The sequence below is a fragment of the Hippoglossus hippoglossus genome, chromosome 4 (genome assembly GCF_009819705.1).
Source record: "Hippoglossus hippoglossus isolate fHipHip1 chromosome 4, fHipHip1.pri, whole genome shotgun sequence".
Taxonomy (NCBI): domain Eukaryota; kingdom Metazoa; phylum Chordata; class Actinopteri; order Pleuronectiformes; family Pleuronectidae; genus Hippoglossus; species Hippoglossus hippoglossus.
In genome coordinates, this window is record NC_047154.1 from 1,472,924 (window position 1) to 1,601,111 (window position 128,188).

The 128,188-nt window shown below is 40.1% G+C and overlaps 5 protein-coding genes and 1 long non-coding RNA gene across 10 annotated transcripts; 3 read left to right on the forward strand and 3 right to left on the reverse strand.

Annotated features, from left to right (window-relative positions):
- Window positions 1-16,405: 16,405 nt before the first annotated feature.
- nfic (nuclear factor I/C) lies at window positions 16,406-51,463 on the forward strand. Of its 4 annotated transcripts, XM_034583347.1 has the most exons (13): window positions 20,118-20,564; window positions 28,966-29,136; window positions 29,407-29,583; window positions 30,775-30,958; window positions 40,782-40,856; window positions 41,423-41,497; window positions 41,933-42,065; window positions 44,350-44,471; window positions 46,057-46,170; window positions 46,309-46,466; window positions 47,143-47,326; window positions 49,056-49,144; window positions 50,338-51,463. In XM_034583347.1, exons 1-13 carry the CDS (start codon window positions 20,535-20,537, stop codon window positions 50,356-50,358), a joined length of 1,533 nt encoding a protein of 510 aa, XP_034439238.1. In that variant the 5' UTR covers window positions 20,118-20,534; the 3' UTR covers window positions 50,359-51,463. The 4 variants fall into 4 exon arrangements, with proteins under 4 accessions (XP_034439239.1, XP_034439240.1, XP_034439237.1 ...); XM_034583348.1 differs by lacking the exons at window positions 20,118-20,564; window positions 49,056-49,144 and adding an exon at window positions 16,406-16,818; XM_034583346.1 differs by lacking the exon at window positions 49,056-49,144 and having other exon boundaries at window positions 20,117-20,564.
- A 907-nt stretch (window positions 51,464-52,370) lies between these two features.
- On the forward strand, window positions 52,371-60,439 carry LOC117760375. Its single transcript, XR_004613666.1, has 4 exons — window positions 52,371-57,218; window positions 57,831-58,338; window positions 58,403-58,718; window positions 58,795-60,439. It is a non-coding gene; the product is annotated as an uncharacterized LOC117760375 (long non-coding RNA).
- A 2,049-nt stretch (window positions 60,440-62,488) lies between these two features.
- On the forward strand, window positions 62,489-75,047 carry sass6 (SAS-6 centriolar assembly protein). Of its 2 annotated transcripts, XM_034583344.1 has the most exons (17): window positions 62,489-62,938; window positions 65,935-65,995; window positions 66,079-66,158; window positions 66,252-66,356; window positions 66,689-66,857; window positions 67,026-67,103; window positions 67,462-67,581; window positions 67,842-68,033; window positions 68,720-68,914; window positions 69,564-69,653; window positions 70,044-70,223; window positions 70,847-70,928; window positions 72,363-72,472; window positions 72,697-72,800; window positions 73,085-73,141; window positions 73,490-73,581; window positions 74,556-75,047. In XM_034583344.1, the coding sequence occupies exons 1-17, from the start codon at window positions 62,877-62,879 to the stop codon at window positions 74,606-74,608; spliced, it is 1,830 nt and encodes a 609-aa protein (XP_034439235.1). In that variant the 5' UTR covers window positions 62,489-62,876; the 3' UTR covers window positions 74,609-75,047. The 2 variants fall into 2 exon arrangements, with proteins under 2 accessions (XP_034439235.1, XP_034439236.1); XM_034583345.1 differs by lacking the exon at window positions 73,085-73,141 and having other exon boundaries at window positions 62,491-62,938.
- A 634-nt stretch (window positions 75,048-75,681) lies between these two features.
- Window positions 75,682-79,483, reverse strand: ahsg1 (alpha-2-HS-glycoprotein 1). The gene is made up of 7 exons (XM_034583350.1): window positions 79,242-79,483; window positions 78,678-78,788; window positions 78,457-78,541; window positions 77,861-78,030; window positions 77,511-77,627; window positions 76,342-76,419; window positions 75,682-76,212 (listed from the first exon to the last, which is right to left on the reverse strand). Exons 1-7 carry the CDS (start codon window positions 79,437-79,439, stop codon window positions 75,817-75,819), a joined length of 1,155 nt encoding a protein of 384 aa, XP_034439241.1. The 5' UTR covers window positions 79,440-79,483; the 3' UTR covers window positions 75,682-75,816.
- A 7,762-nt stretch (window positions 79,484-87,245) lies between these two features.
- LOC117760371 (leucine-rich repeat-containing protein 24-like) lies at window positions 87,246-101,244 on the reverse strand. The gene is made up of 8 exons (XM_034583343.1): window positions 100,876-101,244; window positions 94,375-94,559; window positions 94,093-94,179; window positions 93,765-93,956; window positions 93,431-93,599; window positions 91,434-91,696; window positions 90,616-91,191; window positions 87,246-88,657 (listed from the first exon to the last, which is right to left on the reverse strand). The coding sequence occupies exons 2-8, from the start codon at window positions 94,540-94,542 to the stop codon at window positions 88,241-88,243; spliced, it is 1,872 nt and encodes a 623-aa protein (XP_034439234.1). The 5' UTR covers window positions 94,543-94,559; window positions 100,876-101,244; the 3' UTR covers window positions 87,246-88,240.
- Window positions 101,245-102,612: 1,368 nt separating this feature from the next.
- On the reverse strand, window positions 102,613-119,666 carry lonp1 (lon peptidase 1, mitochondrial). The gene is made up of 21 exons (XM_034583341.1): window positions 119,077-119,666; window positions 117,907-117,995; window positions 117,571-117,690; window positions 116,364-116,529; window positions 115,097-115,210; window positions 114,882-114,943; window positions 113,025-113,154; window positions 112,465-112,548; window positions 112,304-112,372; window positions 111,123-111,274; window positions 109,111-109,249; window positions 108,848-109,026; window positions 107,699-107,786; window positions 106,911-107,033; window positions 106,697-106,813; window positions 106,324-106,464; window positions 105,741-105,906; window positions 104,857-104,943; window positions 104,623-104,750; window positions 103,886-104,050; window positions 102,613-103,274 (listed from the first exon to the last, which is right to left on the reverse strand). Exons 1-21 carry the CDS (start codon window positions 119,602-119,604, stop codon window positions 103,119-103,121), a joined length of 3,003 nt encoding a protein of 1,000 aa, XP_034439232.1. The 5' UTR covers window positions 119,605-119,666; the 3' UTR covers window positions 102,613-103,118.
- Between the last annotated feature and the right edge of the window lie 8,522 nt (window positions 119,667-128,188).

Consider the following 128,188-nt stretch of genomic DNA (forward strand, 5'->3'; position numbering starts at 1 on the left):
AACATAAACATGGTATTTAGGCATTTTTCTTGGGAGGACTGATCTAGTTGTACCGAACCACAGACTCAAAAATAGAAGGTAGATAAATGATAGACTAAACATTGTGCTCTTAATGAATTACAGCAGGGTTTCTGGTCACTCGTGACAGGCTGGTCCTATAAAAGATGGTAGCACTATGTATTTGTTTATTAAGTTGTAAAGAACGCTACAATGCTAGTGGCTATACATTTTTAGCTATTGTCTCGTACTAATTATAAATATACATCATGCAAAGTAATCTGTGGGTGCCAGCTTCTGGTATTAATGGCTCTGATATTTCTAGCTTTTACAATGAATAAAAACTTTTGTTACTAGTTTAATCATTAGTTTAGTTCCTTCAGCAGTTGTGCTCATAAAGAGTCCAAACTCCATCAATACTCAGAAAGTTCATTGTTAAAAGTTTAAAGTCTGCTGTCTGCTCTGATTGGCTAGCTGCTCTGATTGGCTAGCTGGCCTACTCTGTTGTGATTGATAAACCGCTTCCAGCACATCTACCTACTAATCCCACAAACATCTGTTTGTCTTTCTGTCTGTATGTGGAACTCATATCTTGTGAACCGTTCATCTAATCAGCCTCACACTTGGCTTGTCAATTTTAAATGGCCCAAGAAAGTGCAGTACCGAATCTGGTGCGGTTAGAATATGTCTTCTTCTACATCCTCTGATAAACTACAGCAGTGGTAGGTAACTGGGTCAAACAGAGGGTCATACATCGCAGCGAGATCACTTTGACTATTTCTTTTTTATTATTTCACCATATTAGACTGACACAGACATTCAGGGGAGTCATGGGAGCTGACCTCAGTCATGACAACATTATTCATAGAATTCTTTAGCAATTAGTCTTCAAAGAAAATGCACAACGTCTCTTTTGTTGCTGTAATACTGTAAATCTAGCTGAATTACAGAGTTTTTATTTTGAAAAGTGAACTCTTCTGAAGATAGTGTCAATTGCTTAACAGACGTCTGAAATAGGCAACATGCAATGTATGAAAATATAATAGCAGTTCAGTAAATAATTTAAACTTATACATAAGCCACACACATGAACAGCAATAAAGCAAATTCAGTTTCATGTTAGGAAATACATTGACCATAAAATCTTCATTGTAAACCAGGTAGAATGAACACAAAGTTTTCTTACTTTACTCTGCAACATGGACTCTTTATAAAAAGCTCTTCACACAATGTTCAGGACACAAACAATACAATAAGTGCCAGTATACTGTAGAACTGTTGAAGGAGGACTCACTAATGACAAGGAACAATTCTGAAGTAAGATCCAGCGCGTGATCACAGGTCAAGCAAAGAGCCCACCACAAGAAGCACAGCACCAAGGAAATGCCACCCTCACCTCTTGCCTTACCTGGCTTTATTAGGAGGCTTTCTCGATAAACTATGAGGCACGCATTATGCAAATGTGGGGCATTGCAATGTCATGTGACATCATGATATCCAAGAAGCATCAGCTGGTGAGGCGTTCAGGAGCTTTGGTCGCAGCGTTTTCTGAGGGGGAGAGGAGCTCCTTTTACTGTGGGCATTTCATTTACCTACTTATTGTTTTACTTTCTAGACCTTTTACATGCACAAAAAACCTATTCAACACACTAGAGGAAAGGTAAAAACTGAAAAAGCACAATAAGTCTCCATTAAGTAAATTAAACTTTTTAGCACACTAAAAAAAGAATCTCACAATGCTCGTAGTTACCATGGAGGTAATTATGGTAGTTTCTAAGAGTACTGTCAAAATAACTCAATACTTAGCTTAACATAAAAACAGTGTAATGTGACTCTTGTTGCCAGGTTACCAGCAGAGACACAGCAAATAATGGAAACTGTGGCTTGTTAAAAGGTAGTTAGACCACGTAATACCATTTAAAACCACACATTGTCATTTTTTACTTTTCTGCTTGTGTACAGGATAAACAAACAAGATACAAAATAATCATTTTTTTTATTACTTTGGATAGCAGCTAACTGAGCCCACCTGCTTCCATTATTTATGCTAAGCAAGGACACTCCAGATATATAAATCTTTTTTTTGACTCACTCTTAAAAAGAGATTATTCCAAAGTACTAAAGTGATCCCTCTAATGTAAAGATTGATCTTTAATCTTCAATGGGATATTTAAGGCAGGAATCTGGGATAATCTGAACATGGCTCTCATAAAATAAAAAGGGAAATCTCAACGTGGGTTCCTCATAGCACCCTGATTGGTTCTGCGATGGTCCAAAGTTAAAGGAACGCTTGAGGTCCCCTTCAGAACCTTTTTTGTTCAGAGGGTGTGAGGAAGATGGAAAGAGGGAGAGACAGCGTGTAAGAGAAAAAAAAGAGAAAGGTCAATGTCGTTATTTTAAAATGGGCACTGAGTCACAGTGAAGGAACACAGACAGACCAAGTCATGATAGACACAGTTTTGACCTTTTTGGTTTTTTAACCATATATGCTAAAAGTCTTAAGAAAAAAAGATTTAGCATACGAGTGTATTTAGACAGCTGTTAAGAAGCATTTGATGTGTGTGTGTGTGTGTGTGTGTGTGTGTGTGTGTGTGTGTGTGTGTGTGTGTGTGTGTGTGTGTGTGTGCATGTGTGCCTACCAGTACCTAATCCGCCTCTTCAAAGTGACGGCCCACTCAGTGGAATCAAGAAAGAGGAGGCAGGCTTGGTGGTTGGTTGGTTGGTTGGTTTTGTTGGTGGCTGGTTGGTGCTTTTTTTGCAGAGGGACTGGAAGTTGATTGGGCATTTTTGACTGGGAGTTCCTCCGTAAAGACACTGCTGAACTTAGGCAGGTGCTGACCGGAGCTGGAGAAACTACAGTGGAATTAGTTCAGGACTCAGAGAACCAAGGCTAATTTTATTATTTAAAATAATTCTATTTTACCCCAAGACGATGTGAAGAAATGTTTCAGAGATATATGCTTGGATTATCAGAGGAGACCTTATTAACTGAAGCCCCACATTGTGTGGATTTTCTGCTTGATATTTCACAATCTTATACAACAAAAAGACTTGCCTGATTGACCCGAGGCTGTGGAGGGACGTGTTGGATCTGACAGGATGGCCCTGTAGTTCAAAGGTGTGGAATTTAATTTGAGTATGCTCTGTGTTTGAAACCTCTATGAGTTTTGTGAGTTTCTGAAACTGAACAAATGTACCATCTGTTCCCTTTGGAGGCAAGACCCACCTCTGAAGACCTTCGTAAGAAACCAGAGCCAAACAACAATAGTGATTTACAGGGACTGGAGCTGAACTCAAAAAGGACAGAAACAGATTCTCTCCAACAAACTGGAAAAACAGCCTGGAAATACTGAGAAAAGCTGTAAAAGTCACAACATCGTATCACTACGAAAATCCTCGGATCCACCACGGATCCTGTGTTCAATCCAAAGCCATGGTGGTTTGACATTTTGACGGTTCCCCTCTGCTGTCATGTCGGTGTCAGCTACACCAGGAGGCTGCGGTGAGGCAGACAGCTCGGTGAAGTGGCAACTGTGTTATGATGTCACTGCCAAGACGTGGTGGATGGTAAGTCCCCATCAAGGGCCATTAAGTAACATGGTTCAATGATCTTGTATGTTTACTGTAGAATCAGTCACTACTTCTCTGGTTGTATATATTGTGTGTTTTGATCAGATTCCTGACCATGCATTATTGATGATTGTAAGAAGAATACAGTGTGTGCCTGGGACAGCAGTACTGATGAGCACACTGAGAATCAACAGCACAGGTTGCAGCTCTTTGTAGCTTTCAGCGACTGTGTGCAAGTTTTGCTAATTAGCATTAGCTGTTTATATACTCAGAAACAACACAAGCTCAGCATCAAACTTCATTTCTTTACTCTCCAAAAGCTGTCAGTTAAGTAACACCAATGTGGTTTTGTTTCAATTTCTATAATTTATTTGCTTCTGTTAAAGTTAGCATACAGCTAGTCCTGGCCCTGCCTCTACCATCTCTCTCTGATAGTCATCCCTGTCCAGTCCAGCCCACCACATGTGGTTAAGAGACATTTGTGTCAGCTCGAAAATCTCTCGTGACATCTTTGTTGGTGTCTTCTACGTGTATGGCACCGAATGGCATCCTGAGCCTCTTTCACGTGTTAGAAACATCGACAGGCCTGCTTGATCAATCTTTGCTATTGCTGTTATCTGCACATATCTGATACCTGGATTTTTTACAGCCTACTTTTATCATTTGTTAGTTCCCTTCTTGTCCAGACATTGAACATACTGAGCATTGCTCTAGCTAAGACCACACACACCAATGTGTGCATGACACTTCAGACTCGGACTGATACTAGACCTTAACAAGGAACTCTTAAGTTCTTTTAGTTCTTTTCCTCCAGTTTCTCTTCCTGTTCCTCTCCACTCTGTCATTTTATTAAACAAGTCACAAAGCTTTGGAATGAGAGCTGCAAATGTTTTGCTCAAGCTCAAACACTTGTAGGCTCACATGGGCTTTAATTTGTGCTTCCAAGTACACATATTCAACTTCACATTTTCAGTCACACTACCTTTAACATTTACTGCATGTTCTATCTGAAAATATCTTTATGAAAAAAAGTTTTCTTTTTACAATTTTGTTTTTATTTTTGTACGTCTGGTCATCATTTCAATGACAAAACACGGCAACATACCAATGAAGATAGCATTAGCCACACCTTGATCTTATTTGAATCATCTGCTCACCCTTGGACTCCTTTTTTAGCAGTATTGCAGAATTTGAGACTTAGCAACACAGAAGCATTGATAAAGTTACTGATTAATATATTGTCTAATGACTTCATAAAACATGAACGCAAAGAACCAGAGAGAAGTCAATAAAATAACGAGAAACATTAGATAAATTGAATTAAAAAATCAGATTTAATTACTTTGTCTTTTTAAGCTCTGTGAGCCTTAATCATTCCCACTCTGACATATCTGGTAGAGTTGAGCTTCCTTCACATAAGCATCACTATAATATATTTTGTATTAGTGACTGTCATTGTAATGCTGTACGCAGGCCCACTCAACAATGAGTTTATAATCTTTCTCAGTTAACAGTGGAACTGTCATTGTGTCTTCAAGGCTTTGATAGATGAGAGATTCTACTTGTCAGTTGTCTGTTAGAGTGCAAAATGAATCATGGCCTATCAGAAATAACAGTCAGTGAAAAACTGATGCTGCATCAGTTAGGTATTTTCAACCGTGTGTGTGGTGGGTGACTTTATTGTTTCACATGTGGCATGATGTGTTTTTATGGCTGTGTGCTGAATTCATGTTATTTTGTTGTGTGTGCAATATGTGTAATTATGATGTGTGGAGTGACTATCAACCGGGCTGTGATGCAGTACTGAACTGTGGGGTGTTGTTTACACTGCACAACTCCAACATTGTTACCACAGCAATAACAGAAGCTTTAGAGGGAAACAACAAGAACATGTTATTTCTAGTATTTACTCTGTTTCTAAATAATTGAAGTTAGCAGCAGCAAGAAACTGTTCAGGATTTTTTACCTCCCTATAATGCCAGTCATGTCCCATTTAGGTTTAAACAACTCACTGGGTGGCAAATGATGTGTAGGAGGGCAGCGGGCAGTGTGATCTTTATAATGAAGGCTGGGGGGTCACAGAGAGAGGGAGACAGATACACTGGCAAAGGCTGAGGAACGGAAATCCTGGAAAAACAGCCATTAAAGCTGTTCATTCCCGGCATGAGGAGAAAGAACAGCAATGACTCAAACACAGGGACAAACATGACACATAGAATCTGCTACATCTAAGACTTAAAGTATCATATGTTAATGAAACCACTGTTTCAGTTTCTGGAAATGAAAATCAGTTCCTTGAAACAAAGATATTGCATAATCTGTTATATATTAAACCAATGTTGCATTCCATTAATGAGATTATCTGTATTCATTATTACTTTTTTCCCACAGTAAATATACTTTTCTAGTTGCAAATCAGAGGGGGTGTCAAACGTTTCTGCAAGAGTGACTAAAATCTAGCTTGCTGGATGGTCTATTTTCCAGTCCAGACATTAATGTGAAGTATATGAGAGGATGCCAATCCAGCAATATGGCACTTCAGATGAATTCAGCAGTATGTGCTTGTGCTCTTTAAACAACAAGTAAGAGCAGGTTGTGAGTATGGTGCGAGGCCACACAAATGGGACTGTGGAGATAGCTGTTGATACAGTGCAGATGGATAATGGTTTTAACATGGTGGAGTGTAGTTTTTTTTACAGGCTTACTGCTGTGACATCGGGTCAGCAGGCTGTTTGCTGGCAGTGAAGTGGCTAAAGGCCAGTTGATTATATTTAGTAGAAGTATTTTGGCTGGGGACCAGAGAGCTTCATGGTCAGATAAACATGTTAGAGCAGTGCTGACGTCCCACAGCTCTGAAACTGACAGTGTCGTGCCAAAATCGATGGATGACATGATGACGTTTCTTTGTTATTGTTACAGTTATTACATGGGCAGATGGACCTGAAGTAGCTGAAGTAGCAATATTATCAGTCAGTACAGGCTGATTTTGTGCAGCAAATGTTTGACATTCTGTGGCATTGAGAGACTTGAACTGAGTGGAGGACAACTCAGTTTGAGCTTGAAAAACCTGAGGTATGTTTACACTGATATCAATGCCGATGAATCCCGAGTGTGGGTGTGTTAGTCTTTCTTTTTCTTACTGTAGCTGTGCAGTTAATCTGTAAATGTCACAGGGATCTGAAGATTGGACGGAAGCCATTTGTGCTCAGCCTTCTGACTGTCCTCTGTTAATCGTCTCAGCTGCTCCCATTTCTGCAGGGAGGCTTTCTGCACGCCAAAACTCATTATTTTTGTTTGAAGAGCAACAGAAACAAAAGCAGTCTGTTTTAATCTGTACAGAGGAGTTGAAGTGTTTGCACAGCCAACTGTAGGGGAGGAAGTATTCACACTCTTTAGTGTAAACGTAGAGATATCACACAGTAGAACTACTCCATTAAGTAAACCACAAACTATATGTGTCAAATAAATGTCGTGCAGTAAACAGTAAAAATAGTTTATTACTCTTATGTGATTAATCTGCTCTCCCTTAGACTCTTATTCAGCCGTATTGTATTTGAGATCTCAGCAACACAGAAGCATTGATAAAGTTACTGATTAATATATTGTCTACTGACTTCATAAAATATCAATGCAAAGAACCAGAGAGAAGTCAATAAAATAACGAGGTAGAGTAAATAAAATTCAATTAAAAAACTGATTTCATTACGTGGTATTTTCAAGCTCTGTGTTGGCCTTAATCGTTCCAATTGTGACAGATCTGGTGAAGTTGAGCTTACTTCACATCATTTACAAATAAATACATTTTGGAGATTTGTTTTTTCTGTTTTCTGTTCTATTGGATTGATTAATCTAAAGTAGTGCATCATATTTTAGGCCTATATACTCATCATATATTTAAGTCATAGAAACATAAATGGTCATATTACCACAAACTATATCTGCCAATAGTTCTCTAAACAGTCGAATATTGTCCTGATCAATCAACATCATTGAGTATAATTTGCATCAAATGAAATTCTCAATTATTGCTTGTTATATCAAATGTTTACATTACATTATGTGAATAGACAATGTGGAAATAACTGCATTCCTTGCTGATACCCACACATGCTGGAGGACTTTACATGGCCAGAACAATTTTAACTTTCCCCTATAAGCCCCTCAGTGAGTAAAGCTCGCAGCTCTGCAGTGCAGGATCCCAGGAGACATGGTCTTTAAGAAAGTCCAGTCTCTTTAAAACTTTCGTTCCGGAATTAAAAGGTGGCTCACACACATTCTTATTTGGTGAACAAGTGTGTAACTTGTGACGGCTGCTTTCAGTAGCTGTCGAATCTTAAGGAACTCTGTGAGGGTCACGTCAGGCCACATAAAACCATACCCAGCTGTGACGATGGGTGGGCTCAAACTTGTAACAGACTCTGCCCTAAAAGCAAGAGCACTCATGTTCACCAAAAAAGGGCCTCTAGTGGTGGTCTGGATAATGACTCTTGTTTGTCAGAGGCTACAGGAGAGACTGAAGTTCACTTCCCGTTTCCTACCGACAGTTCAACTATGACCACAGTCTGCCCCCTCCTAACCTAAGCCATAAAGACTTGACATGAACATTTCTACACCACAGAGGAGGCAAATAATTTGTAGTCATTTGTTTTTTGAGGGCGCTGTTAATTACTGTTGATGGGGCACCGAATCAGAAAATGCTGAAATGGTTTAGCTTAAAAAATTATAAAAATAATAATAATAATAACTGTATTTGTATAGCACTTATCTAAACAAGGTTACAAAGTGCTTCACAAAAAATCCATGGCAAAAAGATGAATGAACTAAAATAAAAGGTTCTCAATTAAGTTCAAAATCATCTTAAAATCAATCCTGTGACAACCAGTGAAGGGATGCAAGGATTGGCGTGATATTAGACCTATGGTTTGTTTTAGTTAAAATACGAGCAGCAGCATTTTAAACAAGCTACAAACGAGTTATTAAGGTTTGGCTAAGGCATGTATACAGTGCATTGCAGTAATCCTATCGGGAAAAGACAAAGGCATGTATTAGCTTTTTTAAGTCAGGGAGAGATAGAATTTATTTAATTTTGGAAATATTTCATAGATGGAAGTAGCAGGATTTAATGATCTCATAAACGTGTGTTTTAAAATTCAGATGGGAATCGAATGTGACACCTAGATTTTTAGCTGCTGTTTTAATATTGGTTGCCAGGAGACAGAGAAATGGTAGGAGTTTGCCTGCTAGCTTGATCGGGACCGAAGATTATTATTTCTATTTTGTTTGAATTAAACTGAAGGAAGTTAAGTGACTTCCCTTCCTTAATGGCACTCTGTTAGGACACTCTCACGGCTGACGTTGTCGGGCTTAAAATACAGGTAGATTTGGGTCTCATCGGCATAGGAATGATAGGATATCCCATTAAAATGGCTGATGATGTTTCCTAATGGGAGCATGTACAGTGAAAATAGGATGGGACCAAGAATAGAACCTTTTTGCACCCTGCACATCACTGGATGAGATGTTGTTTCGATTGGAAACAGACATTTCTCTATCTGAGAGATAAGACTTGAACCATCTAAGGACAATATGATGCCATATATACTGACGCACTGTGTTAGTCTATTGATGAGAATGTTATGATCAATGGTGTCAATTGAGCACTGAGGTCAAGGAGCAGTAATAAAGAGCAATCACCAGCATCGGCAGACATCTATAAATCATTAGTAATTTTAAGGAGAGCAGAGAGCAGAACTGTGTAGTTTGCGAAATCCAGACTGGAATTGATCAAAAAAGTTATTTTTGTCACACAAAACTCAAAGTTGGGTTAGAAGCACCTTTTTAAGAATTTTGGATATGAAGGCCTATAATTCTGTGGGAGTTATTGGTCAAGAGATGTTTAGGTCTGCAGGACATGTCGGTCTCCTGATTAGAAGAGTAGAAGTTCAAATTATTTAGTTTTTCTCCAATAATTTAAAGTCCTCTCCTTGCTGCAGTGTGCTTGGATGTTAAATAGAGTAAACTCCTCATTTTTCAGGTGCTTCACTCAGCCCTCTATTGCTTTCGCTGTCCATTACTGTACAAGACAGTGAACTATACAGCAACGTTTAATAGGGATGTAGCCTCTGTGAACATCAGCACTGTGCCGATGTGTAGATCCAGCAGAAAGTGGCTGAGCTCTTTAAGCCTTGTTGATGAGTCTTAAGGCAAATACTGTAATTCCTCCAACATCTGTCCTCTGGATGCTTAGGAAGACACAGCTCAGCCTCGCTCCATCTCTCTCCTCTCCAAGAAAGACAGAGAGAACTAAATAAGGAATTTGTCCAGTCTATTCCTGTGGAGTAAAAAGACGAGTTTATGAGTTTAATAGTCTGAGCCTTACTGTTTTCTCTTGCAAGCAACTGTTTTTATTTCCCAAATCTGCTCTGAAGTAATGTGTATGTGCTTTGTGTTATCCAATGCCTGCCCATTCTGAAGGAGTAGCACTTTCATATATGGTATACTTTACAGGTTTTTACTGCCCTCTGGAACTGCCGTATCTGACGATTTATTTAAGTCTGAAATGTGTGTGAGAAATGTATGCCCTCAATAGTTCCCACAATGCAATGGTTTACTTTTTAGAAATGTCGTAATGATCTTTACCTTGCAGTGATGATAAGTGTCTCAGTTTAAAGTTTCATATTATACAATAAATTACATTGATATTTAGCTGTTTGTCAGATTTTATCCACCTTAGGGACAACAGTAAAGATTCAGACATTGAAGTAGGTGCTAAGAGCTAAATCTTTTTAATAAGATAAAGTATAGGTGATCAGGTGAACAAATAAAGTGCTAGTTAGGCTTGTAAGCTGGTTCCACTGTCAACAGACGACAAACAACAGTCTGGACTCTGATTGTCTTGTGTGAAGGGATTTAACAGCAGCTGACGCTCCTTGATAGAACTCTGTGGCTGTGAAGGGGTGTAAGCCTGTATGATTGAGGTCAATCCAGACCTTGAAGTCTCTTTTTGGCCAATATTAGTGATTTGAATTTGATTCTTGCAGCCAATGGTAGACAGTGGTCAGTGTGCAGTGGAGTGACATTTGTCCTCTTAGGCTGACTGAAGACCAGACGTGCTACCACGCTCCAGACCATCTGTAAGAGTTTCGCTGTGCTTGAAGGGAGGTCCCACAGGAGGGAATTGCAGTAGTCGAGGTCAAAAGCTGGGTGGCATGAATATTCAACATCATAGAATCAGCTACTGAAACTACTCACTGCTGTAGGGAGGAGGGAATGAGGGATGGTATTCCTCAGCAGATGGAACTACTCATGGCTTTGATGCTCTGTTGTCAAATTTACATGAAACAACTTGACACATTACAGTAGGAACTTACAGAACCATTCAGAGGACATTGCTGAGAGGGCCATGTTGTGTTAGTACCTCAGTGAAGTTCAGACAACTCTACACAGTGGTCAGACAATTTTAACATTATACACATGTTATATTTTCCTTGCTCCCCACCTGTTCCTGTTCAACCTGCAGCCGTGCAGAGCCTGAAACTCTGCTGAAACATCCTATTCTGTCTGCTGACTCCATGAGTTTATAAACCGCACTGGGACAAAGATTAGCTTTCTTTCCTGCTTTGTGTTACTATTATTCTTATTCACAGCACTGCAGCCACTAACTTCAGTATGTAAGAAGAGCTCCAGGCGCCGAGTGTGTGTGTGTCTGTGTGTGTGTGTGTGTCTGTGTGAGGGAACATGCAGACCTCCAGGGAGAGTTGCTATGCAGATTGAAGGAGGCTGAGTCAGCAATTGCTCTTTTGTTCTAGGACACACACACACATACACACACACACACACACACACACACACACACACACACACACACACACAATGGTGCGGAAGGTTGGAGCTATAAGAAAATGTATGATTACCCTCTTCAGCTTGAAAGGACATTAAATATACGAGTAATTAAGAGGCCTGAAAAGAATCATATTTGACTATTTGATTTGATTCAGAAACAGAATTCCACACTAAATATATTATATATGTTTGTGTATATGTATATATATAGATATATAGATATATATATATATGTTCTTTCTATGATTTTAGATGGGATTACTAATTAACAGAACAGGTTAAATAAATGCTTAATGCTTTTGTTTTTGTTAATCTCGAAACATTGCATATACATTATTATATATCACTTATTTTAATAATCAAGCGTATTGTTATATTGATGATATATTGATGACTATCAGATCATAAACCCAATATTGGTACAACCCACAGTCATTTAGTAAAGCTCTCCTTCACTGATAAAGAATGTTGGTAAACATACCGTCACGCACAATCAACCTGCTATAATCTGTAATAACTCACTATAACAATAACAAAGGAAAATGTAAAATATGCACTCACACACACACACACACACACACACACACACACAATACAACAATACTGAAACTCCTGTGCTTTAAACCACTCCAAACAAACTGTACTTTTACCCGGACAAGGCCCCAGGCAGAGGCTTCTGCTTACATATTACTTTGTCGACGCACTAAGCAACAACTTGGATAATTAGACGATTAAACTCACATAAATGCTATGAGTGTACATTTATTCAAATATTGTCTATATTACTTGGTTGTCATTTTCTGCTACAGCAATGGCAATATACAATAGTGCATTTGAAAATGACAGCAGCCTAAAGTTTGGCCTGCTATGCTGTGTATCAAGTGATTACTCCTTTGTTTGTTGCATTGCTGCCATCTGCTGGCCTGGATTGGTGGAGGTGGCCAATGGCCATAAATTAGATTAATTTGAGGTGGTGTGGAGTGTCAAACAATCTCCACCTCTCTAATATTAAGAGACATTTATTAATAAAGCATGAGAAATACATAGACAGCCACCTTTGCACGTGTGGACTCTTAACTGACAACTCAGCCAGTCACTCATGAATCCCATTGTTTTATTTGTTTTACTTTCTTCAGTGCCATTTTACTCGTATTCACTTGTATGTGATGTGTGGATCAGGAGGAAGCCAGTGATGAGTTAGTGACAGAGGGATAATGTTAGATTCCACCCACCTCTGCTTGTAGGGTAGAGACTAACATACACTTGACTCTATGTGTATCATGGGAAACAGATACTGGACTTGAGGATAGCGATCAGTCACTTGAAGGAAAGTTGCTCACACTGTACATGAGGCAAAAAGGTTTCCCTTTCTTGCTTATGGGTTTGTTTCCAAGGTCAGGGAGCTCACTGTGCACAGGCCATTAGTGAAAGCAAGATAATTATATATGTGCCAGGCAAGCAATTTTCATTCATGAGTGGCTGCCATCTTTGAGTCTGATGTGCAGTTCCTATGATGGCAAAAATATATCGAACATCCTCATACACAGAATGCAATCATTTTAGAGCAACACATACAAAATATCAAGTAACACTGCTTTGGGTGACAATGTTAAATAAAATATCTTATCTATATCTTAGTAGCTATGTGTTTTCCTTTTTTTGTAACTTTTGTTTTCTGAAGCATTACAGCAGCACTTAAGATTACAAATGAGCAAGGGACTGCTTCCTTTACAGCCAATGTAATCCAGATTTAAACTGTGGAGATTTCTTCCACATTTTCAATCATTAAAACACTGGTTACCTCTGCTAAAATGGCTTATGCATGCTTTTCATAAAAAGTGATGCACCAATTTTTCCCAAATAATTCTTAATATGATTCTAGTTCATTGAAACCTAAATAAAATGTATTTCTGAGTCTGAGTATATGTATTTATATTTAAATAGTTTGACCTGATCATAGATAATAAAAGCTTGTCTAAGTTTCTTTGACATTATAAATCCCACAGTTGATTTAAAAACTGCTATCATTTGTTCAAATAGTTCACACATGCCCTATATGAAAAATAATAAGTCCTTTAAAACAACATTTTTCCAATGGATGATAAAAATATTTTAAAATAATGTCATTAAATGCATAACATTTATTTTAAATAATTTCAAATACCACAACAAATTTTACTGCACTATCAACACAATGTCTTTATTTTTCCCATCTGTCCTGTCTTACAAATTGTAATTATTTAATAGATACTCAGTAGTTAAAAAAACACCAACAGTGTAATTTATACCAAAGTCCTTCTCAAACACTTATTCGCTATCCCCTTATTCCCAAACCATCCGTCTTCTTCCACTCTACTTAAATATTTATCTAAGCCACCCGATAATTATTTTATTGATATATGCACTAAATATGAACTAGATAATTACACTATAATTTGTGGGCTGCATTCTACTGAGAATGTTTCTTCAACGCAAAGAAAAACAGGCTCGTGTGATTTCAGATGGTAAAACGCTTCCACTCAGAGAAAGCTTCGACACACATGTTAATGGAGGTTGCACATGTGCACAGCATTGCTTTCAGTTAAGTGCAAATGCCAACATGGAAGCATTCTTACAACGACATATAAACATGCTGATGGTGCTATAGGTTTACCATGGCTACCATAATAGTTACGCTGGTGTAGGTACAGGTTCTGCTGAGGCTGATAGGATTGGTTTTGCAGGTGTGATCATAAACCAAACTTTGGCACAAAAGTCATATTGATGCTGCTGTTGTTCTGGTGTCCTACACTGATTCTTGTTAGTGTGCCATTATATCACCCGTGTTCCCCTGACAGACACCACTCATCGCTGCTCTGCCACTGCTTGTATGACAGAACTTATGAGCAGCTTCTCACTGAACTGGCAGAGACTAAAGTTCTCATCCTCCTATAGAGTTGTGGTTGCTCTTGGACACTATGACAGGTGCTTAAAACGCACACAGGAAGGCTGATGTTAAATTTAAAAAATAAGAAAGTTGACTTTCAAATATGCTTCATGTAGCCACTGTAAAGCAACTGTATTGTGTTTTTTTGTCAGTTTTGGTGTTTGCCTGTTTTTCTTTTAAATAGTTTTTTTAAGTCAAATGGTACATTGTCTGGAAATGTTATTCCCAAAGCTGAATGTGGAGTCACTTGCTTGGTAAAAAAATGTTTCTGTATAAGATTATATAATCTGATCATTTACATTCCATTTGCGATTTTAAAGCACACTGGGGCCTGGACTATGAAGCATGTTTAATATTCCCAGGATATGTTTTTGTTATCTGGCCGGATAACCAGTACTACACAAACTGGCTCAGATAACTGCAGGTTTTCAGCTGCATGTTCATTACAAACAACATTATCAGAATGAATACTGAATAATGATAAGAAACACTGATTCCTGCAGGTAAAATTCAGATATAGTGACAGAAAAAAGTGACAATCAACAAGGTGTACAAAAAAGAAACACTATAAAATGGTCCTCTGAAGTTAGCCTGTTCTGAAGAAGGTGTAACCTGTAAAGAGACCCTCCATCTTCACACTGAAAAGCCAGGATTATGCCTGAAGTTATCTTGCTATCCACACATCCTGATTTATAGAGCAGGCCTCTGGACCATGGCTTTAGTTTATTTACTCTATACTCATTATCTGCCTATAGAAACACCCCACATCTACAGACAGTGGAGTTCAATGATACACAATACATTTGCATAAATCATGAATTAAAAAAGATCTAGTGGATATTTAGCATGCAAATTCATTCAAAAGCTAGGTCTAATTAAAAAAATGTTGTGAGATTTTATCCTCATCTCACTGGCAAATGGGATTAAGAAGAGGAGGCTCATAAAACCCTGAGCTGTTTCTGTTTAGTTGATAACATGATGAAGACCGTGGGATGTGGGTGAAAGCCCTGAAAAGGGCTAGGGTGTGTAAGTGTGAGACTGATACAATGGATAAGTTTAATCACACATATCCTGTTTTTTATCAATTCAAGGCTGAGATGAAGCAAGTCAGTATTCCCTCCCAACCCAGCTGCCCCAGGATGGGTGGAATGATGCTGTCTTTGCAAATAACTTTTCATTTCTCAGGGGCATCGCCACTTCATAGCTATGGGAAGAAAGTGGTGAGCCACAGAATACCTCTCGCCTTGCTTCTGAATGTTGCTTTTTCAATATTCTGCTTGCCCCTCCAACAACACAAAAGCCCAGAGGGCATTTTTGTTCAATTCTACTTTGATTACTTACCTGTGTGGATGGATGTCAATAAAGTGATCAGCTTTAATCATTGCACTGGTCCCAAAGGGAATCAAGGACTCCATATTCCCCTCTGAGTATATTTAGGCTATCAGTGAGTAACCAGAGCAACCCATGCTTTAATAAACGTATTTCCATAAGAAAAATAAAACAGCAGTGAAGGCCAAAGGACTTGACAGGAAGTGAATATGGGTCAGGGTCGAACCCAGCTGGACGCTGCGTCACAACCTGACACCTTGATGGTTCAGTGTATAGTGGCATGTTGCAGCTGAACACCCCTCACCTCACCCTCCCCCTCCAAACATGAAAGAGAACATGTGGTAAACTTCAGTTGTCATAAAAGCTCAAAAGGTGTTTAGTTCAACCAGTTTGGACTACTTTAAAAACCATGGTGGCCTCCGCAGAGAGGTCCCCATGTAAATACAAAGTAGTTAACTGTAACGAGCCCCATTCTAGGGTAAAGAAAACCACAATTCGTGCAATTTAGATGAAACACACTAGTGAAAACATCACTAGGATTATTTTATATACAATTTCTGCCAATAGATCCCTTTCACCTACTCTCTAAAAAAATGATTTAGCCTAAAACAGCGACTTTATGTATTTCATTTAAATGTTACATTTCCACGTAACTCTTTTACATAAATTCAACTAAAGGGTCACTTTTAATTAAGTTTATACAGGTCAACTGGGAGGGGCTCTCTGCCACTTGTCTTATTCTTTAAAATAAGAAACCAGAGCATCACAAAAAGTTATGGTGAAGGATGAGGGGAAGATGAAAGTGTGAGGAGAAGAGTGAGAGAGAGAAAAAGAACATACATGCGGGGATGAAAGGAGAGAGGGAGTAGGATGGTGCCGACAGTAAAGAAGGAGCAGAGAGGTGGAGGGTGAATGTAGCACCGCTCTGTTCTGCCGCAGCCTCCCGGGGGGGGGGGGGGATGTGAGGTGTGGGGGTGGGCGGTGGAGCCCGAAGCTTGACGCGGGACGCTCCTGGTCTCGAGCACCGCGGATTTACTCCAGCTGGCACGCGCACCATGGCAGAAATGGAAACCCTCCGGAATGATAAGGACCGGCAGCGCGAGATGGGCAGGCGTTGAGTTCAGCTCCAGCGGCGGCGGCTCGGCTTGGAAATGGTAGGACAGCCATCCTGCTGCAATGTAGCGGAGTGCTTCTTCCTGATGGTGTGCTGCTTCGTGTTTTACTAAATATAAAAATACAAAAAAGACGCAATGCGAGGAGTTGAATGCCATTAGCTACGCAGCTGAAAGTGGAGCAGAACGCGGAGGTGGCTCCATCCCTCGAAATGTCAGCGAGTCTGTGTTCACCGTCTGTTAGTTTGTGGAAGCGTTCGAATTCAAATTATAGTCCCATGCGCGACGTTTCCCTTTGGGGGGGGGGGGGGGGGGGAATCTGTCGCTGAATTCCATTCAAAAATCTGCCAAGTTAAATTTCACCCTGCACACCTGCATAAACATGCGCCGGCCACAGCTCGACTAGGGAACAGCGTCGAAGTGTCAGGTCCATGTTTGAATTCGGCGCAGGCACCGACTCACCAAACAGCCCGCACTCACAGAAAACCATAACTTTCTGAATCGGATCGACCGCTCTGCCCATCGGTGTGTTCCTTCACACACACACTGCACAGGGCGGAAGCCAGTAGCGTGGAACCACCACTAAACCTGACGTTCTGTGGACATTACGGTCATTTTGGAAATCATACATGCGCCGAATTTCCCCTGAAGACCATCTAACGTGAGAGGCTTCCATGTCACGGAGCAGGTGACGCGTGTGTGGGAGTCATGGGGCAAATGGACTCAGTCTGCTGTACGTTACGCTGGGGTTTGGATCAGCGTTGTCTCCGTGACGGAGAACGGGACGTATTGGCGTTAAACAGCCTCTATTCCACCGGTAAATCTGGTGTCCGGCCCCTGGTGGTGCGTGAATAAGCGGACAATATGTATTATATGTGTTGGCCTGTGTGCGTGAGTGTGTGTTTATGTGTGAGTGTGTGTCTATGTGTGATTGTGTGTTTATGTGTGAGTGTGTGTGCGTGTGAGTGAAAGTTGTGGAGTTGAGGGATTTCGTGAAGGCGCGTGCAGCGGCGGGCCCAGCTGCCCCGCTCCCGTTCGTCACGCGGGACGGCGCGAGGCCAACTTGAAGTTCAGCCTCCTTCTCCCGGCCTGTGTGCGTGTGGGTTTGTGTGCGCGCGTGTGTGTCTGTTAGTCAGCAGAAAATGGCCGCAGTTGAAGCCAGCGGGCCGAGTTAGAATGACAGGCCGACAGAGGGCCTCCTGTCCCGGCATGCAGCTGGGGCAGAGAGCCGCTACGGAGGCAGGGACCTCCCGTGCCCGCAGCGGAACATCTGAGCTCATGTTGGGAAGCGAGCCACTTGACAACAGCACATATGCCACAATGGAGAAGAAAGCAATCAAATATGAACCCTACCTTCATCTCCACCAGCTCCAAGAGGTGACACAGACTAAATGTGAGACTGTGTAGACTCTATTTACCTGTACTTGCTCTGGCTAAATCCTCCTGGACACAGATTACAACACATACAAAGCAAAAATACAATCACATTGCTTTACGTTAGATGATGTGACAGTATTGATTTACTTATGCTGCTTCAGCTCAAGGATCATATAAGTATTTCCTGATGAAAGTAGGGAGATGAAAGACAGAATATGAACAGAATATGGTCCTAACTTTTCCATAATTCAGCCAGTAGTACAATTATATCTAATGGTGAGTTAATAAACTATGTATTCAGCAACATGGTTTAAAACAGGGTTGTCAAATCAATTCTACTATCCAACAGAGTCAAAGCAGATCAAATCTCACTAGCACCAGCTTTAAAGCTGTCCACATGTAATGTTGAAAGATGGATCAGTAATAATAATCATTTGTTACTTTAATTTATTACCAAAGAATTCAGTTCATGCTACCGAAAGAGTTACTTATTGACCACACAGCCTCTGTTATTGGTTCTATCCTTACTGAAAATGTTGACATTAGTGACATATTAGTTCAGTTTTATAGTACATTACATAGTGTAGGCTACTTTATCTTGTAAAATGTACTATAACATTGAAATCATATAATGTAAATGTAACGGTATCATCCATTTTGTATCATTCTATTTTTTTTATTGTTCATTGTGTTGGTTTAATAATATTAATATATCTGTAGCCTCAGCACTTATTTTAAGTGTCAGATACAAAACAACAATGCAGTAATGATACTTCATGTGCACAAAGACAGTAAAGTTGTATGGTCTCCTCAATCCATTTTCTACGCAAGTACAAATAGCACTACCACAGTGTTACAAGTAAAAGTATGTAACATGATCCTACATTTTAGCTGTATTAGCTAAATGTACTTAAAATATCTATAATCTTAAGCATGCAGGGAAGAAAAAAGAGCACCATGAGTGTTATGAATGCAGCTATATTATTGGATTTTTATCGGATATTATTACAGATGCACTGCATGTTTAAGTAACATTTTTGTGTTGTAGTTTCTCCAAGTGTTGCTAACTTTAGTCAGCTTAGTTGTGAACTAATGTTAAAAATATTTCAAATACTGTTGAGTAATTTGATTTAAAACAATGCATTAAATTATATAAGTGGGTGAGAGCTTTATAAGTAGAAGCACACAATTGAGCACAGTGACCTCTGTATGGGTAGTACTATATATACTGTATAGCTTACTGTATGTACTGTGTGTATGACTTGTGTGTACTGTGTGTGTATGCATACTGTGTTTACAGTAGGTAAAGTGTATGTACACTGCATGGATATTGTGTGTAATCTATGTGCTGTGTATACTGTATGTATACTGTATGCATAGTGTGAGTACAGTAGGTGTTGTGTATATTGTATATACACTATGTGTACTGTGTGCACTGTATGTATATTGTATGTATACTGTGTGCACCGTATGTGTATTATATCTGTACTGTGTGTACTGTATGCATGTTGTATGTGTACTGTGCGCACTGTATGCATGTTGTGTGTACTGTATGTATATTGTATGTGTACTGTGCGCACTGTATGTATATTGTATGTATACTGTGTGCACCGTATGTGTATTATATCTGTACTGTGTGTACTGTATGCATGTTGTATGTGTACTGTGCGCACTGTATGTATATTGTATGTGTACTGTGCGCACTGTATGCATGTTGTATGTGTACTGTGTGAAGGTTGAGGGTTGCTCGTGTGAGCCCAGTGTGAGTAGCAGCAGAGGCTGGTCAGTGTGTGTTGACAGCAGTGTGCTGGCTGGGAGCTGGTCCCGAGCTGACCTGTAGAGTGTGTTGTGAGGCCGCTGTGCAGAGACAGAGCACAGAGCAGCTGCTGCGGCTTTAAGCCCTCCGTCTGGGATGGGCTGAATTCATAACGTCATTTCACTTTTCTCTTTTATTCTTCGCCCCCTCATCACCGTCCCTCTCTAGACGAGACAGCCCCCGTGCTCCGTTACACCTCCGGCCATATTCTCCTAAGAATGATTATTCGGAACTTTCTCTCTGTTTTTCTCCCCGCGAGGCATTTTTACGGGGCCTCAACTTTTCTGGCGTGTCATCATTTCTGGAGTTAACGCGGCGGAGTCATCCGAGGCGACCGGAGCCCGCTCCTCTCTGGATTCTTAAAAAAACTCAGAGTTACAGCCCAGGAAATGCAGCGTTTTCTCTAACCCGGAGGTAGCACTGCTGAAGTGAACGAGCGGGGGAAGAGCATGTAGAAATCCGCACTAATAAAAAGAAATGACGACGCGATGGAAATGAAGGTGTTCAGCCCAGGGATGTTTATGTTAACACAGATCCTGGTCTGACTCTGCTCCGCCTCATCAAAATGATGTTTTCTCCCCTCTCCCTCTCTCAGGTAAAACTGCTAAGTCTGTGCTTCTGTTGTTACATTCGCTCTGTCAGAGGAGAGTCCTGCCGGCAGCGAAATGAAGCCATCATGTAGCCTCGTTAACTAATCATCAATGACACTGTGTTGACTCGATAGTGAAAGAAAACTATTTAACGACCTATGTCTTATCTTATCCTTTACAAGAAGTACGAGCTCATGCTGCTGCCATTGTGCAGAACAGGGCAGGCAGTAGTATGAATCATGGATGAAAATGTGGAGCAGGTAGACAAGGGGTGGAGAGCTGAGTTACACCAACTGCACCAGGCCTGTTGAACTGGGATTTGAATTAACATGTGTGCAGTTAGCTGCAACATGCTGAAAGGAGTGTTTGAAAGAACTTGTGTTAGATTTATCCTCTCTGCAGTATGTTAGCACATAACATGTGTTGGGAAAGATGGTTCCTCTGCGTCTCTTCACACCAGAGAAAGTTTGAACAAACACAACTATTTGTGCCCATATGCAGATCTAAATCTATAGAGTATAGATCAAAGAAAGTGGGACAGCTCTTTAGTATGTGAGATGTGAGGCGAGCTGGAGTACAGAGTGAGGATCGCTTTTCAGCTGGTGCTGGTTTTTGATTGCCACAAACATTATTCTAATATAAAGCTGTTCCTGTATATTACTCTCAGCATTGCTTATTCTTAAAGTTGACCACTATCATGCAAACAAATTGCACCACATTCAAATATTCTGGTTGCCCGGAACTTAATCTGAAAAAGATTACTTAAACTGCAATTCAATACACTGCTGATGATATGCTGGTACTGCAACATCTCCTTATAAATTCTGCTTTTAGCACTACTATTTCAAAACCTATTCTGATTCTGCCAGCCCCTGTTATTATTTTTGTTATTACCACAACCTGTGCTACTTTCACTATTTCTGCTACTACTGCTCCTTGTTCTGTTTAAGTAGTGCTACAGTGGTAGCCATATTTAGCACTGCTTTAACTAATAATTATTTTGCTACAAAGTTTATTACTAGTTCTGTTGCCACAGCCACATCTTCATTACTACCAGTTGTTCCCAAACAAGGCGTAGGGTTCGGGGGGGTCTCAAGATGATTTCCAGAAATCAAATAAAATGTAACAGTAATAATAAAAAGTATATTTTATCCATAATTGTTACAAAAGATACAAAATAGTAGTTTTTTTTTTAAGTAATCAGATTTTCTTTGTCCCCACATGACCCCTAATGTAATTGTGACTTGATTGTTGCAGCAGGACGATTTGCAGGATTACAGGAAACATTGAGACATGTGCAAGTTGGGAATTTGTTTTTGGAAACTAGGTCAAATATTTTTTGTATTCTACAACCAACTTCAGGAATAATGTGGTAACAAATCTCTGGCACCTTTTATTTGGAGGTCAGAGGATAAAAATGTTGGTCTATGCTATCATTAAAACCGCTGGCTGTAACAACAGATCCCCAGATTTTTATGTGCAGTGTGCATTAATGCTACACTATAAAGCTTGTTTAGATTTTCCCCAAATCAACCATTCAGTTCATTTTACAAATAACAAAAGATTTCTTCACTCAGATTTAGTGAAGAAAGCAAAACAATGGTGACTTCCTACCTGGGAAGCAGTCTTGAAGTTTGCTTGTCTGTCCATTCCTCGTTTATTTTTATATAGTTGTTAAGGATCCACTGATCAAAATAATCGAAAGGGTTTTTCATACAGGTTTATCACGTTGTAGATATTGCCATTTGAAGTCGATAGCAATGGACGATTTCAACTATTCCAAGAAGCTGATGACGGTCTTCTGCAGGTTTTAGCATGCACTATTAGAGGCTATTGGCTTTATCAATCATTCTCAGTTGAAGAAAGGCATTTGCCCTTTGCAATGAAAGTAGGCAAGGAGAGGTAAGGAAGGTTTAACCCAAAGATAGTGACCTGCGTTTGAGTGTGAATGTTATGTTGGACAACATCATGATTTTCATACTTCCTGCATAAAGTGACCTAGATATTGTTATTCAAATATGATTTCTCATAGCCATATGTGAACAGATGTAGTTTAGGTTGTGTTTTGGTCCCATGCTTAACAGGCACATTTCAGATACTGGCCTTAAAGTTCCTCAGTTATAAACTTCTTATTTAAAAAAAATCATGAATTTTAAGTGGTGACTTTCCCTCTGTTACTTTTTGCTGTGACATGGTAGCTCTGTGGTTCTGGGCGGCTGTGGTTGAGGGGGGTACTTGGGCAAGATACTGAATCCCGAATTACCCCTGACGGCAGTGCCATTCTCATAGAAAAAGTGCTGCCAATAGAATGTATGTGTGAATGGGTGAATGTCAAAAAACTGTACTGTAAAGTGCTTTGAGTGTCATCTAGACATTTACTTCAACAGAGTAGGTTTACTATTATAATAAAAAAAATTACACAAAACACACAATAAACACACTTAAAGTTACATTTGACTGATAAGGTTTTTTTTTAAATTTCCTGTACAAATATCTTGAAAATATAATTATCATGAAGGATAATCTCATTGTGAAAATCTGCTATTGTGACAGCTCTATGTGGAACCATTTTTCTATGGCCTCTGCTCCACTGGGGTCACGTTTTAACAGCGCACTCTTCTAGCCCTCCCAATGCCACTCTGTTCAGCTCACTTTGCTGCTGTAGTCTGAGGGGAGATCAACACAATAAGGCTGCTGGGTTTTGCTGATGTGGAACAAAACCAAAATCACTTCGGGCAGTGTAATTACCAGGAAAGACATTTTAATGAAGGACATACTGAAGCGCGCAAGGTATAAACTAGAAAATGACTTTTCAAATGACTGGGATACCTGTGCTGACCGGAATCTGTCCTTGTGCTGCAGCACGCACATTGTAATTTGTTTTCCATCAAACTATTAACCAGTCTTTCTTCTCCCTGTCATCATTAAAACTGTTACACCTACTAAAGCACCCAAAATATGATGTGTTTTTGTGTTAGTGCCACCCAGTGTTTTGAAAGTGGATTACTTTTAATGTGAAAGAGGGGCAACAGGAAATATTGGTTTAGCATTAGTGATTTATGCCCCAGCAATACTCAGCGCCACTTGAGCGATGGCCTCTGTAAACAGTCAGACAGAAGGTTTTTACTAGAGGCTGAAGTTTTCCACTGTATCTTTACTGACGAGTTGCTGAGAAAGAGTGAAACTGTAGGAGCAGTGTGTTTGTGCCTGCTGGTGAGCTGCACACCAGGGTGATAATTGTAATATTTTAAAAAGTAATAATTGAAATTAATTAATATTGTGTTAAGATGTTAATCCAGTGCCTCTTTCAATTACTTTGTGTTGCAGAAACCACAGTTTATGGCTTGCCTCTCTATCTTTCTTTCTCTCTCTTTCTTTCTCTCTCTCCACTCTCTCTGTGAAAACATAACCTCTTTGGTGGAGGTAAAAATGAGATGAAACACAATGAACAGAGTATAACTTTTTGTCTGTTGACATGATCATACTGTAATCTAGACTTCTGCAGCAGCAGCAATGTGGATTTGTTATGTAGTAAAAACATGGCGAGCAGACTAGCAGGTTTTGACGGTGCTATTTATGCCATCTATCTGTCTGAAGTGAGGGCATATTTAGATTTTAACACTAACGCTGATAACAAGTTAACTGAAAATGGTTACCTTGTAGGACATGCAGAATGAACTGCTAGCATTCACATGCAGATGCGGAGCGGAAAGGACATTGACAGTAAAAGACTCAACACAGTAGAGACACTGAAATGAAACGAGTACACAGAAATAAATCACATTAATATTTATTTTCTTTGGTTTAGACAATGTTTGAATCTTCGCATTTAAATATGTACAAATAAATATTTAACTGAACAGTTTTTGAAAAATTATAATTTTTGAACATTTCATTGTTTATAATAATATCGCTATAATACTGATAACCATGATAATTTTGGTTGTTGTAATTGTAATATAAAATGTTCACTCCATCTCGTGTTTACCATGAGTTATATTACAATATAAAACAATTTTTAAACTTAACTATACAACTTTCCCTGCTTGCTTTATGCCTACATTAAGAGAGAGAGAGAGAGTGTCAGTGTGAATGAAAGATTCAGGGTGTAGTATTTATTTGTTTATTTAGTGCAGCTGCAAGTATCATAAAAATGTGGGTGTCCTCTCTGGAAGCAGTGTTTGGTTTGTCCCTACTGGGCTGCTGTAGAAACATGGCAGAGCAACATTAGGCAGACTCTGAGGAAGAGGACCTGTTACGGACGTGTCTTAGGTGCTACGACAGCGAATAGCCATTCTTAACAAAAATGTCAGCTCCTAAAGAGGTTTGTGTAGTTGCTACACGAGTCCTTTCAAAACAGGAGTGTATTTATTCACTGAGAGAAATCGTAGAACAGTATTGAAGTCTTTTGTCTAGGGAAAATATGTTTTCACTCTTCTCACCCTTCTATCTTCTGGCCTTTTTCAAGATGATGCTGCTAACAGTTTTGCATACAAGTTATACTGTTCCAAGTTATACTGGGGGGATTGGTGCATATAAGGACATACAATCCTGTGTCTCTCACACATCCACCTACATCTTGATATATAATATTTCTCCTCAGATACGTGACCATTACTGACAATAGTCCATCAATTCATTGACCTTCAGTTATGCTACAAAGTGTTTATTCTAATCAATGCTGCTAATACCCTTATCTTTCTGATGTTCTCCTTTACACGTGACATCTGTTGCACTTCTGTCCGTCCTGGGAGAGGGATCCCTCACATGTGGCTCTCTCTGAGGTTTCTACCTTCTTTTTACCCTGTTAAAAGGTTTTTTTTAGTAGTTTTTCCTTACTCTTGTTGAGGGTTAAGGTCAGAGGATGTCACACCTTGTTAAAGCCCTATGAGACAAATAGTGATTTGTGAATATGGGCTATACAAATAAAATTTGATAAATTGACAATAAGAATGCTGTATTTAAACCACAATATGGCGAGTCTGTCCATGAAGGATCACTATGTGCCAATGCCCAGCAAAAAGCCACTTATTAGGTTAGCTGTCCTATCAAACTGGACCACTCTCCACTTCACCCTCCAGGCCACTAACTCTCTTGTAACCTGTGTGTCATGGTTGGTTGTTTGATTCTAGCTGTAGCAAGGAGCTTGTATTTGGGCCTTCTTTGTACTAAAATGTAAACCTAAATAATGCTTTTGTCACACCTGGTTCTGATCTGGCATGAAGAATACACATGCCATTTTATGAGGCAGAAAGCAAATACGATGCAATGATGTATGTTGACTGGTGTGGTCCACAATAGTTTTAGCTACATACTCAATTTGGCACATTGACCAATGACGATACATGGTCCAGACATATACTAGGTGTAGACTTAGACTTGTTCCTTAATCAAGCAGCACAAGGATCTTAGGTGTGCTTAATGCAAACATGCCCACATGCTGTTTGTCTTTCTACAGATGTCAATGGTAAATGGTTTGTATTTATATAGAGCTTTTCTAGTCTTGATCACCATTCAAAGGGTTTTACAATACAGTTTTTTTCAGTTCACATTCATAGCACTTTCCCTATCACTGTAATTGGGCAATTTGGGGTTTAGTTTCTTGTTGTCCAAGGATATTTTGTCAGGGGGGAGACTTCAACCAACGGCCGATCCTCTGGTTAGTGGACGACCCATGCTATCTTCTGAGCCACAGCTGCCCAATGTTGTGAGATGACTCATTGACATAATGCCCTGAACCACAGAATAATCTCCCGTTCTACCAAGTCTCAAAGGTGCTCTACTGGATTCAGATGTGGTGAAGGGGGAGTGTTACTGAACTCACCCTTTATGAAACTAATTGGAGATTTACTTTGTGACATGGAGCGTTATCCTGTTGGAAGTGGCCATTAGAAGATGGTAAATTCAAAACAAACTCAGACTGTGACATTCAAGCTATGATAGATTGCGATTTAGGTGCTCACATTGCACACAATAGACAATGTACAATGAGACTTGCATACACAGAAGACACCTGCTCACAATGCAGAGTGTGGTGTGCAGATAGTGTGTGAATGCACTGTGTGAATTTGTGTGCGAATGAGTGAATGGCAAAAAACTGAACTGTAAAGCGCCTTGAGTGGTCATCAAGACACATCCCTGGCCTCTTAACCATTTCACTCCTTTTAGGAGTCTGTAACGGGAAAACCTTCTTCTGACTTTGGACGTAGAATCCCATCTATACTCTGTCGACATTTTATAAATTAACTTCCAAAACTGTACAACCAAAGCTTGCTTGATTCTCTAACCATTGCCAAGAAAACCTCTCAACTGGAAATCATAGACCTCAGTAAATATTAATTATGCGGTCAAAGGTCTGAGACCACTTTTCCATTATGGAATTTTGCCCCCCAATGTTATAACTTTCTTCTGGCGGACCCAAAGTGCACAACACAAACACAGTAGATAGATGGTTGTAAAAATGTTTATTGCTCAATTGGTTGGAGCTAGAGTGGGGTGGGGCAGGTAGTGGAGACCAGAAGGAAGGCAGGCTGTTGGTGATCAGAGTGGAGCTGGTAGGCTGAGGCTGGAGCACATGAGGTTGAAAAAAAACAGGATGACGCTGAGTAGCTGGTTCTGGTGCTGCAAAAAAAAGAAGCAATGGATAAGTAGGCAGCAAAGCAAGGCACAAAAAACTCACTAGAAGATATATGTTGAATCACGAAGCTTAGATGTGTTCCCACACTGGTGGTAGGACGATCTGGCGAAGACAGGAGAGATGGGCTGGTGTGTTATAGACTGAGGAGAGGTGGAGTTGACGAGGAGATGGAGCTCAGCTCACAGTTAGTCAACAGGAGGCCCTGCCCAGCTCCAGGTAGACACACACAGGGAGAGAGACAGACAAGAAACAATGGGGGAAGGGAAAACACAAGGCAAGAAAAGGGAGGTAGAATCCTGGTCGTAACACCCAAAAACAACTGCCTTCAATAATAACAACAACATGTTTGCCTTTAAAGAAAGATTGTCCCCATTTGCGTGGGGACAATCGCCTTGTACAGTCGCCTTGTACACATTCCACTCTGAAGAAACTGTTAAAGTTGTACTGTAATTATGTAAAAAGTTACACATTCTCTTTTTGTTTAGGCGTTGTACTTCTACACATTCATTTTGAATTAGAATAATGGAAACAGATTTAAGTTTCAAGTCTCCAACTTAGAGTCATGAACTAAACTTAAATTCGTCAGGTCATTGGACTGTGGGAGGAATTCAGAAGAAAACTATGCACCGCTGCACCACCATGCTACCCTACAATATTAACTGTGTGTGTGTGTGTGTATATGTGTATATGTGTGTGAATAAGGTCATGTGATCCTTTGTATGTATTTGTAATGATTACTCCACTATCACACTGCATTGGTTCAAATCTCTATGAGTATCAGTACTTAGAAGGCTGTAAATTCCATTTACATTTGTACATTAGATGAACCTGTTCACAGTCCAGACAAAAATGTTTTGTTCTTCGGGCTCTGAGCTTCAGTACATTCAATTTCAAATTTGAATAATGGACACTGCTCTTTGTCCCACTATCTCTCTGTCTCTCTCTTAAAACATCAATTAAGTTTTTACTGTCCTTAGTCAGCAGGCAGGCAGGCAGGCAGGAATCAGCACAAAGTCAGCAGATGTCACTGTGGATGTTCATGCAACAAGCATACAGTTCTCAGAAGACAGGCAGACTTCTGCTATTATTGAGTTGTGTACTTACAATATCCAAAATGTTTCCAGTCAAACCTAGAGAAATCAGTAATTATAATCAAGTGTGTGTGCGTTTCATTTGGTCATCAGTCAATCACACTATATGTCCTTTTTGCATGTGTAAGCATTGTGTCGGTTTGCCAGGAGAATCAAAATCAGGCTTTTAATCCAGTTTCAAGCCACATTTTTTATCATTTATCTTTTCAGCTGTATTTTAACCAGATAAAGGATTTTACTCATTGGACGTCTGGATATCAGATAAGTTATGAGAGAAACAAGCTGAGCGAACATTAGTGACAGCTGGACTAGCCGCTCTAAGATAACCTGTGTCCGCCAAATAGTGTCAGAGAAACAGATTTTTAATGTGAAATGTGTTTTATTCAGTGTTTTCACCAATTTGAATCAAAGGGTCTGTTTGTTTTGGACAAGGGGCTCCAGGTAAAACCCTCCTGAACCATGAGCACTGATGGGAGAGGGAGAGGCTGAAAACAACTCTTATGCCCCCCAGCTACTTCATGATGTTACTAAACGCTCTCTGTTGTTATTGATTTGATTTAACAAGAAATTTGTATATTGTGTATTTAAAGTTGGTTTGGTTGCTGATCATTGTGTGTGTGTGTACCACATGTATCATATGTGTTTGTATTTAGGTGTATCTGTTCATCTGTCACATAGGATGAGTTCCATCCGTTCATTGAGGCTCTGCTGCCCCAGGTCCGTGCCTTCGCCTACACATGGTTCAACCTCCAGGCCAGGAAAAGGAAGTACTTCAAAAAGCATGAGAAAAGGATGACAAAAGAAGAAGAGAGAGCTGTAAAAGATGAACTGCTCGGGGAGAAAGCAGAGGTGGGATGGATAAATTGAGTGGTGGAGAGTAGAGAAAATTATTTTGTTTTAAAAATGAAGTTGCTAAAATTAAATAACAAAATTAAATAATTAAATTAACAAACTGACGACATTTTATTTGGAGTCAAACCACAGTTTGATGTTTTACAACATATTTAGATATGATACTTACCATAATTGGTCTGAAAACTATTATAACTATGCTGTTAGAATACATTACTCAATACATTATATGACATAACTCTCTTAACAATGTCATTCTGTTCCTAGGTGAAACAGAAGTGGGCCAGTCGTCTTTTGGCCAAGCTAAGAAAGGACATCAGGCCTGAATGCAGAGAAGACTTTGTCCTGTCAGTCACTGGGAAGAAAGCTGCGTGTTGTGTCCTGTCAAACCCTGACCAGAAAGGCAAAATGAGACGCATAGATTGTCTTCGACAAGCTGACAAGGTAAACAGTTTTCTGGTACACGTTTGGTTATACTGAATTTGTTCAGTTGCAGTGGGGTCAGACTCAGGCTTCAGACTTTTATAACCCCAAAAGCATGCATCAGCAAGCCAGGATAAGTAAATGATAATGATAATGAAAGAGTGGATGGTCTACAGGCAAATGTAAATTCGGCTCATCAATGTAGTGATGCATTGTTTTATTTTCGTTTTGGGCTGAAAAGAAGAATACTTTGCCATATGCAGAACAACAGTCATGTGTGTGTGTGTGTGTGTGTGTTTGTAAAAATCACTTCTGTACAAAACTGGAGCTTACCCAGTATGGAAGCCAGAGAGCAGTGAACCATTTATTGATGGTGATTAACGCCTGTTTTGATATTTAATTGTTTGTCACAGCTGACAGGACAGCAGTCTCCTCTGAGTCTCCATCACATGTTGTTATGCAGCTCAGGGAATATGTAAATGGTTTACTTATAAAGGACAGACAGACATCTGGTTTCATAAATATCAGGCTACAATATCATGTGATCTGATTCATATTTATAAACAGCATCACATACTATATTATTATTATTATTTTGTCATTTTCGTAGTTGCCAGTATATGTGCACTTAGTAAACATTATTTTGTGTAGAATAATTCTGCACTTTTGGTTCGACCAACTCAGTAATTATAAATTATTTTGAGATATTAGGGCAAGGTTTTTATGAAGCTTAATTTTGTGTTTTTATTTTTAATTGTACCTCAATTGTACCTCGATTCCCCATCACAAAGAAATTGTGTTAAAGTGCCCAAGTTAAAGGATGATTGTCAGGGTGAAGGCAATGGAGCAAAACCCTCAGGAGATGTAACACATTGAACCACAGTGGAGAAGAAAATGATCAAAAGTCAGCCGAATTAGTTGAAGTACTTTACACTGTCTGACAACATCAACTCTGCAGTTTGGCTTAAACAATTCACAATATGTCAAGGTGAGGGTTTAGCTCTCATTTCATCCTATTATATTAACAGAATTTTATCATTTTCTCCATCTTGCTGAATGGAAACGATCAGAAAACAACTTCAAAATATTCAAATAATTACTTTCTTTGCACACAAAAGGAAACACTGATGAAGCGTTTTTACATGGTATATTGTTGCACTACCCTTTGAAGAGTTGTATTCATGTTTAGTCAACATGTTTGTCTTTTTCAAGGTGTGGAGGTTGGATCTGGTAATGGTGATCCTGTTTAAAGGAATCCCATTGGAAAGCACAGATGGAGAGCGGCTTGTGAAGGGCGGCCATTGCTCCAATCCAATCCTCTGCGTCCAGCCTCGACACATCTCTGTCTCTGTCAAAGAGCTCGACCTTTACCTCGCTTACTATGTCCAAGAGAGAGGTATGTACCTGCACACACTTCAATGTCGGATTCTACTGTTGCCATTATGGAACCTAGAGAGTTAATTAACACACACACACACACACACACACACACACACACACACACACACACACACACACACACACACACACACACACACACACACACACACACACACACACACACACACACAAAGCAAGAAAAGCTGTAAAATTCTTAAATTTTCTGTTGGTGTCAGGGTAAGAACTTGCAAATTTAAATAAGTGGTCAAATATCTGCAGGAGATGACTAAATCTAAAACAGTGTGGAATAGATCTTTGATAACATAAGATAAGCCAAATTTTCAATTATAATTAAGTGAACGTGAACCACACACAGACAGTGGCATGGTGTCAGCAGTGCCTAAAAACATCGACATTTCTTGTCTTTCAAAAGAATGACTCAAAAAGTATGTTTGAATGTTTGAGTGTGTGTTTGTGCGTGTATAATAAAATGAGAGCCCACGTAATGTGGGCTCTCATTTTATTTTTAGCTGTACTGCGTCTCTGACCAGAGTAACAGTGATGGAAGACCTAGATTTGACTTTCTAACCAGGCTAACTGAGGAAGCAGCACATCTGACTGTCTTTCCAATAAGAGAAACTAGTACAAGCTCTTTCACATCCTGTGAGACAACACAGTGTGATCAATGCATGTACTATAAATAGAGTTAATGTAAATAAAGATAAATTGGTATTAGTGCAGACATTTGCTGATTTGAAAAATTATTTTACAGAAATAAACCTCAGAAAAGATATGCAAAACATGTACAAAAAGTTAAATATTCTTCAAGATATATATATTTGGTTGTATTTGTGATTTATTCTCAATTATAGTGGTTTTGATCTGCAGTTCACATAGATTTTGTGTCCTCTGGTCAGGCAGTGTGTTTGGAGTTCTTGCTGATTCACTGGTGTAGTGTTAATCACCACTGGGAATTAATGCTCTTAGGGTTTTTCAGCAGAGATTTTAAGGTGGTGAATGGTTTTATGGGAAGGGTTGACTTTGACTCTGTCTGTATATTTTGATAGTTTAGTGTATCAGGCTACAGGCACTTTAATATGTTAGATTTAGTTTAAAAACTCTGATTCTCGAGGTATAATAAGACGAGCATTTTAGCTTTTCATAGTAACACACCAGAAAATGCATATCACATGACCGCTCTCTGTTTTAGGGGCTCGTAAAATCTGTCTTATTAATTTAGCAGTGTATTGAATCAAATTAGGGTCAACAGGATTTTGAGTTAAATAAATGCACAGGTGAAATTCAAATGTGTATGTGTGTATTTGTACATGTAAGTGAATCTGTGAAACATTGTGGTTATGTTGCTCACAGACACTATGGGTGTGTTCGAATAGTCAATTTTGCTGTTCTGCACCTGAACAGATACATGTAAACGAAAAGCTGAAAAACAGTTTAAAAGACAGGAGAGAAGGGCATTTGAGGATAGATACTCAATTCCACATTTGAGGTCACTGAGAGCAAAACCAAGAGGAAAGGCACATGAGGACATGACTTGAAAATTGTTTTTTAAAAAAGGACGGTGAACAAAAAGTGGAAAAGAGGAAAACCTTGTTAGAGATTTCAAAGAACTATTTGGAGAACTTCAGGGGCAGAGAGGACCAGTGTAAGCATTATTCAGACTGCCTCACAGTTTGACTGAACAACTGTTTCATCACTACTCCATTCTTCTGTCTGACTTTCCTTCTCACAGCTTGAGAACGTAATCAACCATCATTAATCAATCACTCAGTGGACTCAGGTCATCAGTGCCACAGTGCTCTCTGCACTCACCATCTGACCATCTCCCTTCATGTGTGGAGCTGGTTTGGAAAATACATTACCAGTGAACTTAATCCATATAGCCACAGTTGAAGTCAAGGTTGCTTGATAGGTATTGTCTCAGGTACCTTGAGATACTGTGTAACTTCTTGGAATAAATATTCAAAGATCTATTGGCAGTTGCTAGAGACAGCAATGCTCATTATTATTCCCTGCAATATGAAAAGGTTGTTTTTTGAAGAACTCTGGTTAATAAATATACATTTTTAATAGCAGCAACAGGTCAAGCAGGGTTCCTCCTTTGGGGAGCACGAATGTGCTGAGAAAAGGCCATGGCCATCTGCACATTAGACTATTATATATTTTAGCCTGAAGGGGGTGCAAGTACGAAGTTGATTCAAGGATCATTTTGTATCAGATTCATTTTTTATTTTGTAGAATTTTACCGATCAAATTATGAAATTACAAGTAAACAAGATTAGCAAAGTTCAATATGGGCTGAAGTCGATGGAAAAACAGTTTCCCAGGGTGATGCAAATTGGGGCCGCAGTGCATCTTAGGAAACAATTTTTCAATAAGCAAAAGTTTGTGGCAGTCCAGAGGATAAATATAAATATATATATATATATATATATATATATATATATATATGTCTATCCGGTAGTTCATACGATATTTAGTGTTTATTTTTAGTTTTTTAGATTTTATTCTGGACCAAAAATGTGTCCTTCAGAGCAGAGGTCACTAATAGCCTGACCGAGGTCTGGATCCGGACTCAGATGCTGTCCTATTCAGACCAAGACTCTTATGTTCATTCTTCAGACGGGCAGTTTAAAAACCAGTATGTCTCATATGTTCTCATACTGTGGTGATTGTTTGAAGTGGCAATGTGAAACAAAAACACACCATTTCAACCCACATTTAAAATCCTGGCAGTAACACGCCGAGCTCACTTGTCTCACTGAACAAGACAAGTGGGGGTGGGATATAAAAAGAAAAGAAAGAGCAGCTAAAGCTGTTCAGTTGTTAGGATGTGTTGAAATTGTTGGAAAATAGTTCGAGAAGTGACATTTTTAAAATTTATAATCCCTCCAGTTCACTGTGGAAACTGATTTGACAGTCAGTTGATGACCACATATAGACATTGATACATCTTATATTTCAACATACATTGCACTGGATCATAACTTTAGTTAGACATTATGATGTTTACATTATGATCTTTGCTGGAAGAACTTTTCTCTATGAAGATATATCCAGATATAGCTGGACCTTTCTGAGTTTCAATGCTCTTGCTTTAGAGGAAAGTAAAGAAAAAAAATTTCAAAAAACATTACAATGAATCTGTGTGGAAACATAAACAAATCCCACTGAACTGCCCTTAGTTTGATTTACCTTCTCATGAACCAACATAGGAAGTTTAACTGAAACAAGGAATTGTAGGGAATTTGTGTCCCAACAGTGAAGCTTAACAATGGGTCAGAAAGTCACTTAAAGCCGTGATTACTCATATCACATTCAGAGAGAGATTGCATGACATTTTTCTTAGAAACTACATTTAGTTCTAGCAAGTGGTTGTAGAAGAATTTAAAGGGAATTGGGAGTTTTTTAAAATCATATTCAGAGCTGCTGTTAGTGAGACAACGGTTATCTGAGAACGTCTGAACTGAGTTCTTCTTTCTCATTGGTCGGTTGAAACCATTTGTGTAAATATATTTAATGCAACTTAGAGTGGAGTCTGAAAACCACTGGAAGAAAACACAGTGTTCACATCTGGTTTATATATTGTGGCTGCAGGAGCTGTAAAAGGCTCACTCACTAACAATGAGGCGGCAGTTGATGGAACATGGAACGGTACACGTCAAACAGCACCAGTGATGAATGACACCAGTGACACCAGGTCTCCACAGCAGTTAATAAAATATCAACTACTCTGCAGAATAAAGTTGATGGACAGCCTGTCCGGGGAACAGAAGAGGTTTCACAGCAGGATCCGTGGAGGGCGAGCTCTGACTCACAGTCATGTTACTGAGTCAGAACTGTGGTTTTAATATTGTGGTTGCAGAGACTGTTGTAATTCAGCAACACACCCTCTAAGAGTGCACTAAAAGGATATGATACTATTTCCTCAACGTCATACTGTTTCTAACAGCAACATCACAGTTGCTATTACCTTTGGTGCTGATATTTGATGGTTTTCCAGCATGATGAAACCTGAAGGATATTTCAAATGCTATAAATGCTACAAGACTGAAACCTAATGAACAGCTTCCCCATTCCTCAGTCCTTCAAGTACTCAAAATGCATCTCGACAACTGAAAATCAGCAACAAAAAATCCCTTTGTGTTAAAACTTTTTTCTGTGCGTTGGAATATTTTAATAGACATACTGCTGACTGTTATCCTACATCACCAAGCTCAACAAACTTGGTAGTGCCATATCTGTATGACCCCCAACTTTGATCAGTGGTCACATGTTTGAATTTGACATACCATGTATTGTTTATCTACATGACAAATTTTTGTAGTCGCAATAATTTGAACCTTTCTTAACTCTTGAATGAGAGTGAAAGTATGAAAACGGCAATTTTTCCACTAGGGGGCAATATAGAAAAAAACTGAAACAAATATGGCTCCACTTTTATAATGTCAAGCATGACAAAGTCATATTATGTTTTCAATGTTTTCAATTTTTTATTTTTTAATGAGAAATGCATAAAATCCCCAATATAAAACTGTAAATGCTACAAAACAAATTTACTTAGTAAAAATAATTGCAATATCGTTAGTGTGGCCAGTCACTTAACTATTTTAAATGTTTTTTAGCCATAAGTTTGCCACTATTGTGACTTTCCGGGGTGATATGAGCTACATTCCTGCATTAATTATGCAAAAAAGTGAACTATTAAGACTGTGGAATCATCCACTCATCAAGAAGGCAACCAGTGCAGCAATCACGTGCATTTTCTGCTGGAAATGCAGATACTCAGGTTAGTAGTCAGCATTTAAATAAAGTTAGTTAAATTATAAATACATTGGAGACATTTGGATTGTGTGGCTGACTGAAGGATTGCTCTTTGTCACTGGAAGTTATAAAATTTCCCTTTATGAAAATATTATTCTTGAAGTGTCATACCATTAGACAACAGCCTGATTTGTGACAAATACTTTAGTATTCCCTAATGATCTCCTGTGTTTGGATAATTCCCTAGATTCTTTTTTTAAAGTTCAAGATCATTTTAGCTGATCAAATAGCAAAACAGCAGAGTAATCATTCATTCACAGCCGTAACTCCAGCTGAAACAACTGAAATCTGAATACTGGCCAGAAGATATTTAACCTCACTGAACCATTGGTTCCGCAAGGATAGTCATACGTGTTTCGTTTAAACTTGCACTACTTTATTTATGTCTGTGTGCTGTTTCAGTGTTGGAACAATAACAGAACCCTTACTGTTGATTTAGTCTGTAATTTGCTACCCTCTGTTGCATCTACATCCAAAATGAAATAAATTCTTTACTGGGACTGAATTCCTATTTTCATTCCTCTGTGACCTCAAGTAATGACTTGTGCGAGGTGAGGAAAGTAGGTAGGTGAGCTCGAATCCAGAAGGTTTTCTTATTGTATGGGACAGTGTGTTGTTTCATTAATCTCCTTCAGGATTCTATTACTTTTCCTCAAACCTGTCTGGACATATCATTTTGACAGGGCTGGATCACTTTGGACACTTGGAAAAAAAGTCCACTATGCTATAAATTCATGTCGTTGTTTTTGTTGTGATGGAATCTTGGTATAGGCAAACTTTTTTGTGGGTGTGTTACCACATTTCTTCATATCTGTTCTTTATACTTTTTCAAACTGTTCACTGAAGAGTGCTGCCCACACTGTGATGTTAGCTCCTCTCTGACCTGGAACATCCACTTATTGTTAAGGGCTTTTGAATGACTGGACTCAAAAGTGCAGAACACAGGCTCAAGAAGGTTTAAGAAGGGGTTTAAGAAGGGGTTTAAGGGGTTTAAAGCTGAAAGTGGCAGGTAACAGCTACACACAGAGTGTGTGGAATGGACTGAATGATTTAGTAAAGACTGGAGAGAAGATCCAGGGTTTTATTCCTGCAGCCGCTGGTTGGCAGTTGAGTCGTGGGTGTTTGGGAGAATTGCCAAGAGCCGCAGCCTAAAGGACAAATTGGCTTAGACAGGATTGACAAGGTGTTTTGGCATCAGTTTTGTGAGTTGTCTTGTCATCCATCTTTAAATGCAGTCATTGTTATATTTCTTCCCCTGAGACAAGTGTGTATGTACCTCGGTTGGTTGTTGAACAGACATCTTACCTGAACACACTGATATATCACATATATATAGCACAAGTTCACAGTGTCCTCTGAAACTATTTTCTTACAGGATATTTTATTTGATCTTTTTCAAGTCTGGCATTTTTGTTCAGCAGACAGTATTTACTTTAAAAAAGGGATAATGTTGGCCAGCACTCAGTCCCATAGTTGTGTCAACGATGACTGAGCACCTTAGAGTATTCTACCTCTTCCTCCGGTGGGAGACAACCTTTGTATGTATCTTTCTCTCTTTCTCTCAAAGAGAGACCATGGTTTACAACGTGGTCAATACCTACCACCACATTCTTCCTCTCCCTGCGACTCTTTTTCCACACCGACCTGTCTTCCTTCATCCATCTGTCCCCTTCTGTCTGTTTGCTAATAAAAACAGGTCACCTGGGTAGGCTTTCAGATGAAATTGCAATCAGCTGTGTTTGAAATGTAAATGTTCTGCAAAGATCTGAATGTATTTTGATGTGGTCACAGCAGAAATGCACTGAATTCAATCATTCTGTTTTGAATGTGAGGAAAGAGCTTGGGGAGTTAGATTTGGAAAATGTGGTAATTGCATGCAGCAATGGAACATTTTTGGCAGTTTGTGTGTTTCTCTGACTGTGTGTGAAGTTTTGACAATGTGACTTCAGTTTTGACCAATTCATGTTCGCAATCAAAAAACACTGGAATCTTGCATCTAAAAGGTACCAATGCAAACAACTCCAGAGGACTGGCATTTGTCCCCAACAAGAAACCTCTGTCACTCAGACTGACCTAAAAACACAAACAGGCAGTATTACTCTACACAGTATATTTATTTGACATAAACTCTAAACTCTAAGATCCAATTACAACAACAAATCAATCATAACGATATGCGTTTCCCAATTTGTATAGAATAATTCAAAGTGCATAAGATGAAAAACATTATGCAGTACAAAACCATTTTCATATTCATATTCAGTGTACTGCACATACACTACTTTTAAAGAGTAGCTACATTTACAGTATAGAAATACAATAGTGCTAGTCAGTCCTTCATTTGCTATCTTGCATTTGGTTCTCATTAATATTGCACCTTATGTCCTCTTCCCTACACCTGAGGAGAAATCTTTTTACATTGTTGATCCAATCCAGTCTTCAGGACAGTATATCGAGATATTCCACCATTTAATGTGTCCAAGAGGGAGCAGCACTTTGTTGCCCAGATGGAGGCTGTGTGTTCAGAGTCAAAAGCTGCTTTCACACATGCACTGAAACCCTGAACTTTTCTAGAAATTACCCAGAGAATCTGTATGTGTGACTGCAAATGTTCAAATCTGCTGAATTAAATCAACTTAACACTGCTCCATGGTACAAAGTCTTTGTAATGTCTGAGTGACTCAAACCAACCAACCACACAAGGCAGAATGCAAACACAATGGGATTACATCATGAGTATGTTATTTGGCATAATAATTTTCCAGTTTTCAACTACATCCCCAATTTCACTCCTGGACTATACATTGTCCAGCCCTATAAAGGTTTTGACTGAGTCTTAAATGTAGCAGGATGTAGGAAATACAAGTCTAATTTGCACTAATTGTGTTATATTTTTAAATTAAAAAAATGTTACATGTGAAAAACTAATTGTAAATAGTAAAAACTGCATATATGTAGTGGTCGCTATTGTTTTTGAAATTGAGAAAAAAGTTAAAACTTTTGAAGGATGTGGTCATTGAATATATTGTGTTTCAAAGCAGTGAAAATTGATCTGACTGTCCACACAGCTGCTGATCTCCTGACTGTGTGTAGAGTTTTGCAAAAATGAACAAAGTTTTGAGAAATGCATGTTAACAATTTTAAAGAAAAGAAACCAAGACCTTATTGTAATGCTGCCTGTTAATGTTTTTTTAGGTCAGTCTGTTCTTAGTGACAAACTGTCATAATTCTGTATAACTGTGGGAGACCACATGTAAAAACACGGCGACACACCAATTATGTATTCGTGGAGGCATGCTTTTGATTTGGTTCACATATTCTCAATAGACTTACAGCAGACATTGTTTAAGGGATAAAACCAATCAAACTCGTAATCCATTCAAGACACGAGTGGGTCAACATACTCATGACCTGTTACACCAATGTGATTGGCTACACCTGCATGACAAGTACAAAAAAAAAGGAACTCGCTCTGCAGGGAAAATGTTCTATTTAAAATGCTCTGCCCTGTCCCTAAATCAGATGTGTGCATGGATAGAATCTGGAGGATATGAAGACCAGACCCTGTCAATGATTCATTCACCAGCTTTGTATTTTTCATTCCTAAGCTGCACTGTCTGCTGCTGCTCTGTGTCTGTTGCCGCTCCTTAACCATTGTCTGCTGCTTTTGACTGGTCTGCTGCTGTAGGTTTTGCCCCACACTTTTGATTAATTAAATATAATGATTTACAAGATCATTTTTAACCTGTATAGCTAGTAGTTTTCTTTGTTAAATTAAATTATTGGAAAATTCTGATATGTTATTTTCATAATGTTGTCCATCATAACCTTGGATGCAGATGTAGCCATGCAGGCAATGTGTTGTTGTAGCCATGCAGGCAATGTGCAATGTGTGTTTTCACTTAGTGTGCCTGACTAGACCATCACCATTTCCAGCTGAGCTCCGTCCGGCTTTAGTCTGAGCAGAGATCCAAACAGCCCAGATGTGTGAACACACCTGGGCAGGTGTGCAGGGCCTTTAACAAGATAACAATCGTGAACCTCTTCATTTGGAGGTCAAACTGAAAGTAATTATTGCTGATAGAAAGTTTGATCAATTACATATGATAGTGTTCACAGTGTGCTTAAAAAAGACATTCTTGGCACAATTATAGTGTTACACAACGCAGAACAAAAGCACAACTGAAAGAATTGAAATACAAGAACAATGGGAAACAAAACAGTAAAAACAAACCATCAAAAGCACACAATTTTTCCATTCAAAATATATAATAAATAATCCTGGTAGCTTTATACAGATGAAATACAGTGTATGCAAGCACAGGTTATAGAATGAGCAACATCTGTTGAGATGAGGAGCATCCAATCGGAGTCTTTTGTAGTTTGACTAGCCTAACGTTTAAGATGTATGTATCTTCATTGTGTGACATTTCCGTTCATTTGGTTTGCACAGTTTTAACATAAACTATAGAATAAATAATAATGTGATTCATATTTATCAGTTACACAAGAATGAGAAAGCACTAATAAGTACTTAAAATACATAACAACCAGGTTTATGCTAATAAACCATCAAACCACCCTGTCAAATGGTCAAATGCAAAACTGTTCTAGTTGTAAGTAACAGACGATTTTATAATTATAGTTATCAGACAGCATGCTTGTCTTTTTGTGCACTGCAGTCAATGTTTTCTGGTTGTCCTACTCTAGTGATAGTCATATCTCAGGAGAGCTGTGAGGTGATTTCTTCAAATTTGGTACAATCCTTCATTTGGACTTGACCAACTGATTAGAACTTGTCGGTCAAGGGGGCCTTGCAACTCATCTTTTTTTGCCTTGTGACTAAACGTAACATCCACAGTGCCTTATGGAAGTGTCATATCTGGCACAAATGTTCACTTGGACTCAGAGAAGAACTGACTGGATTTTGGTGATGATTGCATTTTGTTAAAATGTTCCTGATTTGTCTGTCTGTCTGTCTGTCTCTCTCTCTCCAGAGGCAGAGCAGAGCAGCAGTCCCAGTCGCACAGGAGTGGGCTCTGATCAGGAGGACAGCCGAACCACCACCATGGGTACTGTAAAGAAGTGACATTAATTCATTTTTAAGTCTGTGTAACCTGGTCATGAAAGATGATGCACTTTGTCACAAATTGTTTCAAATTGTTTCAATTGATAATCAAACAGTAATGCTGACACTGGATACTGATAAGTACCACATGCTATCATTAGTGCTGTACTGGTTTCCTCTAAGGACCAATAAACTTCATTATATGAAAACATTTTGTCCCAAGGTGTTGTTTTGTGCATAATGTGCTAAACTCCTCTTCTGAGAGATTCTTGGCACAATTATAATGTTACTCAATGCAAAAAGAAAACCTAGTGCTGAAAGAATGGATAAAAAGAATAAACAAAACAAACAGTGAAAGTAAACCATCAAAACACACACTCTGACTAAAGATAATCCTTATTGCGTCACACAGGGAAATTAATGCCGTATATAAGCTCAGCTAAAAGCAGGAACCCCTTATATGTCAGAATCCATCTGAGAATCTATGTTCATGTATTAACATGAACCAGCTGTCACTCCTCTAGACTATCGCACGCACACAAGTGTCTTACTGCTGTTGTGTCTCTGCAGATGGTCCAGAGTTCCAGGAGAGTTTTGTGACATCAGGAGTTTTCAGTGTCACTGAGCTGGTCCAGGTGTCAAGAAGTAAGGCCCTTTGCATCAGATGACGCAGCAGATATAATTTGAAGGTTGAGTCTCAAATCCCAAAACTTAGGGGTGAAAAACACAAACAAAAACATTGTATACCCCTCAGCAAATGTCATTTGAAATTTGCATTAAGTCTAACAGTTGTTAAAGTAAAGCTATATAACTAATAAAGACTTTTTAAATGTGACAAATAAATGTTAAATAAAGTGTGATCTTAGCTGAGCTTTGCATGTTTGTTAGGTTTTGGTAGAACACATAGGAACTTTAATAATAAAAAATAAATAATAATAATAACAACAACAACAACAATAATAATATTAAATTAAACATAAAAAATCTGCATATTTTGTCATGTCTTGTTTTTAGAGGCTTGACTACAGTTTTCAGCGTGCCCTCAATTCTTAACCTAGTGTTTTCTCCCTGTGTGTGCAGCTCCAGTCGTCACAGGAGTCGGACCTAGTTTCTCTGTGGGGGAGCTCCAGGGTCATTTGGCCTATGACCTCAACCAGTCTGTCAACCAGCCTGTTAGTGTCAGACGATCACTGGCCAGCACCTCATCCAGCGGGTAATCTCACAAACACACATGCATGCACGCAAGCGCGCACACATGACCATGTTTCATAAACTTTTAACTTCAGAGCATCAGGAAGTGCACAACCTGTCTTGGTAATTGCTCTTAACCTTAATTACAGCACTAAGCTCAACGATTTTTATAAAAGTTACCGACTCAAACCATGAGCTTATATTAAGCTAAGTTCAAATCTAAACTCAGAAACTAAGAGTAGAATGACCCGCTCCATGTACCCATACCCGCCCCCACTCACTCGCTCAGAGCGACACACTCAGTGAGACCAGAGCTCGTTCACGTTAAGCAACTGATCAGTGACTTTGTAGAAGAACAGTGAAACACAGAGTTTCTCTGGTCTCAGCTGCTCAGTGATCAGCGCCGCTGCGTCATGATCAGAGCAGAAGCTGCAGTTGGTTTGTACCGAGCTGGAGTTTCTGTGTCCTCCTCCACTCTGCTCTCACTGTAACTAATAAGCACTCATCACTAGTTATCAGGACCTGATCAGCACAGGAAGTAACTTAGTGTTTGTTTGATTCGCTCCAGAGTTTATGATTCTGCATTTAAACATCATGACAATGACTAGTCAACATTTTGTGCTCAGTACAACACGAGACGTGACGCTCACAGTCAGGACTCAGTGTTAAAATGAGCGGAGCGACACGCAGACATGATCCGACACCATCGATTCATAACTAAACACATGACCGTATGTCACCTAAAACATCCCAATAAAATTTAATTAAGAACTATGAACTTGAACTAGTTAATTTTCATCTGCATGAACTGAACTTGGAACTCGTTCTTTTTAAGTGTGAACTGGCTCAACACTGCTTCTACAGATGGGTTCAGATTCAGATTTCACTTTCACATTTAATTGTGTAAAGGTTTGGTTGTTTGTTTGATTTAAAAAAGAAAAGAAAAAAGTTTTATTCAACCATCCTATATTTGCTTAAAAAAAAAAAGAGCAAAGGCTAAGATGCCCCAATTGTTAAGGATAAAGGTTCTAAATAACAGCTACCCTGTGATTAATTTGATTAAAATTGTTATCGTTTGACAGCCCTAGTATTAACATATTGAGAACTTGGTGACAGATCACACTATGTTTCTTCTTTATATGTTTCTATTAAGGTTCAGTTCATAGAATTTAGTGACATCTACTAGTGAAGTTGCATGTTGCAGCTGAATACCCCTCACCTCACCCTCCCCTTCTAAACATAAAAGAGAACCTGTGGCAACCTTGTGCCTGATGTTGTGATGTAATTTCTGTGATGTAATCATTTATTTGCTGAATCTGTTACCATTACACTTGGATCTTTTAACGATGTACCAACCTCTCCACCTCTTATCAAGCTTGAAAAACATTTTGCGATATTTCACTATGTTGTTTCACTCAGGTTTTTGTGCACAAAGTGAAAATGTGCATTAACCATCTGGAGAGAAACACACATTGTGACTGGCTGGTTACACTTACACTATAGCCCAATCAATACACCACAGAAGTTCAGGAATACCTTAACCATAAAGCCCAGCCCTTACACCAATGTCATCTCCCTGTACCTGCACAATCTTGCCATTTAATAGTTAGTGTTACAACAACTATAACCATAGCCATGATTACGAAGAGCTATAGCTATGCCATGGGTATAGCCATGAACACAGCTACAACCTCAAAGATAGCTACAGTGTATAGAACTAACTAAACTTAACTAGTGCAAAGAGTGCACCCGAAGTCTCTGGCTGCAGCTCGTCTCTGGAAGTAAAGTTACAAGAAGGAATGCTTTTAGTGTTATTGCTAAAGCATCAGTAGTTCAGAAAAAGTCTTTCACCGATCATGTTGCCTTCACTGTCAGTTTAACAGCTTTGACACATAAGGGACAGTGTAGTGGTCATGGTTACTGCAGATGTAATCAGGCCTGTGAAAGCAGGTGCAGCTGGAGACAAAATTTAAATCAGATTTCACTTACATACTTTCTGAAGTTTGACTCCACATTCTTTTTTTGAGCTCAGACCTAAGGGATATTCTGGCTTCTATGGCATTGGTTGTGACCACACATTTCTTAAAGTTTAAAACCTCTTTAAAATCAAACATCCTAGTAGTAGTGAAGATATATTTTGGACATCTGTAGGCCTTACTCCACTGTTAACCCTCCTTGTAGTAGCTGCTGAATAACTTTTAGCACTGTACCCCCCCCCCCCCCCCCCCCCCCCCCCAACAAACTTATTATTGGAATTGGAAAATAAATTGAAACAAAACTGAATGTGTCTGTATATGTGTCTACAGGAGTAAGCGTCATAAGTCTGGCTCTATGGAGGAGGAGGCTGACAGTCCAGGAGGGGAGTATTACCACTCACCTTCCTCTCCTGCCAGCAGCTCCAGGAACTGGACTGATGACATGGAAGGAGGTAACAGATTACGAACAAGAACAGCAGTGTTAGTCGTGCCCAGTGGAGACACAACTAGCATTATAACTTCAGCTTACTTTAATACTTGCAGCTTTGTTTACGCTGTGCTCTTAAAAAACAGTCAGATTAGTTATATATTGTATTCATTTATGGCACTTACAGACCCATCATCAAGGACCATACCAGTGGTTGATAGACCTGAATTATTCTACGATTACATTACTCACTAATTCTTTTGGGGGAAAAAAACAAAGGAAATATTTCTGTGTAGCCTGTGTAATACATACTTAACATTATGACAAAGTTAAGTAAAATATCTTAAATTGTAGACACAGATTACAATTTAGTCACAATAGATGGATGAATACCACAGACTCCTCTCAGACAGTTTGCTTCAGTTGCCCTGGGTAACAGATGTTAGCCCTCTCACTCTCAGATATGTCTCTCACAGCTCATATTAACCAGCAAACAGTGATTAAATGTAGAGATCTGTCTACCAAATGTTTCAGCAATATCCAGCAGGTAGCATATCCTATACATACCAGCATGACATCTCCAAATACAGACTCACAACCACTAACATACTGTAAGTTCAAATCTGTCAAATGCTGTTTCAAATGAGTCACTGACTTCATACAGTATTTAATGCATACATAAAGTTCTGTGTGCAACAAAACGGTGAAACTATCTTTTTTTAAATATGAGCTCAGGTTATGGGGCCAATATTGTAGTTATATTATGTGCGTGTATGGAGACTTGTGTAACTGTATCTAAATCTCTGTGTGTATAATCAGATTTGTAAATGTGTGAAGGAATCTCCAAATGTACTCTGAGATTTGTGAATGCGTAGGAATCTTTGTCACTTCTCTCATGCATTTTGTTTAAAAAACAGTGAATTACTTAATGCTTGTTTCATTAACAACAGCAATGTTTGATGAGTTTCAGTATCATCGTTTTCATTTTCTTTAAACAAAAACGCAAGAGCTAACTTGACTCGAGGTTGACTTACAACTTTACTCTCGGCCTCGGAGCCACTTTCTAGCATTCCTATGTTTGGATGAGTGGACGTGTTGTAAAGTTCCAAAACACTGCAAATTACAGTATTTTTCAAAAAACTGTTTACCTATAAATACACAGAACATAAAGACAATAGTTTTAGCGGACAATTAAACAAAAAGACCTGCTATTAAACAAGTGAATGCTGATGTCAGGGAGCAGAAGCACCACCACTTGAACATACCTCACATCTGTACTTGTCACTTCACAGAGAGTTTGGGGATTTTTCCTACTAGGCCACTATTCACAATTCACAACTGACCGGGTAATGTGAAGTCATGAGTGACCTGCTTTCTGCACATTGGTTTTGTCATGAAATAGTGTTGCTCTGCTGGTGTGGCTCAAATGTTTTTGTTGTATTGCTTTATAGCAAAGTACAATTTTAAAATGATGCAACAAAGTTTCAATTTCCTCCAATATTATTCGTTTTCGTTTGTTTTACCATTATATGCATTGTTGTTATGAATACTGTTGGTATAAAAGACAAATAAAACAATATTTTCAGCTTCTGTATGTGTGTGTGTTCTAGGTCTGTCTCCTCCAGTAAAGAAGGCAGAGCTGGACAGTCCCTCCCCCCAGGAAGACTCACCAAGACTGGGTTCCTTCACTCAGCACCATCGGCCAGTCATAGCGGTTCACAGCGGTCAGTAACCCCCCCTCACACACACACACACACACACACACACACACACACACACACACACACACACACACACACACACACACACATACACAGTAACATGTAAGGTTAATTCTTGTTTCTTTCTCTGTCCCTGTCCAGGTCTGTCTCGGAGTATCCAACCCTCCTCATCTCTTCATTTCCCATCCTCCTCCTACTTCCCCCACGGAGCAATCCGCTATCCTCCTCACCTGGCACAGGACCCCCTAAAAGACCTAGTCACACTGGCCTGCGACCCTGCCAATCAAACCCAAAGCTCAGTAAGTACCAGAACTTCAAAAAGTTAAAAGGTCAGCTGAGTACATCACAGAGCTTCAAACTCTGTTTTCTTTCTTCACTGCTACAGCTAGTGTTTCACTGCACAAATCAGCACAATAAATAAAAGAAAATTAACCATGTGGTGTGCTAAAATCTTAGCAAACCAGATTTTGGTTTCTTTGGTAATCTTTGTTCAAATTGTTATTATTAACATATGTTCAACTCATATTGAAAACTATGCCATATCAGTTGTATTAGTGTGAAGTACACAAAATAAATGACTACACATTCACTTGCAAAATCTAAAAAGCTGAGATGTTCTGTTGTGCAAGTACAAGCTACATTTTAATTCTGGTTGAATCTTAACTCTCTGCAGTGAGGTCAATCTAGAAGTACTTTGAAACAATAACTTACAGTCAGATGAAGTTCAAACAGCTCCCTCTTGTGATGCCTGCTAAAGGTTCTGTGCAACTCTCAGTAATGACTTAGTTTTCATATCAGTGACCTTTTTGTTACACACCGGAGCTGCACATTGAAATGAATGCAATGTATGTGCCACTGGCTGTGGGCTCCTGTTCACACAAAACAATAGCTTTAGTGGGGGGAAATTGCTTATGAAAGCCATTTAGCTTCCGAGAGCAAATGTGAGTATGTTAGGTTGTTTGTTTGTTTTTCCAGCTGAATGGCAGCAGCCAGATTAAAGTGCCCGGTCACTACATCTCCTCTCAGATGTTAGCACCTCCTGGACCAGCACCCTCCCTGGCTCCTAACCCATCCTCCCTCCCCAGGCTGACCCTGCCTGCAGAGTCAAAGGCCACTACCACCTCCTCTGATGGGGGAGCCAACTCCCCGACATCACCCAGTAAGTGTTCTTAATGCTTATATTTATATAAGCTCATGATAGGTGTCAGAGTAGAATAAAATATTTCATCATCCATAATCCTACAGATGTTTCTTTCCAAAAAGAGAAAATGCTGGAATGCAATTGCCGCAGTCTGTTATAACAAAGCATTTCTTTGCATAAATAATCATGGGGGGTGTTCCAGACTCAAAGTGGGCATATTATTATTATCATATATAGCTAAAGCTAATAAGTTGTGTATTTCCTTGATCAATAAATCAATGAAAAGACCCAAGCTGTTCCTACTAGCTATTATTGTCTGTACATACACAGCTTGATATAGTTTCCCCTGTCTCCTCCAACCTAGTAGAATAGACTAGCTATCATGTTCGCACACTATGAAGATAAAGCAACAAATTAGTGTTGCTACATTCTGGTGACTTGTGCCTGACAGTAAGTAATCCCTTTCATTATCACAGCCATACATTTAGTGACAGATTCTTCAATTAACATCTAGGAAATGTTAAGCAACAGAATTATTATGAAGTTGACATTGACATTTGTGTTTATTCACCACATGAGCAGCAAGTTATTACACAGTCAGCCTTTGCTCTGAGGTTCAGACTGACATCAGCACGTATGACCTTACCAAGTTTAAACTAAGGACAATGTGACCTCAGTTAATCCCCAATGCTATTATCGTATTAACAGTCTTGAAGTCCACATACATTAGTAAAATGTCATAAAATAACAAACCTTATTGGGAATCAGAAAAAGAGGAAATGAGAAGTATCCTATACCTATAACTGAATCAACTGAAACGCAGCATACGTCAGTCATATTAAAATATTCAACAAAATGACCCATGATCACCTTGGTTTAAGTTGTGACAAACTTTAGGTTGGCACAGATACAGACAGAGAGAGAGTGTCAGCAGTTCAGTGGAGATGGTCTTATCTTAATACTCACTGTAACATGTGATCAAAAGACCGAAGAGTACAGCAGAGCTGCAACAATGATTTTGTTCACATTATGAGACCATGAGATGTATGTTTGTAGTCCTGCATATTTGAAGGGTTCTGGTTTGCTTTGTTTGACCTATTTCTAGTCTTGATTGGTTTAATTAGATTTTTTTTACAGAAAGATATATACATACATAATCTTTCTTGCATATTATATGTTGTTTTGCTGAAAAATCCTCTGGTCCTATTTTTTATTTTTCTACTTATGCTTCTCCCTGTAAATGAGCAGAGGGCGTAGACCTGTTGGTTTTGACCTGCTCCATACATAAATGGTGGTTACTGTTGTGTTCTTGAAGACCTCGTAATATGTTGTGATATCACAACTACATAACTAATCACTATAGAAAGCACTGTAATGAACGAACATGCAGAACTTGTGATAACGAATACACATTATATTTCATCAAGTTTCTGCAGTAGAAATTTGCTTATAGTACCAGTTGTGTGAAATATGTTAAACACTTCCACATCTGGAATACCTCTCAGGTTTATTTGGTAGAAAATGAAACCATCATAGACATAGAGAGAAAAGATAAATGTGTCAATATGAGGTCAGATCAGTGGGAGTTAGATCAGACAGCAGAAATCAGTGATTCAGTAAGAAGAGTTTCATGCTGTTGTCTCTTGTAGATGTTGTGAGTTTCGACAGATTTTTGTTCAATGTGCCTCGTGCAGCTTTACAAGTTGAGACATAACAAGACTTATGTTGTTAACACAAACACCCTCAGCATACTCGGCCCCTGGGACCCCCCCTGCCAGCCGCTCCTCCTTTGTTGGAGTCACCCCTCGAGACCCAGGTGGACTCTACCAAGCCCAGGTTAGTATGGTTTATATGACACTGTCAAGTTGAGTTTGGAGAGGATTCATCGGACTATAGAAAACTTGGATTGTTGGACCGTTAAGAAAGAAATCATCACCATCATGATTTATAAGATAAATAATGTTTGGTTTGTGGAGCTCAAAGCCTTGATTATTATACAAACAGCAAACAAATTAAGTTGCATCTGAAATATTGCCCTCTCCCTTTGTGCTGAACGGAGATGACTAAATATTATTGTTCCTCATGCATCCTCTTTAGACTTTGTAATCTGCTCTTTCATCCATGTTTCTTTTTTCTCTAAAAAGTTTCCAATCTCATCCGTGGGAGAGTATGGTGTCTCTTTTACTGTCTGTGTTCTAAATGCTAAATCTGATGAATAAAATCTAAAAACTTGTGACAATAAAACATCAGTTGCCACAGGCTCATATTTTATGGTACATGGTGAAGGTGGGAGGCAGAAACATATGTGTTGATAAAGAGTAGAGCTGGACCCTTGTGTTAAGTTTGGATTGTGCCGTTGCTGCTGCATTGCAGTTCCACTGCCCCAGAAACAGCTCCATTAATACTGAGTCAGGACTCCTCTCTCTCTGTCTCTGTGTGTTTCCACAGTTTGTCACAACTAAACACATTTGGACTAGTAAGGGATATTTTATTGTGATGGGAATCCGAGTAAGGTTTCAGAGTAGCAATGTTTGCAGGTCTGCTACATGTCACTCTCAATCTGTGTCTGTTCGATTTCAGTTTCGGTGCAATGAAGTAAATGCATTACAAGCATTGACATGTAATTAACTTGTATCATTCATCATCACACTGGCATTTTGTATTTGTTCACTATTCCCACCTGCAGTGTACTGACAAATGTCTGGTGTGGTCAGTATGTTTTCTGGTAAATTCTGTCAACTTTCATAACTTTCATATGATGCCCCCTCAAAATGTTAAAATCTTTCGCTGAAATGTCCAGACAGGCAAATGACTTCAACTTCAAATCGTGATTTTTATTTATTTTCTTAAAGTGATCTGATTAGTGGCTATTTAAATTATTAAGGTATTTTTAGACATGCTAGACATAGAATAATCCAGATTTGTCTTGTTCTTCTGTGTGAGAGAAAAGCAGGTTGAGTTCATACATTTACTATATAAGCCAACTTTTTTCACTGTAATATTTCATTATGTGTTTGTCTCTGTTCCAGTCATGGTATCTGGGCAACTGAGGGACCTCTGGAGGACGGCTGATTGTCGTGGTGGTACTGTCCTGGAGGAAAACAAACAATGTTGTCAAGACATTGCCAAAGGAAAGATATATTCAGCTTTGTAGAAGGATATAACATGTGGTCGTACATATATGTAAATATACAGTGAAATATATTTACATATGTATACGCAGCCAGAAGAGACAGCCTGGATGAAGGGAGTATGCTGCTCTCACTCAGCCGTTTTGCAGCCCCAGAATGTACTATGCTCTAAGACACTAAATGGTTCACACAAATGGCCACTGAGGTGAGTTGTGATTTTCTAGAGAAAGCAGTGGATTGATGCAGATGTCTGGTTGGTCCAGATGAACTGTCGACCAGAACCAGGTCTCAACACACCAGATCCTGAAAAGCCTATAACCTAACCGTGTCCCCAGGATGAGGCCCGTTTCCCTGGGATGGATGTCAGCCTTTAACCCTTCACCCTGGTTCTCTACACCGAGTCCAGTGTAAGGCCTCTACCCTGGGACAGACATAGACCTCATCCCCCCTCAACACCCAGAATGCCCCCTCCGCTGCAGGTGCTGCTTATAATATATGCAAATAAGCCTCCCTTATTTTTTGAAACAAATAGCAAGAGAGATCCTGCTGTCAATATGTAAAGTTTCTTTGCACTTTTTGATATGTTATTGATGCGTCTGAAGAAAATTTTGAGTTGAAACAGCGCAGTTTTTTTCTCTCTTCCCACCAAAAGACAGAGGCTTTGTCTTTTTTATTGACAATCATCAGGCTGAAACCATTAAGTTGCTTTGCGAGGCTTTTGCGATGCTCATGTTTTTAAGACTGATTGTGCTTTTCTATCAGAAAACAATGAGTAATAGTGGAATATAAGAGCTATATCCATGCCTCCTCGAACACATCACACAATGCTACAGCTGGACACCAATATAGAGTCATCAGTAACACTGGGCCTTTAAAGGACAGAGGCCCAGTGTCTTGAGCAGAGGGCGTCTTTTGACATGAATTTCCTGCTGCTTCCTTCCCTTCAAATGCTGATCATTTTGACATGACAGTACTTATCCAAGCAGCCAAAGGCACAATGATTGGAGGACACATGCACCTGCCAGAAGAAAACGGCTCAGCAGAACTGAGAAAAGACAAAGACAAGACTAGAACCAGGATCATGTGGCTGCACAGCCAGCTGTAACCTGGCTGCAGAACTCGAAGTGTTTGAAACTGTAGCACATGGTGTGTGTGTGTGTGTGTGTGTGTGTGTGTGTGTGTGTGTGTGTGTGTGTGTGTGTGTGTGTGTGTGTGTGTGTGTGTGTGTGTGTGTGTGTGTGTGTGTGTGTCAGTATTTGAATATGGATCCTGCAGTTCCACACTCATCCCTGCTCTGTTTTCAGGAGTTGTTGTGAAGATTTTGTTTGTGTCTCAGAGAACACACTGACAGGTTTTGTAGTTGTGTGTTGGTAAAGTTGAAGGAGATTTACAATTGCGGGCGTTGCACTATGATTACGTTAAAAATTCCCATTTTGAGAAAAAAGTGTGATGTGGCCTGTTGTCAAGCTGAGTGTAGTCATGACAAGTCATCTGTATACTGGTTTGAACTGAGCACAAACTCTGGCGGTCACTTTGTCCAGCTCTAGAACGACTGGTGACCAAAACTGTGTCGCTCAGCCCTGACCCGACCTGAACAATGTGTGGTGGAAAGGTAGCCATAGGGTTTGGGCTGGGCTGGAGTTCAGGCATGAACAAAAAGACATGTTAGCCACAGTGCTAGGTTTGGTTTCAGGTCAAACCTTGATGGTTAACCAATTGCAACAAGGGACTCAAGAGTGTGTAGGTCTTGATTTTCTGAGCGCATAATGCTTTAAAGAGGCAAAGCAATATTCTTTTATAGATGGTTTTTCTCAGCTTCATTTAGTCGATAATCCTTTCATGGCTGAAAATTTAGCACTTAATAGAACACAAACATTATTCTCTGTCTGCATTGATGGTGGCATCTCAAAAACACTACTTCATAGAAGTAAGGGCACAAAGTAATATCCCAAATAGATTTTTGAAATATGTCACTATTGATATTTGTATGTAAAATTGAATGCAGACTCCAAACACAATAGTAGTAGAACACATATACCGTGGCATTTTGCTATTTCGTACATCATCTCTTTGGAGAAGAAAACACAGAATATAATTGGATTTTTTTATAATTGATGCCATATTTTAATTTCTGAGGCTTTGCAACTATAAAGCAGTTTATTTAACTTTGTTACCTGGGGATGTATTTAGTTTAAGGACTGGTGTTTCTGTGTTGAGGTGTGATTCGATTGAATGCCAAGCAAATTTTTGCCACACATTATTTACACTAATATGACTGCTGGTGTGTTTCTGCAGGCTGCGTTCCCCAGTTCAAACAGTAGGAGAAGATTCAAAACAGAACTCTTCCACTTGTGAATCAGCAGTGGTTTGCCTGTTGAAAGGCATTGGTGTGATCTCACAGGTGTTTTCCATCTGCCTGGAAAGATAAAGTATTCTCCAACCAAAGCTTAAACATGACATTTCTGACCACTGCGGTGGACCTAATGTGCATCCAGTGAAGAGGAGGAAGAGAGCAGTGAGTTGTGAGGTCAGTAGAGTCATTAGATTTGCTCTCATCATTCTGGGCAGAAAGCAGATACCTGTGTGATCACAAAAACACTTTTTAAGATGCAGCCAGCTGCAGAAACAGTTTGATAAGTTTACACAGTAAACTTTCCCCCTGAGTAACATTCAGAGCCTATGGTCTGTGCTATCTAAACAGCCAGTGTGCACACTGTTGAGGCCATCACAGCTCCATACGAGTGCCAGTGTGTGTGATGGCTCAGACTCAGAACTCATCAGGAATTCTCTTTTTTTCTTGAGGAGACACAGTTCTAACTCACACAGAGGTGTCGCCATAGATTTTGCTGCCTGGAATTTGTATCTTTTTCATCATTTCTTTATGTGCTAAAATTTGCTTTGCATTCAATCTGAACATATGTCTGCGTCTTTTCCTTTTCCTTTCCCAGGGTTTGGGGTTAAAGTTGACAACGGTCAGTGCCTACTAGGGGTTAAGAGTTTGTAAAGAAGGTGCTGATAGGAGCTGTGGCAGGGCAAGGTTTAAGGTATGGTTATAGCTGGCTTAGATGTATACTGCATGGTGCTGCCCTGGTCGCTGTGCTGACCTGAAGAATGCATGGCTCAAACTAATGATACCTCTCCCTCTCAATCCTGCTCTGTCTCCTCGTCCCCTTCCTGGAAGGGTTATCTATTTCTTTGAATTTTAATAATTACCCTGTTGTTAAACTTCTATTTTGCACGATATATCATGAAACCCATTATGTGCCTTGCCTTTAGTTAAAGAACAATAATACATTATTGAAAAATTATCATACTTTTCATGGTACAGCTGGTAGCACATAAAATTAAAAAAAAAGCTGCATGTGTGATTGCTTGACATTAATCAATGTAGCAGGTAGACAGTTGTAGGTTTCACAATGGCTGAGAAACAGACTTGAGTGTCAGCTCAGTGAAAGCAGAGGCTGGGATAACACTTATCCTCTCCTACCATTCAAGACAGTAACTTTTTACAGTGTGGCATTTTGGGAAATACATGTCTGATAAAGTACTCAGAGTGCCAATGTCTCTTTCTACCGGAGACACAGTGTGGACATATTTAGCAGCGCTTTGTACTAAGTTGAGCTAAACACATCCCAACCCTTACCTAGTTACTCAAGGTCCATTTACCAAAAATATTTATAGCTTTAAAAAACATTCATGTGGGGAGATCTAGAGCCCTATTCTACTTCCAGGATGCCACTGCATCAGGAGTTCTGGTCCACACTCCAGATCCAAACACCTGTTTTCATTTGAACATGTATACAACTGAACCATCTCCACGACAGCTGAGCAAACCAAGAAAACTGTCTCCGAGGTAAAGAATGAGCTGGCCACTTCTGGGTAAAGCTCGATAAGAATTGTAAATCCCAAAATGTTGCACTGTTCCTTTGAGGGTTCACTTTTTCAGTCACAACTTTTGCCATAACCAGGTGCTGATTTCACTCATAGAGCTGATCTGGTTCAGTGGCTCTGCTCCTAAAAGCTTGTGCTGTCTTTCTGATAGGTGTTTGCGGACTGAGCTAAATTGACACTGACATCACCCACACTAGTGTTAAGAATGAACTTGACGTGTGTCGTCCCAAAGTGTTGGCTGTAGTAAGGCCCCCTTGGATCTGAAAATGGCACTTTACAGAAGCAACAAACATTGGTTTTGAAAGTAAAGTCTGGTTGTAGGACCTGCCTAAATGTTCACAATACAAGCAAAAGCCATTTTCAGAGACTTTGCTCAGTTCTGTCTACGTTTTGTTTTAACAATAAGTCTCAAATACATACAAACACATTTCATAGTATTTATTGCAGGGGAAAGTCTTTAAATATATTGTGAATATTTTGTCAGGAATTTAGCCAATGTGGCCAAGCCACTAAATCTAGTCTAATGGAAACATGTGAAATATGTTAAGGTTCGGACTTCAAGGCTCTGCAGCTCTATGATTGACCATTAGAACACCGTCCATTTGCCTGTATGATGACTCCTACCATGTGACTAATCACGTGACAAGATACTACAAGAGGAAATGAATGAGTTTGAGTTTTATATGGATGCATGCACTTAACACTATTCTTACTCTACTTGGCTTTTATGTTATTTTTAAGTATTTCTTGAGTTATCTTCATGTTGCTTGTAGCTTTATAGTTTAAACACAGAAGTGTGTATAAAACATATGTACAACATAGACACATAAAAAAGATGTATAGAATGTTTGTTTGTCATGTTTTTGCTTTTTGTTTCAGCTGTCTTAAGATAATGGCCAAGCCAATAAATATGGGACCCATGAAATGGGTGGGGCTAAAGTTTAGGGAGGATGAATGATGCTAGGTGAAAAGTGGAAGTGAGGGTGAAGTAGAAGGAAGTAGAGTGCACTGAAAGAGTGCGTAACTCTGCCAAGGCTGCACAGTCCTCTAACTATGTTGCTTTCATAACAGACAGTGTTGAGAGACGTCTGTGACTGGATCTGAGCCCAGTCTATACTCATCTCATAAGGATTGGCAACATTTTTGGAATACCTAAATCCTGACCTGCAATGTTGGAGCTTCATTTGGAAATTAATTAATTTTGCACACTGAGTTATGACCAATTGAGTGTTTCTATTTGGAAATTCTGCAGAATCTGCAGTTCATGTGTAGAGTTGAACAAAGTTTAGCTTAATTGTTTGAAACAGTACAGCATATCAAAGAGCAAATGAATTACCCAAACAAATATGATATATAGGTTGCCTATTGACAAATGCACTACAAGAAATGAAAGGGAGAATTTCTGGGCTCACATACAGAAAAAAGATGTCACTTTGTTAAAAAAAAGTTCTAAAAAAGTCTCTAGTTTGGTCGCTCCAGGTAAGATTTAAGGGGGTTGACACAATAACACCAAAACTGGTTCAATATTTTACTGTACAATTCAATACAAAATCAAATCTATTGCTGAAAAAGTCCATACCTTTACAGTAAATCACCCCCTTAAACTGCATCATCAACCACAGGATCTTTCCCCAGGAACTAGGAACCTTTGCAGGAACTCTGTGTGTTACCACTGCAGGAACTAGAGTCCTGATTAAGTTGTATTAAGTATTTACCCCTCCTATGTCCCTGTTAGGTGGGAATTGCAGCACTGAACATTTCTGATAGTTGATGTAGTGTGGCACAAATCCTGCATGTTTGTCATTTTATATGGATTCATAGTTGTTATATAGTCTTCTGCAATACCGCCACCTACTGGACTATTTTTGTAGCCATCGATTCTTCATACGTCAGCAGGCTAATTCGCCCAATCATCTGAGGCACATAGGTGTAAACACTGGCAACAAGCAGTCCAAAGGAACCTTTTATCTCCTTGGTGATGTGGTGGATTACAGAGTAGATTAGTGGCTTTGTGCTTGTGTCTCCTCCAGATGATGACCAAGATTACTATGCATATTGTACTTTGGGATTCTTATTACAGTTTGCTATTTTCTACCAGAGGCTAAACCAGTAGCCAAAAATAAAAAAACTGATTTAGAAACTGTCACCTGAAAAGAGGATGTATGCAGTTATTGACAATTGGAGGCAGTGAGTTGAGTCATATTTCTGATGGATGGCTCCTGATTGTCTGTGTTGAAGCAGCCCCCTTAATGTTCTGTTTCTGTCCATGTTTTCTCGATAGATGACTAGTAATCTGGTTGTACATAGAAATCCAAACAGCCTCCTGATATAACAGCAGCCAGCCAAGTGGAAGACTGATCCACTGGTCTCATTGTGTATGTCCAGGCTCAGCTGAAAGTGTTTTAAGAATGGGCTGTGTGTTTCTCTGCACCAAATGAATTAAAAAAAAACATAAGTACAATAACACCACCAAGCACGCACTTGTGTGTCCAGGTCTTTGTAGTAAGGGGAAAACACCACGTAGCTCTCAGTAACCATAGCACCTTCTCTGCTCTGTTCAAGTAAGAAAGCAGGTCAACATCATACAAACAGAAAAACAACCAAAATGATCGAAACAAGCAGTGCCTGTCATTTTAGTGCTGGTTTCATTTGACTCATTTTGTATGCTGGGCTTTGCAGCACTTTTTCTATTCAAATGGTTGTGTGACACACTTCAGCTTAGTGGTTGGTGCTTAGTATTAAGAACAACCCCAGTCCAGGCCAGCATACTGTCGATGGCCTGGGCAGGACCTGAGGTGACAAGCCATAAAACAAACTGAGGAGTTGACGAAAAAATCATGGTTCTTCATGGTTGTAGATTGAAAATTCCAAATGCAGCAAAAAATAAAGTGATCTTACTTTACAAAAAGGTAAAAAAAAATTGTGAATAGTTACCAAAGACAGAATAATGAACAACTAAATGCTAATTGATGAATATTTAACAAGGGTTTTGTTAACAGCCTTGAGGTGTCAGCAGTAGTGATCCTAGGTCTTAATAATATGTTTTGTATCTGCCTAACTCAGTGCACTGACAGTCGAACATGTCACAGTTGGCACAGGTGTGAGGAATAAAAAGAATGATGGCTGGATTCCATTTAGCTGCTTCACACTGGCTCCCTCTCATAACTTGGTGCCATTAGGAGCCATTAGATAGTGGTTTGGCAAGCTGATGACAGAGAGCACACTTTTTTTCTTGTATTCATTCAAGGAATGCTGCTGTGTCCTCATTGTGACACAAGTCTGCTTTGTTCTTCAATCCTTGTGGCGGAAGCTTGAGGGACATTGTAGTCATGTGATCTCTGTACCGTCATTTGTTCGCTGAATCTATTTCCATTTCACTTAGTCGTCTTTACCTTTTACCAATACACCAACTTATCCACTTACCCTAAATATTTTAAACTATTTTGAATTTCAACGTGTCCACATATGTTTGTTTTTTTCTCCTGGATACACACTTCTAGTTTTCTCATCATAACAAAGTCATGATATTTACTTTGACAAGACCTGTTGCTCATGAATGCTAATTCAGGTGCTAGATTGGACATGGCATATAACTATTCATTGAATTACTAATAACCACAGTAATGGTAGTAATGTATTATGATTCAATGTTACTGACATTTTACTTGGAATTTATCATTACTCCATCAACATTATTATCATTCAACAGTACTTGTAAGTTTTTGATGCATTGATGAACAACTTTCAGTGAACAAGTAGGCGAGGACTGGATCTTAAGTTACCTTCCAAATTCCAGGCTCCACAGTTAGTATACTGAGTCTCACTCTTTTTACAGTTCCCACTATTTTATTGTAGTCATTTTCCATCTCCACAGTGTCCACGTGTAGTATGTGACATATTGCGTAAATATTTGCAGTGGACAGTTGAAGCATTAGAGTAGAAAGATGACTGAGATTATCCGAGTTTGTATTTCGAATGGTGCATTGAAGAAAACAGTATCAGTCAGTTGTGTTTTATTCCTGCACAATGAAATTAATTTTCAATTTCCATCCATCGTATCATTAACAAATAGACAATAATATGCATCAAGTAACAAGTTAACAGAATCCCCCACATCAGTTGATGGACACACAGAAGATGCAGTGTTTCGTTATTTAGCCTTTTCTGTATCATGTCAGCAACAAATCATCATGTACTGGTTCATTAACATATCTGACACTATTTTATAATCAACTTCACAATTTTTAATTTATTTGGGAGCCATTAGTGGTCTATCTATTTATTAGGACTTTCCAAATGCCATACAAGTTGGGAACTACTAGTAGATGTTCTGTATACCTTAGAGTTAAGTGTTACTACCACATTTATTTCGCCTAAATCCTGAGTCAGTGGGCCCTGTGCATTTATCAGGGGTCTCCGGCATGAACAAAGTAACCACTGGATCCAGTTAATGGCTGAAAACAGTGAGGGGGAAGTATTGCTTGAAGATGCAAAGTGTGTATGATTGAAGTTTTGTCTTGGTGGCAGGTTGAAAAATCTAAATTCATCGTAAGTCAGTCAAGATAAAAGTATGTTGTCACAGATCTTTTCATTTTGTTGACTACATGCCGACTACGACGTTGTAATTATTATTATGGCAGATTTTGGTCTCACAGTAAGTTCCCTCTAGATGTTTCTATACTCTGTGGTACAAACCAAGTGCTGTTCTGACCACTGTTAGCAGATAATTATCAAAGTAACTGTGATTGGCAGGCTCATGTTAGTATTGTTAGCAGCTGCGGTGGATCAGGTCTAGCTGAAGGCGGTGTGAGGTCTGCTGGATAACTTCAGAGTTTCGTTTTGGGGAGATTTTGGGGAGACGTTTTCATAGAGGGCTGTTTTCTATGAACTATTAATATGACTCTACACTCTTTGCTATTGCAGCTGTTGCCTGAAAATCTTCTAACTCCAGTTTATGTTTCTTTTTGCTGTTTCTTACTTGAATTGCAACAGATACATTTTTAATTGCTATTGAAACCCTTTCTGTAATTCAGACTCACAGCAGCTGGAAAATCTGATTTTGTACAGATACAAGTTTTCCTGTGACAATGATGCCATATAGATTATTCTCTGTATCTGTGGGTATGTTGCTGCTGCACACTGTTTACTCCGCGTGCTGAAGACAGTTTGTAATGAGCGAAAATGGAACATTTTGATGCAGTCTCATATTTTAATTTTTTCTTTTCAGATATTATAGTCAAGGTCTGCTTTGCTTGCTTCCAGATATATATCCCTTACATCAGAGAGAGCATAGGCATGAACAGCTTTCATCAGTTATTGCATGACTGCAATCCACACAGACCACAGTCCTTTTCACATGATAGTGTACATCAGGCCATTGTATAATCAGTTTAGAATCTTCACACATAATGACGTCATTCAATACCTGAACACAGCACAATGGTGTCCCCTCTCATGACTCTATCATGTTTCGTATTGAGACACCTCAGAGTGCATTATCATATGTGGATGGATGGACGAATGGATGGATGGATGGAGTCATGCAACAATGCACATGTGTCCAACATAAGAATATAATGATAATCAATGAGGTGGAGGACCCGCTGTGACTCTGATGTTCCAAACTGGGAGAGTGGGGGCATTATTCTTGGCCTGAGGTACTCACTGTGGAAAGGGCTGCTGATCTGGACTGATGTAGTTTGTAGCAGCTTTAACAAGAGCTTTAGGTACTTCTTTTCCTTCGGATGTTTTTCAGCTGAAGCAGATATCAATAGTCCACATTTATTTGCATGATGTAAACTGTTCCTATAAGAAAACATCCAGACAGGTACAGGAAATGATGTCAACACTGTGGCACATTTATAACTGAAGTCACAGTTTGACAGTTGTCTGCTCAAGGTTGGACTTTAATTGAGTGACAGCTGCCTGAACCAGTGTTCCTGATCTAATGTTGTTCATCTGCTGTGGGGGATATTAACATCTTTGATAATATGTCATTATAACCATATTTAGCCCATGCTATCAGCAGACGCTGATGAAGTCATTACTGGAAATGAGTATGTTTCCCTATGCAAAAATATACCATTAATAAAACAAACTATACCACAACTGAACCTGTTTATTTGTTTAACTCTTGAAACTTGACATCTGCTGATGACACTGTGGACTCAAAGGTCTCAATGCAGCACTAAGCATTGAGACAATGCTGTGACATGAAATATGATCATGTAAGACCAAATAGTAAATGATTTGTGATTCTGAATACTGGTTGGTATGTAATACTATGAAACAGAACTTTACAACTCTGACCAGTTAGCAGTGGGACAATCATTTTATCTAAAAGTGAGAAATATGGGGAAGTGTTATAAAGTAATACTCCAGTTACGTGCTCTAGTATGTATTTGATTGGCCTCCACAGCATCTAATCGAATGATCCTGTATTTTGCTTTCTGTGTTTGAAACTCTATCAAGCCAGCTGCCGATGTACTGTAGTCTGCATATACAGATACAAGGTCAGGCCAAGCGTCTGAGTAGCCCCTCTTTCCTTGGGTGGAATCAGGATTCAAACACATCATAAATAAACTTTAGATAAGGGTTGAAGGTCCAGTGTGTAGGGTTTAGGAGGATCTATAATATTTTAAATGATTTTCCATTCATATATAATCACCTAAACCTAAGCATCATTGCGCGTATTCAGTTGGTTGCAATATGCAACTTCACCACTAGATGCCACTTAATCTTGATGCCTCAGCAGATTTATCACAAAATGTGAATAGGTTAGTCCTCCTCTGTCTATTTTGTGTCATGGACTTATTGAGATCAAATTCACCCATTCACACACATACAAATGCATTTGTGCTCACACACTCCTGGTACATCCTAGGGGCAATTTGGGGCTCAGTGTCTTGCCCAAGGACACATTCGGAATGAATGAATGAAGACCCTGTTTTCAAGTGATGTCACAGAGAAAAAGATTAAGGAGACAAGCAACATCCCAAGGTCAGTGCAGAGAACTGGGACTGCAACCCCTGCAGTCCACCGGAGAGCCAGCCCTGTGCAGCTTGGTGGCTTGTACAGCTGTGTAGTGAGCAGCATTTAAGTTTAGGTTTCCCCCATTTTCTAAACTCTTTGTTCTTCAATCATTCATTATTATTTTAATTATTATTTATTATTGCATCAAAGTTCAATTTCCTCTTTCTCATCTCCATAAATGGAATACATGTTGGGACCTAAAGTGTTGGACTTCAATTTCCACCACTCATGAGCAAGTCAGTCAAATAGTTTATTTCATGGAAAATTTCAGTTTGATTCTTCTAGTTCCTGTTCAGTGTCCTTGTCAGTAAGGATGAACACATAGTTTTAAACTGTGTCTCTTTTTAAACACAACCTTTCAGTTCATTTTCTTCATGCACTCAATGCTTTCAGTTGTTCTTCTTTTCTGACATGAAAACTGCTGACCTAACCCTCCTTTAGGTTTCCCTTTCTTGTCTTTGCACAGTTGCCTTTGATTTAAACTCAATGTAACCAAACAATATAAATTATCATGCTTATCTACTACTGCTGATACAGTAAAATGCGTATAATAGTATATCTCTCAACATGTCAACTTGAGATGAGCCTTTTATAGATGTTGCTGGCTTGGTGGTTGGCACAACAGTCAACCAAGGGTTTAAATCTTCAAGAGTCCACTGCTGTTGAGAGACGTTTCCCATGTAAAATTGATTTATGAATTATATTAACTAACTGTGTTGAATGAGGAGAATATTTCAATCCCAGCAGCAGCACCAACATAACAGAACTGAGAAGCCTGAGATCAGTCTGGTTGAGCCAATAAGAATGAAGAAATGCTTTAAATTAAAATATTTTCTCACTCTGCTCATGTCTTTGGAGGTTTTATTGTTGTTGCTCTTTTGTATTAGATTTATTGTTGGAAATTATTTGAGTCAAAATGTCTGCCTGCATGCAGGCTTGCACACTCAAATTAAGTATTTAAAAAAAAGGTTCAATTAACTATTATTTCTTACACTCACACAACCACCCAGTTAGACTTGTTCTGTCACATCTGTCTTCATGAAATCACCTCTGTATCTCCATATCAATTATGCGTGTGTGTGTGTGTGTGTGTGTGTGTGTTTGTGCGTGTTTGTTTGCGTGTGTGCGCGTGTGTTTTTGTGTTAGGGACCTGAATGTGTCACATTTTTACATGCTATACTCCCAGTCACTAGGTGGCGGTGGAACGCTTTGACTTTCATCGTCATCGTCCGGATGAAGAAGATAATTCAGGTTCCGTTTCCAGGGCGGTTCACTTGGCGGGTGAAAGGCGCCAAATCCAAACTAAGAGAAAAACAATCAAGCCCTGCTGACTCGATGTGATGGAGACCACCGCCTCCTTTTAGCTTGACCCGCCTGTCATTAGCGTTAGCTGCCGGACGTTAGCTTTAGTCGCCTGTCATAAGCTCGAGCTGCCTCGCTTCCTAAATGTGTCTTTAACGTTAACCGCTGTTTGTGAACCACCCCAGTGAAAAGACTCGTCTAATAACACCAACATGGAGGAACTCTTCAGCAAAGTGTTACAGGTGAACGTGAGGTGCAGGGACTGCGAGGAAAGGTAAGATATCCCAGAGAGATGTCCAACTGCCTCTCTGCTGTATTCATGTGAGAAACAAACAGTTTGTATTCAGAGACAGAATGTTAATGTACACAATGACAGGAAAGGCCAGTAGAAACAATGGACACCACAAAACTCATTATTTTCCAAGTGTCCTTCTCCCACATTTAACCAGACAGTTCACCGCAGTCTCGTCGAACATGTTGATTATTTGAACTCATTTTCGGTTGTCCATTTCTAACCACTATTCACTGATCCCGACTGACAACGTCATGGTGTCACTGAGCGATGTGACGCAGAAGAGAATATCCACCAGGCTCTTTTAGGCACACTTTATCAATAACAGAAGATGGGTACAAAAGTCATATTTACAATATAAATTAACACATATTTCACCTGTGAAAGACAATGACGATAACGACCAACGTATTAAAACTGTATAAAAGTGAGAAATGTTGTGCTGCAGTTGTGAAAACATAATCACACCTCATGAGAACAGATGATTTAACCAGTTACTCATAGGACATAGGTTGTAAATGTTAAATTAACAGTAACCTGGAAGTTTGAATAGTTGAGCCATTAAAATAATATTTGAATACAAAATAAGGAACTTAGGAAAGAGCAAGAGTAAATAACTTTCAGACATAAGTATGAAGAGTTTCCAGACATGGTGCATTTTACCTTTTTTTTGGTATATATTTAAGAGACGTGACTTTTATTTGTATCATGTAAAAACTGTCCATACACTTGTTCACTCAGTTAGGAATCTTCCTAATCAAAATAGACCACAGCCTGAGATTGAAGCCACAATATAAACATCCATAATCTTGTATCACGATGAAGGACCAAAGAACCATGGTACACATGCACTGTTGTCCCTGCTGAGCTGTCCTTACTTTACTAATGGAACAAAGTCATATTTACAGCAGTGTGACATGTTACTGTTCTGGTTAGTTCATGATCTGAACTTCAGAATAAGTTGTGCTCGTTTAGTTAGCTGGGATGGATAATAACCCAGAGACTAGATTAAATTGGGTAATATACACACCGGACAAAACCAAATAAGACAATATATGAACTTAACCTTTGCATAAAGGGATAGTTCACCAAGTAAATGAAGAATCCACTCATTATCCACTCACCACTATGCCGATCGAGGGGTGGGTGAAGTATTTGAGTTTCAGGGGTAAACAGCGTTGGAGCCAAATCCAATACAATGAAGTCGATGATGACCACTTCTTCAAAACGTAACAACAGAAACAAACATAAAATGCCTCCATACTGCTCCTGTGGTGTCATCCAAGTGTCCTAAATGTCCTCGGATACCCTTCTTTGAAGCTGCATTTAGGCTTCATTTGAATATAAATGTCGGGCCTTGAAGAAATGGTCAACGTTTACTTCGATTGTTTTGGATTTGGCTGCAATGCTGTTTACCCCTGAAACTGCGAAAAGGTTTTGTGGACACAAACTCTTCAACCATCCCTCAATCGTCATAGTGGTAAGTAGAAATTTATTGAAATTTCTTTTTTGGGTGAACTATCACTTTAATAATCGAGGTCTAAACCAATCTGTAGATTTGGGCCCAATCCCATTTCACGCCTTTGCCCTACCCCAACCACTTGTTTTCGAGGGTTATCTTGCACCTTGAAACAGAGTAACAAGGGGTAGTGGTTGAAATCTTCCCCTACGAATTTGGACACCACTTAAAAAAGCCATTACAACATCAGTACTCGTTACGAAAACCCGTCACGTCATCAGTAGTTGATGTAAACAGACCTGACAGTTTTGCTGGGGATGTCATTGTATTAATATTGTTGAGATCTAAAATAACCACTGCTATTGTTTGCAGTTACTAAAGTGACAAACTTATTATATCCAAATTACATCTATGCTAATGCAGGTGAATCAATGACATTTGCTATTCATCCAATGGAAATTGAAAAGCTTGGATGCTCAGCACTATTTCATGTATAAATCATAGGTACACAGCTTCAGGCTACTAGCAGTGGTCTGTATACAACCCTGCCAGGATGCTTTGTTATTAGAGGAGCAGTTAAGTTCAGTAACTCGCTGGTTAAATCAAGTGCATCGTGTATATTCAAAGAGGGGGTGCGATATGAAATTATGTGAAAGTACGGGATTATCATGCAAAAAAGGTCGCTAGCATACTCTCGCTCTTTTTTTATTTTTAAGGTTGCTGTAAAAAAAAAAAAAGGCCATAATACATTGAATTGATATTAAACTAAGATATAACAATCATTATCGTATTTTTAAATCCTTATTAATGGAGAAAATACTACATTTTTGGGTCTCTCTCCCACCTGGCCGGTGATTCGCAGGCATTCTGAGTACCTCTTGGTTTGAAGCGATAGTGTGAAAAATCTCTGTTTCGAGGGCTATAGAGCCCTAAACGAAATGGGTTTGGGTCTTGGACTGATTGTTACTCCCCTATTCAGGATGTATCTTGCAACATTTAAGTTTGACAAATGTGAGATGACAGTTTGTCAGTTGTGACAGATCAATTTAGTTGTAACGTAAACCGTGACAAATTATATTATTGTTAGTGAGTTGCACTCGTTGTATAAAGTCCTGTGTCAATTGGTCTGATCTTGTGATGTCCATTCATAATTATATAATGTAAAACAGATTGCAGTAGTGGGAGAGGAATATCACATTTGTTTGAATGAAATATAGAGAAAAGAAAATCTGCCAAATTATTATCAAAACTGCCCATCTATGTTTGAATTAATTATTGTCAGACAAGTTCAAAGTTATTTGTACAGTAGGTGCTGTTTGAAGAACCATAATTTCTTTGTTTTCTGCCATGTCACATTATATAAATGATATTTTATTTATTAATTTATTTACTGGCCAGTACCATCAATCACCATAGCACAATCAAGGTTATGAAAGTTACAATGGGGGGTTTGATGGTAGTGGCAATGACTACGTACCATACGTACTGTTTTAAGAGGTTTAACCGTTTAATTTTGCAGGAAATCAAATATTCGTGTCATCATCAATCTTCAGTTGACAACAAGTCCAGTGCACAAACGGGTGAGTAGGATTTTTGTGAAAATAATCTAAATGAAGACGAGATGTCTTCCTGGTGACTGACCTGTTACTCTTGTTTCTGTTAGGATCTTCTCGTAAGACTAACAGATGATCTGGATCCATATTTTCTCTTCAACCTCTCTATATCAGAAGAAGATTTCCAAAGGTAAAGATTTACTTGTATAAGCTCAGTGTTTGAATGTAGGATGTCGTGAACAACGCTCACTGATGATTTATTTCTTTGTCATTGTCGGAGTAGTCTGAAAGTCCAGCAGGGGCTACTGATCGACTTTGCATCATTTCCTCAGAAGTTTATTGACCTGCTAAACCTGTGCTATTCTGAGCAAGAGTCAGAGAATCCAAGGTACGGTGAAATGCAAATGACACACAGTATTACATTGTTCAACTAAATCAATTTAGATCTAGATTCAAATTATTGATTTGTATCAGTCCTAATAATTCCATTGATTTGCATATAGTGCACAACATTTTCTTTTTTTTAAATTGCAAATAATACTGTGATAATCTGATTCTGATTAATGGTTTGTGACTGGTTGCTGAAGAGAACTTGACATGCACATGGTTCTTCATCTTAAATTTAATCTAGTGGTTGGAAAAATATTAGACACCTTTCAATATAATGTACTTCACTAAAACAACAACAGACCCTTAATGATTGTTTGTCTTTTTCCACAGGTTTCTCCTGCACTTGTCATGTCAGTCTTCAATGCTTGAAGGCCCTGCTAACTTCAGTGTTGTTGAGACAAATGCATTCAAACACCTGAATCACTTGTCTTTACGCCTTGTTCAAGGTTCTGACAAGGAGATTAAGGACTATCTGGCAGTGTGTCTCTCATCTCTGAAGGTTTGCTCATTCAACATAATTCATCCTCATAATACTGTCGGGCATTTTGACGTTTTCGTAGTCCCCTGTACAGAGTGTTACATGTGAACAAAGATTCAAGACACAATTTGGGCATGTTTTTTTCCCCCATGTGATGTTTATAAGGCCATGTCACCCCCAATCTTTCAGGTAGAGAAGCAGGCCCTGGAGACAAAGCTTAAGAAGACTGAAGACGATCTGTCCAGACAACTGAGTTATGCTCAACAGGTGTGCTGTCATTGAATGTGGTGTTTAAATACTTTTGTTGAATGTAGCACTGTTACAATGGTAACTCTAACTCATGAGCTGAGATATCCAAATCAGTGACTTGCTTATATAAAGTTCTAGATTTGGTGCAATAATCAAGGAGATGTTGACTGTATTAGATTTTGACTTCATATCAGTCTGCTCTTCTGTTCAAAAGTCATCCAACAAGTTTTAGCTACTTTGGTTACTAATCATGTTTGGACACAAATTTCAGTACTTTCATCACTGCCATTTAGGTTTCACTTTCATAAATTAGAAACATGGTAAAAGGTAAAAACCAAACACTAGCTATCCTAACATGTCTGAATTTCTCTCATAGACTCTATCTGAGAAGACTAAAGAGTTGGACAAACTGCGTTCAGAGTGGACATGTCAGAGCAGCTCTCTATCCAGCCGTCATTCTCAGGAGTTACAGTTGGAGAGAGAGAAGGCTGTAGAGGTAAGATCCCTATTTTATTTTTTCTTCTGAGGCTTGCTCCACAACAGAGATAATCTAAAAGTACACTGTTAGACATCATATAGGGATTTAACTGAATCTTTTTTTTATCACCGTAAATATGTTGACTAGTTTGCATTTGCAGGTTTTTTCGGAAAGCAGCCATTTATGTGGAATATACCAAGCTGATCAATGGCACACACGTGGATTATAGGGTTCTTAGACACTGTATTTATTTGGTATTTGTTCTTGATATTTTTCAGTTGCAAAGCAGGCTTCAGCAGCAGATTGAGCAGCTCCGTCAGGACTTGGAGAGCTCTCACAAAAAGAGTAGCCAGCAGCTTCACAGCAGAGTGACAGAGCTAGAGGCCTCCTGCAGAGAGCTGACAGAGAGGAAATACAAGAACGAGTCTTCCATCAGAGACCTGAAGATTAAACTAGTCGGTGCAGAGGAGGTAAGTGAACAAGGACTCCATATGAGGGATGACTTTTCATCCTGAGATATTTGTATTCTGGGGACTCTTTACCAACGATGCCGTGGACACCCACATCTGCTTCATAATTGGGTCCTATCAGTAAGGGGCAGTCTGTCCCTTATTCGTCAAGTTTCTATCACATGCCTCAAATAGGTGCTACACTACTGAGTTGGAAAACAAATATTCATGAAGAGAGTAAAGGGTAATGGGCCTTAGATGGATCCTTGAGGAACACCTTTATCAACTATCGAAGGATTTAAAATTATTAACAACTAGAAGGGCACTCTGAAAGCACATACCTCCACCAAGGCTGATTGGCCGATTTATCACCATAGTGCATTTTAAAATCAGATGCCTATACCAAGAAAGAAAAAATCCAATTCCAACTCAGATGTGTGCCTCTTTTTTTCTTGTTCAAAATCTAAATATTCTCTTATCAGAAAAATATTTTACATAGAGAAACTTAGACTATAATCTCATATAGCCTCGAATGAACATGTCCACTGTTGCTGATATATGGAGAAAATATATTAAATGTGCAAAGGGAGAATTTTGGCATCGACTGGATAGCAAAGTATTAGTTCTCTTGACATCCCCATGTCTGTTGCAGTGTTTATTTGACTTGTGGGATTGTGTTCCTGCTCCTATGTGTGTTACCTCTGTAGGAATGCCAGCGCTCAAAGCAGCAGGTTCTGTCGCTGAGGAGGGAGAACAGCACTTTGGATACAGAGGTCCATGAGAAAGAGCGTTTAGTGAACCAGCTGCAGATGAGAGTGGCTGTTCTAGACCAGGAAATCAAAGATAAGGATCAGCTGATGCGCCGCACAAAAGAGGTGCTGGAAGCCACTCAGCAGCAGAAGGTAAGAAATGCATTCCCGGCCCACTTTACTGTATACTTTATAATATTTCCTGATCCTATGGCAGACACACAACCTACTACTATCACGTCACCTGAGACACTTTAATACCAGGTCTGAAGACACATGCATACGTTAATACCAGGTCTGAAAGTTTAGATACGTGTCGCCTCCAATTAGTTTGTTTTAAACTTGTTCAAAACTGTTCACTATTAGTATAATAATGCATGTCTGTGCCTTCATTTAAATGAGCATTGACACTGCCTGCAGAGGAGAGAAGAGAGGGGAAAGATGGCAAGGCAAAGATACCCATTCAGAAGCACTGAAATTCCATTAACAATAACATTAACTCATTATCAACCAATAAAATATTGGCTACTAATATATATCCAAAGCCAATTATTGTATATCTTATTCCTCTATGGCATAGAGCTCCATCGTCCAAAAACGAGTAAAAGCGCATCAACCGCACTGTTGCATTAAGTGACATACTGTATAACCATGAACACATGCTGTAGCTTAGTTTGAATCAATCTCACAAATGCCCTTCTACTGCACAAAATCATTAGTGTACTTAAAATGAATTCATCCACAGCTGAAAATAGTCCCATACGAAGTCCCCATTTCTTCCTGTTTCTGTTTCTGTTCTCAGGAATCAGTAGAAGAAAATGCTGAAAGTAAAGAGCTTCAGATGAAAAAACTTGAAGCAACGCTGAAAACACTATCTGAGGAGCTTATAAAGGTTTGTGAGGCTGCATGCAGCGTGTCCATCTGCTGGTGTAATTTAACACCAAAACTGAACACATGATGGGATAATTTATTATCTCTTTATGACAAACATTACAATCGTAGACCAACACTCTGAGGTGTTCCTGTGTCCTGTATGATCCATGAACCAGATTTAGACTTTTCATAAAGGGGGGATGTAATTTGTAATGCTGCTCAACTCAATTGCATTAGAGAGGTGTTTCTGTCCTTTAAACTAGTTTCATTGATATAAAGGTGCCTGACAAATTAATAGAAACAGTTGTTGATGATGTAACTTTTAAACTGGCAACTAAGTATGGGACTGTGCCTAATGTTTGAATATGGTCCAGTTCAACCTTTTATTTATTTTATTATTTTTATCCAGGCGAATGGTATCATTAAGAAGCTGCAGGGGGAGGTTCGAGGCCTAGTTGGAAAAATAAAAGTCAAAAACACTGTGACCGTGTCACAGGAGAAGGTCCTGCAGGACACATCTGAGAAACTTCAGAAAGTGGAGAAAGATCTACAGAGCGCTCAGCAGCAGGTCATCACCAAGGACGAGCAGGTATGTCTTCAAATCATGAAAAGGAATTTTAATTGCTATTGGATAACTTCCAACCCAACATTTATTTTTCACTAGTCACAATTTTAAGTCATTAGTTGATATTGAGTTAGGTCACAGTCAGATTATATTTATTTTGCCTAGTATCAAAAATCAAACATTTGCGTCTCGGGGCTGAGCCAACTGTACAGAACAGGACAGGGGAGGGCCTACCGTGAAAACTTTCTGGATTTTTTTTTACCACTGTGGTGGTATTTCTTCCATTCCTCCTGCTGGCCAGTCCAACTACGACGCATGGGTCTGTGGGTTTTTGAGATAGTCAGTGAGAGAGGGGCTCAGTGACTCAAGCAAAACACTAGAGATATTTTACATAATAAGAACAGTCTAGTCTAATTAAAGTTACACTGAATCCGTAGCAGGAAAAACAAACCTACTTACACATCTGTCCTGTGTTGTGAAAATCAGAAACCAAGAGAGAGACATTAATCTTCTGTTAGTAACTCCCATCTTTGTATTAATTCATCACTATACTGTAAGTTCTCCTCCTACATAGAAGAACTAGTCCAGTTAAAAGAAATGAAACTGATTTGAATGAATTTGATAACAATATTCTATGTATTTTACAGGTGTCAAAACTGAAGGAGCAGTTGGAGATGACAGTACAGAAGCTAAATGAAAGCAGAGAAGTGTTGAAAACTAATGAGAATGGTAAGGATGCTTGTGTCCCAACAATCGCTGGATTTAAAAACATTTTTTACAACATAAGTCAAACTTCTGCTTGGAATAACAATTGTCTGACAATTTTGACACAAGTTTACTTCTTTAAAAAAAAAAATCACACAATCATCCACACGTGTCACTGATGTGTCCATTAGTCTAAAACATTGTGACTCATCTCAGAAGATGAACAGAAAAATCTCTTACCAGAAACAATTCCTTCATGATTCTGAATAATATGTAAGCCACCTTCAGCAGCTCATGGGGACATTCTCCCATCACATTGCGATTATATAGTGTCATGGAAAAACTGAGATCTATTTACATAATAAAAACTGATCTTAATAAATGCATTTTCCAAATTAATGTATGTATGGACTATAACACTATTTCATTAGATCATATTTTAATGGTCAATAAAAAGAGGAATTATATAAAGAATGTACAAATAAAATAATGCATTATTAAGACTTCAAATTTAAGAGAAGTTTAAAAACAACTATCAAAAGTACATAATTAAAAATGACAATTTCAAAATTAAAGTGAAAATCTGAAGTAAAAAGAAGGATTTTGACCTGGAAACATACAGGAAGGACCCTGCGGTTTAATAAGGGGGTGCAATGGGTCCTGACAAAAGAGTGACAGAAATGTTTTTTAAACTTTTTTTGATTAGTTGTCATTGATCCTTCCTCTTAAATATAAATGTGTTCTCAGGTAAACACTGAAGGAGTTGTTTTAGTTAGAAAATATAATTTAAGATAAACTTTTGTCATGATATCTGATATTTCGGGATGAATATAAATAAAATGAGCAGGAAAAAACAAGGCTGTCATTGTTTCATTTTAAATAAAATAAGCCACAGAGCCAAAACAGCTCAAATGTGTCGCTGTCTAAAATATAATTGAAATTGTATGGCTGATAATCGATCAGGCATTATAGCCTGAAACCACACAAGCAAAATAATAGCAATATTCATGTTTTTGTGAACACAAGGACAACACTACTACTTAATAAATAAAAAAAGAAAACACTGTCAATTCCTAATGTTACATTTGGACATTTGGATTATCTAATGTTTTATATAAATCCCATCTTTATTTCAGGTCTCTATTGATAGAAATGTTTTTACTTTACTTTTTTAATTAAAAGTATTTTTTCTACTGTTTTACTTCTTCTTTCTGGCCTCTAAAATAATGATTTAGTCTGCTGTACTTATTCATGGTTTATAGGTGAAATGGTTGAATTTGTTTGTGACAAAAGAAATAAGAAAAAATGGTGTCTTCTTGTCACCAAACCGAAGAGACAGTTTGAAGAGGGTATATCACAAACTCCGATCATTACATTAGAATGTTAAAGAATGAGGTTCAAGGTGCCATGTCAGTTTTGTTTCACTCTCATCTCTGTATCATTTCTCTTTTTCCACAGTTATAAATTGGCTGAACAAGCAGCTGAATGAAAAGCAGCTGTCCAGAAATCCACAGCCTCCGGAATGTGTGGGGAATCCTTCAGTTTTATCCACAACCACTGGACTAAGGGTAGGACGTACTAGCTGTGTCACAGGCCGATAAACTCTTTGTTGGCTTTGTCCCTTCCACTTGCTCAGTTTTAAGCATACAATCATCATGTAATAACACATATCAAATACAGCTGTTTTCAAGTAAATTTTGATATATTAGTGATGTCTTATATTTGCATTAAGTTTTGTATTTGTATAATTTAACACTGAAACCAGTTAAAGGCATCATTGTATTTTTTTCAGGCTCAGTTTTATCCTCAAACGGTCAAACCGACTGTATCTCCTGGGATGCCGGTGGATGTCACCCCTGCTGAACAGCGAGCAGTGCAGCCAGCCAGCAGACAGATGTGAGTTTCATCTTTCAGACCAAGAGCTGGTGATGTGTGACCAGTTATGTATCGATCAGGTCAGCTTTTTAGATATTTGGCTAGTATCAGACGGCTCAAAAAAATGAAAAGGACTGCTTTAAATAACATGCAATGCCTTCTGTGTTGAATGGCATACAATATATTAGATTGGGGTGGTTGTGGTTTAGGATATGAAGAGGGTTGCCCACTAAAAAGAAGGTTGCCCCTTGCCCTGACAGTGTATGAATGGTATGTGATAGAGAAGCATTGTCTCTGTCACACAGAGGTTGCAGGTCGTCTGATTCTCTGACTGTGAGTGATCTGCATTTCCGCAACATAAAGTAACCAACATCTAATACACACCTCTTTTCGCATTCAGACTACAATTACTAATTCACCTGGCCTGTCTTAGCTCATCAATTTTCAATTGTGGTTTTGATAATAGGGTTCACCGACATTTTTCACTTGGTTGTATCCTTAGTTTTTGTTTGTCTCAAAAATGGCGATCAGAGTTGGATTGTGAATTATGGTATTTTTTTGTGGGTCGGGCTGTGTAGGTTGGCTCAATGTAAGAAATAAAATCCTTCAGTGTAAAGAGGACTTAGCAATGCCACTACTGTTTAGTTCTTAAGCGTTAAGGCTGGTAGTCTGACTTAGTGTTCCTAAAGCGCATATGTTTTTCTCTTCAGTGGTGACTACCCAGGTCTGGATTCGAAGTACTTTGAGAGGAGAGATGACAGCATCCCAATCTACGGTCTGTCGTCTAATCTGCTTCACAGAGGTAAAACTCATCAGCTCTTCACCTTCTATGTAAAGTACCTTGAGATAATGTATATTATGATTTGGCGCTATACAAATTGAATTGAATTAGAGTACTGCATTGACTGTAAGCTACAGAATATTCAGCATAAACAGTAAATGCTGGTTTCAGGTGACTGATTTCTAATGTCAGTATTGATAGTTCGAGGCCAGTGATGCTGGTACAAGGTATAGTCTGTTCAAGATGCTCACTGTGTCAGGCAGGTGGTTATTGAATTATTAATCCTCGCTGTGACATAACAGACAAGCACATTGCTCCCCAGTAACAGTTTGCTGTCTTTTACAACATATGTGGAAAAGACTTCCACTGACAAAAATCTAAACAAACATGGTGTCCTAAGTGGTGTCGATGATAAAACCTCTCCTCGGTTTCATAGTTCCATCATCATTTTTCTTTCACTTCACTGTGTTAGCATCTCTGTGCAGTTTTAAATCTTCCGCCTGTGCGCTGTCAGCTGTGCTCCTATTGGTCAAGGTCACAGAGGTGATTGACGCTCCCGATGCTTACTGATCATTTCTGAACTTACCCGACGCCATATGTTTTCTGGGTTGAGCTGTAATCTGGCTGACATTGTGTAGTCTGACCCCGGCACAAGTGATCAGTGTAGTTTGCTTTTTCCATACGACTTCATGCATTTGATAGCGAACTTTGAAAGCTGAGTGGTTGTACAGAGTTAAAACAATATTTAACAACGTACTGTCAGACCTCAAGTGAAGGCAAGTTGTTTCCTCCTGGTCTGAACAGACCCTGGAAGCTGCAGTCTGCTGTCATAGCCACCTCCTGGCACCTCATGCATGCATCTTTGAAGTATTGACACAAACACACCTAGCCTTTTAGTTTGTAGTATAATGCAAATTTGGAAGTTTTATGGAAATAAAAGAAATTAATCAGATAATTGAAATGAATCCTCCATTTCTTTAAATTTTTCTTTTCAGAGTTCACTCAGCAAACAAAGCCTCCTGTAGCTTCTGCTTACTTCTCTGCCTGAAGGAGGAACTTCTAGATTCAAGGACTGAAAGACTTTCAACTCAAGGTGGAAGCAAAACCATAACTGTTTGTCTTCAGCTCGTTTACAGAACTTTTACTGACCTGCTGTGCTACATAAACTTGTTTTTTGGTGGCTGTTGTTGATGTTTTAATTTATTTGCCAATGATCTACATGTCTGTCTTCTCATTTGTTGGTCAGATAAATGCTGTTAAGACTGGTAGATTCCAATTATCATGAAGAATGTATTTGTCTTCAAATGTCTTCTTTCGCATACACTGCATTATTTGCCATCTTTAAGTATTTATTTTATTTGTTTCTGTAGTATTTCTGTTATAAAGTGTAATAAACAGATGTCCATCCTCATTGTTGTTTACAGTAATTTCATTGATTGATGTAGTCTCTCTTTAAGCCTCATCAAATTTAAAAAATATGTGAGGTGGAAATATTGGTGGTGTTCAATGTTTACCATCTCATTGCTGTGTCATCTTACTCTTTCATTTAAAGAAGTGTTGGCAATATAACAACTTATACAGAAGAGCTCTGATTGCAGCTCTAAAACACTTGTGACATGGAATCTACTTGTTAACTCAGGAAACCCTGTTTGTGAAACACGTGGCAAAATGGAAGTCATTAACTATTGGAGGGGGTCAATGTGTAACAACTAGCCAAATATAAAATTCATAGTCCAAAAAATAGAATGCAGCATATTACCAGAAAGTTGAGGTGGTCCGTCTTATGATAAAAAAAAAGAAATTCCCTCTGTGGTCCTTTGCCAGCCCTCCCCTCCTCTGGGCCTTAGTGGGACTGGCCATCGGGCCCACCAGGATAAGTCCAGGTTGGATGTTAAAGAATTAACTTTGTTTTCTATTTCTTATTTGCTGACCCTTTTGCCTGCCTGTAATTACATAATTTTCAATAAAATAAATGATGCCACAGATATATTTATGTAATCTGGTTATGTAGGCCTATGTGGTGGCTATAGTATCCTGATTCATACCCCACACTCTGTATATATCTGTTAATAATTGAGACATTCTGAGTAGTGTTCTACAAAACGAAGCCGGTCATTGGAAGAAGTTCGAATGACAGACCTTTATACTTTATTGTACATGTTCTGTAAGATGTTAGGACTCAAACCATTCTTGTATGCGTTAGAGACTCTTCGAGAAGTCTTCTGAACAGTGACTGTCATATATTGGTGTTGTGTTTCAGGGCCTCTCAAGTGTTGGGATTTGGCGGGGTTCAGGTAAAGGCTTGGGACAAATGGGGTGGAGAACTGGGTCTGGGTTGGCCAAGATTCCATTGCAGGGACTGATGAAGAAGGTGAGCCCTCTTTCTTCATTAGGTGGGCCTTTAGCATGGGGTGGGGGTCCTTGACTGCCAGCAAAGGAAGGAGGGCCCTGACCATGATCATGAGCATGGGGTGGGGGTCCTTGACTGCCAGCAAAGGAAGGAGGGCCCTGACCCTGACCATGATCATGAGCAGGGGCTGGGGGTCCGTTACCGCCAGCTGAGGGATGATGACCAGTGGGGGAAGGTTGGCCAGCAAGATGAGGGCATTTACACTGGGGCTCCGTCTCACCCGGGCCGAGAGCAGTTGTGTTCTGTTCAGGAGAACAAACATGAGTGAGTTGAAGTGTGTAACTATATATAACCTCAGATATCTGATCATGGGGTTTTACAAGACACACCACAGGATTGGGGGAGCATTCATGTTTAGAATATGGACTCACCAATGCGGGATAGTATTCACAGTCAACAGACCGAAGTCCAGCTCCATTTGAATAAGATGATCTGCAGAAAGCGTGACGCTTCAGAGGGAAGAGAGAGAGACAATGAGACGAATGGGACACTGAAACACAGAATGATCGAAATATTCACCATCAAACTCAAAGACGTACTGTTACTACTGTATATTGGAATACAAGGCACTGCCTATAGCGCTCATTCAAGACTTTCATACCACTGTGGGGATCATGGACATGGATATTCAAAAAAAAAACTCAAAAAATATATATAGAAAAAGAACAAAACAACAATAAATAAACACTTTCAATGTGAAACATAAATTACCAAATGATTTCCGAAAATAAGTAGGGAGAAGCAACAATGCTTGTACAGCCTCACACCTAATCTATATCAATACATCAATAATTCAATTCATCACATACTACTACTCCTACTACTGCTAATACTGTTCCTACTACTAATACAAATAGCACAAAGTCTTCAAAGTGCTTCACAGTAACTAAAATAAAACAATGAGAGAAAAACAATAATTACATGACATCTAAACTCTAGTGCCTCTGTGTGATAATCCCAGGTGATCTGTAGTTTCAGAAATAATCAAACCCTGAGTAAAAATATTAGAAACACTTGTGTCTCAGTTTGCATTCTTTACTACTTGCTACTTTACTTTCATACTGACTTGCTATTTTGAGTTATATTTTATTAAATTGTCAGATTTCAATCGAGCGATTCTACAGTTTTAGCAGAGACAGAAGAAATAGACATGATCACACCACTTTAACCAATCAGGTTTTAGACTGAGGCCGCCCACCCAATTAACATAAGGACACAGAAATATGAAAATAATGTAGAAATACAGACATAGCGTTTTCATCACAAACTGTATTCATGCTTATGTCGTTTTTTCCCTTTCATATGTTCCCAGCCAGTTCTTGTATGTATGTTTAAATATATGTTTCAATTAAATTGTTTTGAATGAGCAGTTGCAAAGTTGTGCCCTCACATAAACTGTGATGTCATCAATGACCTAAAATGCTTGAGACCGCCTTGTGTTTAAAGTCTGCATGAATTCTGCTCTCTTATCAGTTCAGTGCACTGTCTGTGTGGGGCGGTACATCCTCCCAAAACCTCTGTGTGTAAGAGTTGTACTTACGGCTCGGTCAGGGCAGAGGGGGTCGCATGCTTCAATGGCAATTCTGGATCCCATTATGCAATGAGTCTCCACAATTACGAACTCAGAACTGTAGTACATCCCCTGCGACGACATGTACTGAGAGAGGAGGAGGTCAGAGTAAATCAGGGAAACATGCAGGGTTTAAAGGGATGGGATACAGATGTGCTGCTGTGTGATACTCAAATTTGGTATGGCACTTGTCAATGCAAATTTTCAGGTCAGTGGCCAGGGTTTGATTAAGGTTGGCAAGTAGTGCTTATGTTTAGACTAGGTTGTGTGTGTGTGTGTGTGTGTGTGTGTGTGTGTGTGTGTGTGTAAATTCTTTGTACCCCACTCAACACCCGTCCCACTTCCTGCAGGATGTAGAAGCGCTCGTTGGCACTGTTAACGTTCTCTTCGTGCACAGCTTTTTCAACAGCTTTGAGACCCTCAGGGCTGTGGAGTGGGATCAGCACGGGACAGTCAGGGCACAACAACTGCATATCCTTGTTGGTTGTCACTACATACACACACACACACACAGAATGCTTGTTGTGAATCAACCGGCTTTCTCACTTGTTTGTGAGGTGAAATATGATGATAACTGCACAGCCTTGTTTCACAGTGAGAAAGTGTATGTGTTTTTATATATACTCACACAATAAATAACCCTTTTCATAGAGAAAGTGAGGGTGTGTCAAAGGGTGAATGGCAATAACTACTGTAACGCGCTTTGAGTGGTCACCAAGACTAGAAAAGCACTTTGTAAATAGAACATTTCTGGGAACAATCAGTACAGAGCTTAAAAGTAGATACTTTTTTTTTCTGATTCTACTTGAATCAAAACATAGTGGAGTGGACCTGGCACTTGATGCAAAAAAAACTAAAAGTGGAGAACTGTTCTATCTGGTGCTGGGTTCGGATACAATTAAGAAGAGAAGCGCACCTTGTCGCGTGTCACAGTCATATCTGGTGACATTAGCATTGCCATCTTTTACAGCCATCATGACGGTGCAGTGTGCCATCACGTCCTGCAGGGAAACAGAGACAGTAAACTGTAGATACCTTAAAGCGTCTTTTGAAGAAAGTCAAGATCCTGGATAAAAGATGATAGCATAAGGTTCATAAAGGGGCACTAGTTTAAATAAAAAGTGGTTTCGCATTTACACGCTCAGTTTCATGACGGGTCTCACAGTCCTCAAAGTGTTTGGGGTTGATAGAGTGACACTTTGACTCCAGAAGGTCCAAGTGTAACTCAATGGTACATCCGTCCTCAACCTGGAAACAACAGAGAGGAAATCACTCTTATTGAGGTAAATGAAGCTTTTCATGTCCCCACAGAATTGCCAACAGTCTCATGTTCTCGCCACTCAGACATTGTGCTTGTCATGTATAGCCAATGGAATATAATCATTAAAATATGCATTAGACACATAACATCTCAATGTCCAAAAACACATTCTTCCCCAGACCTCCTTATGTGCTCCCACACATTTTCTACTCACTCCATTCCTGCAGGTAGGGCTACAGTGTACAATTAATAAGTAATTGCACATCTTATTTAGAAATTTAACATTAGAATCTACAATGTCGAAGTAAAAGGACAACAATACAGTCTGAGCTGGTGTGAGAGTAAATTTGTTGTTAAATCTAAATAATAAATATTTTCACAGGACCACAACCTCAAAGTCAAACCTAAAGAAAACGGTTCTCCTTTTCTGGTTCCAATACCTTTTCCGTTTTGTTCTCCTTGATCTCACTGAGCCGGAACTTGTAGCCATGGTTGTGGTGCTCGTTGATGTCATGTACTGCCAGACGTGCCGCCGCAGCACTGTGATCCTCACTGCACATCAACAGCTCCAATACTGGAGCAGCGCGGCAGAGCAGCACCACTGAGGCCAGCAGCACCAGGACATTTAATGCCTTCATCGTGCAGAGGAGAGAGATAGCACTGACCACTGCAGCCAGGCATGTTATATAGACATGGACAGGTTAACGAGAGCCAGTGGGAGGCAGAGAGAGTGGCAAACAGGAGGAGCGATAAGGGGCTGGAGGGAGATAGGAGACAGAAGAAGTGGAGCATGAGGACAAGACCACAGCACTGTCAAGAAGAACAAACAGAGACTTTAACCTGAGCAGCTCAGCTTGTTTTGGAACCCTGTCAGTCTCTTCAGCCTTTTCCTGCCACTATACAAGCACTTTACTTGATACGATGCATTCACAGCTTCATAACTTCTCATGTTGCACTTGTTCTACATACTGTAAGAGCACTACTACACCCAGTGAGAGTCATGTTGGCTGGGACGCTGTCGAGCTGCCACAGCCGACCCAAATACATTTGACCGTTTTCTGTGCTTTGGTGCAGAAGCTGGTCAGGTGAAATCTGCCTGGTCTTTACTGAGCAATAATTACTCATCACAGAACTCTGCATCGCCACCACGACCACTATTCAGCTTTTTGCACCCATATGAAAAATCTAATGTTTCCCGAAGTGTCTTCTTTTTGCCACTTTTTTAATCACCTGATGCATTTTTGATAAAAATAATCAGCATATCTTTGCAATGGACACTTATAATATGTGCCATACACCAGTTAGCGTTCCAAACAGCTGCCACCATCGGGAGCTGATTGAACGTCACTTTCTATCTTTCAAGACCTCAGGAAGTCAGGTGAGGTGGTATGAAGAGTGATGCTCATGGTCACTTTCAGTTTCCAGTTGCAGTTTGGTTGAGTTCAGGCACGAAAAATTTGGTTTAGGCTACAATGCTACTTTGTAGGTTTAGAGAAAAATCATTGTTTGCGATGATTACAACAAGACTACTTGATATACAATATGTCTACTCACATATTCTACCATTATTGGCAATAACTCCTCCATTTCAATTATCGTTGCTGCTCCCTTCATTTCTATCTGTTTTTTCTTATGTATAAATACTTTAAACACTGACACACCTTCCATTATGTTAAAAACTGTTTCTTCTAATCAATGCTGTAAAAATTGTAATTTTGTTGATGTGTTCAGTTTCAGTGCACTTCTGTCCGTCCTGGGAGAGGGATCCCTCACATGGCTCTGTCTGAGGTTTCCATGTTTTTCACCTGTTAATAGTTTTTTGGGTACTTTTTCCTTCCTCTTGTTGAGGGTTAAGGGCAGAGGATGTCACACCTTGTTAACCCATATAAGACAAATTGTGATTTGTGAATATAGGCTTTACAAATAACATTTGATTGATTTATTGATAAAATAGGTCCTTTCTTAATATTAACCTGCTAGAAAACCTCTCTGCCATACAGAACCTTTCCCATGTGACATATTGAAGTGTGCAGGAAAGACTAAAATCTGGGGCCTTTATTTTATTGTCTCCATCAAGGAGGTTATTTTCTTCTCCATGTTTTGTACGTCTGTCTGTTTTTTAGAAAGATCACATATACAGTAATACTGGACGATTAACACGAGAGTTGTTAATGTTGTAAGGCTGACATGTAACCCATTCAATTTTGAATCAGGGGACAGGATTTTTTTCTCACTTTCATTAATATGTGGCAACATTTCAACATTTTCATGGATTTCACAGAAAATAATTCATCGCTCTTGATGAAAAAAGCAGCATTAAGGGGACTGACGAGTGAGTGAGTGAAATTTGGTGCAGATCCAAATTAAATTCTGGATTTTGTGAATTTAAATGTGGTTTTATAAGGGGACTCTATGGCCCGTGTTTTTATTTATTAGTTACTTTATTATTATTGTCATTTTCTTTTAGCATTTCCTATAGAAACTATGATTGTAATACAACTGTAAAATGTACTCAATTATTTACATTTAAGGGTGAATTAGTCAAGTAAAGCTGTAACCTTCATTCATTCACACATCTGGGTAACTCCACTTTGGGTAAATAACAGCTAATGTTGCAGTTTCGTGAACTTAAAAAGCTAAGCCATGATTTATTTATCATACAGAGTAACTTCAATAACTGACCTGGCTGAAGATAGGACAGAACTCGTTAGTCAGGAGAATGATACTGACAACAACATAATGTCAAGGTTAGGAGTTATACCAGGGACTGAAAAATAAATATGTACAGAGTGTCAGCAATGGGATGATGTGAGAATCAGGCTCCCACATTTAATCATTATCCAGGAATCGACCACATGTCATTTTTCTGGCTACATATAAATCATCTGTTCATTCATTCATTCCTCTCTCAATGTGAAGCAGCTGTCCCCATATACAGTTTATATATATATCTATATATTCCCTCTGCCTGCTCCTTCTAACTTCTTGTGATTGTTCCTCAGTCTGCGTCTTTAGATTTGTACCTGCCTTTGCCACTTTGGTATTTTGCCTCGCCTGCCTGTTAACAAACATTGCTCCAGTCATTGACCCAGGAGACTTTGCTTTTTCACTTACCCGAGTTGTGCCAGAGTCTAAATCTAGAGTCAAGCCATGTGATAGATCGATTCAGTTGCTGTCAAAAAATGTGACCTAATAAAATTGTAAACGCAAGGATGGAAAAAAAAACACACAAATGTCCCTGCACATGCATGGAAGAAGCACGTTCCAGCCTTAACTAAGAGTAATACTAATACAAGTCAAGGCAAGTTTAACTATACAGTACTGAGCAGACACAAGGGGATTGAAAGTACTTTACAGAGACATGGAAATACATTAAAAATAAGACTCTAGGAGGACAAGTGCATTGTATGTAAAAGACAATAAAAACAAAGCAGTTCAAATTTCTTTAGAGTAGAATAATTAAGAACATGAATATAAATATAAACTAAAACAAACAAAAGCAAAAACATGACAATAAATAGTTAAAGATTCAAATGTGATAAGATTATAAGTATGATATGTACCTCATTGGTTGGCAAACAATAGTGTTTTCAGCCCTGATCTAAATGAACTGATAGTTGTATCAGACCTCCGGTGTTCAGGAAGCTTGTTCCACAGGTGAGGAGCACAGAAACTAAAAGCTGCTTCACTTTGATTGGTTTTGATTCTGTGACTAAATTTGTCCCAGGTGACCTGAGGGGACTGGATGGTTCGTAACAAACAAGTCGATCAGAGATGGATTTGCGTTGGAGATCATTTAGTGCTTCGAGGACAAGTAATAAGCTGTTATATGCACAGGATGCCAGTGCAGTGATTTAAGGAACTTCACTTTTCTTGTGTTTGTTAGGACAAGTTTTTTTTGTTTTACTGAAACCTGTAAAGACGCATTACCACAGTCTGTCCTGCTGAAAATATCCACATGAACCATTATTTGTGGGCATATGGGTGGTGTAGATATAAATGTTGTAGAAGAACAAACTACAATGCACAGGTTCTAACCACTTTGCACTCAACAGAGGGAAGCAATGGCCTCTGGAAGGTCACATGGCCGTGCGTTGAACACAATATATAAGGATAGCCCAAAGGGATTATCATTCAATGTGGCACAAACATTCACTTCGACTCAATAATGACCTGAATAGAATTAGGTGGTTAAAGGTCAAGGTCACTGTGACATAAGCAGCCCCTGCAGCTTAAAATGATTTCAAAAGTCTATTCCCCACTGAGGCTTGAAGATATCTAAAGACTTACAGCCCCCACTCCCTGTGAAGAGTTTTTGGTTGATAGCTGCCATGTTTCTCAACCATGTTTCTCTCAGAGACATGTGTATCTCAGTCTCACAAGACTGTATTCCAAGTTTGGTCATGGTTTAAGAGGTTTGCCAAAGGCTTAAAGTTTAATCACAACTACAACACAATATACTCTGAAGTCATGTACCAAGCACAAATGATCTTGCATTTTACACTCACATAAGCCGTTTTTAGACATGTCCTGCGGAGGCTCACGAGAGAATTGAGTCTTGACTTTCCACAGCGAGAGGTTCTCTGCTCAGACGAGTTCACAACAGCAACGAATTCTCCTCAGGATTCAGGTGAGGGGTGGTGCAGCAGGCAGAGACAAGGAAACACACTCCATACAGTTAAAGCACCATTGAATGTATACAGTCTTAGTTTTGTATTGTATTGCATTTGACTCTTTTTATAGTAAGCTCTTTTTACCTTGGTTTTATTTTCATTTCAATTTTAATTGAACTATTGCACTGCTGAGCTGACCGGTTTCTTCTTCTCCAACACCTTTCATTGTAATGTTGACCCTGTGTTAACTGCATATGACAAATAAAACTTGAAAATTTAATTTGACGTATTAATTCTAGGGATGCACCGATATGGAAATTCTTGGCCGATACCGATATTTAAAACAACAATCTAGCCGATAGCCGATACCGATACCGATATTTGTTTATTACTTGCATGTGGCCTTCTTGGTGTGTAACGCCGGGTTTACACCGGGCGCTGAAGCGCCGCCCCGCCCCGCGCCGCGCAGCGTTATTCTCAAGCGCGCAGCCGCCTGGCTGTTCACACCGGACCCGCATTTCTCCGCGTCGGTCAGCCCGTGATTCTCCGCTTGTTGTTGTATGTAACCCGTTCAATGTCGGGTGTCGGGGGTAAATGACGTATTCTCCAAGCAAGCCTTTAGCCCCCCCCCCCTCTCTCTTTTTATCTATATGACTGCTTGTGTGGCTGTAGTGGATGGGCAGAGGGGGACATTTAATTATGTGATTGGGAAAATTGGGAAAATTAAAACTCCAGGACAACAGAAGGGGAATACAAAGTATGGGATGCATATTTGATCATTTATATCATATCAAATATGTCATTTATATCGTTTAAAATCATTTTTCAGTCTGTTTCCTGGCGCGATACGCTCGCTCGCACGCCGAAACCATCGGTGAAGGGCGCTGGCGCGGCGCGGCGCATCGCAGCCCATGTGAACCGCACAAAGGTTTAACAGGGGGGTGGATGGGAGGCGCCTGGCTTTCCTTGGCGCTGCGCTGCGCGGCGCTTCAGCGCCCGGTGTAAACCCGGCGTCAGTGTACCATAATCTGGATGCCAGATTGGCAGGCTGCAGAAAACATACCAATGAACATCGGCCAATGTTATCGGTGAAAGTCAAGTTTATTACCGATACGCCGATAGCAGTAAACGAGGCGAATATCGGCCGCTACCGATATACGGCCGATACATCGGTGCACCACTAATTAATTCCATTGCAGAGATCACATTTTTGTTAACAGCACATTGGCAACAGCGTCAGCTCTTATCACCAAAATTCTCTTGACATCTTTGTCGTGTATGGCTAATTTTCTTATGTATAAATACTTTAAACATTGACACCTTCCATTATGTTAAAATCTGTTTCTTCTAATCAATGTTGTAAATATTGTAATTTTGTTGATGTGTTCAGTTACAAGTGGCATCTACTGCACTTCTGTTTCTTCCTGGGAGAGGGATCCCTCACATGTGGCTCTGTCTGAGGTTTCTAGGTTCTCTTCCCATGTTTACAGAGGCTGAGGCTGTTTATAGAGGTGATTTGTGAATATGGGCTATATAAATAAAATTTGAGTGATTGATTACTTGACTCTACTGTGACGCACTATTGTAAAATGAGAAGATGGGCCGGAGGTTGCTTGTTGGCGTGCTAACACAGGTAGAAGCAAAGAAGAATAGAACAAGAAGCAAAACAAGAGTTACAGTTGCTTCCCATTACTGTAGACAGCTCTCTCTTACAGCTACTAATGCTAACGTTGGCTATGTAGCAATAGCAAAACCCTTTTAAGAGAGATACATATTTTCAAGGAGAAATGTCTTTCACACAGGAATATAGTTTTGGGCCACTCTGCGATAACATTGTCTTAATATTATAGAAAAACATAATATAGAAAGAGAGGTGTACAATCTTGTGTATGGATCTTCTCTAATTTCATTGTTGACACAAAAACATTGTGACAACAAACAAACAAGAGAAAGACTGAACAAAGGGTTCATCTGAAGAAAAAAAACACAAAACCCTCTTTAATTATTTTTGAAGACATTTAGATGGACAAAGTGTTTATTTGTACAACTGGAAATAAATGGACTGACTCCAACCAGACTTTAGACACTTAGTCACGAGCAGTCTGTTAAATTTCACCTAACTGTGATTTGTGAAAGCAAATGAGGTCCTTGACTTTGGGGATTCATGCTGGTGGGCGATGCGCTGAACCTGGTTAAACAGTAACCGCCCATAAGGTTGCTGACAAAGGGAAAGCAAATGCACCCTCGGTGGGGACAGTGATGATGATACTGTATAATTGGGCAACATTGCGGTATTCTATTGGTTGGAAACTGAAGCACAGGACATTTATGCAATCAACAGTATATCTGAGTACAAACGGTTCTGAGCAGAAGCTGAGCTAATTTGCGTATATGAGCTTGGGCTGATTGAGAGAGAGGTGTTCTGAGGGAAAGCTTCACAGAATCTGAATGTGACACAAAGTAATTGTCTCAAAATGAAAGACCACACTATTGAATAAAGATCGGAGATGATTTCGTATTCATATCAAAACCCTATATACATCAACATAGAAAGAACTGTGTGAGAGATACACCCCTTTAAACACATAGTGCCAAGACAGTGTTCTTCAGCTCTTCACCTTGTTCTGAGGTGTCTCTGTCTTTAGTGTCAACTTCAGTAAGTGGAACGCAGTCTGACTCAGCTCGTTGAGGATATTCCACTCTGAAAAGTTCTTTGGGATTTTTGGCTGTATGTTTCAGATTGTTGCTGCTGGACGATGACATACTTGAGCTTTGCTGCATTTTGCTGAATTTGTAAATGATAATGAGAGAGCTCCTGTAAACCTCTGCATTCATCCTGTTGTTTCTGTCAGCAGTGAAACCATCAATAAAAAACACTTTGCCGGTTCCATTGGAGTCGTATGCGCGAGCAGAACCAAGTTGGACAGACGAGGTGGTGGCTTTGTGGTCACAAGCTGCTCCTTTTTTCTCTACACTTTCCTTCACTCCTTCGTTTATTCGTTCATTTTGATAGAGGTAGATTTTAGTGTCATCAGTCCTTAATAGGTCTTTCCACAACTCTTTTTGTGTGTTTCTTTGGACTGCAGCTGGATCTGTTTGTTGACAGATCAGGTTGATGTAGCAGTGGTTCACATCTTGTGGTGAATCCTCTGATGCGCAGGTCATGACGTCGTTTCTTGAATGAAACATCATGTCCGCCTTCATCCTGGAGAGCTTTCTCCAAAGCCACAAAGGGGTTTTCTATTTTTTTTAGTCATCCTCTACTTGTGCTCCTCTGTCGACCTTTGTCCTTTTCTAGCTTTCATGTTTACATTTGTCTTTCAAAAGTGCACCCATCTGCTAAATTAGCTTTAATATCTCTGTCTTAGTGGGTCTTTTTTCCCTTCACCTGTTTGCTCCTAATTGGAGGACGACACAATCTAAACTCTGTTTTTGTACATGAACTTATGTTAAAGTGTCTGTGCAATAAAAAGGCTATGTCTCACACACAGTTCTTTCAATATCAACATTTAAACCTACTAAAATGAAAGCGGAGATTTGGCACTTTATTCTAAAATCAATGATTTTAGCTCTGAAGAGAATATGAACATTTAACCTTTTAGTCATTTGAATAAAACAAGAGCCTTTTAATTGGAAAAACACATCCACACACATTTTCTGTTCTTAAAGCCCGTATTCATGCAGACCCCCTGTGGATTGTGGTTCTCTTTTGAAGTGAATTTCTTACTAGTTTGTTCACCCTGTGAGACTAGAATCCATATCCTCTTGCTGACCATTTATTCATCCGTTGTTGATAAAGTAATCCTCAAAGTTGTATTGGACCAATTTTTTACATAAAAATTCTATTTCTTTTTATAGCATCTTATTCTACTGTACTTTCGTTGTTTGATTACTGGATATTCTGTATTGGTTACATCACTGAAAAGCCTTATTTCCCCACAGTACGAACAGATTCATGTTATCTCATATTAAATACTCTGATCTTGAACTGTCGATGTTGCACACGATTAGCTTAGTATCCTGCTTCATGACACAATACCCAGAATTAGCAATGTTAGGATCCGGACCAGCTAACCCACGGAGAGACAGAGTAGCCTAAGGATGAAGTCACTTTGTGATAGAGACAGCGGAGGTTCACTGTTGGTGTCTGGAACTGGATTAGACATTGATAAGAAGCATATGACGAAAAGACGATTAAAAAGTGATATGATATTTTGAAATAAATAGTAACAAAATTCAGCAGTCCCACAATCACTATAATGTTTTCAAAATAAATTAAGACATAAACAACATTTACAAAATAAACAAGGGTTCCCACATGCTCATGTACTGAAAGATTTCATGGCTTCCCCCTTTATTAGACTCACCCTGCAAATAACTAATGAGCTTTGGGTGAAGTCTTGAGGGGACAGATGTCAACTCCTGAACATCAATGACAGTGAAAGGTTCTGCGATGAAAGGAGCTCTGATAAATGCTGACCAGGATGTTCCTGTACAGGACAGTTCAGTTCAGTGATGTGCAGCTCAGTATATACCTGGCTCCACTTAACTTTGTCTACAGTACAGGGCCTTTGACTGGCCAATACCACTGATGTTTTGGCATGCAAGTTCACACAATGTCCACTGGAAAGCCTCAGTACTATTGATTTAAACCAGATTGTGAGCTCTGCCGTGTCTGTAAAGCTTCTCCAATGAGAGTCCACTACTGTGAATGAGTCTTGAAGAAAGTAAATCCTTCCAGAGGAATGAGCACATCTGTTAGCCTCTGCTTCACACACACACACACGCACACAAAACCTCTGTGTTGCAGTGGATTCTGTCCCCCCTCAGCAGTGAATCTCGTACGCGATCTGAGAGTCCATGAACAGGCCTGTGTGGTTAAGAAACATCCCTTCAGCCTCTGATGTAATCACAGGCTCAGCCTCCCCTCCCTCCCCCGCCATTCTCCTCATGGTCCGTATGTCAACCTCTGGCTGCAGCTGCTGCTGCTGCTGTTTGTTGGGGGCAAGAGTTGGAGTCACGATCTGGCCAGGCCCTGAGGAGAGGGTGTGGCTGGAGGTGTCCGATGGAGCGGGGCAACCCAAGTTAGTGGTGGAGACAGCGGTGGGTGGAGCAGGAGGCAGCACGGGTTTGGCCCGGTTGAGGACGTACATCTCATGGCCGCGCTCGTCACGGTACTCCTCCAGCTGGGCGAAGGTGGTGGGCCCGTCGGAGTAGTCATTCACATAGAGGATGCTCTCCTCCTGCAGGGTAAAATTCACTTTGGTCACTTTTGGGGGACAACAATATATAATATGGTTGCATATGCGACAAAGTGTGTGAGTTTACATTTCAACTTTTATCAACTGCCTGACCCGCAAGCCGCCTATAGTTATACTTATAGTTTTATAGTTTTATAGTTTACTAATAATGCAAAAAAATTAAATGATTATTGGTGATGGTAATGATGATTATTATTATTATTATTACTGTTATTACAAATTACATTGGTGGTGACAAGACAAGGATTATCCAAGATTATCATCATTATTATTATTTTGTAAAATACTGTAATTGTTGTAATGATGAGATTATTGTTGTGAAAATAACATTATCACTACTACTACTAATAATAATAATAATTCAATAATTCAATTCTGTTAACTGGCCTGTGTTCACTTTTCTAGTTCTTTTAATAAGTACATAAATAAAGTAATCAATTAATAAATAAACAAACAAACAAAATGAGGACAGAAGGGAGGAGACTGGCATAACAGATGATCAAATCAAAATCAAATCAAATTTTATTTGTATAGCCCATATTCACAAATCACAATTTGTCTCATAGGGCTTTAACAAGGTGTGACATCCTCTGCCCTTAACCCTCAACAAGAGTAAGGAAAAACTACAAAAAAAAAACCTAATGATAAGCAAGTAGGCTACAGGCCCACTGAACCGGTGAAGAAGAAAAACTTGCTGTGATGTGTATAGTGTTGACACTGTGACTTGTACAGCAGTAAAAAGCCCCACATATTATAATAAGTAAAATCAAAGAGTAATCTACTGTTTCTATGCTTTGCTCTTATTCTGTAACATTTTTGTTCTCTCATCTGTTAGAAGTTGACGTACAGTATTTTAGTTTTTTGTCAGCCACTGCTCCTGGCAGGGAAACCTAATAGTCTGATTTAAATATTACACAAATTACACAAAATCAAAAAGATCTTTGTGCTGGGCTGAGTCCAGTATTACACAGAAAGACCGACGGAACCGAACCATAAACACAAGTTCTTCTTACCCCTCTGGGTTCATTTGCAGACAGGTATGTGTTTGATACGAATAACAGTGTAAAATTTGAACCTTTTTTTTCGCTTAAAGCCTCTTTTGGGAATAAAATAATTCAGTTAAAATTGATAGATTGAGGATATTGCAGCTGTCTCTGATAAAACATGTCCCATCACATTCTGACGATAAGAGGCAATTCTTTTTTCCCCCCACCTTTAAATCTGACCACTTTTTAATGTCAGACACTTTCCTCTTTGCTGTATTCACTCTCACTCGCTGCATTAACAGCATCCGCAACACTCTGTCACTCAGTGCATTTTGTTTTATTAGTGACATCACTGCTGTGGCCACTAAACAATCTGTGTTTCTTCACCTCCACCTCGCTAACAAACACCTCGATGTCAGTGTCAGAAGGTTGGGCTTCTTGTTCTCATCTCATGATGCCATGATTCACCAGAGAAACCCATTGTTCAGCAGGTTAGTTTAATATTCATGAGGTGCTTTGCATTGACCATTTATGGTTGAATGTGGGCATGTAGAGGTAGCGGGTTTTGAGGCAGATCCACTTACGCACGTTTCCAGAGGGAGTGTGAATCTGGGAATCTTTTTTTGCGTAACCCATTTTCGGCCTTTGTGCGCATGTACACTGTTACTATGAATCCTAAACACTGTTTTATAAATGAGGCCCCTAGTCTGTAAGGTAGACATTTGAATTCAGTCATGCTTTCTGCCTTTAGATGTTAGTCTATAGTCTATTGTCAGATCATAAATATTACATCAGTTCCAGAGGAGAAGTTAAATGTTAACAAGGCAAAGTAGACTGAATTTCTTCAAAGTATTGTGTCAGAAAACAATTGTTTGGTATGTACAACATATTTTTGTCAATCCAAGTCAAGCCAAAGCCAGTTCCTCTAATTTATCAGTTCGGACAAACACACACCTTCTCAGCTCCATCAGCCTCCTTGTCGCGTTGGTGATGTCGGCTGTAGATCATGGCGACCAGCAGCAGAGCGGTCAGAGCCAGCAGGGAGATGCCCACAGCGATGGCAGTCTGAGTGGCAGCTCCCAGAGCACTGAAGGCCATGCTGCCTAGAGCGTAAAGGGGTTCCCGACTCACATCTGAGCCCAAAGCCGAGCCGTGGTTCCTCAGCCGGGGCCAGACAGGGGAGTATGGCGAGGACACTTGGGACCAAGATGCCCAGATGGAGGAGGACGAGGAGGAGGAGGAAGTGGATGAGTTAATGGCGAGCTGAAAGGTCACCCTGGCCACACCCCCTGCATTCCAGGCTTCACATTCATAGAAACCTGCGTGAGCCACAGTCACATTACTGAGAAACAGCATGCCACTGCCGGTGTCAGGGTCAAAGCGCTCGCCTTCAGTCTTCTGCAGACTGACCCTGCCTTCCTCTGAGCGCTCCTCTGCCCCGCCTACTCCACCTCCTCCAGCACCCAGCTCCTGAACCAGGCCTCGGGGAGAAAGCACAACTTTACCCTGGGATGCCTTCCTCCACGTCACCTGCAGGAGTATTCAGAGTTTACTGATCAGTCTTGTCTTCTTTCACCTGTTTTCGAAAGCATTGCACTTAAAAAAAGATTTGGAAACAATGAGACCATTCACACATCACATCCTAAAATTCAGAGTGAGTAATCTTCAGGTGATGACATGCAAACTGCTGATGGAGTACTTTGAATGCTGAAACAAACCAGCACTGTGCTGTGCTGCTGGAAGTTCCACTTATTAACATGAGGTGTCCCTACCTGTGGCCGAGGATAACCAGAGGCATGGCAGGACACCCTAAGGCTCTCCCCCAGGCGCACAGCTAGCCTCCTGGGCTCCAGCTGCACCAGTGGAGGGATGCACACCAGGCTGTTGAGAGGAACCTCCACCAGACTGAGGTGGGAGAGACGTGGCGGCTCGATGCAGACCAGCCGGCGCTCTGCAGAGCTGAGCAGCCGCTGCCCTGCCTCATCAATCCAGCTCCTCAACCAGTGGAGAGCACAGTCACAGCGCCATGGGTTATCTACAGCGAAGCAGAGGATGAGAGGTTAGGCTGGAATGTCTATATGGTGAAACAGAGGCCCTAGTTACTGGCCGTGGTGATAGGACAACAAACAGATGTTTTGTGATGAGTCAATAGGGTGTATAGTGATTTGTATTTAACAGAAAGTTTAGTGGTTTTAGACTGACCCAAGGTAAACAAGGAACTTGCACTGAATGAATTGATAGTTTAGAAATAAGAATAGAAAGAGAGAAAAATACAATGACTGAACAAGGAATAACTGCAGGACGAGTGTAACATAAACTAATCTGTGTCTAACCTTTACCAAGTGGTCTGAGCAGGAGGATTGGTTAAGCTCTAGTTGTCAATAGCAAATAATTAAGGAAAATGAGCAAAACAAAATGAGTAGTGAGTGAGTCTAAAGCTCAGTAGAAGTTAGGTGATGCAGCAGGACTGCCATCGGCTCTGCACCTCCCCTCTGTGGCTGTGTCACTCACTAATCACTATATACTCCAAACATTCGGTGAGTTTTTCATACCCTATATAGTGCACTCATTGTTTCCCACGGTGTATTGTAAAAAGTAGTTTACCAATGGTCACTAACCACGCAACCATGCTGCATTGCGCTTGCAGCGGAGAGACGAGAGGAGAGAGGGCAGAAGGAACAGCCCGACCTTTTGAGCATCACCGCTCAAACTGAAAAATCATTTTTACCTAATCATTTTTACCTAATCATTTTTACCTAAATGCATTAATACTAAGTGGAAAATAAACATTTACAATTCCTGTGGGATTTTCCACCGGCCAACGTCATAATCCTGCGACAATCCCATAATAATTGGTGCAGAGAAAATGTGCTGAGTGTCCGAAAATGTTTTTTTCTTTTGCTGATCTCTCTAAATAGTCCTCTACATAGAAGACCCTATAGCACCATGCTGCCAGATCTGAGACGCAACTCAACAGTTAATCAAGTTCCAGCTCTTTGAAACCTTTTTTGATGGTATTTGGTGATTTTTGTAGTGAATCCTGTGCCAAGATGCCTGCAGCCTGTCCCTGGTCCACTTCTTCCTCCGTCTCACTCCTGCCTGATCTGGAACCCTCTCTGCACCCCACCTCGGATTTCTGGATTCACTCTGCCCGGCTTCCCCCCTGCTATCTCTCCTGCTTCAGCCAGCTCTGGATCAAGTCTCTGCCTCAGCCCACCCCCTACACCCTGGCCCGAAGACTCATCTTCAACTATTCTACAGTTTGTAAATAAATTCTTCATTGCATTCAACTCCCTGTTTTTCAGTCTTGTGTACCAGCCACCTTAACAAGGACAATGACCCTAAACACTGAGGTGTATAAATAATACAAAATGAAAAGCATCCCTGCATATGCACTGAAATATACCTCAACCAGGCCTTTTTAATAAAGAAAAATGCCATTTAGTAATGTTATTATAAAATTCACTGAAGCACATTATAATAAGGATGAGATCACATTGCAATTAATGCAGAAAACCAGGTTATTCCAAAGAGCTTACACTTTGTTGCCACTATATATACTGTTCCCAGAAGTCAAGAACTGACTTCAATGTACTGAAATAACCACTGTTCCTTCTTTATGAACCACATGGCTTTAATTTAACCCCCAAATTGTGACGGCATGGTGATTTTAAGAAAAGTAAAACGACCGACACGACTGTCAGTTGTCTCTAAATAGGTTTCCTGCGGACCACCCTTCATCTTTGTACAATAACAAGTCCGGTCTCACCTGTGATGCGCAGCACCTGCAGGCTGACAAGAGGTCGCAGGGATGCAGGGCCGATGGTATGGAGATTGTTCCTGCTCAGATCCAGCAGAGCCAGAGAGGTCAAGCCAGCTAGAGCCTGGTCTGCTAACATGTCTATACTGTTGTGCTGCAAATGGAGCTCCTGCAGACGCTGCAACAGGGACAGAATACTACATGATCTTCAGAGCTTCATATACAGAACCCTGAGCAGGACACTGAGAACACATCTTGCATAGCTATGTATCAAGTTTGCCATTTAAATACACGAAAGTGAAACATAACAGCCATTATAGACATCTGCTAAAATGTTTCCTACCTGTAAACCACGGAAGGTGTAGTCCAGTAGGCGTGTGATGTCATTTCCTGCCAGGTACAGAATGCGGAGATGCTCGAGTCCCTTAAACATGTCAGCCGTCACCAGGTGGATCCTGTTCCCATTCAGAGCCAGCTCCAGCAACTGACCCTGGTTCCGGAAGGAGCCAGGCTCCACTGCTGAGATGGTGTTGTTCTGGAGCAGGAGGAACATTCGAAGGTGACCACACAAAACTTGTTGCTGCTGGTTATTACTCAGGAGCTTTTCTATTGCAGGTTCTAATGCTGATGCTGCTTTTGTAAACGTGTGTGTTTGTTTGTGTGTGTGTTACCTGTAGATACAAGTAGTGCAGGTGCCTTAGCTGAAGAAGGTCCTGTCTACGGATCTGACCAATCACATTGTCCTGGAGGAAGATGGTCTGGATGAAGAAAAGATGAGATACAGAGGGATGATGGGAGATTTTTGTTCAGCTTTGGTGAATGTGTTAAAGAACTACAACATATGATATAGATGTCACAATTCCAAATGCATGACTTCTGATTGGGCATCAAAATATCTTAAATGATTTAACACTAATGTCACTGAGCGTCCTCTTGCAGTACAGTGAACCCACCTGTGTGGATGGGGGGACGTGTTTGGGGATGTCTCTGAGGCTGGTGGAGCCACACTCCACGGTGAGGCTGTAGCAGCGACAGCTCACAGGGCAGGAAGGAGACGCATTAGTCAGAGTGTGGGTGGACAGGAGCAGCATGGAGAGAAGAAGCACCAACATCACAGCCATCACACCGACAGACAGGACTAGAGATGTGGGGAGAACAGTAAACACACAGGTCATGATCAATGCTCTGCATTAGCAACTGAGCTCAGATCTTTTCAGCAAATAAACAGATTGACCAAGTTAAAAAGGCATGTAAACAAGTGCTAGTGCAGCTCTGGGGGAAACAGTGAGTCCCTCCTGTAGCCCGACATCTATGCAGCAAATTCATTGTTTTGACTACTCGATTTATTCTTGTTTGGATAAACACTTAAATATTAATTTAAGATCACACAGATTTAATTAGTCATGGTTGTATTAGGTTGGAACCTTCAGGCATGTGTTACCAAACAGCATAATAAGTATTAACCTCAGAGGGCTTGAGCTGAGGGCTGCAGGTTTATAAGAAGAGAGATGCTGCTCTGTGTCTCAAAGGCTCACTAAGGCTTGAGGTATATAAGAAAGGGGCTCCTTTATGTTATGAGGTGATTAATAATTTGAATTTATTCCATTTGTACATTAAAACAATATTAATTTTCAACTATTCTAGCTGATAAATGATAATGAATCTTTAAGGGAATGGCTGATAAACACTGGTTGTCCATGAACCAGAAGTTTGGCGGTTCAGCTTCCAGCTCCTGCACACTGAAGTGTCAATACACTGAACCCTAATTGCCCCTGACTGCTGTTCTGTGTGAATGAATGTGAACGAATGAATCGATGTGTGTCTGAATGGGTGAAGGTGACTTGTAAAGTAAAGCTTGTCTATTTAAGACCAATCTCGGAGCCCATCGGCTATCGTCTGGTGATGAATACGCCTTTGGGGGGCACCGGGCACTATGTTGGGGCTTCCAATGGAGACACAGTTCACTGTTTACAGTCAGACTAGTTTCTTTTATCAGACGAGTCCAACATTTCTCCACACAAAACACAAACAGGGATACTCTTTTTGGAGTTTGACATTTTACGTGCATTTGGGTCAACATGATCCTCCTCTTTGGCTCTCCACACGGACTATTAACCAATGGGCCACCACATCCTGCTCTAACGTGATTGTTCAAACTAGGAACATTACATACAGGGGGCATTTAAAATAGTTAAATGTTATTAACTATTCAAAATGCTTTCAGTGGCAATTTTTTGTGCCTGCTCAGGAATGAGATGCATCCAAACACACTCACGTTCATACAGACTTATAATGAGAGGCAGTGATGTGTGAAAATCTAAAGATCACTGTGCCTCTCACTGTGCTTGCTGATTGGTCTTGGACCCTACTATGTAAAGTGCCTTGAGATGACGTATTTTATGATTAGGCACTATCCAAATAAAACTGAACTAAATAAAATTGATGTTTAAACTATGTCGGGTGTTACCATTACCGAAGCACTGTTACCAAAACTGAAAATGAGACAAGTGAGACACTTTTACTTTGAGGGAAAATGTTCCCTTGTCGTATATTCAGCTTTCTCTTTCAGTCTCAGTGGGATTTCTGCTGCATTCAGAGAAGACTTTGGTTCAGATGTGGGTCTCATCTAGTTCCAGTGTCACATCCAAATAGCCAATACAGTCCAGCCCGGCCTCTTGAGGTCTACACTGACACACTGTGCTTCAGTCACATGAGAATGATCTGTTTGACAATCCAGCGACATGCTGCTGCTACACATAATACAATCTGTAGCTTCCATCACTGAAAAGGTCTGGAAGCACAAGCTTCAGAAGTAAATTATAAGAATACAACAGCCTCAAGTGCTGTAGGTCAACATTAGGTCTGTAAACTGAGATGAATATTTACTGAGTATTTAGTTTACTGTTCACCTTCATTACATTGATCGCAATTCAGTTTTTATTGTTGCCTGCATCGGTGCAATGACAATAAAGAATCATATTTTTTTTCATTTAAATAAGTTGAAAGAGAAACCTTGTGGTTTGTTAACAATCCTCTAACTTGACCCATCTTGTTATGTTATTGTTTTCTCAGATCTGAGCTATTAACTTAACACAGTACCGTGTTGTGTACTGCTGAATGAATTGCTGTCCAGAGTTTAACTAAACTGTACATTTCTTTTCTGTAGTGTATTAAGAATGACGAGAACTCCTTGTCCCCAACCCAACTAGAATTATTCATGTAAGCTCATGAAGATTTTCACTAATACATGTAAAGTAAGGATCTGGAGGATCTCAGGACAAAAATTATAGATGTGTGATTTTAGTATTTAGGAGCAGAAAATACCTCCATGATTATAGAATGAATGGTATAAAGCAACTCCACAGGAAATCGCAGGGCAGCACACTCATTGTTACATCCTGGGCATTTATACAACTCTACTAATTCAAAGCTCTTTTGGATAAGCATCATAGTCTGTGAATCACTGTCACCATAGGAACCATCCATGCCTTGAACAACTGACTCAAGTAGGGAGCCGTTTTCAAGGCTTTTTCTGTCTGTCCTTTGGAGCTGGATGCTGGCAAAGCGTCATTCAGTGACGGCTACTGCTGCTGTTTGCCCAGACAACTTTCTCTGGGGATTGTTGCTTTACTTGATCAAAGTAGGTACTTAAACCAACAGCATCATTTAGACCAGGCAATGAGGTTTTATGCATTTCGTAATTCAAAATTCAAAAACAACATGAAGCTGGTTGAGTAAATAGGATAGGAGATCCAGTCCCATCTTAACTGCCAGCAGTAAAACATCCCTTATTTACAACGGCACAGGAATGGTATCAGGTGAAAAACATATATGAGTGAGAACAGACATGTGGATGATGTAGTCTGTAATCCACAAGAAAATACAAAACTAGAATCATCGTCTTGCAGCGTAGGCCTTCACCAACCAGTCGAATTGCGGTTTATGTCCATGTCTGTCCAGAATATAAACAGAATCCTTTGAAGGAATTTCATAATAGGTAATAAATCAATCAATCAATCAAATTTTATTTGTATAGCCCATATTCACAAATCACAATTTGTCTCATAGGGCTTTAACATGGTGTGACATCCTCTGCCCTTAACCCTCAACAAGAGTAAGGAAAAACTACTAAAAAACCCTTTTAACAGGGTAAAAAGAAGGTAGAAACCTCAGAGAGAGCCACATGTGAGGGATCCCTCTCCCAGGACGGACAGAAGTGCAATAGATGTCAAGTGTAAAGGAGAACATCAGAAAGATAAGGGTATTTGCATTATTGATTAGAATAAACACTTTGTAGCATAATGGAAGGTAAATGAATTGATGGATTAATGTATTTAATGATTTGTGATATGTCTGGTAAGTTTTGCTTGCCTGCAGCTTTGTTTGATTTTGGACAACACAATCGAATCAAAATGTACACACTACACCAGTAACTAGACTGTGTACACAGTGTACTGCATGTGTATACTACCTGCGTATACTACTGACTCAAGTATTGGATTTGAGACAAGTCTGTCTACTGGCAAGGCACCTGGTGGTGATGGATGTAGTTCTGAGTTAAGTAGACATACCGTCTCCTTTCCTCACACTGTTACACAACAATATAATTACTTTACAATCAATGCCTGCTATACTGCACAAAGCTGTTATTTCAGTAATACCAAAGCCTGCAGATGCTTCATCTCCAACCTCTCAGTTTGTTTAATAATAGTTTGTTTTCTAAGCTACTTGATTTAAGCATTGAGAAAGTGGTTAAAGTCCAGTGAGGCTTTGGCAATACTGGATACTTCTTCATGTAATGCTCATAACTGCTCACAATACTTTGGGCCATTTTATAGGATATAAAGTGAATTGGAGAGAGCAAAGTGATCCCTCTGAATAATATCACTTTTCCAGCTCATTTATCTGCAACTTCCACAGTGTGGAGACAGCAGGCCATACCCTGGGATAAATGTAATATCTCCTGTTGCTAAGATATTTGACAGTAGTGTCCCTAAACTGTTGAAAAATATCAGAGATTATCCCAACAGAGGGAGAACACTGCCTTTATCTTTTCAGAACAGAAGTGTTTTTTTACTATGCTGTTGGTTTTGCTGGGAGCTATTCCATTGAGATTCCCTCTGTAAAGATTTGAGAAAATAAATAAACTGATGTTCTCTGGTAAAGATAAAAAAAAAGGCCAGACTAAATCTTAAAACAGTACTAGATGTTTATACTTATTACTTGCATGTTTCTGATATGCTGTGACAAGAGCAATGGAAAATTCATGGACTGGTTTTACCCTCATGTCCATTTTGGTAGAATCCTTCACTCACTGCTTGTAAATATGTGGCAGCAGTGAAGAGTTACTTTGGGCCAAACTGTTAATAAATGGGACACGTTAATGTGTCAATGAGTTACAAAGAAATCATGGTTGTGAAGATTCAAGCATTTTGTAAAGCAGCAGAACATGGTACTGAAGAAATACTTGGAAAGGAGGCTGTAATTGGTTCCAACTATGACAGAGAAGGACGCTGTCTCTGAGTTGCAAGTCTGTAAAGGCTCTTTGAAGAAAATATGTCACAGTGCATAAGTATATCTCTATCCAAAGAACAATTGGACTCCATAATGCAACGTTCATATTATTCATCCCATTGTGGCATTGTAGTGATGAAGACCTAGTTTAAAACATATCCATCTCCACAGAAATTACAGATCATAAGTCATGAAGCGTGTCCGGAGGCATTATGGTCTTATAGATGTGTCTATATTAAGTGTAAAGATCCCACTATGTCCAGCTGTATGTCTGTTGGGGAGCCGGGGGGTTTGAACATTTGATTGCTCTAGATTTTCGTTTCAAGTGAGTTATACTATACTATTATACTAATGAACTGGGAGAGAGAAAATATGTTGTACGCTGCCTGACTTGATGAAAGTCTATTTAGAGCTGATGATGATGGAGGATGCAGCCTCAGCCCTAAAAGAACTACACTGTGGTCTGGATGACCCTCTGGCCCAACAACGTTATATGCTAAAAGAAAACAACACACATTCACTTTTCTTATTCTGTTGCATGCAACATGTCTCCAAAATATTCCCTAAATTATTTTGTATTCTCATTATTATTATTATAAAACAGCAGTCTGTTCCTGCTTGTGATTAGTGAATGTGTTTTTCTATAGGGGACTTTAAGTTAAATGTGGGTAGGTTACATACTGTATGTTCTATGAAATAAAAAAATATATAAATGGGAAAAATATTTCTGAAAATGGAAACAATGGCTGAACATTACAAATGCATTACAGGTTAAATTGATTGTGTTGAATTAGAAAAGACAAGATGTTTACCTTATGAAGTGGCCACCTCATATACCCATAACATGTACTGTATATACCATATACACTGAAGTGCATATGGTATATTTTACCATATATAATGTAACATGTACTGAATGTTATTAATGCTGCAACATTTGGGAACATCTGCTCTCTCTCTTTCCTCCTCTCCCTCTGCATCTCATGAATGTCTCATCAAGACTTCTTTCCTAGAGCCTCATCATTGCGGATCCAGGTTAGAAACTGCAGCCACACAGTTTCCAGGCTGATTGTGGATTATGATTGATAGAAATACAACACATAACACAACCCCTACTCACACATACTACCATTGTTGTCAATACATCTATCATTACGATTGAAATTTCTGCTCCCTTTATCTCCGTCAGACTTTGTCTATTGTTTAAACATTGATACTCGTCTCCATTAATGTTGTTAAAAGGATTTTCTGGGTAGTTTTTCCTGAGGGTTGAAGGCAGACGAGGTCGCACCTTGTTAAGCCCTATGAGACAAACTGGGATTTATGATTATGGGCCATACAAATAACGATGGACTGATTGATTGATTGATTGATTGATTTCAGCCTATACTTGCCTAACATCACCCCATGTCAACTGGGACCTTTATTTGTTTTTGTAGCGGGGAGAATCACAGCTTTGAAGTGTCAAGGCAAACAAAACTGTGGTGGCAAAAAAACAGGTTTGAAAATATCTATTTAGATTCTAAAACATGTTCAAGAAAATCTGTACATAAAATAAACACAAGGCTCATCAATAATCAAGAAGCACATTGCAGCTTGAATGAATGAAGTTTAGCATTCAAATGTGACTCTTCCATCAGATGCTCACACTCACACCAATGTGGGTGTTTATAAATCCTGTTCCGGGTGTGATGGGGCCCTTTAAAGGCCAGATGCAGCCCTGCAGGTGTGACCATGTTCAGTGTGACCATACAGCACAACGAAGCCATGTGTCAGTAGGACCACGGTGCGTGTGATGCCGAGGTGCTGCAGCACTGAGGCCACAGCACCTGGCAGTGGACCCCGGCTGCTCCCTGCACTGTACGTGGCCATCGGAGCTCTCAAGTGGAGCAGCCCGTAGAAAATGTATGGCGGAGCAGCAGCCTCCCTCCCACACGTACCTGTACTGACCGACGAGGAGAAATAATCCCAGCGACGTTTCCCTGCGGCCTCACGGCTTCATGTCTGAGGGAGGATGGAGGAGATGTCCGCCCAGCACGGGAACAATTATTCCGATCTACGTTCGGTGTCGGAGACGAGCGCGGAGCAGCGGCTGATGGATGTTTGCACGGGGAGCGGAGCACCGCGGGCCCGTCGCATCCTCCAGACAACACGGGCTGAACACAGGAGGAGGAGGAGGAGGAGGAGGAGGAGGAGGAGGAGGAGCGGGACGACGGTCGGTTCAGCAGCTCCGAGTGGGAACCGGTGTGAAACAGCTCCGGTGTCTTTGTTACCCCGACATCCAGCTGTTCCCCTGCGCCGACATCCAGCTGTTCCCGTGCTCCGACATCCAGCTGTTCCCGTGCTCCGACATCCAGCTGTTCCCTGACTCCTCTCATCCAGTCTGCCTCCGTCAAGTCCCACCGACTCACCCGCAGCAACAAGGACAACACTTCCGCTTCGGGTTATTCACAATAAACACATGAGCACAAAATAGACAATCAGGACCATATTGGCCCAAAAATGGCTGCAGCTCATATCAAGTGAACACCCCCACAGTGAATTAAACAGGATTCACATTGATGCTCATCCCAATTTAGGGACACAAATTTAAATCATTTTGATTTATTTGTATCTACCCACACATTATCTAAAGGAAGGAAAGTACGGGACCTTAAAGACCACACAGAGGCCAGATACTTCCCTCATTGAGCAGAACGCGGTGCTGGTGACTGTGGAGAGAAACAAACCCCTGGTCCAGAACCAGAGCTGCTTCGACAGGTTGGGGTGGGTGGAGGGAAATGGGGACGAGAGGAGAGGTGGGTGAAAAGAGGGGAGAGACAATAGTGGAACAACAAATACAATTAAAGTTAACCATCACAACGCTGTGCAATAATCCATTCAATTTCATTTACTCTGGTCTTACTTTTTATATTTCATTCCAGCCATTTTCAATCTTTTATTTACTTTCCCAAATTTCTATTTGTCAACATTTTACAAACTATAGCACAAACGAAAATCTGTATGGTTGATTTAACGTTTTCTGGAATTTAAAAAAGAAACTGTATGAAATGACATTTCATGATTATAGGCTCAGTTCTAAATATGTATTGGACTATTTCACATTGTCATTGTTACTTTATAACTGATGATTATTATTTTGTTGATGTGCTCCTTTCAAGAGGCATCTATTACATGTCTGTCCGTCCTGGGAGAGGAATCCCTCACATGTGGCTCTCTCTGAGGTTTCTACGTTTTTTCTCAAGTCTTATTAGGCAAATTGTGATTTGTGAATATGGGCTATACAAATAAAATGATTGATTGAAATATTGTTGTAATTTACTTATCTACTTTTAAAGATGTTAGGAGCTGAGATTATATTTTCATGTTCTCAAAATCATTTTGATCTGATCTACACTGTAAACTAACAGTCATCTGAAATGAATGTCATTAGTCATCTTTCAGTGTTTGTTTAAAAGCATTTTTAAAGATAAAGATTTGCCTGATGAAGGTCTAGTACCGAAACGTCTCCTAATAAATCTCTGATTGCAAAGTAGACAGTGTGCGGGAGCTCTTTCAAAAAGATAAAAATAACCAACACTCATTGAGCCAACTGGATCCTATCATAGCTGTTGATTAAAAATCCATCTACAGGCCCTAATCAAAAAAAGGTTCACTAGAACAGATAACAGCACTAACTTTGTTTATTATTTAATTTATTTCATCATCACATAAGGTCTGTAATAATATAAAATAATATAAGAAATCTATGAAAGAATCCCATACAGCCCTGCACAATGAGAGCTGTGGGTAAAGAGGCTGACTGGCAGCAAAGTCATCGCCCCTACTTCTGCTTGGTAGCATTATATCCTGTGATGTCAGCTCAGTGTTCAGCGTCTCCACCATCACCAGTACTGTACTGTGTATGTCAGTCTTAGGCACAGTCATCTGCATACTTTTAGTTCAGTGATGTTGGCGTCTGTCACATGACGTTCCTCCTACATCCAGGGATCCTGAGGTGACTTTAATGGAATCATATGAGAAATCAACAAGGAAGCAGTTCCTCTGGATGACACTATTTACAGCCAGAATGACAATCAGTGTTGGTGTGGTGATACTGGTGATGAGTACTGGTCTCTGAAGTGCTATGAAGAGAAGTCCTGGTACATCTCGGCTTGGCTTCATCACTGTAGTTGAATGTTGGTTAGGAGGGGTTCTGTGGAAACACAGTAGGGTAGATTTGGCTGTAGTGATCAACAAAGTGGACCTCCAGGCCATCAGTGATGTAGTCCGGCAGGTCAGAGAAGTCCTTCTTGTTCTCCGCTGGCAGGACCATGCAGGTCACACCAGCACGACGTGCCTGACAAACACAAGAGGGTCCAGGTTAAACTTTGAAGAATGATATGCACATTCATTAGATATTTATGAGTTTGTTTGATTCTAAGGAGGATTATTGAAAAACCAACATTCACACAGTGTTTTCTGAGAAATCATTTCATCCTTGTGTTTCTTTTTCCTTTCTGTCAGTTTATGCTACGAGCTGATTTAGTTCCAGAGGACGCTTCATGAAGTCTGTCCTCAGGTGATGCCACTCAAATCAGCGTTGGTTGCAGCTGATGACTATGGAGAGAACTTGCGTCCTCTCTCTCAAGGCTACATTAGCAGCTGTTACCATAACATGAATCTCTGACTGAACTGTGAGCAATCAAGGTGCATCGTGGGTAATATAGGTGCCAGGTTTTTAAAAGAACAACAATGCAATATATAAAAAAGACGCTATCTCTGAGTTCTTTAGTTAAATGCCATGCCACATCAGTGGAGCATCAGTGGAGTTTTTTTTTCAAAACACAGCATATATTGAACTTGAAACCAGGTATTTACATGAAATGTGATAGATGAAAGGAAAATGTTTTGGCTGTTGTGTGTGTGTGTGTGAGTGTGAGTGAGAGAGTGTGCACGCGCTGAACTTACAGCGATAGTTTTCTCTTTGATTCCTCCAACTGGCAGTATTTTGCCGGTCAGGGACACCTCACCAGTCATGGCTACGTTCTGACGCACTGGCTGCTTGGTTGCAAGGGACAACAGTGCTGTGACAATGGTGCAGCCGGCACTTGGTCCGTCCTTAGGAGTCGCCCCCTAGATACAAGGGCACACAAGTTATAAAGCGTAACAGCGACCGCCCACTTTTAGAACGGCTCTGGTTCCGGAAATAAATTTCATGTTTAATGTTCTTCATTAACGTTTCAGGAAATCTTTATAAAGAGATTAAAGCCTGGAACCGGTCCGACCAGCTACAAGGTGAACGGTAGTGCTGTACTTCTCCTTCACGTTGAGATATAAACATGTTTTTCTTAAAACACAGTCATACAGACTTGTGGTTGTCTACAGGAGCATATAACTTTGTTTCACAACCTGTAGCTTGTGGTAATTTTACTTTGGATGATTACGACAAAATGGCAGATAATGAAAATCTCTATTGAGAAAATGAATGGGATCTTTGCTTCCAAAAACCACTGTTGAGCTCTATTGACCAACAGGTAAGAATGAGCGCTTCTGGCAGTCATCATACAGTATGTGTTTGATCCTTTAGGCACTTCTGGTATGAAAACATCTAACAAACTAAATGTATTTAGTAGCTAGTACAGAGTAAAATAAAAAGATTAAACAGCAGCAACCATTTATGTACAGAACAGTATCCCCATAGTTACCTCAGGGACATGCAGGTGCAGGTGGGAGTTGACCAGAAAGTGGTTTTCTGGTTCCTGGGTCATGAGGAAGGCTCTGGCAAAGGTGGAGGCGATCTTTGCACTTTCTTTCATAACATCTCCCAGCTGACCTACAGAGGAGCACCCACAGCTTTAAAATGCAGCGTTCACATCTGGTAAAGCCATCAGACAGGTGCAGCCTGCAGTGTGACTCAGTGTGTGACTGTCTTGACCAACCTGTGACCTCCAGTGTCCCCTCCCCTTTAGGGTCGTCTGGTCCAGAAGGACGGCGCAGTGAAGTCTCAATGAACAGCGTCGACCCCCCTGCACAGAGGACAGAGTTCAGACAGATCCTCAGGATGTTTCATTGTCTATTGGTTTGTGTGTGTTAAGGTCACATTCATTTATATAGGACATTTAAAAACAACTGGAGTTGAGCTAAAGCGCTTTACAATCACAGCAAAGGAGAAGTTATAAAAGTATAGATAAAGAGAATAAGTTGTGCTGTGAATCTTAAGTCTGACAGAGATTAAGGGTTTAAGTGAAACTGAACAGATAACAGATATAAAAGAAAAAATGTATAAAATCAAATCATGATGGACTTTACCAGAATCCTGAGACAAACTCAGGCTGAATTAAAAGAAAGTTTAAAAGGTTGGACTTCAAATTAGATTTATTCATCTGTCTGATTTTCTTTGTCCCCACATGACTCCTCAGATCATTATGACAGATTAGCAACAGCATCAGTCGCAACAGAATACTTTGGATCACCACAGGAAACACAGAGACGTGCACGTAGATGATTTTTGCAAACTAGCTCAAATAAATATCCCATGTATTATTTGATAAACTCGGGGAATGGAGGTCATATGTTTCTGGTACCTATGTTTTGGTGTCAGAGGCAGAAGAGTGTGAGAACCCAGGTTTAGAAAATAATTGGCTTTAATTTAGCTATGATTCTGAGATTAAAACAACAACACAACAAACCTGTGTTGTTAAGAGAACCTACATGAGGACAAGATGATTTCTATTCTGTTTTCATTTAGTTGCAGAGAGTTCATCCACATTGATATCATATAAGCAGTTTGAGAAATGATTGAGTGAGTGTGTGCATGTCTCACCCATTGAAGTCCATGCCAGCCCCATAACAACTCCTGGTGGGGTGACATCATACATTCGATCCACTGTGAAAATAGGTTTACCCACGTAGTCCTGCAGGTTGTCAGGAGTAACAGTCACTGCAGCTTGTTCACCGCTGACTATAGAGAACGCCACCTTACGGAAAACCTGTCAGACGGATGGAAAAGGCATTATTCTCTCACACTCACACTCACACACACACACACACACACACACACACACACACACACACACACACACACACAGGGGAGAGAGATTGACAAGAGCCTAACGCGTCTCTAATGATCAGGTGCTTAACCAGCACATGATCATCATTACTGGCTGAGCAGAATGTATTGTCTTGTATATTTCTTTTTGTCACACAGAATCTCAGTTCATTTCCAGAAGTACCGTTTTCCCAATGAACACCAGTGACTGTAAGATTCACAGAGCAATTGGTTTTATGTATTAGCCTCCTCCATCCTCACACCCACTGCAAACCCCGCGCTACCTGCTGCTCCTATTACAGCAGGACTTAGCAACTAGGATTAAGTTTTTGTTGTCAGATTTTTTACACTATTTTACCTTTTCCACTTGTTTCTGCAGGTTCCTGACTCCAGACTCTCGGCAGTACTGCCTGATGAGCAGACTGAGTGCGTCAGGTGAGATGGACGACTTCTTGTCAGTCAGACCACACCGAGCAAGCAGCTGGGGGACCAGGTAGCGCTGAACACACAGAAACAGAAATTAAAAGCATAATATACTGGCAAGGTATATAAAACTTTGTGACTGACGACTTTGAAAAACCTTATTATAAAGAACAATAAAAATATTAAACAGCAAATTTAATGCAAAACAATATGACGACACATTAAAATTGTGCACATTTAAATTCAAAGTGTTTTCCATAATAGTCTTTCATTCGCCGTCCCAGTGCAGAGGTGGAAGTTGGTGTTACCTCAGCGATAACCAGTTTCTCCTGGGCCACATATCCAGACACATTGATCATCTCCATCCTGTCTCTGAGAGGCTCTGGGATGGTGTCCGTCACATTGGCCGTGCAGATGAACAACACCTTCATTGGAGCCAACAGAAATGTGCAAGGCTTAAATGTTGAGTGCCTGTCATTTGCTAGGACTGTGGCCCTGCACATAAAGCGAGCACACTCTTACCTTTGACAGATCCACAGGAACATCCAGGTAGTGGTCGAGGAAGTTAGCGTTCTGCTCAGGGTCCAGTAGTTCGAGCAGTGCGGAGGATGGATCTCCCTGGTAACCACGACCCATTTTATCCACCTGGCAATGACAGGTAGGAAAAACACATAATCATTATTATTAATAATGTCATCAAAGTGCTTTATGTCTCAGGAAAAAGCAAAAATCCCCAAAAGTCTGAGAGACAACCCAATAGCAACAAGCTTCAGACGATTCTCCATTCTCCACAGAATCCAACACATAAGGCAGAAGAGCTGGGTAGTTGTTGATTATCCTCTGTGGCTTCATCATTACAACTGACCCCTTTCACATGACACATTTAATCCATAGGTGTTTTCGTTCCACAGTCGCCAAAGTTTGCTCATTGTTGGAACTGTTGGGTTTCTCTATAATTTTGTAAGGTCCCCACTATGCAAAGTGCTTTAAATAATGTACGTACTGTATGTTGGGATTCTGCGCTACACAAATAATATTGAGTTCAATATATATTGATATATAGATATTTATAGACCATATTACCAGACAATATGTCTCACTGGCTTTGGTGAAACCCTGACATTGAAACGCCACCCCCTGGTTCTACGGACCAGCTCCTCTACTGGTATCTGAAGCTAAAACTGATCCTGTTCATTGCAGACAGTAAATACTGTACCCCCTCAGTGGACTTCCTGTGGTCATCTTCAGGTGGATTTGATATAGAGTTTCATTAATCTCACCACATACAACTACAGCACCACCATACTGACCTCATCGATTAACACCAGAGGGTTCTCTGTTTTGGTTTTCTTCAGGCACTGGATAATCTTTCCTGGCATCGCTCCAACATAAGTCCTCCTGGAAGCAAACACAAAAAAAAAAATGTCACAAAATAAAATTGAAGAACTCTGATATTGTTTAGTGCCAATAATAAACTCTTATAATTCAGAGCGTCGTCTGCGGACACTTCTTAGAAAGGATTTCCGCTCTGTGTTTTACACTCACACAGAAAGACAGCAGTGCCACTTAAGGGCAGGGGCCAGAGCAGAGAGAATGAATCTTCAGTTTATTTTCTACTCAAATCATGGCACATTGCTAAGCTAAACACAAATTTTAATGCAATGCATTTATCCACACATTATATAATATGTTGAATTCTCTCCGGCAGCTGTATCTGTCCAGCAGTGATTCACCTCACATCAGCAGCAGAGGAGAGAATGAATGATTGATTGGTTTATTGTAAAAGACCTGCAGCCAAGTCTGAGGGCTTTAGGTAACAATTCATCAGTCCAACAGCATGTCATGATATTCTGATGGTTTTTGTAGCTGATACATGTTTGTCAATGAGGAGTCTCTTTGTAATAAGGTTTTTACAAACAGGTTCACAGTCATTAAATGTAGCCTCTAAGCAGCCCAAAAGCATTTGTGGACTTTTATATTACTATCTATGTGTGACACTTTTACTTACTGTTAGCTCATATTTCACTGCACCTCTATGGGAACTCCGTCTCAATGACACTATTGTTTATCCATGTCTTTTGAGTTGCATAAAACAGGTTTAATGTCATTGTACATTTCTACAGAATCTGGTTGGTGCAAGTGGTTTATTTTTGGCAAATTTTTTTTATCATACAAATCAAATTAAATGATTTTGATTATTTATCACAATTTTTTTGCTTGAAATGTGATACACATGAAATGTTCAAGTTTTTAAACGTCTCTAAATGTGATAAATGTTAACGTTTAAATGACCCATTGGGTTTTGGTTCTCTAAATATTGCTTTTCTGGTAAAAAATTATACTTGTCAGTCTAAAAGTATACCCGTGTATTGCATCTGCCAAATACCGGAAAGTTGTCTGTACATGATACTGACAATGTAAGCTGCCATCAGGTATGATAGAAGTATAGTCTTCCAGACCTGTGTCCTTTAATCTCAGCCACGTCAGTCATTCCTCCCACGCTGAACCTGAAGTACTGTCTGTTGAGAGCTCTGGCTATGGAGCGAGCGATGGAGGTCTTTCCTACACCAGGGGGACCATAGAAACACAGGATCTTCCCCTGGGTGGAGCCACGCAGCTGACTCACTGCAATGAACTCCTGCATGAGAAAAAAGACGAAGCCAGGTTAATTTAACATGAAAAACCTGTGTGGATGGATGTGTCTGTGTGTGTGAGCACTAACCAAAATGCGTTTCTTAACATCGTCCATCCCGTAATGATCTTCTTCTAGAACCTCTTTCGCTCTCCCCAAAGATAAGTTCTCATCACTATTGGTACCCCAGGGCATGCTGGTCAGCCAGTCCAGGTAGTTCCGGGTCACACTGAAACAAACAAACAGAGGAATTATCACCAAACAGAGTATGTACAACCTTCAGTTCAGAATATTTTCTTTTTTCTTTGAAGGGGGTAATCCCTTTCAAAGAAAAAAGCCTCAGTGCTAAATGTGTCTATTATATCTACAAAGTTTCACATACAGAGGACAGAGCTTAGCTACAAAGAGATCATCACTAAAGCATCCTTATTCTTTTTACCGTTATTTGTAGTGGTATCGGCGTATCGGTAATAAACTTGACTTTCACCGATAACATTGGCCGATGTTCATTGGTATGTTTTCTGCAGCCTGCCAATCTGGCATCCAGATTATGGTACACTGACGCCGGGTTTACACCGGGCGCTGAAGCGCCGCGCCGCGCAGCGCCAAGGAAAGCCAGGTGCCTCCCACCCCCCCCCCTGTTAAACCTTTGTGCGGTTCACATGGGCTGCGATGTGCCGCGCCGCACCAGCGCCCTTCACCGATGGTTTCGGCGTGCGAGCGAGCGTATCGCGCCAGGAAACAGACTGAAAAATGATTTTAAACGATATAAATGACATATTTTATATGATATAAATGATCAAATATGCATCCCATACTTTGTATTCCCCTTCTGTTGTCCTGGAGTTTTAATTTTCCCAATCACATAATTAAATGTCCCCCTCTGCCCATCCACTACAGCCACACAAGTAGTCATATAGATAAAAAGAGGGGGGGGGCTTGCTTGGAGAATACGTCATTTACCCCCGACACCTCCTATTGTGTTGTGTTGCACAGCAGGCTAGTAGTAGCACTGCATCTTGACTTGAATTTATATGGCATTCCCTAAGGGTTTATGCTAGTGTTTTGTAAGGCTGCATTGCAAGCATCTGTTTACAGTTGAGATGATGTCTTGAGTAGGCCTGGTGATACTGTTAAATGTTTGGCTGAATAGGTGTCTATGTCCATCCATGGCATCTAAAGTTACACTTGTCACTTTTTCTGTTTTTCATATTATTCAAGTAATAAACAAATATCGGTATCGGCTATCGGCTAGATTGTTGTTTTAAATATCGGTATCGGCCAAGAATTTCCATATCGGTGCATCCCTAGTTATTTGTTCTGTTTCCCACCAAAACACACCTGGAGTGTAACCTGGAGTGTAACCTGGAGTTCTGGCACTCAGAGTGAGAACAAGGGCCCTACTTTTTAAATCTGAACTAGTACTAGAACAAAATCACATTATCTCTAGGTACTTTACAGTGTAGAGTGAGATCTTACAATATTGTAGAGATACCCAACAGTGGTTTGAAAGCAAGTGTATTTAAAATGTGACTAAATCCACTTTTGTTACTTTACCAGCAGAAAACAGGTCACTGCTCTAAAGGATTGTAATTAAAGAATCATGGATGTTTTGTAACAAAAAAAAACGAGGACACTTGATGGGTAAAATGACAACTGTATCAGTCTGAAACTTGCAGAGCCAGAGTGCCACTGACACAAATTATCTAAGATCAGACTCAACATCATCTTACTACAGGAGAAGTTCTAGACCTGCAGGTTTAACTTTGGTTTAAGTTATGCAACATCAATATGCACATTTTAAACTGCTGCAGTTCTGACTTCAATGCCACTGGCAGCCAATGAGAGGTACACTTAAATGTTTGTATAGTTTGTTCTGAAGGGGGCATTAGATGAAATCTCATGAAGCATCCAAAATGGAAAAGGATTATTTTCTGTGCAGAATGAACGTCCTCAACAAATTTTGCATTTTTGGAAATTAGTGAGGCGGGGGGTCATCATAACATTAGGAATGATGTTCCATCATGGTTACTTTACAAAGTTAATAACATAATTAGTCAAAGGTCCTTGCAGACAAGACAAAAAAAATCCACAAGACCCACTTGAATTCTGACGAGTGGTTGTCCAACAGTCCCAGCTTGTTGAGTTCTTCATTGATGACTTCCATGATGTGTTCGGGGACAGTCCTTTCTTTTAGTCTCTCACGAAACTTCTCCTCAATGGCTTCTTTGTCCTCTTTTTCCAGACCCAGCTCCTGAAAACAGCCACACACTTTGTTTTAGTCCAGAGACCTGCTCCTTAGACCTGCTGGAGCAGGTACTGAGATTATTCACTGTCCTGTCTCAGTGCTGGAGAGCACAGATCACTCATGATTCTCTATAGTGACTGTCTTACATGAATGATCTGATTCTTTTCAATGGAACCGAGTTGTAGGCTACTTGTGCCTTTCCTAATAATTGTGCCTAAATTTCACTGCCCCAAAGCCACGCCACTTTCTTTCACGTAAACAGATGGAAGATAAGATTTCCATCTCTGAGAAGGTCAAGGGGGGTCATGGAGGGGCTTCTCTCCATTCGTCTAACCAAATCATATGGTATCACCTTCTGTAATCTATCTAGTAATTGATTTTAAAATCTCGTATGTCACAGGTAATCTTAAACTTTCATGGCAGCAACATTCATTGAATCACTTCCTCTTTAGCAACTAGTCTACAAAGAAAAAGCAAAACATTCACTTTATTGCTGCAATGCATTATATCGAGCTGATTTAGAGCGTTTATTTTGAAAAGTAGTGAACTTGGTTCTAAAGATTGTGTCGATTGAAACAGACCTCTGAAATAGGCGACATGCAATTTATGAAATAATAACACCAGTTCAGTAAATCATTCAAACTTATATATTGGTCAAACACATGAACCCCAATAAAGCAAATTCAGATTAATTTTATGAAAAACATAATAATTATAGAGCTTCATTGCAAATAAACCAGGTAGGACAATCGTTTTCTAACTTCACTCTGCACCATAGACAGTTTATGAAGAGCTCTGCAGAAAAATCCAGCATTCTTTACACAATTACAACTGACAGTATATTGAAGAACTGTTTGAGGAGGACTCCCTAATGACAAGGATTAATTCTGAAGTAGACAAGGGAAGAGGGGGCACTGTCATTCTGGAAAATATAATACACATGTGTTATTAACAATATGTAAAGGAGGAATAAAACAGTCCACAGACAGACACACAGATGGATGGACAGACAGAAAGACAGACAGACAGCTCTACCTTCTTAATGATCTTGAGCTGCTCCTGTAGCAGGTACTTCCTGTGGGTCTGCTTGATCTTTTCCTCCACCTGTGAGCAGAGCAGCAACACAAATCAGTGACTGATGAGTGGAGCAGTGGCTGATTAATGTTTACAGTACATGTTGGATGATGACCTCTGACCTCTCGGCCTAGCCGCTGCTGCAGTTTACTCAGCTCATACTCCTTCTTTAGCAGAGACAGAGCCTTGTAGAGACGCTTTGGGATCTGCAAACAACAACAACACGTGTCAGAGATTTCACAGCTTAAAAGGAAGAACTTCACTAAATAAATTTGTAGATAGACAATATTTTTTTAAAGGAGAAGCAGCCAGAGTTTCTGATGTTGGCTCGATGGCTGAACATTAAATCAATTCCAGCCAACTACCTTCATCTGTCACTTTTTTACTTTTTTTTGTTAATCAAAAAGGTGAAAAAGATGCTGCACTCAAAAACAAACTTGGGCAGAAAAAAAGCAAATTTGACTTCATAGCTGGGTTTTCAAAGTGCACATTTCAGCTAAGAAGAGAGGACTTGAAGGATGAGCCCCAACTGGTTGGTTTGACAAATACACATCAGATCATTTTCCCTACTTCTGCTAACGAGCAGCACACAGCCACTTCCCTGAGCCTTTAGAACAGAATGATCCTGGACAGCCAACTCCCACCAGTAGATACAACAGCTGTACGCGTGCAGGTCGCTCACATTGATCTCCTCCAGGACGTCCTGTAGTTCATGTGACTCGGCCCCCGTCAGAGCTGCTCCCATGTCACTGAGGTAGATGGGATTATCAACCACCCTCTGACCAGCCTGCATCATCTGTAGGACAGACTCCCTGAGACACACACACACACACTTTAGAACACTTCTATTTTAGCATCGCTACTTTAGGATTTGGTTGTTTGTTTTTGGGTTACAGTTTTTCCACACTAACTGTCCATCCATATTCTACTGATAAATAAAACTGCTGCTTACAATGCACCATGATCCATCCATTGGACTTCCCTGAATAATTATAACCACTGCTGCTTCAGGATCATGACAGACGCACATTAAAGGTCCGGTCTTCCTGTATGTGTCAGAGTCTGCTTCCTTCTCACCAACCCTCTGACCTGCGCTCACTTTACACTTTGCGATGTTTACTTTGTGTTTGTTTGATTCACTTTAGAGTTTATGAGACACATGTTTAAACCTGCTGCACAACACGAGACGTAACATGATGCGCAGAGTCAGGACATCAGGGTTACAGGGACCGGAACGATCCGGAGTCATGATCTAACATCATCGATTATTAACTATTTTAGAATATAGGACTAGATGGTGAATATCCCACTGAACAATTATAGGCCAATAAACAATTGAACGAAAGCCAAAACTGTTATATTTCAATATGAACATTCTCATATACTATATTGTAAACTAAGTAAAATCTATCTCAACTGGTATTGTTGAAGATTTTTAGTAAGATATAAAATGATGAGGATTAAAGGGCATAAATTTCATGGATATTTCGTCAATGCATTAATAAATTTAATTATTGTTGTCTATTAAAGCCTATTTGTATTTAAATAAATGGAGATCTAATATACTATGCATTTAGTTAAAAGGATGTGTGTTTACATTTTCTAGGAAAGCCCTTGTTGGGGTGTTTTTGTAAAGAAATCAATGGATTCGCCGCAGTTCCCCTGAAGCCAGTCAGCTCACAGTGGACGTAACTCAGTGACGTCAAACGTACCTGAGACGGTGTCGAGGGTCGAACTATCACATTAGATTTAAAAAAAAAAAAACGTAACTCAATACCTATTGGCTGTAAATAAAAATTGAAGGGTCTGGGGTACAAAGAGCTGAATCCAGAGGAAAATCTGCAACAACCAATTAAAGAGCAGCCTCAGGTCCCATGGTTGCCAAAAGTTTAAGGACCCCCATTCACTTTCATTAGGCCAGCACCCCAAACCCGGACATATTCTGTATTTAGACAGAAATTACAGAAAATACAATTTGAAAACAACATATTTTGAATGCTCACAGGTGCTTAAGGTCTACCAGGAGCATTGTACGAGTACACTTTTATTATTTAATATAAATTATGTTTAACATGTTTATACAGGCCTTTTTGTCTCAGAATGTTGGAAAGGGCGGGCGCCCCAGCGCCCCGTATTAACCAGCCGCCACTGGATCCATCCATCATTATCATATCACTATATAATAGAGACTCATAACTGGTATATTGTGTCTGAATGTGTGCAGGTGTGTGTATAGTTCAAGTCATGTTAACAAGTTAAAGAAAATACATAATGAAAAAGTTGCAAAAATCTAGGCCTTGAACTTTGAGTAAAATTCAGGATACAGAATACTACAAAAATCTATACAAGATATTATTGGAAACAATGAAAGGAAACCTGTGTTTAAGGTTCTATCACAGAACATATTGAAGCTGCTTTTGCTAATATTGATGCAGGCCTGCAGGGTGTGTGTGTGCTTGAGTATGAAAAACATGTATGACTTTAAGGGACCAAGGACAGACTGTGACAGATGACTGAGTAACTAAATAAAAGGTCTGACCTGTACAGTGGGTTGAGTGCAATGATGTCCCTGATGGTCTTCACTATCTCTGCTGTCAGTGCCTGCAGACAAACACATCACATCCCACAAGTTCAACTCTTAACTGAGACCATCTGTTCTACAACAAATGCCAAACAATCACCAATGATTTCAGTTTAACAATGAGTGAAACACATCATCTCAATGGAACACATATTGTAATGTGCGTTTTGTACCTTGACCTCCTCTGTGACAGTGAACTGCTCATGTTGAACATTGTCCACTTCCACCATCAGGATGTCGGAGGAGGGGAGAGGCTGGAGCTCTGGGCTCAGGTCTGCGTCTGAAATCTGACCAAACACAACGGGGTTCACATCACAGCCATCAATGTGAAAACCAACATAAACTCCACATACTTTCACTGCCCTCTTTTACACACAGTGGTGACAGTGGCCTAAACATTTATGATTTTTTTTAAATAGTGGCTGAATAGATCTATTAGATCACTGCTGTATGTGTCTCCAAACCAGTCAAACCACAGTTTATTCATGTCTGTCCAGACTCATTTAATAAACAGTATGTAGTGAAAAAGGAATTTAAAGGAGACCTATTATGCTCCTTTTTGGGGATCATAATTATAATTTGGGGCACTACTTGAAAAGGTGTACAAGCTCCAATGTTCAGAAAACACTTTAGTTTCTTAATTCTAATCATTGCTACAGCAACAGAGACTCTCACAGCTGGATTAAAAAAAACCAAGTCATTAGCTGTGTCTCAATTCAGGGGCCACTTCCTTCGCAGGCTGCTTTTGAAGACCGAATGTGCCACAGTGACGCGATCACTCTCCCATTTCGAAGGCTCCTCCAAATGCGGCCGTCAAACGCATCCTTCCATTCCCAAGAAATGCAGGCTCCAACAGGTGGATCCTTCCCGGCCCGATGCATCCCAGGATTCACTGCGCAACGGTGACAAATCATTTTTCTTCGAGGTAATGGGGCTGACAAGCGATGAGACTTCCGATGCTAAAGCATAAGGCTTCAACTCAACTGAACAGCTGACGGTACACATGTTCAAAAACCAAGGGGCATTAAAACTTTCTTGTCGTGTCCAAATGCAGCTCTGTTGCTAGGTGACAGCAGTAAGCTGGTGATGCTGATCCCAGAAATCCTCTGTAGACCAGACTGTCTCATTTCAGTTTGGCCTTCGGCGTCAACGCGGCACAAGAAGACCGCCCCCTTCGTGGTCCAAGGCAGCCCCTGAATTGCGACACAGCTATTGTGTGCTGACTCACAACAATCTGAACCAAGAACTGTATCGGAAACACAAGCCCAGAAAAATACATCCATAGCCACAAAGCTAAACCAGGCATTTTCCAGACAAGGTGAAGGTGTTGATGTTGAAGATGATGATGAAGGTGCTGATTGGCTGCATCCTCTGCTGAAGTGTTAGTCTGGGTAATGTTTGAGGGTTATTCATTTTGCATGTGAGGCTCGTGTTACACACCTTGTCCTCCACCTGCTCTGCCACAGACCCTGGTTGGTCCTTACGGCTGCGTTTAGATTTGCGTCTCGGTGGAGGTTTGGACTGGGACTCAGGCTCAGCCTCTGACCACACGGGGGCCGTTGCGGCCTCGTCAGGCTCCACCTCCAGCTGTCTTGTGATCTTGATCCTGAAAGGCCAGAGTGTACAGTACATATAGCTGAGGTGGTCTACACATGGTACAGGGGTGGGCGATCTGACCATTTTATATTGTGATCAACCTTGAAGACGTCGGTGATCTACTTTTTGAGCGAATCATAGATGGTGACATTTTATGCCATTTAAACTCGCTATGTTCACAATCCAACTGAATGATGGTGTACTAGATTAACCCTGCTGATTGGCCAATATATATCATGTGTCTCTATCATAGGTTCTCAGTTGATTCTGCTGAAAAAGATTTAAACATGATCTGTCAGCATGGTGGACGAGGACATCAGTAATGTGGCAGTGGTTTGTCTCTGCATAGTCAGATATTTCTCAAAGCAAAATTAACTGTCAGGCGAGGGTCGACAATGCAGTAGGCAACCTGACAAATCTGTTCAAACACCATCGTTCCAATACAAATCATGTAGAAATAATTCAGTTATAGTGATCAAGTAATCCGCTTACAGTGTTCATTTTTTACATATTATGTTGTTGTACCCATTCTGAGTTTACACGTGTCTGATGACACCGTTTGTGTGTGTGTGTGTGAGAGAATGAGAGAGCGAGAGTGAGAGCGAGAGTGAGAGCGAGAGCGAGAGAGAGAGAGAGAGAGAGAGAAAAGTGAGTCACTTTGTGTGTCTGCTGTTACCTTTCCCTCAAATTCTGGGACTATCATACAGAAGTTACGCAATTCGGTTACAGTAGTCAACTGCCTATGGTGATCAATTTGGCCCGGGACAAAAGTCATCACTATAAGCAGTTTCCATTGTACTACAATTTTTTCATGCAATACTGGGCTTGGTGCAAATAGATCAGTCCATAGACTGATAAGAGTACATTTCAAATTTAGGAAGAAAGATCGCAATTCAGATCAGGGATCGCTACTGAATGTTAAAAAGAATGTACCAGTTTCAGTCCTGTCCCTGATAAAAGCGATACAACTTTAGTTTATGGATTTTTGTTTCAACAAACCCCCCATTTTACACAGAACTTGTAGTCATCCAGCAACAGTAGTGTTTCTGACCTGCGATGTCCCATGACAATCATCCTCAACTTGTCTCCCAGGTCCTGCATCTCATGAATCTGAACAAAGGTCCCTGTAGAGTAGACGGCGTCAAGAGACTCCACCACATCTGACTCATTACTGGAACAGAGAGACACTCGTTACTACACATACACACACATACACACACATCACAGTCACTGACATACTTACATATTGTGTGGACACAATTATGAAATGAATTTGTTAAATTATTACACTTGATTTCTTGTCATAACAACCATGGTACTGTGAGGTTCTGATTATGAAATAACCTTAATTCGGTCAATTATGAATGTGTCATCAGAGTCATCTTACTTATCATCTCTCTTCAGGAAGACTCCAGCGTACGGCTGAGCCAGGCGAACCTTCCTCCTCAACAGCTCCATCAGCGCTTTGTTCTTTACCTGACAGGAAAAGAGACAGACGCATCACAAACAGACTCACACTCAGCAGCACTTGAAAATACTTTACCTGAAATGTCAGATTTACCCCTGCATGTCATTTTATTATGGATTGGCTATACGGAGGGAGCTTTTAGGGAGTGCCAGTGAGTCTGGAAAAATGACCACACACGAGAATTTCTAATGTGGAGTAAGTTAATACAGTCGTTAATACAATAAAGCCCTTTTCAGAGCTGCATGGTATAAACATCTGTCTAAGGTAATCTGGTCAAAAGGACATCTCACACCTTTGTCAGCTTGTCATGTAACACATTCTATGAGAATGTGTCTCCAGTAACCATGGTGATCAGATCTCACTTCCTCACTCTATAAGCAAATAAACATGTACATCATTTTTGTTCAGATCACAGGATGTTTTAATCCAGTCCGACAATACAGAGGGGTCCGTTGTTCATTCATTTGATTGTGTGTGTGAGTGTGCGCGAGAGAGAGAAAGAGAGAAAGAAAGAGAGAGCAGGCAGCTCAGCAAGAAGGGGCTGAGCCAATCAATGAATTTTAAATCATATTTTTGTCATTTGACAGAGTAAAAAATTGGAAAAACAATATGGGTGATGAGCATTAAAAGTGTGTCAGTGGCCACAAATTAATTTGTGTATGTAAAACACAGAAGTGAACTAATAATTCGGGTCAGAGGACATCAGCTGAGTAGGTGGTCCTCCAATCTGATCCAGGACACATTCACGTCCACACAGCTAATGCTTCTCAAATCACCCCTTAATGGAATCAGATGTCCAATGCATCCCGTTTCTTTCAGTCCAAATGGAAACCAACAGTCTCTTTTGTCAAAGGAATAATACAGCACTGTTTTCTGGCTCACAGAAATTAGGTGCACTGACTGGAGCTGCACATGCTTGTTGTAAGCAAAGACATTAGAGCCTGATCTAAAACAACGTTACAAATGAGAAAACCCTCTGGCTGTGCCCCATTACTCCAACACAGCTCAGCCTCCAGGAGTGTGACCTCCGAGCGTTGCTGTGGGATTGCATCATCCCGGGTCACTGAAGGAGATCGGCGTCTTCCTCACCTCTATGATCTTGATGAAGCGGGGGAACACCGGGTTCCTGCTCACAGCGATTAGCGGCACATTGGGAAACACCTCCGGGACCATCATGGGGGTGAGCGCTGTCATCTGAGGTCCGCTGTACGGGACTCCCCCGTCTCCCCCAGACTCCTCTCCCCCGGAGCCTGCACTCTCCCCGCCGTCCTCCCCGGAGAAGCCGGCACCGCTGGCCCGGTTCCCGAACATCCTGTCCTGAACCATGAAGGGCCGAGGTGTCGGTGTGAGAAGATCGCTTTGGCCGCGGAGCACGGCACCGACTCGCATCCACCGGTGGGTTCTAAGGGTCAGCCTGCAGCCAGCTGTCATTGCTGTGCTGACGGGAACGTGAGAGCAGCTCCCGGTGCTGGTGTAGAACCGTGGCGGCTGAAGGCGGCTCAGAGCTGACGTGTCGCTGCTGGGGGTCCGGCTCCACCCGGCCCAATTCACTTTTACTACAGACGGATTTCTGTGCATCTGTCTCGCAGCGCTCAGCATCTTCATGCACGCCGCCATGTTGCTCTGGAGCTTTCTGCAGCATGTGTTCTTCCGTCAACGTTTGATGACGTAGTACTGGTTTCACAACACAACGGACGGTGAAGCGCTGCTGATGTCAAACTTCTGCTGTCATTTCTACAGTAACTCGGATAGTTCAAAATACAATGAAGAAGCTGTAACTTCATTTCTTAACTCAGTAAAGGAATTGAAAACTATTAAATCTGTGTGTGTCAGCCCTCTTGGATTACAGGAAACTGCGATTAGCCAATTTAACAATTGCTCCTCATCGATGTAGACCTATTTCTCTACTTAATATTGATGATAAAAGCATTGCCTTGTTTTTTGCCAGTAGACTTAAAGCAGCCCTTGACACAATTATTGATGAGACTCAGTCAGACTTTGTGAGAAATAGACATATTTCTATTAATGTTAGACTTGTCTTGGGCATACTTGAGTGTTCTGAACTGGTATCTGAAGATTGTTTTGTCTTCTTTCTAGAATTCTATAAGACCTTTGATTCAATAGAACATCATTACATTTTTTCCTACATAGAAAAATTATTATAGTACTTTATGTAATTAATGTACTTTATGACTTTTCAAAGGCATCTGGTCTTTGCTGGAAATAAATATGAACTTTTGGCTGTTAAAGACTGTATTACACACTATTTGCAACATCCCGGCAAAGGACCAAATTACTTATTCAGGGATCCACATTTCTAAAGACCAAAAATCAAGATGCTCCTTAAATTTGAATCGGATTATCCAAAATAACTCACAAGAAATTGGACCACTGGTTGCAAAGAGACTTATCTTTAAAAGGCAGAGTTTTAATTAGGAAGGATGAGGCTTTATATGGGCTCACATACATTGCACTGGCCTTTCATCTTGACAGTAATGTTAGTAAAGTTATTGATTGGATGCTTTTTAATTTTATTTGGAAAAGTCATACACATTATATCACAAAAACTGCTGTTATGAATAATTACAAATCTGGAGGGCTTAACTTTCTGGATTTTATGACCCTGAATAATACAAATTAATTCATAAAATGTGTGTATCGGAGGGCAACAAACTCGGGGGGGTCATCACTGACTTTGTCCACTGGTTTAAACTGAATCGCCTTAAGATAAGATAAGGTTGGTGTTTGGGTTATAGTGGAAAACATAAGTTCATGATATTTACATGTTGTGCTCAGCATGATAATCTTCACAAGTAGTCCCCGATGAGTAGGGTATCTACCAGGTGATACTGATGTTTTTTATGTCAAAGAATTACAACATGAACATGTCTTGAGCTTGTGTTAACCACAGACCCTTTTTCAGGCATCTAAACAAAAACCTTTGACCTTAGAGGGAGGGAACGGCAAGTGCAAAAAAGCTAAAACTAAAATACGTGTTCCAGTGAGCATAATGCCACATAATGTTACTCACAAGTACATTTCTGAGGTTGGGTGAGAAGACGGCACAACAGTAAATGTTATAGTGCAAGCGTGAAAACACCCAGTTCATTTCACTCACAGGGTTGAAAATGTGTCTAAGATCATGTAACAGTTTCAAACAGCCAATCTGCTCTATTTGGCTGCATGAAGAGAATAGAGCAGGGGTTAGCGGCCTGCAGTGTATGGTAAAGTTTGTTAGAGGAACAAAAGGCATTTATTTTGATTGGGCGGTAACACTGTACTCTTTTTATGTTAATAGGCTGAAAATGTAGTGATAAATGAAGCATCACGTTAGTTCATGCAGGACACGGAGTCATGTGCTCAGTTTTGTGCAATAATGCATTAAACGTGATACCATAAAATGGTGTGCCTTTCGGCATTCAATAAATTTGGTTATCAAAATAAAATATTGAATATTAATATTAAAAATATTAATATTAAATAATAACTTTAATTGATTAAAGTTACCTCGGGGAACCACCCTTCAAAGGAAGGGAAAATATTATTTGACCAATTTATTGATTAAGTCTCATAAAAGTACTAACTACAAATTTGGAACTCTGATTAACAATTAATTTAATAACTATAACCAAAATTACCATATAGATAGTTAGCTAAGGATATAGAGTTCTTGACAGTGTAGAGGTTGGCAAAATTCACTATTATGCAACATTCATTAAAACAACATTTGTGAAAGAAAAACATTTATTATGAAGATAATAAAGTATAAAAACACAAATTACTAACGGTGTACTTAATATATAAAGATGTGTACGTGAGTATGCGTGTTTGTGTCTGTGTGTCTGTGTGAGTGAGAGTGCTTCCAAAATGGCGGCTGGCCACTCCAAAGATAATGCACACCCCCTTTGGAATGTTTACGACATGTAGCGGGGGTCACAGAGATTTGTGTTGTTAGGCAGGACCTCTTGTCGCTGCTTGAAGGTTGGTAGAGCTTGGATTGGGAGGAGGTTTCCTTGGTGAGGTGAGCTACGAGCTGCACCTCTCCTCCATTGAAGTTGAGCAGAAAGAGAGGTGACCTCCTCTCGGAGAGTTGAGTAGAAGAGATGAGTCGAAAAGATGCTGAGTTGGAGAAGCCAGACTTCTCCCCTCGGAGGGTTTCGTGGAAAGAGGAAGAAGGGGGAGAACTGGCCTTATATTGGCTCGGTGACCTCATGGGTCATGGGGCCCAGAGTGACCAATAGTGGTTGAAACTTGTGTCCCCGGTCGGTTTTTACACCTCTGTGTGACGTTGACGCGCCCTGAGAGACTGAGTTCTGGAGGCTCTAGTTTGTCTCCAGATAAAGGACATGCGGCCTTAGGCTTTTGACTACACGTAGGCCGAACTGTAGTTCACAAATACCAGGTCCCAACATCAGCTATCATAAGCTGTCAGCTACTGATAGGTTTATGTTGGTTTTGGGGGAACCATAATAATGAGTGGTTCCCCCGCCGCTTGGCCCAAAGAACTGCTTGCTATTCCCTCTTATGTTAATCCACAGCTCTATAGAATTAAATCCTATTGTCATTGCATGCATTCTCGGGGCAAATCTTGGTCAAGGAAACAAATCAGTTCTCTGCGATAATGAAGCAACTGTGCTTTTATTGTTCTGTTTTAAATCTCGAAATATGCTACCTTCATCCATCAAAGCTTCTGTAGCAGGTATTAAAGTCATTTGAGATGCAAAGATCCTTCAGCATGTAGCCTGCTGAGGAATCCCTCCATTAGTCTGCTATTCAATGGCCTTAAAAAAACATCCAGTAAACAATGATGAGCGCCTTCCCCTCTCTTTGCCTTTAGTGCACAAGCTGGTGATTCACTTAAGGCTTGGGGTTTTGGTCTTATGTAGATGCTTTATTAGAAACCATATTCATGGTTGCTTCTATGGGTTCCTCAGGTGCGGCAAATACCAGTTCTGACTCTTTTCAACCCTCGCTTGATCTTACAATATCCGATATCACCTTCGACACTTCATGTAATCAATCCAGCTTAAACACTCAAAATCTGATACAAAGGGAGAAAGTCCAACTGTTGTCATATCACAAACTAACACTGCTTTTTGACCCCCATCTTCTACAATCTGACATCGCCAATGGTGCCCTCGAGCTAAGCAAGATTAATCCTTGTTCCTGACTGACAAAGGAAAGGCCATGTCAGGATCTTGGTTAAAGTCTCACCTTCTCCTACTCTGCAAATGATGTGGACTCCTGTCCCAGTGGTACACCTTTGGTCTTCAGCAGTCTTCGAGCGTCGAGTTCGCCCGGGCTTTGAGACATCATCTCAGCTCAAAAGACCATTGAGCTGCTCAATGCCTGAACAGCAAATCTTTCAGTCATATAAATGCTGCATTCAGATGGTAGTGGATGGCTGGGTGCATTAATGGCTGGCTGATCGTGATAATAATGGCGGATCGTGCTGGCTGATCGTGATAATAATGGCGGATCCTGTATCGTGTTGGCATCTGATAGTGGTGGTGGACCACGATCGAGGTGGCAGCTGATGGTGGATCCTGATGGCGGCAGTGGGTCATTATTGTGGACTATAGTGGTACCGATCGTGATGGTGGATCATGATCATGGTGGCTGCTGACCATGGACTATAATTACAACAAGACTGCTTGATATATAATATTTCTCCTCAGATACTCGACCATTACTGACAATAATCCATCAATTAATTGACCTTCCATTATGCTACAAAGTGTTTATTCTAATCAATGCTGCAAATACCCTTATCTTTCTGATGTTCTCCTTTACACATGACATCTATTGCACTTCTGTCTGTCCTGGGAGAGGGATCCCTCACATGTGGCTCTCTCTGAGGTTTCTACGTTCTTTTTACCCTGTTAAAAGTTTTTTTTTTGTAGTTTTTCCTTACTCTTGTTGAGGGTTAAGGGCAGAGGATGTCACACCTTGTTAAAGCCCTATGAGACAAATAGTGATTTGTGAATATGGGCTATACAAATCAAATTTGATTGATTGATTGATTGATCTGCTTAGTAAATCATTTGAGGTCTGCAGCATGCTTGCTTCCACACAGATATTTCACATAACTGTAGTACAACCTCTCGCAGAACGCATGACTTAACTTAGCTTTAAAAAAAAGAAATGAAATGAGACCCCATGCCTGTGAATTATGTTCCCAAGGGCAAGCTTGTACAATAAAAAATAAAATAGGCCCCAAGACTGATCCCTGTGGCACACCATACTTTACAGTTAAAAATGATGAGACATAGTCAGGCCCGTGGGAAGAGGCTTTAATTTGGGGGTGCGGCAGTGGGAAGGGAATTTTTTGATTTGTTCAGCCTTGGGTTAAGAATAGGCTATAGGCAATAGGTATCTTCATATTTCCATACACATAATTGATGTAACGTGTTTCAGTGAAAACAACAGGCTACTATGATATGAATCAAATGTTTGCCAGTCTCGCATGGTTAAACAAGTCCAAAAGGCTGTCGCGCGCAGTGGACAAGAACACATCCACATGCGTGCAATATTTTAACAGCACTAACAAATTATATTAAATCATTGAAACATTTGGCTCTTTGACAGGGCGCAGACATCGGGCACGCACACAAACACACACACATAACATACAGATAGCCTTCGCATAATGAACAGGTCCATGCGCACAGCGAACAAGAACATATCCAAATACACAAAATACTTTATCCTATCCAACCGCCACATTTGCACACCACAACATAGCCAAATACATTTGTACAGACAAATTATCAGTGAAATTACTGGTTTATGATAAAGTGAAACTGCTCGGTGGCAGCTCATAATAAACCAAACACTTAACTTGAGCTGGGTGCTTCAATTAGATTACTCCAAATACGGCTTGGCGCTCCGTGGTTGCGGAGATGAAGTCTCTCATTAGGGCACTAATGTCTAAAGAGCGCTGATGAAGCCACTGATATAGGTAAACACAGACACAATTGTATGAGTTTTTCAGCCTCTGTAAACAGAGCTCTCGTTTGAGGATGGAGCTTTGATAGACATGATGCTACTGTACATCTTTCACTGTGCCACATCCGCACTCTCTAGTGAAACTGCAAAGCATTTTTAGCTGGAGATCAAGGCAGTCTGTGTCCAGCTCCTTAGGAAGCTGAAGGAGCCCCAAATCAACTGTTCCTCCTTCTGCTGCCACTACAATTGACCTCTCTCGGTTCGCTGCTAGTGTCGTACTGTCTTGGTCGAACTGTCTGTTCAGCTCCACTGCCACCAAGTCGACTGCCTGATAAAACTCCCGTCGCCAAATCACTGTTGATGCGGTGTGAGCCACTGCCTCTGGTTCTGTGGTTTGGCGAAGACGACCTGGGGTTCTGCTCACTCTTGCGGTGGTGTCTGGCATTTTCAGGTCTATTTCAGAGGCACTTACTTCAACCTTGTGGACCATCTCCTCCACAATTTTGTCATCTCTAAGTGCCGCTATGCGTTCTTTAAGAAAATTGGTGCATTCAAGTGCGCCAAGGGCATTTGCTTTGGAGTCCGGGCAACTGCCTTGCAGGGTTCGAACAATGCTTCGCAAAAAAAAAAACCAAAAATGTTCTTCCTTTTCAGTCCCGCGATCTTTGATCTGCTGTCCCCTCTGAGAATCTTCTTGTCATCTTTCAGCAAATTCAGTGTGGCCAGAAGAGCGTTGTAAGAGAAACAGACGTTTGATGGCACAGGCCGAGGATGTTAACCGCAACCTCCTCGTAACCAAAAAGCGACTCAAAAAGCTGTTTGCGCTTTGGCGATTCCCCAATCACACTAGCAACACCCTATACAAATTTCAAAGTATCGGCCACAAGGCTTACTTCACAAGCGACTTCTTGGAGAACCACATCCAGCATGTGGTTATTACAATGCACATACATGGAATGTGGGCATAATGCTTTAAGGCGAGCCTGGATTCCTGAAAAGCAACCAGACATACTACTGGCTCCATCAAAGCAATATGCTATAAGGCGTTCGATGGGAATGTTCAGCCTCTGAAAAACATCCTTGATACAGGAGAAAAGAGTTTGTCCAGTGCTGACCTGTGCATTATAAAATCCCCAAAATAAACAGTGTGTCTCCAGGCTGCTGTCAGCAAATTGCAAACTACAGGAAAACTGCTCTTTGGCGCTCGTGTCAGTAGTGCCATCCGCTGTTAATCCAAAAATCTTGATTCCAATGAATGGGCGACAATGTCCCTCAGAATAGCATGAGCAAACTGTTGGATATTACATTTTTTATAGTGTTAGACATCCAAATATCTCTTCTTGTCACCCACTCTTGTTCTTTAGGGAGATCATAGGTGCGCTCCAGCCGCAGTTCATAGAGGATTCCATCACGTGTGGTGTCACCCCTGAACATCCCGATCCCCTTGCTGCCCAGGAATCTAATGGATCGAAACAGTAGTTCCAAAACATGACATGCGGTTTCCTGCTGTTTGGCAAAAGCATCCGACAAGAGAGCATTTATCGGCACATTCCCCAAAGCGGCTCTTCTTTGAATTGAATCAGTGTTGAACTTAAATCTTTCATGGTCCTTGAATTTTTCACTGGCTTTATGCCCTTTCGCGAGATGCATAGTCAACAATTCAGGTTTACAGCATGCTTGTGTCATGTTCTTTTATCCCGAGGTATGAGAAGAGTCTGTCTTGGTTTGGTTCAAAAGGTATTTATTTAGAAGCAATGAAAAGCTACAACATAGCTATGGGCACTCAACGTACAGCCCCGGCCGTCTAATAGCACCGGGTAGTCTAGAGTCGCGCCGAACGGACGGCGGGTGCAATATTTATAATAGTAGGTAGAACTTCATTGGTCAATAACGAGGGGGAGTCACCGTGGCTAGTGCACAGGCTGGTCCCAGCCTCTTGGCACTGGAATCCGCCAATGATGAGGAGCCGCTCCCAGTTTCGCCCCTCCTCTGACCGTTGCTGGGCAAATCTTCACATTTCTGACAGTTTGGTTTGGTGTTTTAAAACAAGCCTTGAATCGGCTGACGGCTTGTGAGTCTTCAGTATGGCATGCGCATTTTCTAGACAAAACAACGCCTTTCCTATCTGTCCTTCAGACCCTAGTGGCAGCTGCTTGAATTCTTTCTAAGGGTAGGTCACAGTTTCTTAAGAAAACAGTGCATTCATGTGTGATGTTTGAATAAAGCTAATGGAGTTTAGGCTGTAATATAGTAAGTTAGGTATGAGAACAAGTTAAAGTACAGTGTATTGTATGCCACAGATGTACAGTCTTCTCAAACAGGCATTATCAGACAGGTGCAAGACTGAACTGCGATGTGACGCACACACACACACACACCAACCAACTTCAAGATTAAAACCAGCCAGCAACGGCTACTAACAGTCACTATGTGAAGGCCACACATTCTCCCACATATTCAGCCCAAACTGCCCCTGCCCCCACCCCTGTCTAACATACTGCATTTGTTTAGAGTTTAGTTTCATTGCCAGACACACACACAAAGAAAAACATAGATTTTAGTCTTAACACTTGCTGCTGCATATATATATTATTCTTCTAGCTTGGTTTCCATTGTTGTTTTTGCACGTGTTTCCTTTTTTTATTTTAGCATGCTGCTTGGCTAATCCAGGGAACATCCAAAGAATGGAGCCATCCGTGAGCATTACTGTATTCCCATTTGTGCAAAAAAAAATTAAAGGAACAAAGAATAAAAGGAATTTCAGAAGGTATAAATGACACCTTTTAAAAATGGCTCCTTAATGTCTTTGATGTCGTTAATCAATAAGCCTAACACTAGAAGTAGCAGCAGGAAGAAGAAGGAAGAAAGAAACCTTAGTAGATGATGGTAATGCACCTTGACATTGGTTTCCATGTGCCAAACACTGAACAAAGAAGAAGAAGAAGAAACTCTTTCTGCTGATGAGATGAGAGATCAGGAAGAAAAAAAACTGAAAACCCTGGGTACTGCAGAGATGTCAGCCTCTCAAGAGGAGCAGGTAGAAAACACAAGAACATGTGCCAACCCTGGAAACCCAGTTTTCTCCTGCATGATGACTACAACAATGAAAGATGTACAACCATCGCTGAGAACAAAGCTCCAGAAATCCCTGTACAGGACAACTTCCAGTGACTACGGTTGTCTCCCACCAACCTTTGAATGCACAGCATTTACTTTCCATCCAAAAAACGGAAAATTCTCTGGAGAGCAGGTC

Coding starts and splice junctions, on each gene's coding strand:
- LOC117760371 (XM_034583343.1), bottom strand. CDS start 94,542: ATGGCTGTGATGTTGGTGCTTCTTCTCTCCATGCTGCTCCTGTCCACC. Junction 93,600..93,764: donor ACACCTTCCGTGGTTTACAG/GTAGGAAACATT, acceptor TCCCTGTTGCAG/CGTCTGCAGGAGCTCCATTT. Junction 91,697..93,430: donor GCAGGTGCTGCGCATCACAG/GTGAGACCGGAC, acceptor GCTTCGCTGTAG/ATAACCCATGGCGCTGTGAC.
- nfic (XM_034583346.1), top strand. CDS start 20,535: ATGATGTTTTCTCCCCTCTCCCTCTCTCAG. Junction 29,584..30,774: donor GTCTTCGACAAGCTGACAAG/GTAAACAGTTTT, acceptor GTCTTTTTCAAG/GTGTGGAGGTTGGATCTGGT. Junction 46,171..46,308: donor AGTCATAGCGGTTCACAGCG/GTCAGTAACCCC, acceptor GTCCCTGTCCAG/GTCTGTCTCGGAGTATCCAA.
- sass6 (XM_034583344.1), top strand. CDS start 62,877: ATGGAGGAACTCTTCAGCAAAGTGTTACAGGTGAACGTGAGGTGCAGG. Junction 66,357..66,688: donor CAAGAGTCAGAGAATCCAAG/GTACGGTGAAAT, acceptor CTTTTTCCACAG/GTTTCTCCTGCACTTGTCAT. Junction 72,473..72,696: donor CCACAACCACTGGACTAAGG/GTAGGACGTACT, acceptor TATTTTTTTCAG/GCTCAGTTTTATCCTCAAAC.
- lonp1 (XM_034583341.1), bottom strand. CDS start 119,604: ATGGCGGCGTGCATGAAGATGCTGAGCGCTGCGAGACAGATGCACAGA. Junction 109,250..111,122: donor AACCACTCGTCAGAATTCAA/GTGGGTCTTGTG, acceptor TGTTTGTTTCAG/TGTGACCCGGAACTACCTGG. Junction 103,275..103,885: donor TCAAAGAGAAAACTATCGCT/GTAAGTTCAGCG, acceptor TGTGTTTGTCAG/GCACGTCGTGCTGGTGTGAC.
- ahsg1 (XM_034583350.1), bottom strand. CDS start 79,439: ATGAAGGCATTAAATGTCCTGGTGCTGCTGGCCTCAGTGGTGCTGCTC. Junction 78,789..79,241: donor AGGAGAACAAAACGGAAAAG/GTATTGGAACCA, acceptor TGTTGTTTCCAG/GTTGAGGACGGATGTACCAT. Junction 76,420..77,510: donor CCCTCTGCCCTGACCGAGCC/GTAAGTACAACT, acceptor TTCCCTCTGAAG/CGTCACGCTTTCTGCAGATC.